Source organism: Rhea pennata, chromosome 8 (genome assembly GCF_028389875.1).
Source record: "Rhea pennata isolate bPtePen1 chromosome 8, bPtePen1.pri, whole genome shotgun sequence".
NCBI lineage: Eukaryota > Metazoa > Chordata > Aves > Rheiformes > Rheidae > Rhea > Rhea pennata.
The window spans coordinates 10,227,124-10,368,811 of record NC_084670.1 but is presented as its reverse complement, the minus strand read 5'-3'; the positions used below and the strand labels follow the sequence as shown (position 1 = coordinate 10,368,811).

General features: G+C 44.2%; 6 protein-coding genes across 22 annotated transcripts in view; 2 read left to right on the top strand and 4 right to left on the bottom strand.

Moving 5' to 3' along the window:
• The window catches only part of MKNK1 (MAPK interacting serine/threonine kinase 1), a 24,565-nt gene extending 7,353 nt beyond the window's left edge, over positions 1-17,212 (bottom strand). For 2 of the 5 annotated variants that reach the window (XM_062580897.1, XM_062580900.1), the window contains exons 1-10: positions 17,133-17,211; positions 16,655-16,759; positions 16,099-16,163; positions 15,478-15,580; positions 12,343-12,443; positions 8,745-8,843; positions 7,954-8,051; positions 6,394-6,473; positions 4,908-4,981; positions 1,598-1,702 (exon numbers count right to left, since the gene is read on the bottom strand). In XM_062580897.1, coding sequence (XP_062436881.1) covers positions 1,598-1,702; positions 4,908-4,981; positions 6,394-6,473; positions 7,954-8,051; positions 8,745-8,841 — 454 coding nt within the window. In that variant the 5' untranslated portion in view covers positions 8,842-8,843; positions 12,343-12,443; positions 15,478-15,580; ... (1 more) ...; positions 16,655-16,759; positions 17,133-17,211. Of the gene's footprint in view, positions 1-1,597; positions 1,703-4,907; positions 4,982-6,393; positions 6,474-7,953; positions 8,052-8,744; positions 8,860-12,342; positions 12,444-15,477; positions 15,581-16,098; positions 16,188-16,654; positions 16,760-17,132 lie in introns of those variants that run through there. The other 3 variants (XM_062580898.1, XM_062580899.1, XM_062580896.1) reach the window with 3 other exon arrangements.
• Positions 17,213-27,574: 10,362 nt separating this feature from the next.
• On the bottom strand, positions 27,575-63,909 carry MOB3C (MOB kinase activator 3C). 9 transcript variants are annotated; one of them, XM_062581104.1, is made up of 9 exons: positions 63,623-63,909; positions 62,072-62,316; positions 58,049-58,142; positions 57,272-57,333; positions 52,160-52,245; positions 49,144-49,330; positions 47,203-47,701; positions 34,974-35,176; positions 31,958-32,552 (listed from the first exon to the last, which is right to left on the bottom strand). In XM_062581104.1, the coding sequence occupies exons 7-9, from the start codon at positions 47,621-47,623 to the stop codon at positions 32,475-32,477; spliced, it is 702 nt and encodes a 233-aa protein (XP_062437088.1). In that variant the 5' UTR covers positions 47,624-47,701; positions 49,144-49,330; positions 52,160-52,245; positions 57,272-57,333; positions 58,049-58,142; positions 62,072-62,316; positions 63,623-63,909; the 3' UTR covers positions 31,958-32,474. The 9 variants fall into 9 exon arrangements, with proteins under 9 accessions (XP_062437093.1, XP_062437092.1, XP_062437088.1 ...); XM_062581109.1 differs by lacking the exons at positions 31,958-32,552; positions 49,144-49,330 and adding an exon at positions 27,575-29,184 and having other exon boundaries at positions 34,905-35,176; XM_062581108.1 differs by lacking the exons at positions 31,958-32,552; positions 49,144-49,330 and adding an exon at positions 27,575-29,184.
• Positions 63,910-69,051: 5,142 nt separating this feature from the next.
• On the bottom strand, positions 69,052-79,348 carry ATPAF1 (ATP synthase mitochondrial F1 complex assembly factor 1). Of its 3 annotated transcripts, XM_062580901.1 has the most exons (9): positions 79,128-79,348; positions 78,702-78,810; positions 78,138-78,188; positions 77,342-77,404; positions 76,176-76,226; positions 73,811-73,858; positions 71,201-71,296; positions 70,530-70,637; positions 69,052-69,565 (listed from the first exon to the last, which is right to left on the bottom strand). In XM_062580901.1, exons 1-9 carry the CDS (start codon positions 79,322-79,324, stop codon positions 69,371-69,373), a joined length of 918 nt encoding a protein of 305 aa, XP_062436885.1. In that variant the 5' UTR covers positions 79,325-79,348; the 3' UTR covers positions 69,052-69,370. The 3 variants fall into 3 exon arrangements, with proteins under 3 accessions (XP_062436885.1, XP_062436888.1, XP_062436887.1); XM_062580904.1 differs by lacking the exons at positions 78,702-78,810; positions 79,128-79,348 and adding an exon at positions 78,605-78,673; XM_062580903.1 differs by lacking the exons at positions 78,702-78,810; positions 79,128-79,348 and adding an exon at positions 78,580-78,672.
• Positions 79,349-79,527: 179 nt separating this feature from the next.
• On the bottom strand, positions 79,528-98,851 carry EFCAB14 (EF-hand calcium binding domain 14). 3 transcript variants are annotated; one of them, XM_062581670.1, is made up of 11 exons: positions 98,608-98,851; positions 97,950-98,098; positions 94,515-94,660; positions 91,925-92,023; positions 88,696-88,806; positions 87,714-87,794; positions 86,683-86,874; positions 85,961-86,041; positions 84,528-84,639; positions 83,784-83,915; positions 79,528-82,982 (listed from the first exon to the last, which is right to left on the bottom strand). In XM_062581670.1, the coding sequence occupies exons 1-11, from the start codon at positions 98,787-98,789 to the stop codon at positions 82,807-82,809; spliced, it is 1,461 nt and encodes a 486-aa protein (XP_062437654.1). In that variant the 5' UTR covers positions 98,790-98,851; the 3' UTR covers positions 79,528-82,806. The 3 variants fall into 3 exon arrangements, with proteins under 3 accessions (XP_062437654.1, XP_062437655.1, XP_062437656.1); XM_062581671.1 differs by having other exon boundaries at positions 87,714-87,791; XM_062581672.1 differs by lacking the exon at positions 87,714-87,794.
• A 2,692-nt stretch (positions 98,852-101,543) lies between these two features.
• Positions 101,544-115,809, top strand: LOC134143179 (cytochrome P450 4B1-like). The gene is made up of 12 exons (XM_062580983.1): positions 101,544-101,755; positions 105,515-105,659; positions 106,441-106,485; positions 107,262-107,389; positions 109,737-109,861; positions 110,096-110,247; positions 111,359-111,465; positions 111,959-112,149; positions 112,312-112,445; positions 113,085-113,149; positions 114,609-114,691; positions 115,127-115,809. The coding sequence occupies exons 1-12, from the start codon at positions 101,552-101,554 to the stop codon at positions 115,293-115,295; spliced, it is 1,548 nt and encodes a 515-aa protein (XP_062436967.1). The 5' UTR covers positions 101,544-101,551; the 3' UTR covers positions 115,296-115,809.
• A 14,695-nt stretch (positions 115,810-130,504) lies between these two features.
• On the top strand, positions 130,505-139,066 carry LOC134143204 (cytochrome P450 4B1-like). Its single transcript, XM_062581022.1, has 12 exons — positions 130,505-130,690; positions 131,620-131,761; positions 132,444-132,488; positions 133,368-133,495; positions 134,476-134,600; positions 134,695-134,846; positions 135,056-135,162; positions 135,947-136,137; positions 136,534-136,667; positions 137,436-137,500; positions 138,051-138,133; positions 138,898-139,066. The coding sequence occupies exons 1-12, from the start codon at positions 130,505-130,507 to the stop codon at positions 139,064-139,066; spliced, it is 1,527 nt and encodes a 508-aa protein (XP_062437006.1).
• Positions 139,067-141,688: the final 2,622 nt, after the last annotated feature.

The window sequence follows — 141,688 nt, the reverse complement described above, 5'->3', positions numbered from 1 at the left end:
TAATTATTTTAATGTCACACAGAAGAAACAGAGAGAACAAGAAATCAAAGGGGATGCCACTGCAGCCAATTCTGCAGCAATGTCCCCAGTGTAATAATTCACAGCAAATGACAAGAAAGAAGCTGAATTGCTTCTCTGAAGCCATTTAAATGAATCACTCTCCTTTTGTTTGGGGAAAGGGGAATTAAAACTAAAGGTTGAGAGATCACTAGAGAAAGATATTAGCTTGAACTGTGTTCCTGAGACAACTATTAAGCAGCTGCAGCCTAAAACACTTGATTACGTATTTCTCCAGCTTCCTCTTCCTTATTTCCCCATAACTCAAATTCAAAATCCTCAAAAAAACAAGGTATTCAGAATAAAGTCTCTGCAGATCTGAGGCTATAATTCATCACATAGCCAGGCTATAAAGGTTACCAAAATCTTAATCCAAATTAACTTTGCTTCCACATCCAAATTAACTGTCATTTCAAAAGTCACAGCAGATGACAAGATTCCTCAACTTTACCACTTTATTTATTCCTCACGCATTGTTACGATTTTCTTTTTAACAGGCTCAATCTATCAAGGCACAAACACTGTAATTCCCACTACACAAGGACACAAGCAGTCCTGTGACTTAAAGTCTATGTTTGAACATTTTTATTGATGTGGGGTCAGTCAACAATGTTGACAGCAAACCTAGATCTGCTCACTGTCCATAAAACCTGGCTAATCAGAATAGCAAAATAACGACTGCAGAGAATAAGTTTACTGTCATCAAAAAATCTAGTAATAAACATAGCCTCCAGTTATGTGCCATTCTATTCGGAATAGTCCCTGTAACAAAATGAAAGTACACACTAGCTAAAGCTGTTTAATCGATGCAGAATCAGATAACAACGACATAGGAGAGGTTTTAAAGATATCTATCACATTCTGCATTCATACACACTGCAGAAATGACACACACACACAGATATTTTAAAATAGAAGAAGAGTGCTCTCAAGTAGGAAAAGGGGAAGGAATACATTTTAAATTAAAAGGACTTTCCACAAATATAATTGTTTTTAAACCTGAGAAGATCCCTAATGAAATGAGGGCACTTCAAACAAGGACTAGGGTTCACTTGTAGGTCTCTGACTCAACACTGAGGCCCTGAGACTGGAGAACAGACGCTCCTACAAACAAAGAGTTCTTGTAACCAGCAGAAATTCTGGGTAAATACAGAAAACAATCTCTGTAGATCTGAAAGAGGAGGAAATTAAAAGGAAAAAAAAAAAAAACAGCTCTTGTTTGAGTAACCTTTAAATGGTAGCTTAGGTAACAAGAACAAGCAAACAGATTCAACTCCAGTGTTAATTCTTCTTGGCTACTGATTTAACTTTTATTTTCTCAAAAAGCTATACTTATCATCTTAACACAGCTGATTATTAAGGCTAATATATTATTATCCAAAAAGTATTACAGGGGGGAAAAAAATAGATCAGTCATTTGGTTTCACTGGAAACAGAAATGCTAGTAAAATTAAGGCTGACTTGTGACTACTTAAAAATAAAATATGCTTCTGTATCTTAAGAGTGTCAACCAGTAAAGATGGAGAGAGCCTTCTCTTACCTTTTGTATGAAGAAAATTCAGAGCAGAGGCAATATCTCTCACCACTTTGCTTGCTTCTCGTTCATTAAATTGCTTCCGCTTTTGTATATGGGCCAATATCGAACCTGTAATATTAGGTGAAGAAAACCTTTACGTGAATAGAAATATATAAATAAATATAATCCTTAATATAAATGCTGCCTAAGTTGAGAATGTCTCTGCATGGGCAGAGCCTTAACATCCCAAAGCTAGTACCAGTTTGCAGTAATAGGAGAACTGGATTAAGTGTGTGCAGGGCCAAAGAGAAGTCAGTTTGAAGAGTCAGCTGTAACTAGAACTACCCTAATCTTATTAGGATATTTACATGGCAGAAATGGTAGCTTCACCATTCATGTTCTCATGTAGAAGAACTCAGAAAATAATGAAGGACTAGTACCAAGTATCATGAAAACAAAAAAACCCCACGAGAAATTATATTAACAGTCTTTCACAGCATCCAACTTCTGAAAGGGGAAATGACAAAGAATAAGGTACAAATGAGCAGCCTCAATACGCAAGCATGGCAGTATATAATTTCCAAACAAATCATAGCCTTCTAGCTTAAGGAAAGCATGTAAGGCAATCACTTAATACTGCCCCACATCTCACTACTGACATGCCTATATTCCACACAATGCAAAGAACAGAAACTTGGTAGTACTTCTAGTAAAACACAAACCTCATCTAAGCATGGACATAGCCCTTCAGCAAAACCAGTCTCCTCCAGATCACAGAATACCATGCCTGTTGTACACCTGAATGAACTGTATCTCATTCTGTATAATGTGCCAACTGAAAATCTGCACCAGAATTCAATTGAAACATTTTTTGTTTCTATATCATTAAAAAAACCCAAATAAACAAATAAAAGAGCTCTAGTTTAAAACGTATACTACATTTCCCGCTCACATCAAGGTGAGGCTCAGGCAGAATTTGCCTGGGGTCTCACAAAAGACATTCAAATTCGAACACACTGAAGGATTGATAACCTACAGGCAGAGCACCCTCTGGTATACCTTTAAGGAAAGATGAAAGAAGGTTTGATTCCTTATCTTCTCTAACGCTATCACTCTTCTCAAAACATTATTAAAAAAAAAAAAAAAAAGTATTTTCCATGGAGATCCAGCCCCCACCAAATAACCTTACTGCTGTCCTCAGATTTCTTACTCAGAGAAGTAAGTTTATTAAAGCATCAAGAAATCGAAGAAGTAACTGCCATTTGTGATCAGCCCCCAATACAGTAAGCATTTTATATCTCTGGTGATTTCATATTTATTCTTGAATTGTAAATGTGCAAGGAAACCTCCCATCCTCTACTGTGTAAGTCCTGTTCTTATACCATCAATGCTGCTGTCACTGTTCCACAGCAACAGTTGAAACAGGAAAAAGGAAAGATCTTTACCAGGATATACAGTCATAAAGAAGAAAGATAGATGAACAGACTGTCCCATATACTTTGTAACACTGTTTCAGATGGCTGGAAGAGGGCCATTTTAGAATAGTTTATCAGATTTCAACTATACAACTTTCCCCTTGCTGATAACAACCTTTTCTAGCTTGCTACAGATTTCCTAAGGGCACAGAGTTCTAAGGGTTTTCCTGGTAGAGTTGTTCTTTACAGCTTTAGAAAATAATAACATTTCTTGAAATGTTTTCATCCCCATGGAAAAGCTCCCAGACTTTACAGTAAACAAGACTGAGCCACCTTTAGTACTCAATTCACTCAGCAAGCAATGCCAAGGTTTTGAAGGTTTATTTCAGATCACCTTTCCAAATAGAGGTAATGTCCTAAACTGTCTCAGATAAGAATTTTATCAGTATCAATGAAAAACATGCTCTACATACTTTATTTTCAACCCAGGTAGAGGAATCCTACAAAGTAACAAGGCACTTCCACTCAAGTTTTTACCATCTCTTCAGCATTCGTCAGAAAGCAAGTATCCGATAGCATCTCCCTAAACATATGGGGGTGGCGGGGAAGACGAAGAGAAGACTCCTAAATCATGCAAGTTCACTAAAATAAGCTGGATTTTAACACTTTCAGTAATGAAATGCTCCAACACTGCCAGGCAAAGTTACTAAATGGCTTCTGCAAATCATGGTACACATTGCAACTAAAATGGCAGCAGAGCTCCTTCAGTTTCCACAGCTACCGGAAGGTAAAGCTGAAAATGGAAAGTCCCAAGTTATGACCCAGCATTCTAGCTAACAATCCATCTCAAGGCTGGAGTTATTAAAGTAATGCTTGCATTCAAGATGAATGTTCTCACTTGTACCAGCCACACCGCTTATACCAACACCAGAATCTGTAGCTCCCATTATTTCTTTGAGAATCAGACTCACACTAACAAACACTTCAAACGTTGACATTTTCAGAGAGAAAACTAGCAGCCCCTCAATCCAAGGTGAAAACCGTAAAAATAGTAGCTAAGAAGAAGAATATGATACGGCATTATTATCCACACAGGTATACTGACAACCATACTGCTACACTTAAAGAAGAGGGTTAACTACTGGGGAAGGACGTGGAGAGAGGAAGAGAAAGAAAAAAAAATGCAGATTCATCCCTATCTACCACTTATAGTCCTAGAAGGACTACAATATAGTGCAAGCAGGCTAATTTATCAGAGAAGTGTGTGCACTAAGGAAAAGCAACAGTGTCAGAGGAAATCACAGTGAAATAATGCAGTGGTTGTAAGAGAAGGTAAACAAAAGCTTTTAATCACTCAAGAAAACCAGTGCCCTTCTTGAGAAGATCTCCTTTGTTTCACCTATACTGAAAGAATTTGCATTTCTCACGCATACAGTTTGCTGCTGAAAACCTTCATAGACAGAAAATAAATGGTGCTCCGAGGACAGAAGTATGTATCATGATAAACTCATGATATATACTTGCAGGTGGATCATACTCTTAACTCATGGTTTGGCACAACAGAAATTAATAAATTATATCCAATGCAGACAAGTATGAGAAAGCTCACAGTGTGCATGATACAGCCTTCTCATTCTCCATATGAGTGTCAAATGGTGGAGACCAGGGACCATACAAGTCCACTTGACTGGCCCTCTCAAACAGCCACAAGCAGAATGCCTTACAACTGGAGGTTTGTTTATTTATTTTTTTTTGCCACAGTTGCCCCATGCTGTACAAAGAGCATGTGTAATACCTGCCATATTGTGTCTCTTCTTGTTCTAAAGTGCTACCGACTTGCTAATATAATCCCAAAACTTCCATCTCAGTAGCAGGACCAAGATAACTCAATGAACAAAGCAACAGCTACTGTACGGTACCTCCTCGCAGCTTCTCAAAGACAAGGTAGTATCTCGTGTCATCTTCAAAAAACTCTATTAACTCCAAAATGTTCCTTTAAAAAAAGAAAAGGGGGCAGGGGAAGCAGAAGAAACAAATATACAGTGTAAGCAAAACAATGAAGAGTTTCAGTGTGCATAATTAGAAAGTGCCAGAAATAACCAAAAATAAAAATGCTAATTTAAAAAGTTGCTTTGGTTGCCTATGGCATTAAAAAACATTTCCCACTCATACTGAAACTTAAGCAGTAGGAACAGGTCAAACATTAAAACCTCCAACAAGCAGGATTGTCAAAGGGTTCTGCTACTGTTCAATTAGCAGGAAGATAACTGATAATACATTGTATTTAATGATTTGGAAGAGTATTTGTGCTGCAGGCAAGAACAAAAAAAATAATTAGACTGGCATTCTTTCTCCCTGGAAGTCACAAAACAAAATGCAGTGCTTGGAGAAGACAGACACCTGTCAGTAGAACTTTAAGACCAGCACAGTACCTACCATTTTTAGATTAAACCCTGTTTAGACATAGACTTTGGTGTTTGCAGCACAACACAAACACTGTAGGTTGTCACAATGTCAAACAGAAGTCAGACCTTTCTATTCTTTGAATAAAGATAAAAGCAAAATTCGGCATGTGGTCACAAGAGCTTGAGTTTTTAATCAGTTACATACTGGATGAACACATACTCTTAACCACACACAGAACAAAGATACCTGCTTCTCTACAGTACAACTTAAGCCCATGAGTTTGGTAAATAAACTTGGTTTTAAATTGTCTTTAAGTACTATACTAAAAATTTGTAACAAATGCTCAATATGAGGGGCACAACTGCACTACGGATAGAATATATCCTACAGCTCTGCAACTACAGATCAACAGAAACATGTGACATGGTTTCAGAATTGCCTTGAACAAAGAGCACACTGCCACTAACAGTGCAAGTTACTCCCTGCTTTTCAGCCACAAGTGGCAGCTTTAAATTTGCTTCATCCTGTCTGCGGCTGTGTGAATTCAGCACACTCATTCAAATTAGAAACTAGTTTTTGGCTGATGTAAGAGTTTCAACACAAAAGCAGGAAGCCTTACACTAAGAGGAGGGCAGATCACATGGGAAGGAAAGGAAGAGCAAGACTGTCCCTTTCAACAGTAACCGGCAATCTGGTCAGTTTTTGCTGACGGTGAAATAACATTTTGAAATTCACCCCTGCGACCTCCTCATTTGATGAAAATCTGTACATAACTGAAGAAATTTGGGCTATACTGAACCAGCTGCTATATGAGTTATGTCACTTTTGATCTGGAAGCATTTCCTTAAATTTCACAGATACAAGAAAAAAAAATCCTGTTCTGAATGGGTCACAAGTCTAAATTTCAACTGGTGTTAAGACTACCACAAAGGTCCTAATCTAATCAGAAAGAGGCTTCAAAAACAAGACAGTTAAATAAACATGAGAACCTATACTTACTTATTACCCTGACACTGGTACAGCGTTTCTATTTCCCGAAAAACCCGACTCCGACTGTGTCCAGCATTTTTTTCAATGATCTGTGGAAAGAGTCCATATTTGAAAAATTACTGCAGTAACTGTGCACATGGCTCTGGCTTTGGGTAACTATGATCTAGAGCTCGAATCTCAGGCATGCCCGCTATAGAGAAAAACTCCACCTTTGCTGATTTAATTTCTAATCTGCCAGCCACTTATGGTGCTAGCAGAACTCTCGAAGGCATTTAAAGGACAACACAAGTGAGGAAAGGAAGAGAAGAAAGGAACCAAACCCACATGTTACCACAGCTGCCGATCAGTTACCACAAGGCTTTTCCTGTGTCATTTTAACTGTGAGATACAGAAAAGGAAATCCTTTTGAATTATTCTAAAAAATAAATTGGAGCCATATCAAACATCTAATACTCAAAAAAAAAAGAAGAAGAGATCAGTCACTGTAAGCATTTAAGAAAATAGTACCAGATCAACCACAAAATGAGAGTTTGGTTCACAGTGCAAACCTCATAGAAATCTAATACTAAAACATAACCTACTAAAAACAACACATAGGGAATCTCAGTGCCCTTCTGCACTGCCATCAGAAGTTAGCTTCCTTCATACACTCCTCAGACTGAAAGAGGGCAAGGACAAGGGCTGATCTTAAATGACATCTATGTGAACTGAAAGCATGACATCACTGCAAATACAATCGTATTATGTTACAGTCGATATCAATTTCTCATTTTTACACCTAGAATTCTCCCATAAAGAACAGGCAATCATTGAAAATACTATATGGGACTTAGTGCTTAAACATGCCTAATACATAAAGCAGCTATTTCTTCAATTTAGATTTTCAAATTCAAAAATTTTATAAAGAGTATGCAAACTTTCAGCATCCACAGGATCAAAGTTGAAAAGGCTTAAAACTTTGCACCTGTAGTTTTTGCAACAGAATCAAGCATAAAGATTCCTATTCCTATTACTTGTGCTTATAATTAACTGCGGACTCAACACAGCCACAAGCGTGTAAAAGAGCCCTACCGCTCAAGGTTCAGAATGCAGAAGATTCACCTCCATCAAAAAAAGAAAAAAAGAAGAAAAAAAAAAGACAGCTTTCTATGAACTGGTAGCAGTAACTGGTGCTCTTTGAGCCCTAAGCAGCTTTCTCAAAAGCTTGTATTATTTGGTAGGCCACTGTACATAACGACTCTTCCTTTTCTTTCGTAAGAGGAGATAAAAACTGCTAGGACTACATTTGAGTCAGGACAAGCAGAAAGCAAGCCCTGAAATCTAGCCACCATAGATAATCTGTCATTTACTGTTTGAGAATTCCATCTTTGGCTGATATCCCAGTCCACTCAGGAGGCACGATACTTAGGATGACAGATTTATCAATGGTTATAATGCAGGCTCATTTCAAGCATCAAGAATTTTCTAGAATTACACACTCCATTATAGGTTTTCAGATTTTCATTGAGATGCAAGAGGGGAGAAGATATATTACAGACAGAAGTGACACTGCTTTTATTTTATACTTACTTTTACTGCATATTCTTTCCCAGTTTGGAGACTGACAGCACCTTGAACTTTAGCATATGCTCCTTCACCAAGGAGCTCAGCAGTCAGCTTGTACAAGTCTGCCAAAGAAATCCAGCACAAAGGGGACATTAGCCATGGTATTTCAGTGAATAAGATCAAGACAAGCAATTTCCTAATAAGCATCCCTCATGAGATAGCAACTGAAAAAGCTCCCTTAGTAATGAAGATGGGAAATAGATTTATGCACTACTAGGGGGGATGCATCAGCTTTAATTATGTCTCATTTTTTCATCTTCCCCACCCTTTAGAACTAAACAAATTTAAAGTAGATTTTATTCCAGCAGCAAAAATACAATTTGTTCATACAGCAAGCATTTTATACCTCAGTGACTGCTAGAATCTCATCTACTTTCCTCATCTTCATTTAAAACCAAGATTGATTTTCTCACATAAAAAGCATTTCATTTCTCCTTGATCAGAAAATACCTACCATACAAAATCTACTTGCACTGGGTATTTTAAGTATAATTGAAATGTTAATATTTAAACTCAGCAGATAAGCACCCTCTTGATTTGCGATCTACCTAACAACGCTACTTCCCCACTTAGAAGTTGACACTGATGAGTTTAGTCCCACTAAAGGAAAAGTGAAAGATTAAAACATAGGGGGTAAAGAAAAACAGAACCATGAAATTATGATGTTGGCCAAAGAGTAATGTTTAGCTAAGAAAACTAAGAACAGCCGAAAGAAATTAGAGCATTAAGATTAGAGATTGGGAACTGCCACCAACCTTCAAACTTTCCAGGGACATGATCTGTGGCTCTGGTTCTTTTTTTCTTTTTCTTTTTCCCACTGTCTGCTATGGGGACAGGCTGACTGCTGACCATCTCTGTGTGGCAGAACATAAAGGTGCCTTTAATATACAATCAATTGCCTTACTTAAAAACAAACCCAGGCTTGTATCTTTATGTTAAGCTATCTCAAAGATTTTCCGCTGCTCTTCATCACAGGCTGCCATCTCTCCCCCTAAAATCAGAGGGGGCCTAAAAATACAATTTGAGTGCTACTGAAAAACAGAGGAAGTTTGATAAACAAGTCTAAAAACAGACAAAAATAACTACGTGACCATTATGACTCCTCCTCACGCAGCATACAAAGTTAAAGCATGGGAGTAACCCTGCCAACAATCACAAGCTACCATCAACCCAAAATGTGCACAGAAGCAAGACAGAACTTTCAGCCTTCACAAAGGTGCTCTGCATAGAGCTGTGCTGCTGTTTCAAAATATTTTTAAGTGACACTGCTTAAGGAAATGAGCTCCCAAAACAAAAGTGGAGAATGGGAATCCTCCAACACAGCAAGATAAAGCAAACAAGGATTAACAAGTCAGAACGGCAATCTAGATCAGTTTATACCTCCAACAGGCCAGCCCAAGTCCTCACAGAACCATGATGCCCCTTCCTAAACTGCAGATCAGTGGATAAGTTATGCTCCAAAACAAGCAGTGCTTTTGGCCTTTACATACTTATCCTGCATCATACATCTGCAGATGTTTAAAAAAGTCAGTCAGAGGTAACAACTCACTGAAGCAAACTAATATAGCAGAAAAGGAAAAAAAAAAAAAAAACACGCACTTATTCTTAGGGAAGGTCTAACAAAGCAGTGCATATACTTCTCTGTGCCTTCATACAGCTAGCATATTTCTGAAAAGTTTAAGTAATTCCACACTCTACTCACATGAACACTTCTTTAAGTTCAGTCACGTTCCTGCCAGGTTGGCCCTAACAGTTAAAAATTTTGGCTCAAAGTCTTTAAGGCTGTAGCAAAGCACTGTAAGACATTTTACAGCTGTGGTATTTCCAAATAAATTCACATTTACAGATCTATAGTACAGAAAAAAGTAAATTCCTCAAGACAGTAAAATTATGATAATACTGGCAATGAAAAAGATCACGCCTTAAAAACCAAAAAGTTTTCTAGCAATCCTCTTTTAACAAAAGGCCTTTTAAAATTGCTGGAAAGGATTGTTGGTCTTTTTAAAAAAAAAAAACAAAAAAAAAAAAAACAAAAAAAAAACTTTAAAACATTTTTCTGCCTTTCGCTGTTTCTAAAGTGTTTCTAAAACACAGGAGAAGCTCTGAGGCCGAAAATACTACACAGCAGCCTACCAATACATAAAATACAAAAAGATGAGGAAAAGGTATTTTTCTCGTCAATATCTGTCAGTAGTAGCTATTGAGTGTCACTTAAAACTCACAAGTTGTCTTAAAATCTGAGATAAGCGCTATTTTGAAAGCCATTTCACTTTAACAACAGCTAACTGAAACACTTAAAAATGTATCTCTCAAAGCCACAGTCATCTATTCAAGCGTAGTAAGTTACCATTTTCAAATCTTAAGTAAAATGTGTTAAGATATTATTGTGATGGAAGACACAAGTGACTTCTAAAATACACTGAGAAATATACAGGCATACATTTCACCAACTTTTGAAAAAGTTTATTTTAACTCAAACTTACAGCCATGCAGTTTTGAATTCTAACATAAAGAGATGGCTAGCTTTTAACAGCAAGTTCCAAATCTCCCTGAGTTTAATCTGCAATAGAAGCTATTCAGAGTTGGGAATCAGAACAACAAACAGAGCTATTTAGAGAGAGAGCTACTCCGCTCGAAGATGATGCCTGATTTCCAGAAGGTGTTTATCAAGTTACTTTAATGACCTAAGCTTCTGCAAGTCAACAAGTCATACCTAAACAGGTTCTATGGCATTTCAAATATTACACAGATTCAGGGCTCATAACAGAGGATAAAAATTACGCAAAAAAGACAGGAAACGAATCCTGCATCTTAGCAGAGCTGACATATTTCTTTCTTCACAATCATTTCCCACACTCTACCAGTTGGCCATGATATTTATAACCTGGTGTTTCACAGTTTACTACATTATTTCAATTCCCTTTAGTCTGAGTCAATTCTTAAACTACAGAGAACTGCTTCTTTGAAACCAGAAAATTCACTAGACTTGTATACAGAAACCAAATTACTGAAAAACTAATGTTTCCAACCTATAGTCTAGATCAAATTTGCTATCAGGCATGAAATGTTTGCTATATTAACTTTTTATCACCCCTCTGGTCTGCCATTTCATTGCACTGTGTTGTTCACTTCTCTGTCAAAAGAACTTTTCCTTTAAAGTTATCACAGTTTCATTCTCATTATTCATTCTCATTATTTGTTTTAACGAACCAGCAAGAAGCTTAATTAACAATGGGAATTACAAGAAAATAAATGCCTTTAGTCCAGCTAAATGTTTTAGGGGTTCTACTTCCTTGACGAGCTATTCTTCAAGCTTTCAAAGAAATGCATGGTTTTTATGACCATATAAACCAAAACAGCAGTATGCTAAAGAGTTTCTATTGACGCTTAGCAACCCTCAACCATCCACACAATGTTGAGGTGTCCTGCATGCTGCAGGACCACCTTGAGTGACACAGATACTGCAGGCTCACAGGAAACTCTCCCTGCCACACGGAAAGCTCAGAGACAGGATGAACTGCTGCAGAGGGCATGGACACATCAGGTCCAAGAGAAACGTATGTCATTTAAAGGTCTTTATACATCATAGCTCAGCCCTCCTTCCACCAAACCAGCTCATCCACCCACCTTGCAGTCTAGGCTGGCTGGAGTACAGAGAGGTGGGAGTACAATGCCACATTGTTTAGCAAGCATTATTTGCAGCAGATAGTCAAACCTTTGATAAAAAGAGCACTTCTTAAATCCTTCTCAATCATAATAGAGTTAGTTTGTTTCTCTACAGGACTACTGTCTGCCTAGCAGTCTGACAAAGCTGAAGAAACAACGAACAATTTGAGTTCTGGTCTGTCCTTCTCTTATAGTCAGGTAAGGACTATTGTCCATAGAATAACATAGCCCAGCAAATTCCATAGTGCAAGCAAAAGAGAGCAAGCTTCTGTTTAAACTGCAGTCTTGTCATTTTATTATCACTGTAATTCCATGCTGAAACAATATTGAATACGTACATTATTCAGTCTTGTGTGGGAAGGTGATAGTTAAGACAGAAGCCCTTCCTTACTGCTATTGTGGCCTCTACATCGTTTTCAAAAGGATGAACAACAGCACTTATCATAAAGACAACTCACAAATACTGAAAAGTGAACAAATACCATAAGTTAACTGCATCCCAATCTTAAAAAAGTCCCCTTTCATCTTGCTTCCCAATACTCTGCATACAAATATGCCAAAATCAGCCATGCCTTTCATTTGAATGTGCTTTCCCAAAGGAAAACAGAGACGTATTTTTTAAAAATACATAAGCATATGCATGTCTTGGGAGCTCTTGGATGCCTTTTTCTATTAAGAAGCAGATACCTTGTTTGTGCGTTTGAATTCAGCAAAAGAAAGCAGTTCAAGCAGTGATTTTGAGTACTACCATCTCCTTCAAAATTGGGTCTTGCCTTAGCAGGGTTGTTCTGTAAAAGAAAAGTAACAAAGATGATCACATTTACATTCAGAAGTTGTATAAATGTTGTTATATATGTTAGGGTAGTGCCCAGAGTCTCAAGAGGTCAGAAGAACCAGTTGTTACGGGCTTACTGGGAACACGCAGCAGGAGCATGCCCCCACATTACAGATTTTATAACCCAGAAATACAGAAGGCAAAAGATAACAAGATTCCCAGAGCTCCATTCATTTCAGCTGAAGAGTAGCCCCCCTCCTTACATTCTTACAAAAACAAAAGAGGGATTTCTGGTGTTTATTAGTTCTAGTTGTTCTAACACTGGAAAAATCATAATGAGTTGAGGAATAAAATACAACATTACTCTTCACAGACAAGAAGAATCACGCTCCTACCCTAGATCAACTGGTTATCAAGATACTGAGCACTAAAACTACAGCCAGAACAGTCTCTGTGGTCACCAAATTAAAATATATTTTGAAACTGGTTTTGATGGCAGCTGAACAAGCTCAGACAGACCAGGAGCATGAGTAAACACTTTCCACAGCTGCAAATTTTCTGCTGAGAATAGGTACTACCAGTACCTAACTCACTCCTAGCAAGTGACAATTAACAGTGATGTTCAGATAAGACCAGCTGTTACAAGAAAAGGAGAATCGTGACCCTCGAATAAAACCTTTGTGGATTCACAGAAAATAGCCACAACCCTGAATTTGACAGGGGAAATAAACTTGTAGAGGATGTGTCAACACAAGACATTTCAGATCACCAAGATGACACCTAAACAAGGGCAACTACAGAAACATTACTGTCCCACAGATACTGCAAAAGCAAAGATTTTTTTTTTATTCAGACCGAGTAAAAGCCCACTGAGAAAACTGCTGAGGCTTCTCTGAGACTTGAAAACACTATTTTTTGACTAACTGAACAACAGACTACTGTGCATATTCTGAAGAGCATCCAACTTCTCTCCCTTGATTTACACTTATTTTCAAAGCCAGCGTTTACATATCCAACCAATGAGATTCAATGAAACTGGCATGAGTAAGTTCCTATCTTGCACAAGTATGACATATCTACGATTCTCAGACTTCAAACAGAAATTTATGTCCTCAAAACTCTAAAAAAGTTAAGCCACTTCAAAGTTTCAGACATCCAGACAGAGCTTTGGACAAAAAAAAAAAAGAGAGAGAGAGAGAGAAAGCTGAGCCTGAAATCTGTTTCTAACTCATGTGCTCACATCACATCATCCTTGGGCCCTCCCTTCTTCAGGCAGTACTCTGAATGATATAGATGTGGCTCATCATGAAAAAGGAGTCACTCAGCAGGTGCCAATCCTGTTGAGACTTGCTAGTTGCAGGAACCTCACACAGGGGGGGAAAAAAAGAAAAAGAAAAAAAAATCAAAGCAACTTCTGTAAAGTGACTGCACAGTGGTTAACTGCGCTTACATGGCAGGTCAAGAGATACACCCGTTTGAAGAGGAAAAAAGCCCAATTCTATATGAGATCCCTGTATCAAACCCAGAGACTGATTATTTTAACATTCTTATTCTGTACAGCTTTAAAATTGAAATGAAAACTCTTTAAGTGAGCATTCCTATAGGTCATTCATTTTTATAGTAGCTTGCCATAATTCATTCTTAGTTTTAGAAGCAAATTTCTTACCCTCTCTACAAGAAGGTTTCTTGTATTATTTCTCAATCTGAATTATGCATGGATAAGGAGGAATTTAAATGTTAATGCTCTCGCATCTTACTGGGAAGATATCTGAATGTTTTTTAAATGAACATCCTGAAGTCCATAGGAAGCCTGGGTGACCCAATTTCAAGGAGGAGCAAGTTTGAGAAGACAAGATTGAGAATTTTTCCTCAAAGGAACGCATACACAACAACTGACACTATCTTTCTAAAATCCTTCACTCTATAGAATACAAAATTACAACAATCTTTTTCCTTCCATCTGTACTTCTCCTTCTGATTCCGTTCTGTCATACTTTTAGACCGGAGTCACCGTATCTTTCTGTGTTCGTATCTTTTTCTGTGTACGCAACTTGCAGATTCTTAACACTTTGCACTCTCAGCTAGCCACTTCCCTTGCAAGCTAAGCATGGTGTTTTTGAGGGCTCTGAGTCAGACCATCCAGCAATGGGTGGATCTCACTTGTTGTTTTGCTGTATAATGCTGTATAATACAGAGTTACTTCAAAAGATTCCCACCCCAATTTATTACTTCACTGTGATTACTACTGAGGAAACAGGGAGAATGTTAATACAGTGGAGAGCATTAAGTACTCCCTTCATGTCCCCCACCTGTCAGGAGAAAATAGCATATTGTAGCACACACGCTTCAGACAGCAGTTCTTCTGAGATCTGTCTACATTTACAGACACACACGCATTTCTTTAAACATATCAGTTGTCACTCAGAATAACAGCAAGAGAAATGTTTTGTTTGCCTTTGTATCTTTCCAGAGGGGAGGATAACAAGTGAGCTGATCCTGCTATGATAACAAGTGAGCTGATCCTGCTATGAGCTAACAGCAAAAATAACACGCAAAACTAGAGGTGCTTAAAAATAAACTGTAATTCTTTCAATTTCTTGATCTAGGATAAAGTGGGAATGCCTTTGAGGCAGCTGCATGAATAATAAGACATAGTAATGCATTATATTTTACCAGGCTAGCGAACAAAAATAAACACTAAGCCCTGCCTGGGACATTAAGGCATACACCCTGGCTACAGCACTGAAAATCATCTTCCTTCCTTGCACATACTGCACATGAAGTAGTATAGCTAAGTAAGATATTTAATGCTACCGTCCACCGGCAGACAATTAATATTCAAGAGCTTCCATCACACTGCAGTAGGAACTCAACTGCAAAATTATTTTAAACTCCAGACTGCACATATTCTAAAAGAAGAAATCCATGTAACAGTATTTTGACTTATCTACTTAGAGTTTCTCTAACCCCTAGAGCAGTTTTAAATTGAGGAAGCATACAGGGCAAGTAAGTTCTGAGGGGCACTTATAAAACAGTAAGCTGCTTACCCTCTTCCACACCTGATGGCATCAAGAACTCTCAGAAGATTCTGCATCACCAATCAGCTTCTCTAGCCCCAGCTGGCTCTCTTGCTACTTTTAAAGTGTAAACCTAAGAGAAAAATGAAAAGTTATCTTCTAAGAAGTTTAACACAGCTACAAGAGAAGCATTTCCTGCTGTTGCTTGACTCCCCACAAATGATCAGATAATAACATTTCTCAACTAGAAAAAAGGCTACATAATACATGCTCATATTAGTAAACAAGCTTGTTTTAAGAGGTTAATCTAAACAAGTGTTTTAAAAGTCTGAAGCAAGACTTTTATTCCTTTCTCCCCTCCTCTGTACTCCCAACTCTAATTAACATCCATATTAATGCCCTTACCCACTGAATTTTTACATAAAATTTGTATCTGTGTTTTGATACCTTGTTATCAGAAAGACTGAAATACAAGAGCAAATTCCTCACAGTACTGAACAGATTTTTGAAAACACTGAAGAGTTCTTATACAACATTCATACTAGCAAAAAAATGTCATGACTGACAATACTCAACTTCAAGAGACTTTCAAGTGTCCAAGGCACCCAAACCTACTTTACCTGGAAGCTTGCCAACAGCAAGAACAAATACCTTAAACCTGTAGTGGAAGATCTTCAGCTCCGCAAGCATATTTTTGCCTTACTTCCATCCAGCACCTACAAGGCATAAAGATGTTTGTTCTGAAAAAAACAGCCAAATTATACTATTAACAGTTATCAGAAAACATGCTAGTCTTCTTGAGCTAGCTGTATGGCATAAATCTGCGTGAGAGAGAAAAAAGAAAAGAGACTTTTATGACCAAATATAAAAGTATGAGGGGGTAAAATTTTAATCAGTGGTTTATTTTTACACAAGTCCACCTGGCACTCCACACAGAAGTGCCAACAGCATCTGGGAACGGGCTGGTTTTTGGCTATCACACAAACTCTTGAGGTAGTAGCAGAGCTGTGGTCAGGGCCACGTTAGTGTCCTGCGTTTACTCCTACTCCCTTCGAACCGCTTCGAAGGTCACCCCGGGCAGACCAGCACACACTGCACAGCTAAAACGTGTGTTAGAACGAGCCAGGTTTCCGGTGTTCCCGGGGGAAAGGGGCATAATTCTCACTATTTTATGACAGATAAAAACTACAAAGAAGAGCCCAAATACCAGAAGATTGCTTGTGAACGGTCAAACGACACGCTCACTTGCCTTCCTTTGTCCAGGCTTCTTCTGCTCCAGAAATCTTAATAGAAATCAGCGAAGCTTTATAGGCTATTAAAAAAAAAAAAAAAGATATTATACACGCAACACAGCGCTTAAGCCGTCCGGGAATAGCCAGCTCCGTACAAAAAGAAACTCCCGCTTCCCTCGGGCGGGGGCCCCGGCACTCGCGGCTCCCGCGCCGCACGGAAATTTTACTGCTTTTCAACTGTCACCAGCAGGGACCGGACGGGCTCCGCGCCCCAGCGCTGCAGCCCGAGCTGATGCCGCCGCCGCCGCCCGAGGCGCTGCCCGCCAGCGGGGTAACGCCCCGCGCTCCCCGCACCCCCTCGCTGCCCCGCCGCGGCGGCAGCGGCGGCGGCGGGAGCCCCCACAGAGCCGGGGGCCCGCGCGCGCGCGCGCCCCCGCGGCGGCGGCCCCTCACCTCCATGGCGCGCGCCGCTCCCGCGGCGGGAGCGCAGGCTCCGTAGAGAGGGAAAGCGCATGCGCGCGGCCGCGCGGGCCCCCGAGTAACGCCCGGAAGAGGGCGCGCGCCCTCCGCGCGCACGCGCGCTGCGCGAACCCCCCTCCTCCCCCCGCCCCCCGCGCGGCAGCCCACCGAGCAGGGCGGGTGCGCGTGCGCAGTGCGGGCGCCGTGAGGCGGGGAGCGGCGCTGTCACCCCCCACCAGAGAGGGGGCGTGCGCAGTGGGGTGCTGCCCCCCGAGCTGGGCTGGCGGCTCGAAATGGGCGCCCTCACAGGAGACCTGACCCTGTCCCCACGAGGCAGGAGGGCGCAGCGCCCCTCGGGGCAGGCCGTCCCTCAGCCTGAGCCGTGGGGCTTGGTGGCTGCCAAGGCCAAGAGCACGGCGGACACCGTCTTGCATTGCCGGCGCTGTCCCTCACGTCCCTCTGCCCGCTCCTGCGCGGCCGCGGCAGGCGCTCGAGTCTCAGCTACAGACAAGCGCAGTCTTGTACAGCCACCAACAGCAAGAAAGTTGCTTTCCCTCTTTGCACAGCTATATCTTCTTCCTCTCTTGTTTCTCCTCCTTGACACATCCCTTCAGGAGTGGACAGCCCTGCTATAGCTTTAGGGTGGAAATGAGGTGAATTAGGACCAGTTGGTGCTGTGCAGCACAGTCAAGCACTGAGAACTGCTTGTGGAGCAAGACAGTAATTAATCCAACAAAAATCAGGACATCCTGTAAGAGCAGTAACTTCTCAGAAAGCACCATAGTGAGTTCAGAAAAGAAAAAAAAAAAAAGAAAAAAGAAAAACAGGCTATCACATCTTCTGTTTGTATGAAATATATGTTCCAGCAGTGTGTTAGGGCACAAGACGGATGACACAAATGACTTTCTAGAAATCTCGTGAGTTCAGATCTGTTTTCTCTCAGCTTTCTCACCAAGTTGAAACCATACTGTCTATGCAATGCCAGCAGCACAATATTTTGAAAGTTCATTTCCTTGTGTGCTTTCTCTCTGTTTCCTCTGCAAGCATTTCTATACAAGCCATTGATTTTTCATAAATTTCTGGTTTAGCCTGAGGAGCCACCTAGGTGCTTGCCTATCTTGGCAATCTCTCAGGTAGCAAAGGAAGAATCTTCTGTCTCTTTGCCTTCAGAGCACTGTGGCTGAAGAGGATGGTGTTTGTGTTGTCTCCTGACATTCAGTAAGCCAGATATACCTTAAAGCAGATCAGACTAAGAACATAAGAAAAAGTAAAGTAATACAAACCAAGAAGATTAATATAAATCTGTCTTCATTCCCGAGGTCCACCTGGATGTCCAGACATAATTACCACTGTTTTGCTTATCTTTGTTGTCTGCTTTGTGCCTCACCACTGTGCTGCTCCAAGCTGCTCCATGGGAATTTTCACTGAATGTACTATTCTACAAGTGGTCCCAGTTATTGCTCTGAGCCCTGGTCAAACATCTCCTGTGAGACATGCAGGAGCAAGTGGGTGATGTTGCTATGATGCCAACCACCTGTCTGGTTGCAGGAAAAGAAAGCAACCTCAGCTCTGCCGTACCTCCATCAGAGTTCAGCTCAGCTGTGCCAAGAGTTCACTGTCTTCATCCCACATGCGTGCTTTTTAAATGCTTCATGTTTCAGGGTGCAAGTGTGTTTAAGGAGCTAGGAATGAAATTAGGAATTTTAGGAGAAACAGAATGAAAGCACTGCTGTAGGCCAAAACCTGAAAAGGACTTGCAGAAATCAATGCTGTACACTTAACTTGCTTCTTCTGCAGATACCAAACACAAGCCACCCCTCAGCAGCTTATCTGTATTCCAGCCTTGCTTGCTTAAATCTCCTCTAGGATAAGCCCCAACCTTTCTTTGTTAGGATGCATTTTCTCATTTTTCCACACTCTTTTGAATCATTTACTCAGTTGCCTTATTACCCACATTTATTTCCTCACCTCCTCAGAACTGCTGTCCCTTTTTGTCTGCCAGTGGAAGATAAATCTCCCTGTTTGTGATCCCTATAGCTACAGAAGAGGAGCAGCACTGTAAAATCAAAGAGGCAAAGACAAAGGTGCTATTTATGTTTTTTGGTCTTTTTAAATGAGTGCTATTAAATGGAGATTTTAATTTTTTCAACTTTATCTCTTCTTTAGATTTGTTACTGCCTGTAAAAATATTTGACTATAAAAACAATCAGGTTGTCTTCTCAGGAGAGACACAAAGCTGCAGCTCTGCACAAAAGCATGTGCGCAGAGGGAAAACAAGCAAACAGGCGAAAAAACGAACCATACTAATAGCAAGGCTCTTGCTTTGTGGTTGGCAGATAAGCCCCTTCTTTCTATTTTACAGAGAGGAGCTCTGATCCAATTCTCAAATGTTAGAAAGGCTCAACCAGGGACAGTTATCTGTGGTAAATATTTCCCACTAGAAGGCTGAGCAGTGGATTCATTTGCAGACAAGTATCCCTGACACAAAGGAGCTTTTTTCATACCAACTCAGATTGACATTTTAAAAGGTCATATTCAGTTTGGATGACATTTCAATCCACCACTCATAGTAATAAACTAAATAAAAGATGTAAACTTGCTAAATTTAGAGTCAATTAAAAAAAGTGGAGATTAAAATTGTAAATTAAAGTGAAAAAGTGTAGATTAAAATCAGATCCAACAAGAACTCCTGCAAGATAATACTCCTTAGCTTATTTATAATCTATCTATCTTCTCCAAAAAGATTTCAAATGTCAGTAGAGGTATTAGCATTCCTGCTAGCATGCATATGTGTGTGTATGTATATGCGTACGGCTACAGATATCAGATAACTAATGGGAATCTTGGAAGCAGAACCTGCGTAAGCCTGGACAAACCTGAATTCCAAGCAATCCAGTTGGCAGGACTTTAGCAGAAACTATATAGGAGGCTTAACCCACTTTGTTTTGTGTTTGCATAGAGCTGGGAGCTTGCAAACAAACTGTTACTACATTTCAGCTAAGAGATGGTAACTTTACATAACTAGAGCCTGTAAATGGAGGGTGACTGTGGCGAAAAGGTGCAGTCCTTCCTGCTCCCAGAGCATTCAGAAATCATCACTAAGTTGGCATGCAGGGAAAGCATGCTCTGGCCCAGCAGAAACACTGAAGCTTCATTTCCTAGGGAGACAGTCCTCTGAATGTGTGCAGTGCTCTGATTTCTAATAAGGTGCAAGCCAAGTTAGTATTTTTCCAAAGCTGTCATCTGTGGCAGCTCTTCCTCCAAGTGAATCTGAATACAGCAGTCCGTACAGGTTGAGGACTCCCTTGCTTCCCTCTCTTCTCAGGGTATTAGTAGTCTTCTGCCTTTGCTAGCTGACCACCTATTCCCACAACATTTTTAGAGTTTTTTTATCCTTGAAGGATTCAGGAGTTAAGTCTGAACATCTCATGTACAACTCGTGATCAGAAGAGCAGAGCAGTCTGGGAGAGTCATAAAATACATGCAAGCCAGTTCAAACCCTAAACATCTAGAACCGTATCAGCTATGAAGAGATTATCTCAAATATTTCTAATCTATTTTCAGATTGAATTCATTTGGCTTTTAATTCACATGTGTTGCTTCTTGTTACACCTTGTGTTAAAGGCCTCTTATACAACACAGCGTTTTCTCTCTGTGAAAGTAGGCATCTATTCTCAAAACAAGATCTATGTACTTAAATCCTTCATTTTTCCATCCTTTTTGTTACCTGCAAGATAACCCCAGCTGCAGAACACACTTAACCAGAGAGCAACTCTTAAGCTTCAATCTAGCCTCTTATAAAGCAGGAAAAGCAGGATCTTGGTTTTCATTTTGTTGTTTCGAATAAAATAGGCATGGCATTTCTAGGAAATGGTTATTTCAGAGCTGAGTCCTGTGAAAAGGGAAGAAGAAAAAACCTCAAATGGTATAATTGGTCTATTAAACACAATAAAATAAGTCGTTCTTCCACATGACTTTTTCTTTTATTTTTAATGGCTTTTCAAGTACATATCTGCTTTTTACTGATGCAGCACACAGCAGAGAAAATAAGGAGGTATCTATGCTGACTCTTAGACAAATAAAAAATAATTACTAAAACTAGTTTTTATTTAGCAGTATTAAAATTAGATCACAATATTTTGGCCTGTGTTTTATTACTAAAGTGATTTTTAAGTCTTACCTGGAATTATCCGTCTATTATCTGCCCACAGCCAAGCACCTAAATCTATATTTAAGCACCTGCAGTCTAGTCTAGTCTGGTTTTCAAGACATAGAGCATGTACCATTCCCTCTGCTGCTCAAGGAAGCTGTAAAGGCTCAGTTGCTCTGAAAATTATACTTCTCATTTGGGCAATTAAACTCAGACGCATGCTCTTCCAATTGCATTTGATAAGTTCAAGCTTCTTTATCATTCTTCTGTTGTGAATATCCCTTCCCCATCAAAAAAAGACAAAAATAAAAACCCAACAAACAGTGCTGTTTCTTGCAGGAAATCCTGCAAATTCATGTATAGCATCATGAATCTTGTGAGATACACCTACTCCTAGAGGTCATATATCAGTTTTGTCCCATCTGACAAAGCTGTTCACAGCAGTGGATGAGGGGAAATTTTCAAAATTTATGTTAGAAGTCCTGGTATGGATTTGTGAATACCGTGGTGAAACCTGCTTTTCCTACAGCCAGCTTCATAGGAAGCACTCATACCTTCACATAGTGCCTGCCCACTACCAACTGGGACAGAGATCTTGAAGTGATTTCATTTAATGGGAGGCCAAAGTAATGTAGGAACTGGACAACATGCTGTCTGTTGGAGGCAACTTAATCTAAGCTGCTGAAAACCACCAGCAAAGTGTTTGCCTCTACCGTACATGTTGATCATTAGATACCATTACTGCATGTCCCTAAATACCCCTGTTTACCCTAAACAGCTGTTCAGCAGCAGCAAAGTGACTCCTACCAATAAATCCAGATTTAAGAAGTTTGTCCTGCTGGAATCAGTCCATCTCAGCTTTCGTATGCAAGGAGATGTCAGAGAGGTAGGTTCCCCACATTCAGTGGACTTTCCAAATAGTCCAAATAGGGATAAAAAAAGACTCAAGGAAACAGAGCAGGATTTCCATCTGTTCTGCACCATCACAAGGGCAGCCTCAGCACTGCAGTTCAATCACTTCGTATGTCCCGGCTAGGCTCGTGGTGCCTCAGGAATCCATGCAGTGCCCAACCATACATACTGCACATTTCCCTACAGAAGGAAACAACACAGCTACACAACTGGGATTCTCAGATATGAAAGGTGCTGTACAAGTGATCCATACTAAAAAGGGAGATTGTCAGTTTTCTGTTACATGCTTCCCCTAGAGTAGGTTTGGTTTTTTTAGTCTTATTATCGCTGTGTACTGCTAGCAAGACAGTCCACTATAAGGATGTCTGTGAGTTTTAATGAATTTGAAAGTCACAGCACAGAAATGCTTTCTTGGGGAGGAAATTGCCTAACTGCTAGGAACAGAAGTGGGAAGGTGATTTTCATTTGAGCGGTGATGTTTTCAAATACAGCATCCCAGCTTCATTACATCGCATTCCTGTTCTACTTAGGTACTTTTCTTCACATCAGAGTGCAGTAATGTGGAGCAAATTGCAAAGTCAACTGAAAAAGACTTAAACAAGGTGCTGAGGCAGCTGCTTCCAACACAGAAGAGATGTTAGCTGAGTTCCTACAAAGCCAGTTGTGGGTCACAGGGAGAATCCAAGAACTACACAAAATTGTAGAAATAAACAAAATCACTAAAACTGCAGAATAATTTGCCACAACATTAGGAATTGAGGCTCTCCATAACGTTCTCTCTATATGTAGCCACCTAAACCAACACATCCACTCTAACTGTATAGCATGGGGGCTGAAATGTTGTGTAGGTCCCAGCTCTTCCTTCTAGTGCACATTAAGCATGAAGAATCCTGGTACTATTAGAAAATTACATGAGTAAGACCCAAGGGAGAGAGACCATGACTACACTGCTGGTCCTGGCCTCCAGCCCAAGATGACTACACAGAGTTGCCCCAAGACAGATGGTTCTTACATATGCTCACCTGACAGCCATGAGAATGGATGGCAAAATGCTTACTTCGCTCCACTGTTATGACATGGTCCAAAGTAATTGGCAGCTGGCTCAGTGGATATAAAATATTAAACAAAGATTAGACTAAGGATAGGTCTGTTCCAGTTTGGCAACTCCCAGGTGGTACGACTTCATTAAAATTAATAATAAAATAGCTGCTGGAGGGCTATCGCTATGGGTCTGAAGCATCTTCTTCTAATACAGGCTGAAGTGTCATACAAGTTGAAGAATCCTAAAAAAATGAGTCTTCCTCCCTCCCCCCTAGACCCTTTCCACAATGAGTATTGTCCACTGTAGGAGGATGTTAAATGTGCACCAACATTTGCTGGGGGTGGAGCAAATCCATACATGAGTTGCTAGGATCCAGACCCTCTTCTAGAAGACAGCAAGAGAAACTCAGCAGGCCAAGGTGAAGAACCTTCATGCAAGTTTTACTCCAAAACACCTGATTAGGAGAAGAAGTGCCAGATACTTCTAAGGAGCAGCCATGCACAGCTGTGAAGCTGCTGGACACACTTGGGATCCACTAGGCATCATCTGAACAGAGCTATCCTACTTATCCTCATTGCTGTCGAGGAACCTGTGACTGTTCCCAGTAGTGAGAAGGTCTGGATATGAGGAAGGTTGTGTGAACTTAGATTCAGAAGAAACGGGACCCTGGAGCAGTCAGTGTGTGGCCAGCACTGAGTGGCTACAACATAGGCAGTTTGTCCAGCCCTATGGATGTCAGCAGCAAATGCCATCACCCTGTATATCAAAGCATCAGGGTAAGCTGCCTCATTGGTACCGAATGGATTGTCCTCCACTGAGACTTTTAACTGCAAGAAATTTGCAGGTAGACTGTTCTCTTTTTTTATTTCCCTCCCCGCCAATGCTACGGGGAGACACTCTCTGAAGTTAAATACTTCAATTGCTCTTGGTAAGTTTTACATCTGTGCAGACATCCAGTACCCCACGCACCACTGGCATTTCAGCTCTGACTCAAGGTCTCTTCTCAGCGAGGAAGCTGAATGCCTCACTCTTGCTTCGAGGTTTTCTTGATGCCCATGAGTCATTTGTCCTTATCTGACCTGCATGAGGGAATCCAGATGGATTACTGGGCTGTGCTAGCAAAGTCATCAGCCTCCAGAAGGGAAAAGCCACATACATTCACGGGAGAGACTCCTGTCTCTAATTGTGAACCTCACTCCTAGAATCAGCATATTCTCCTACCCCCCCCTCAAACAAAAGGCACTCCAGGAATGGAGACTCCTTGACATCCTGTGTAATTAACTCGTTTCATCCCTTTCTAACACTGAGTGGTTTCATAGTCACTTCCCATCACAGACAGCATTTTATCCCTTAGTAACCACAGCTCTGCTTTAGCTTCTTTTCTTCCTTCCCACATATTTTCTTACATCTTTCAAGCTCTCACCAAGGGAAGAGTGTCTCGGACCAGATCACATCATGGTTATTGTGACCAGGAATCATAGGACCATCCACCCAGGAGCTTCCAGGTTCTTGCCTTAGTAAGGATAGGTTTAATCCCAGGGGACACCACACAGACCCCCCATCATCCCTTCTTTGGCCCAATATCATTGGTGAAGTGGCCACCACTTCTTATGTTGCGGGGGTAGGTCAGCCTTGACCTGTGCCCAGCCATGGTGTGAAGGCAGCCCATTTGCTAGCTGAGCCCAAACCCTTCCCATGTCTTACCTCTGTGACTCTAACACAGGGGAAGTTATGCTCCACAAAACACTTTCTCTCCCCAACTCCAAGGCCATTTCCAGATTTTCCGAGGTCTGCAGAGCACAGCTTCCCTTCCATGCCAGCTCTGAATTGCCTCTGTCTGAACTGAGAACTAGTGTCTTAGCCATTTTGCTCAGTTCTAAACTATGTGATGGCTGCAAGGAAAGAAAATAAAATCCCTTCAATAGCACATCTCCTGTCCACCAGGAGAATCCAGAGACTTTGCAAAGGGACAACTGAGTTCCAGGCACCCTGCAGCCAGCTGAGCCAATGAGTCATTCAGGGAGCTGGTGCTAACAAAAACTGTACACATATTTAACCTATCCCAGGGTGCTACCTCCTCTCAAACTGTGCAGGGATATTTGTTGAAGCTCTGGGAATGTTGGGTCCTCATGGGCATCCTTCAGCCTCCTGAAAGAAGCTTCTCTTAGATATAGGCTGTGCTTTCTGCTTCATAAACCTCTGTGCTATACTCAAGTATAAAACAGTCCAGGCTGGGAGGCACCGAGACAGATGAGGAACAGGGGAGAGAAACAGAAAGACTTTTCTGGCAATGGATGGTCCTACAGGGATCCATCGCTGCTTCATTACTAACCCTATAAAAGTGGTAGTAATTCTGCCAAGAGGCCTCAGATATGCTTATAATAAGCACAGATCCCTTGCTCCCCACCAGGAGACTGGGACTCTCAGTGGAGATACAAGCCTTCCAGTGAGTGGTTGAAAGTGGGAAAGATCTTGAGGGAAGCAATCTCATGGACAGAGAAGCTGATGCAAGGGAAGGGGGGACCATGAGCACAGAGGTACCCAAAATCTGTCCTCCCCATTGCATAACCATTGCAATGGCAAGAATTTGGAGGAAAGAGAGTCAAAATGACCAGCCTTTGAATACAACCACCTTCTGGGGTAGGTGGTGCTTGCAAACATGATTTTTCTCCTTATTTGGACACAAATCCTGAGGAATGTGGTAACTTAAATGCTACAAGATGTTTTCATTAATGTAACAGAATTTGCTGCACAGCATTTAATGGTTAACAAGGAATCCAGATAATGGGAAGCCTGTGAGCTTTCTTGGCTGTGATGATCTCCCATGTGGACTCTCTGGTGTGAGATGGTTAAGCTCATCTGCAAAACACAGTGCAGACGTTCATTCAGGTTTTCCTTCCTCCCTCAATCCCTCCCCTTCCTATAGCACTTCCAGAGTTAATGAGGATGAAGTTGTCATAGCACAATCACATGAGCTTTGTTTCCTTGGGAAAACCAAGATAAAAAGAAAAGAAAAAAATAGCAACCTTTAAATTCTTTTTAAAATTTATGCCTGAGACAAGCCTGTGTCTTGGTCTTTCAGGAACAATCAGCGCTTTGAGCTCCACAGGAATCAGTTGCAGCTCTGTGGTGCAGAGAAGGTAAACAGGAAACACTTATTCACTGCTTCTCCCAAAAGCGGGAGGGCTGAAATCCTCAGGCATGTGTTTAAAAGAAACAAAATAAACTCCCCCTTTTTAATACATAATGTATAACTACCTGGTGGAACTCATTGCCAGAAAACAACGTGGAAGGCAACAATATGAGCAGGCTTCTGCTTATGAGCATTATTTACAGCAAGTCTTGTTAAACCCCCAAAATTCAGATGCAATTTCTAGTTTAGGAAGTAAAAGAATCACAGAAATGTTGGGAGGGACCTCTGTGACTTCTTGTCCAGACTCTCACTCAGAGCGGGACTGTCACCAACCCTAGAGGAGGGCCAGTATGGCTGCATTTAGCTGAGTTTGGAAACTTCTGAGGGTAATTAGTGCTTCCTCTCTGGATATCTGTTCACTGAATGCACCATCCTCTTGAGTATTTTTTTTCCATTGTCCTATTGAACATCCCAAGTCACAACTGTGACCATTTCACCATCTGCCACTGTTGGGAAGAGATTGACTGTTGTCTTTGTACCTCACCTGCAAGTAGCTGCAGGCTACTGCTGAGTTTCCCCTTAGGCCCTGCTGTTGAGACAGTTTCTCTACAAGTCCCAGGATTGCTGATTACCAGAAGCTGGAAGGGCTCCTATGCTTAGAGTCCAACTAGGCCTCATTCCTCAAGAATGCAGCAGGTTCTTAGTAGGGCTGTTGTCATCTCCTCCCTCTACACCACACAGCAATATGTGCCTGTGGTTCTTCTTTATATGAGGAGGCTCCAACACATATCCCAGACCCTAGAAAACAAACACCTTTGGAATAATAATTAGCAAAAGTTACCATCAAGCATCACTGCAAAAACACCTTCAGCTGGGATGCCAGTGAAAAGTTAGGAAGGGGAAACACTGCCCAGCAACATTAGTCTTTGTCAAGCTCCTGTTTGAAATGCAAGCTGGAGAGAAACACCAAAAGCTGAAATTCTCTGCCAATTTTCAGCAGCTGTTTATAGTCTTTATCATACTCCACTTCTTGCAATACTATGAATTGCTGAGCTCTCCATGTGGCACAGAGATCCATCAGTGATTCAACTCTTGAGGAGGATCCACTGTTCAAGTTATCTGAAATGCCTTTTCACAATGTCTTCCTTTCTACAAGTGGATCAGAGAAGAATGAAGGACACCAGGCTCATTCGTGTTTCTTTAATTAGTAGCAGACCAAAACATTTGGACTTTTACAGATAATTTTACACAGGAATTATTGGAATGATGTATTGGGGTTTTTGTCTCCATTTTGCTTCTTTTTATTTCCATGTAAAAATATACATCTGGTACACAAGATTAAAAAAAATAGATTTTCACAACAAAATAAGTGCTTTGAGCACTAAAAATCCATTTGTGCACTTCAATGCTGGCATAATATTTACATTTTCTAGCCAAAACCCTCCTTTCCTGAAAAGTGGGCAAACCTCTGGTTATAAATATTGGCTGTGTGCAGTCTACAAAACCTTTCCAGAAAAAGGTGCCAGGAAGCACAAATGTAACAACATTGTGGCTCAGACAATTTGCTTTCCCCCAAAATAGTAATAAAAAGACTTCATATCTTGTCAAAAGGAAGATGTCACAGGGAATGCAGCAATAGTTAATAGGCATTGCAAGAATGAAGGGGAGAAATTTTAAGGTGTGGTACTAATGGCTTTCAAGGGAATAATAACACAGATTGGGTAGAGATGGCATGGTTTCTTTCTCAGGCTAAAAATCCCAATCAACAAGGTTTAAATAGAGCAAATATTGCCTTTTTGGAAGAACAAGGTAGATCAGATGTCTCTTGAAATCCTTCCCAGCCTAATCAGCTATGATGCATGGTTGGATAATGGAAAGACAACAATTTCTATAGCCAGAATTTGCTGGTTTTGAGCCATGACAACATGTCAGGAAATGTTGTTTGTTTTTTGACAACAGTTTTTTTCCCTCACTTTGTATCATGATTTGTGAGTCTGGAAAATACTCAGGTAGACAGGGCTGATCACACTGAAAAGTGGCCTAGTTCATCTCCACTTGTCATGGGATTAGTCATTAGTCCAAGAAATGTTAGGTTTGGAACATCATGAAGTCCCTGTTGTGTGTGAATGTTTCTGGGAGGAGTGGGGGGAAATGGTCCCTTTGATAAAACAGGAATTGTTCAAGGCAGAGGAGACATTCATAGCTCATGGTTAAAAATGGTATATTGGCTATTCATCTCATGAATATCTCATGAAGGCAGTTGGGATCAAATGTCACCAGCTTTGCAGAGCTGACCTTGGAGGGGAGAAAACCAGTCCATGTAGGAATAGTAACAGGCATTACTCAATAGCCAAGTTCACACCTGCTCATGGGTAATCTTTGCTAGCAGGATCACTGTACCCTGTGAGCAGGTGTTACTAACAAAATGCTTGGGGGTCAATATAGCTGAGGACAAAACAAGAGGAAGGGTAGCTGAAAGGGTATCACCAGACACAGGCTAAGGTCTTAGAGACCAGAGTGTGTAAAAGTCAGCCAGACTTGTCTTGTTCTCCAGAAGTCAAGCAGCCACATGATAGAGAATGGGATCTATTAAAAAAAATGTCCAGAGATGTTGAACAAGTTTAGAATTCAGCCCTGGCCTGAAGAGGTTCTTCTGCAGTGTTCAGTTTGTTGGATTTAAATGACCAGAGTGAGTCCTCTGGAACAGGTCTCCCACCACAGGGTGTCTTATCCCACTGGACTCCAAATGAGCTAGCTGAGTTTGCCTGCTGAAACCACTTCAGTGGCAAATTCGTTCTGTCATTTCTTTCTGCATTGAAGGAGGAGAAAAAAAGAAAGAAACAGTAAATACAAAAGCTGGATTTGAGTAAAGTGACATATAAAACACTTTGGTGGATATCCCAAAACAGTCCAAGGAAGTGTCCGTGGAAGTCTCAAGGAAAGTTTCACTGTTTCCCATGCTAGCCTTCCTGGAACCTCTCTGCTTGTCTCAGCTGCTTTTCACTGGGATCTTCCTCAGTCTCCATGGCAGAAGGTCATTTTGGCTGTGTCCTAGCTTTGAAAGCAATCCAAAGAAAGAGCACTGCCTGAGAAGTCAAAAGATCCAGGTCCTACTTCTGACTCAGCTGTGCAGCAGCTGGATAAGACAGTATAGCTCTCAGAGCCTCTGTCTGCAGCTGCCCAGGAGACGGGAGACTGAAAGCTCCTCCCAGGAGCAGCAGCTCTTGCTCTGTGAAGCAGCAATGACTCAACCAAAGGATCTGTGGTTTTGGCAAGGGATCCCATGGCCACACTGCAATACAAACAAGTGTTCATAGATTATAGAATGGTAAGGTTGGAAGGGACCTCTGGAGATCATCTAGTCCAACCCTTAGCATAGGCTACAGGGGGATTGAACCTGCAACCTTGGCATTAGCAGCACCATGCTCTAACCAACTGAGCTAAACCTGCCCCTGAGTGTTAATAATGGAAGTCCACAGGAAACCTGCTACTAACAGATATCTCCAGCCTTTGGTGCTGTTCTCGTGATATTCCTCTCAAGGCAGCAAAGCCTGCCCTCTGTTACTCCTAGGATGTAAGAAACAGGGCCCTCCAGCCTGATCAACCTCTCCACCAGCTGCTCAGGCCCACACACTCACAGCCAGAGTCCCCTCGACTCCATCACCACTCTTGTCATTTCTCCAAATGTTTCATCTACAAACCCTAGTCCTGAGCTAGGTGCTGGGCACAGGCAGAAACAAGATTACAGTATCAAGTTCTCCTTAGGCTAACAGACTGTTTTCTTTAGCCAGGACTGGGTGTTACAATGCCAGCTACATTAAAAAGGTGCCCAACTCCAAGCTAATGGGAGGTAATATTTGTCCTCACTTTAAGGAGCTCAACTAATAGCTTCCAAATTGGATACATTGCTGCAGTAAGGAAAATCTTTGGTTCTCTCTAGCTTATCAGGTTCATAGCTTGTTAATCTGCACATGCACATAGACAACCTTCCTCCCACCCTGAGAAATGTTTGAACATCTTAAAATGTATTCCCAGAAGAGATCTGAAGTTTATTGGCTCCTGCTCTGTGGAAAAGGAAGAATGTGACTGCAAGAAATGCAGGACTAGAAAAGTGGGATGACCCTTGAGTAAACTCATGAAAGGCTCTTTAGTGCTATAGTGAAAGGGGCCAGGAGCTGCCATCTCTGGTCTTCAATGCTGAGAGCTTTGTTATTGAAATCTATCACGGGGACAGTGGCAAAGACTTGACACTCAAGTGCAGAATGCTGCCATCAAATGAAAAAGCGATGCTCTGCCACAAAATCATTTTGCAAATGGGAAGTGCCTGTAAACTCTCAGAAGGAAAAAGAAGAGGGGATGAGAACAGTTTGAACATCCCCTCACAACAGCATACAGCCCACCCCACTACTGCAGCAGGGATGCACCATGCACAAAAGCAGCCTTCAGTGGGATGGGTTGGGGTGGTCAGTAGATTCCAAGGTGCTTGCAAGCTCTTCAGCCATGAATGCCCATGGCATTCACCACGCTCTGAAAAATCCCCCCAGCTTTGTCTTAGCTGGGCTTCTGCTAGTGCAGCTGCCCAGTGCTATGACCTGCCTTCACCTTCCTCAAGGAAATAAATTAACGGCTTTTCTCAAAGCCCTCATTTCTTGATTGGGTCTTTGTTAAGAGAGTGAATCAATGCCTGCTCTTAGTTCTGCCCAGACAAAGCATCTGTCTCATTCTCAGCTTCTAGGATTTGCTACTAAGTGATCACTTTCCAAAGAAGTTTCACAAAAGGAAAACTGAAGCAGCAAAGGGAGATTTACTGAAAGGCAGGGTTAGAAACCAAGAATTCCTTCATCTCACGATTCCTGTATTTCTTCTAAGCTATTTGGGCCCAGAGGACATTTGCTGGCTGAGAAGATGCTGGATTTTTTTTTGTTGTTGTTGTTTTGCTCCTTTTCCTCCTAAATCCTATAACTGGGACCAGTAGAAAGCCTATGCCAGGAAGGCCCCAGCCAGAACAAGGCACTCAGACCTGCTGCCTCACTCAGATTTTCTCCCCCTACATGCCCATACACTTGGAGCCCTCCATAGCCATGTGCAGGGAACAGGCACCTCTGCAGGAAGGAATCTCTTCTTTCATGGGATTCATGTAGGCTAACTGACCATCTAAATGCTAAGTTAAGTCAGTCATCCAGGCTTCCTTATGAGAAAGGACAATTCATTTAATCTCACCCCAAAGATGGATCACCTTTCCACAAACTTTGAGAACGAGCAAGGACTGGATCCTGCCATCTTAGCCACCTTAAAATGAAGGAATATGCAACCCACTGTTTGTCCTTGCTTATGTTGCAGAACAGCTGAGGAATCCTTCAGGACTTAAAAACACCTAGAATCAGAGATGTAGCTAATGGTGCCCAGTGGAAAGAGGAATGAGTAGAGCAAGTTACTGGGCTGGACTGGAGAGAGTAATTTGCCAAAGGAAAGTGGGCTGAGGTCAAGTGGAGAGTGCTGCAGAGGTTTAATCCTCTGTAATTTGTGCATCCTTACAATTCCTGCTAAAGCATAGCCAAAACAGTGCAAATGCCACCCCTCAGATTCCCACAAATACTCCACTGCACAATGAGGCGGAACCAAACCAGCCTCCCAGGGCTCATTCACACACCACTGTGATGTTCATAAAGAAACTTCCCATTATCGTGTCTTGGAGGGAAGAAGAGCAGGGGAAAAGATTGCTACAGAAAGGTAACCTTTATCCTTTGTCCCTTTTGGTCTTCTGGACTTTGACAGCATTTGAGGTAGCAGATGGAATAAAAGTTAAAAAAATTCCCTGTTACATAAGCTTTGCATAACTCCCCTGTTTCAACCTGAGAAGCTGTCACAGTCATCTGCAGGCTGAGTAGCTGCTTCCAGCCCTAGAGTTTTGCAGCCAAGTCTCATCTGCAGCAAAGTGCTGTCTTCCTTGCTTCAGCAAGAAGTGCTGTTTGAAGCTACTGAATCAACAGTAATCTGTGCAGACTTTGGCACCAATGGCAATGCCAGGCTGCAGCCTACCTGGGATAACAGAGCGATCAGAAGGAAGGGAACCTGTATCCTCTGAAAAAGATCCTGAGATCATTCTGTATCCAGCAGAGATCCTGATTTTTTCCAGCTCTTCAAGGGATCGAATTGCACAGGACTCAGAGCGTGGGCCTGTAATTGAAAGTGAAGGAGCTCCCATAGCACAGCAGACAGCCACTCTTAGCAGAGCTGCCGCAGCTGATCATGCGCAAAGTTTTAGCCATTAAACCATGTAACTTCAGCGCAGCATAACTTGCTTATGATGAAGGGCCGGTAACAGCAGAAGCGTGGTATGACAGCATATGAGTCCTTTAAGCTTCAGCCCATCAGCTGGCAGTAACCCAGGAGAAATTAGGTGCAGGCTCTGTATTCTTCATTGGCAAATCTGAGCCAGTTGTGGGTGTAGCAGCACCTGCTTCCCAGCTTAGAGTAGGACTATATTGTCTTGTGCTCTCTGTCTCCAACTGATGTGCAAGGATGAGGGGCTAGAGGGGTACTGAGGTATGGAAATGAAAACATGCAAACTCCTCTTGCCATATAGATTGAAAGTCCCCTCAGTTTCCAACATTAGATCCAACCTTCATATAGATTGAAAGTCCCCTCAGTTTCCAACATTAGATCCAACCTTATCCATGTCATTTATTTTATTTTCAGATGGAGAAATTGCAAGAGACTTTCTCCAGACAGGATTTGAACCACAAGCTCTGGGGAACAGGAGGTCCTTTTTCCTGGCCCTATGAACACCTACTGAGATTTTGACAGAGATTGAGTTAAACAGTCAGAAAGAGAGTTTGTACGTGGTCATGAGAGCACCTCCAAGAGTGCGTGGCTGGGTTTCTGGGAGCACAAAACAGGGTTACCTTCAAGCCCTGCTAGTTTACTGCCTCCAACAAGAATTACACAGAAAGACTAGACTAACACAGTCCTGCTGCCATTCACATGTCAACAGGCACAATCTGTGAAAGTTGTTCACAAGCTTCAACAGATTGTCACTCCCTCCAAAACCTAGCAGTGCATCCAGGACACAACCATTCTCTGGTAGCAAAAGGTCACTCCCCTGCGCACCTACAGCAGGTCATTGCCTGGGGGAAGGAGGTCTTCCAGATGTTTGGGTCTGCTGTAGGGTTTGGATGCCATACAATGTGTGCAGCAACAAATCAGACAAAGATAAACTAGAGATAAATGTTCCTTGTTTCCTTGTAGTTTAGTCCTAGTTGCATCACACTGGAAAACCTATTCATCTTAGATTCATCCAGAGCCATAAATCATACCATGTTGCATGTGAGTCACTGGTACTGAAAACCTATTTAGCAATGTCAACCTCTGCTTTGGCTATTAGGTGCTAATTATTTACATTAGCAAGCATCATTCAAAGATGACGACACCATTATGGGCTGTAAATCAACACTGAAGAAGTTTGTCATGAAGAGTGGTGGTGAGGAAGAGGCACAGAGGACACTGCCACTGAGCCTCATTTTCTAGGGCTGAAGCCATTGTGATAATATAGGTCATAATCAAACTATATGAAGTAACTAATACAGATGCTGTTGCCTTCAGGTCCCTCTGGTTAAATGATCGTCCCCCTTCCCAAATGAAGATTAAAGCAGACAGGCAGAAAATTGACCGAGACAAATGGAAGCAGTAAAGAAATTAAAGCACTTAGCACTCAGGCCCCTACTCTTTTCTCTCTGGGCTCAGATGCTATTTGTCTTCCCTGGCTGTGTGCTACTGCACATGCCCTTTTCTGCAATCCATCCCCTTTATCACAGCATACTAACTACTAGGTTCCCAATTACTTTTTTCCCTATTGCTACATGTCCTCCCTAAGTCAGACCACACTCAACCTTGCTTGTGACACATTTGCTTCTCTTACAAAACCAGCTACACGTGTTTTCTAGTTTATTTGCTTGGACTGTCTGGTCTCTGCTCTCCCCTCTGTCCTGCTGTATTCAAGGACTTCTGCTCTATTTGAATAATTGCTTCCCAAGGGATGTTGAAGGGAAACTTGGAGCTCCAGGGAGGCCTCTCCAATTCAATCTCCATAGCTGTTGTCTGAAGCTGAGCACTTCGTCAGAGTTTGTCAGAGTTCCTCCAGCCTCGTTATACTTCACATTACAACCTCAAGCTGGGACCTTAATCTTCTAATGGGAAAACTCAAGTCTGTGGAGAGGGAATTTTGTACTCAAATCTTATCCCTGAAGGCCACATGGACACAATTGGCCAGAGACACTGTGGTCTGCAAATTTCATAGGAACTACCAAGACAGTATAGAGGGACACTATGTTACCATGGTCCTCAGAGTGCCAAGAACTGATTCATGGCAACTGCAACAGAGGCAAAGGAGGATTTTCAAAGACTGATGGGTTAGGAAGTTCTCCCTCAGAGGACTAAGGTTATTAGTCACACAAGAGAAAACATAGGGTGGGTGAAAGAATCCACAGGGCTTGACCCCAGTGGCTAGAGTCCAACCCTAAGTGAATTTACCAGTGCTGTATTCAATCCATGCTGCTCTCATCCCCGCCCCCGGCCTCCTCATCCCTGGGACGTCCTTACCAAAGGCTCCAGCTCCCGATGGTCAACAAGGCTGAATTCCCTGATGAAGTAGTAAAAGTGCTTGTAGCAGGTGTTGACATGAGCCTCAGCACCCATGTTGATGATGCTGTCAAAGTGGTGGATGTAGACATGGACAAAGACACGGAAGAGGCGGGTGAGGATCTTAGTGCAAACTTGCTGGAAGTGCTTGGGGAAGGGAACACCTGCAAAGCAGAAGCAATTTGGAAGCCATTTGAGCATTTACAAAAAAAAAAAAAAAAAAAAAAAAAAACTAGATTTTAAATGTTGCTGCTATGATTAACAAGCAACCATGGGTAATGAGGAAGGATTCTCTTGACTAATGGTGGCAGCTATGCCAGGGAAAAGTACTATCCAGCTTTCCCAGATGCTTCCTTTTTCCTTAGCTGGCAATTTTATCCAGGCATGGTCTGAGGATCTGGGGAGTTTCCCCAGGAGGGAACAGTTCTTGTCGAATGGAGGGAACCACATCTGTCCACATCTGTCCAGCCCCAGAGTCATCTGTCAGAGGATCCTTCTGCCCTGTCTCCCCACATTTCCTCTGCAAGCCTGTGCAGACACAGCAAAATTCAAAATATTGAAAGATTTCTCTAACCTTGCCCAATACCACATAATACAGCACTGGGTTTACCTTGGACTATGGGCATGGACAGATTGCTGCAAGGACAGAGGCAGTTTGCCATAAGAAGTCTTTCCCTTCAGCTGAACCCACAGTGATTTATAACACCAATCTCTGTGCCATGTGCCATGGCCATGCATGGTCCCATTCCCAGTCAGACCAGTCGACCTCACAGAGCCACATGTATTCATTTATCTAGATCCTTGAAAAAAGCAAATCTCCTTCCAGCAGGGAATAAACCTTCCCTGGGATATTCTGAATTGAAACATGTTTTATACAGTTCTTTCTCCAAACATCCTCAAATATCACTTTGGTGCAAACATGCACCAAAAGAAACAGGTGGGGTTTCTACCTTTTTTCCAGGTCCCTATTTCCAATGAGTATCTCATTAAAACAGAGTGGGAGGAAAATTGACTGGCTTAATGATGCTCAGATTATAATTTAATTTAACCTGTATGATGGTACCTTCTGGGATGTCCTTCTAGGATATTCAAAAATAGGATCCCCCATAGAGACTGCTGCAGACTCTACTTTTAGCCTTGTCCCACACAAGGACACAATTTCCTACTCTACACTTCCATCCTCAGCCAAATACAACCCTCTGGCTGTTATCACAGTGAAAAACTCACAGGTGTCAGTACAGTCAGCGCCTGGAAGCTTGGGGTAAATCTCCAAAGCAAACGTGGCTTTGAAAATCCCAAACATATTTTTTGGAAGGTGAAAAATGAAATGATTCAAATTTGTTTTCCTGAAGGTTCTTCTTCTCCCCCAAGCAACCGAATTCAAAATTGTAAATAGCAAAATAAAACTCTACCTTCACACAGCTGTACTTGCCTCCTCCCTTAGCTTCTCACTACTGCAACACTTAACGTCTTAAAAATCTTTCCAGATAACATCTGGTCCACCATGGCCAGCTCAGGTGTTTTGTGCTGTGAAAAGCATCAGCAAATCTCTTAGCTAAAAAAAATAAAAATGGAAATTTCATCTTTGAATCTTCCTCATCTGCCTTGCTAGGCAATTAAAATCTTTTCCCAAATGTTCCTGGCAGTTTTGTTTCCCAGCAGCAGTATCATCCCCCTCTCCTCCAGAAGTGGAAAATGCAAAGGATCTGTCCTGTTGCCATCACTTCTGGAGCCTATTTTCAATGCCCAAAATTCAGTGACTGCTGAGTTTAGTTTCTCAGTACTTATAACAGAAGATGATTTCTGGTCTAAAACAGCATTACCTTCAGCCCAGCACAGTAAAGTCTCCTTTTGCTTCATGCATTTAATCAGTGTGGCTGCCAGGGCAGAACCAGTGTGTGTTCATGCCACATATGTATGGCCCAGCTGGATCTCAGAGACATATATCTGAGTTCAACATCACAGAAACACAGAGATGCAGTTTTGAGATGATTCACAGCCATCACCCAGCATAGCTGCTAGCACGCCACAATCCCAGGGCTGCTTCCACAGCAGTACAAAACCCAGCAGGATCTTTGGACACATTTCATTGCTACTACCTCCATTGTTAGCTCTGACATACACTTTTTAGGACTTTCTAGGAAAAGAATTTGCATCTGGCAAAGCACAACCAGGACCTTCCCATGCCAGCAATTTTTAGATGGTATCAGGAGCCCATTATTGGGCTTTGACTGTGGAGCGCTCTTTACTTGCCTGTCTGATTAGGACAGGGATCGGAGAACAGACCACTGGGTACCTCTGCACTCAGGAAGGACTGGGGCTTTATTGAAGACTTCATTTGAACTTTTTGCGTTGGGTGAGAATTTGCTGAGCAAATAAAAGCCCTGAGCACCAAACTGGGGAGAAAGAAATGCTGTTAGGGTGGCCCCTACAGACCAGCTTTGAAGAACCAGCCAAGAAGTATTTCTTTTAATAAAGCCAATCCATCACAGCAAATGATGGCTAATGAGCATGCACTCCCAGTGTGCTGGTTGGGGGATACATGTTGTTCTGAACATTGTGTCTCCCTGGGACTCAGAGAGAAGCAGTTGCCTGGAACTTAGCAAGGTCGCGGTGGGTAGTGTTTTGTGTGCATTCTCCAGTTTGTGATCCATGCCACTTGCCTAGTAACTTGCTTGTTTGGTCAAAACAAACAATGAGGAAGAAATCAGACCTGACCAGCCAATTAGAGTTTATCTCCAAACTGCAAAGACTGATGGTGAAAGAAAACAACAAACCTTCATCCAATTCTGAGTTGAGAGAGAAATAAAATCAGGCAGTGAACAGCAGATCAAAAGGCTCTGAGACACCCAGAGCTGACAGCATCTGTGGTCCAGGTAGTGCTGTTGGATAAGCCACATCCAAAGCTGGCAGACAGGGATAGTGGCTTTCCACTACTTTTGGTTCTGAAGTTAGCCAGGAACCATCTTAACCCGTAAGTCCAAGTCTTCATGGCCATGCTGGCAGCTGAGGGACTTCGAGCAGCAGGCACATCCAGCTACAAGCTGTGTTTTCCGGAAGTCTCTCTTCCATTGGGGACAGGGCACTTAACCCATGTCTTGTGACCAACAGCAACCACGCTACTGTGTCTGGGAAGATGCTGAGCTACCATGTACCTAGTCATGCCTGGAAAGATCTCATGCGGGTGCCAGGACCTGAAAGTATCCTACTGGGGCACCCCACCACTGTACTTTCACAACAATATCATCAGCTCCTAGGACATGAAGCAGAGCTGCTTTTCCTCGTGTCCATCACAAGGTGTCAGTGTGTGGCTGTCCCTTCCAGACATGGCTAGGCTGCAGTGGTATCTGGCTGTCACCAATGGCCTTCGACAGGTCAACCCCATGTCACACCACAACTGTTCCCTATGGTCCCTTGGATAATGGATCAGTGGGATCCATGTCTGTCCCTTTCCTCCCTCATCACCCTACTTGCTCACCCAGGGAGGCAGAGCCATGCCAGCGGTACAGGCCACAACACAGGGCTATCAGGTCCTCCTTCCACTCTCCATGCTGTTGCCATGTCTTAGTCTTCTGTGCCACTCTCCCATCTCTGGAACCTGAATACAGGCTGCAGCGGATGGGCTCAACCCTGCAACTGGCACAGGGGATCACAGACCAGGAGAGAGGTCAGGGCATAGCCGGACATGCACCAGGGCACATGGCCCCAGCCACATGTCACAAGAGACACATAAAGACTAGCAGGAGCTGACCAGCCTACCTGGAAGATCTGTCCATCTGATACAGGCACCTTCCTTTAGCTGAAACACATGCAGCATGGTATATGGAGCTAATTCCTTCCCATGTCCCTTCCCTGACAGGACAGTGACCTGGAGCTTGGAGACTGGTGTTCCCTCCATTGGGTGGATTTCTGGAGAAGGTCTCTCTCTTACCCTATGCATGTTTGGATCTCAACCCAGAGACTGTGGTCTGTTTTAAAAGCAGGGAGACATCTCCCATTTGAGAGCTGGAGATCTGCTCAGCGTGGGGGCCTGTGTGAGTTGATTAAAGCATTTCCTTGCAAGAAGGAAGCAGGGCGGATATCTGATAAGCAAACTGCTCTCCAGCTCTGTGCTGCTTTCAAGCTCAAAGCTTCTCCTGGCTGGCTACTCCTGTCAGCAGCAGTTGCATCTTGCTGCAGATCTTCAACAAATCAAAGCACACACGCCAGCCCCAACATGCGCTGGTCACATCAGTGAGGAACTGGACAAATTCCCCATCCCTTCACCGAAAATTGAAATTAAAGGTCTCTCCCATAGAGATCTATCAGCAAAAAGGTGTTTTGACTAAGCTGGGCAGAGCAGCATAAATATCTGGCAAAAATGCCATTTGTCCTGGATCGTGGCTGCTAGCACAGTGGATGTCCAGCAGACAACTCACGTGACATCCTCTCCAGCCCACAAGATGACACAGTGGAGGATAAATTGAGAGCAGGTCATGCTTGCTTTACATTTAATTTGCCTCCTCATGCAGGTCAGGGTGATTAAATTATAGGTAGCACATCCCAGGCAAATGTGAAAGACCCATGAAAAGGATCTCAGCCCTGGCCAAGCACCAGCCTTTCCCTTGCAGATACTTCACTTTAAATCCAGAAGTCAAACCCCAGTACATACACTTAAAGCCGTAGGGATCACCATGACAGCAAGCAGAGAAAGAACAGGGCCCACTCATGAAAAACCCTTGGAGGCAGTCTCTCCTCACAGCTGGGCTTCCCCACATCTGCCAGGTCAGACGAATGGCGTTACAGGCACGACACAGGGAGCATGTTGGTCACCAATACACTGGCATGTGGTATTTGTGGATGGGGCAGCGATGGCCCTTGGTTTTGGTGGAGTGGCAGTATCTTTCTCACTCTCAGAGATGGTGCATGATGACATGACCTAGCAGGGGTGAGCAGCCCGGTGATATGAAGAGATGAGGCAGGTGGGATCAAACGTGGCATTCACAAGTTACAAGGAGGTGACCAAGGGACACACACGCAGTAGGACACTGTGAGCTCATTTGGATGTTGTTAAGAACATTTATACACAGTATCCACTCTCCTCATCCACCAGGCATCACCAGACATTATATCCGGATGCTGTAAACTGATCGGGCAGTCAGCAGCTGGAAGCATCACTTGCCCCACAACAGACATACAATCACATCTGAGGAAGAGCAGAGCAAAACAGCAATCCATGATGCTGGCAAAGGGAGATTATTACATGTATTCAAAGCCAGGGAAAAAGCTGTAAACAGGGCAGGTACAATTTCAGTCACTGCAACCCAGCCAGAGTATTGGTGAGCAATGTGACTCACAGCTGCAAAATGAATTAGCACCTTCAGTTTATCTTGGATATTTTGCTTGAAACCCCAAGATGTCATTTAATGCTCAGAGAAATCTGTTTTCCACACTCCATGCTGATTGCTTCAAAACTTAAGGAAGCCATGTGGGACTATGTGTAAAAGGAAATGAAAATGAGAGGTAACAAAGTGCATGTGCTTCTGGTAAGGGAATGCGAATAGATCTTGGATCTTTCTTGCCGTCTCTCCAGTCCCTAGATCTCATGCACCAGCCAATTTAATTTTTTCATGATGAATCAGTACTGTGAAACTATTTTGCTTCTTGGCAATTTTAAGTTTTTCCTCTATGAAAGTAGTAACCCAATGAAGTACACTATGAATTATTATTGTTATTATTTTTAAATTCCATTTTGGCCAGTATATTGTTCAGTGAATCGTCTTTCTCTAAAAATAAATCTTCAAAGCTCTGTTTAAGACTAATGGCCTGACAGCAGCTGCAACTGGTGTGGTGTTAATTTTGGAAGGAAAGAAGGAGGGTTTTTTTTTTTTTAATAACAAATTATGTAAAAATTAGCCAGCTGAGAAAACGGCAATAATTAGCTAAATTCTGAACATTTTTCTCCTGTTGTTACAAATAGAAAGTATCGGATAATTTTACAATTCTTTTCTCTCTCTCTTTTTTTTTTTTTTTAATAATTGTTTTGGGAATACGCTTGAATGGGAGAGCTGAAGTTTTTAAAAGCTTGCCAAGAGCTGTTCCAAAATCTCCTGAGTATGAATAACACTCATTAGAGCCACTGGCAGAGCGTGCGAGTTGTTTCCGGTGCTGGATTTGCTCCACACCCTGTGTCCACACCGATATAACCAGAGCAAAGTGGTAGCACACGTGACTGGTGCTTGGGCCGACCGGTGCAGCCACGGCCACGGGATGGCCGAGGGCCCTGCAACCCTCATCCCTCGAGCCCTCCTCCCTGCTCAGCGTGCTCCCACCTGCCGGCAGCTCCCTAATAACAGGCACTGCACAAGGCTTTTACCCAGTGAAACACTTACTCATCTTCCAGCCGGCACCGCGGGGCATAACAGTTACCAGGGAGCAGTTGATATTTTCCAGGTGGTAATTTGTTCATATACCCACCCACTGAAGAAATCTACAGATACGATTTTACCAGCTGGTAAAAATCTACCCATACAATCATTATTCTTATCCCTGCATGGGAACAATGTGTATTCCCTACTTAAATGTTTTTTCGGCATAGGTACATCAGCTGGAAGAGTGAAAACAGAGCACTAGCACATGCAGACTGATACGGGTTGTCTGGGAAAGCTGTTACTACAGAGAATTTACAGCAGTTGGGTTGGCACAGCTCACTCCATTCAGGGAACTGTTTCATCTCAACTGGCAGACAGGTTTCCGCTCCAGAAGAAGGATTATGTAGCCAAGCCTTTGAGCGGGACTGAGCCCTGTGGGTGGATTTCCCCAGGGATGGGGATGACAGGTATCTATACCCTCACCCTTGCCGTATGCAAGGTCCGTTGTACATGGACAGCTCGGCTGCCTCCTCCTATCCCATCCCGCTAAACCTGCAGAGGGGTTTTCTTCTGGTGGAAGCTGCATTACTGCTGGCTAACTTTGCCACATCACAAACTATCTGCTCACACCATCCTCACTTACTGCCATTTCAGATGCCGTCTGCCTGTCTGACATCAAGTCAAAGCTGACACAGCTCTGTATCACAGTTTGGCTAAACTGAAGGGGAAGGTGTTTGGATGTCTCCATCCAATCCAGACCAAATTTATGTTGCTGGCAGACCTGGCCTGGTCTCTCTGCTCCCCTCCCTCTGCTACAGTGCTAACATATGCTAAGGGACCAGATGCTTTGGTAGTGCAAATCAGCAGAGCTCTGCTGCAGTCAGTGGAGCTGTGCTGACTTACTTTGGCCAAGGTCTCCTCCATAAGGCGAAAGGATCCAGCCAGCTTACAAGCCAGCTAGCCATCTCTTCTCATTTCCACCTGAGCCTCTTACCCAAGGGTGAATGATTTTCCAACCCTGACCTCTGAAATACCTCTCCCTTTGCCTGTCAGTACGACCACAACCAAGCCCTGCTGAATCATGCAGTGTTTCAAGGTTTGTAGTTGTTGGATGGACAGAGACACAGAGGTTAGCCTCAGACAATGTTAGCAAGTTTGAGTAACGCTTACTGTTTCCAAAAAAAGGCTGTTTTGTTTGTGGTCAGGTGGCCTTAGCCAGGGAGCAGAAGAAACTGTCCTGGGACAGTTTTGTTACATATGGCAAAAACAGGCCATGAAAGACAGCTGAGATGAACACAAATGAGAGAGAGAATTGGAAAGCAAGGATCTCCTCCTCAAATCATGCTGGGGTTTGGGGAACTCAAATAGAAAAGGAAGGGTTTTCTCCTTTGACAGTCACAGCACAGAGGCAGTAGTACAGTTTGCTCTGGGGCTCTTACCACCATGGCTATGGAAAATTGCAGAAGTAATTCTCAGAGCTGGGTTTTTTTAAAAATTGGTGGCTTCTAGTAGAGAGGTTTGATATACAAACTGGGGGCTGAATCCATTCCCTGGGCTGAATCCATCCAGTCCACTATGCAAATAGCCCAGAGAGCTGTCAATCTGCAGCCCAGAAGCCAGAGCATTGCTCTTAACCTAACTGCAGCCCTACATAAGGGAATTACCCCGAGCTATATGGGAAACATTGCCCTTCCTTCTGCAAAGTAAGCACACCAAACTCTCAAGTCTCCTCATGAGCTCTCCCTGACTGCCCAATAGGGACAAGGGGGAAAAGATCTGGGAGCTGAGAGTGCATCAATCACTGCAGCATTTTTCCTGTGTGTTTTATGTTACCAGACACCCCAGCCATGTGGCAAATACAGTTCTTGGCCCAAATGGCCATGCCTGGGGCATCTGAAGCTTTGTCATGGGATGCTTTGTCATGCAGGATGTGCAGTTCTGTTTTCTCTCCATGCTTTGCACAGCAGATACGGTTTTCTTTCATCACCTCGAAGTTTGCAAGTTTTCATTTTCCCTTGCAGGTCTCCTGCTTTTGCATGGCCAGAGGGAGGGACGCAAAAACATGAAAATATATTAGGAAAAAAATACTTTAAAAAATATAGGAGGCTGAGCTGGTCTGAAAACATCAGCAGTCTTAGACTCTGGCTACACATGAGGGACTTGCGGCCAGTGGGAAGAACCAGTGTAACAAGCTCGCTGCGAAATGTGCTAGCTAAAAAGATAAATAGGCTCCTTGGAGATACATGCCTGGGCATAGCGAGTGGAAAGGGGAGCTCTCAGCTCTGTGTACAATGTTCCTAGGACACACTGGTAATCTCACTCAAAAACAACAGCTTTTAAAAATTTGGCCAGTGTGCAAGAAAAAAATGCGGAGGGGTCTGGGTTGTGGGAAACAGGCTTTTGGCCAGAGGTATATAGTCTGTCTGGCCATAGTCTGTCTCGATCTGCTGAGGGCAGGTTCAGCCATGACTTCAGCATGGTCTGCAGGTGCCCATGGAGGGATGCAGCAGCTGGCAGTGCTGCCTCTGCACAGCACCTTGCTCTCATCTCACCATCCTGGGCAGTGGTCCCCCCTCCATCAGCCATGAACATTTCAAACTTCTCCCCCTCCTTTAAACAGCTCTCATCCGCCCTCTGCCTTCTTGGTGTGTTGTACCTCCATTTCTTGGATCCTTTTCCAAGAGTTTTATTCTTTAGGAAAGAGGTTGAGCATCTCTGATCTTGTTCCTCTCCTGGATCCCCATGTCCTTCCCTGCTAAACACTCCCTTAGCCTCATCTCATTCTTTGGCACAGGAAAAAGGAGCAGCCCCTGTCAGAAACACAGATGTGACATTTCCCTTTGGCCAAACACCTCCATCTTCTGAAATGCCAGAGCTGCCAAGCAATTAACCTGAGCACATGGCAAGCCAGTCAAAAGCAGTTAATTGGGGACATACTGACGACAAAACGTGACAATTAACTGGGGACATACTGATGACAAAATGTGACTGGCTCCCTCCTCCCACAACAGACTTTCATGCTTTTTAAAGTGAGCTCTAGGACTAAGTTCCCTTTTACATATATATGATGTGATGCCAGAAGCACTGAGACATACCAGCACCAGGACTGAAGTCACTCAGTGACATGACACGCTCCCCTCACAAAGAGGCTTGAAAGATGGGCCCAGGAATGGTTTTACTAAAGCAAAACCAGATCTGTCTCAAGCTTGCCTGCATCCAGTCATTATCTCATCCAGAAGTGCCCCCACCTCTAAAATGAAACCTCCCCACATTGGGATGTTTTACACTGCAAAAGGAGAAGTACCAGAAATGAGGTGAAAACCACCGATGACATGACTGTGAGTAATACTTCAAAGCAGGCAATGTGCAGACAGCATGGTAGAACGAGCAGGGACCAGCCAAGGGTACCAGCAGGCACACGGCTCCTCTCTCCTACTGTGGCACAGTGTTTTCACAGTGTTTTTTGGCAGTCTCACGCTGGGAGCCAATGCCAAGGAACACTTCCAGCCCCATCCATCTCCTGAGATGTGCTGAAACCACGCAGCCTGCAAGGGCAAGATGCCTCAAACAGAGATCTCAGGAGCCACATCTAGAGAGAGCACAGAGGTTGTGCCTCAGGCCTTGCACTGGGGTCTGGGGCAACCTCCCCCAGCGCAGAATAACATTCATGTGCATCCCCTTGGCTTTTGCGCCTTACGGAGGCTGTATTCCCCTGTGATAGCGCTGGGAGATTGATTTCATTGGGAAGGCCAAAGTGAGGGACCAGCATCAGTTGTGGCTTTGCTTTTCTTTCCCTTTGCAGGAAAGATGTCTCCTGACCCACCTTCTGCTGCAGGTTTCCACATGATAGCACCTGCCCCAGTGCTCAGAGAGCACAGCCTGCCCTTGTGTGGCACAAGGAGCTGGGGAGAGCAGATAGCACTGCGATGCCACCGTCTCACCACTGCATGCCTGCTTTTTGCAATATTAAGATTCTAGTCCTGACTCCCCAGAGCAGCTTCCAGGCAGGATCACATCCTAAATCCCACCCAAAAGGCACTAAATTGGACCAAAGCACCCTCCTTTCTGGCTAGAAAGAAAAGAGCATAAAACTATGTCTGTGTCCCCACTTTTATAAGCCCAGAGCTTCTCCTTGGGAACCAGCAGCCTCAGGAACACGAAGATCCAGTCTCTAACCCTGTGGCTGTCATTCATCCCCTTGGCAACAATGACCCCATCCAGCTGCAAGCGCAGACTCTGGAGATCCCCAGCTGCAGCCAGAATCAACAGGCACTTTGTTGCCTCCCAGCAGAGCTGAGGCTACTGGAGCTGAACATCCCACACCAGCATTCTCAGCCAGCCACCAAGGAGCACTTCCAGCCTCATCCATCTCCTGGGATGTGCTGAGACCACACAGCCTGTGAGGGTCAGATGCCTGGCCTGCAGAGATCTCACCGCTGAGTGGCAAATGTCTCTGAGTGAATCCTGATGCTTGCACAGAGCTGTGACACCCCACCTCCCCACCCCCGAGCCTCCACAGCAAAGATGTAGCCCAGGCTGCCAGAGACTTTCCCAGCAGAAGAGGCGGCACATAGCTAGACATTATAGCACAGCAAAACTGGGCTATGACAATTAGTGACACCCAGTAATCCCACATAAGCTATTTTCTTCACAGGTTTCTGGGACTTTCACAGAATGTTAATGAAGATCCCAAGCCTAAACTCTACTGATTTCATATAGATCTGTCAGCTACGCTGCCTGGGAAAACAGAAATGGGGAGGCAGACTTGCAAAATCATGCATTTCCACTGTAAGCTCCTTAAAGCTTCTTTTAAATTCAAGTGGCTTTGCATTTCATCTGAAAAGAAACCACTTCTATGCATGACCCAAAGCTCTGGCAGCCGGATTCAATGCAAATGACCAAGAGAAAGGACAGATCCTATAGGGGGGGAAAGTTTATTTATAGAACCTTTTTACTTCATAAAGATGCCAGAAGACAACCAGATCAGCCCCTCAGGAAATGGGAGCTGTAACAGTTCCCCAGTACCCACCAGCCAACACACTCAGCTCCTATCCTTGAACTCACCTTCCCAAAGTACAAAAAAGCAGATAAGTAGCAGGGCTAATAATAAGTAGCACTGCAGCTGCCAAACTCTGGAAATCAGCAGTAGGAGGGTTAGTTTGCAGGCTGCTTCTGCCTTTGGCAGTTGGAACAGATTCTTAAGGCAAAATCTTTTGAAGGGTTGCATCGTACACCCTGGGAGTTTGGTTGGCAGCTGCAAAGGTCAGGTATTTTGGTCAGGCACTTCTGCTCTGGAGATATCTCAGCTAAATAGTAAAATGTATGTAAAATCAAGACTCGGGTGAATTAGCAGAGATAGAGAGGAGCTGAGAAGTGAAGTAGCAAGGACAAAAAATGTTAAACCTTGGGAACACGAATTTACTTAGAAAACCAGAAAGAAATGCAGTTGGTTAGTCAGAATAAGAGCGCTGCAGAGAGACGTAATAACCACCTCTAAAGGGCCTTGCAGCTCAGCTCTCTTTGAGGAAGGGCAAGGAAGCAGATGACCTATCAGTCCTGATTTCTCAGAATCACAAAAGATAACGAAAAAACTCGAAGCACAGTGAAAGAGAACATTGTTTTCCATGTGGCCTGGGTACAGGATGACCAATCCCAGGCTCAAATTGCAGCAAAGATTGAAGAAAATCTGTAATGGGAAGGGCCACAATCCTTGGGATTGCAAAATTCAAGAATACCAACCCTGCTGAGAAGACATTAACTAGCTTTGATTGCCATCACCAGCTTGGAAACCTGCAGCACTTATAACTACAGCCTTCCTGTGAATAACCGAGCACACTCACCTATCCTGGTGGGGAAGATGTCCTCGTTATTAATGAGCATTTCAATCCAGTCCATCAGCATGCACATGTACTGTGGGGCCGACAGCTTGGTCGGCTTCTTGTACTTATTATCATCCTGCCACCTGTACTCATACTTGAGCCCACCCGACATGATTGGGCAGCTCTTCTCCGTGCAGTACTCTGACATGGTCCCATAGATGAGGTTGATCCGGTTGAAGAAGTCCACCACATGCACTGCGATCCAGTCGTTGATGCTCTCCCCGGGAGGCAGCTGCACCACGGCTTTCAGGTCTAGCCCAGACTTCAGGGACGCCTGAGCTTTCTTGTACAGTTCGAAACGTTGAGTGCCGGGTTCAAATTTTTTCCGGGGACGAAATGTTTTGTCTTTGTTGAAAACTTGTTTGAGACACAAAGCCATCATGGAGTGAGCTGGCCAGGATTATGGCAGAGACTCAGCACAAAATAAACCCAAGGCTGGGATCTTCAAGGATGGAGGTTTCTGGAAGGAGGAAAAAAAAAACAATTTTGGTCACATATGAAGCTAACTACACTTGTGTCTCACTCTCACAGGGATGAATTAGTGCCAGAATGTTGGCTGACCCTGTTGCTGAGGCAACATGCAGGACCGAGAAGTTTTGGGGTGAACTCATGGCTCCTCCATAGCCTCCCTAGGTGACCTGGTAAAGGTACTCACACCTCACACAGCAGCTCCCTGCCAGGCACTGGTCACAGTAGATGCTAGCACTGCTGCATACATCCCTTGGAAAGCTCAATGGGAAACGGAAACGTTTCCTCCCTCTCAAGCTACATATGTAGCTCCCAGGCAGCATCAGGCTCTGGTCATCCCATTATCTCTGGGACATTTATTCAGTAATTGCTGCAATAAAGTGAAAGCCATGATATCAAGGGAGCTTACTGGTCCAGTCAGTCCAACCTGGCAGCTTTTTCCTCTTCTGGCAAAAGGGAAATTTTTCTTTCCCAGGGATTTCTCAGCTCATAAAAATAATCCTCAGATCCTGCCCTAGTGGCTGGTGAGTGCTACCCCGGAGACTGCACTGCGACCACAGCTGGCTGCTGGTTCACACAGCTCCAGTGCCGAGATCAGTGGGAACGGAGGGGGGGATTCTTTGTTCTACCCTGTGTGTTTATTCAAAAGAACAAAACCCACGTCCGAAGAAGGGAAGCGACAGCTGAGAGTAACAGTGTGACGTGCCAGGATGCTGGCGTCCCCCTAGGCACAGCACAATGCACAAAGGAGCAGGCAAGGAGCAGGCAGCCGCCTCACCTGCCTTGGGCTCTCGGAGCGGGACCAGGCTCTTAGCCACCGGCATCACTGCTGGCTGCAGCCCCAGCCTCTCGACAGCCAACGGATGAGTGACTCTGGAAGTCACCACTCGGCAAACTGCCGAGCTCATCCCTTCCTGCCTGTCTGAATTTACCAGCACACATGAGGTCTGCCCCCGCCCCAAAGCTCAAGTGGAAAGCTCATCCACTCAACACTTCAGTGGACAGGCTGAAATAACACTTGTGCGGTATCCTCCAGTTACCTGCACTGGTGTTACCAATGTGAGATCAAGGCCCTGCTTGGCCAAATGCTTTTCTGAGGCCTGGGGAAGCGCGATTCCCCGAAAAGCCTGCCCCTGAAGGAAGGAGACAAAGAAAGAGTAAAAAGAGGAAGAAAAAGACTCACGGAAAGGGGAAGTGACTTACCCAAAGTCACGAGCAGGACAGAATGGTATTCAAGTGAAGCCTGGATACACATTCATCATAAAAAAAAAATCATCTAGCCAAAAACTTGCTCTATAAACTCTGCTTTGTAAAATCAATCCAGAGCCATAGACACATTCTATTTTACCCAGCATAGATGAGTTAGACATCTTGCCTTTTCCTATCCTGTCCTAAGCAGCTGGCTTCAATCAAGTCAAAGAATTTGTTCCTCACCTAGCAAAAGGGAGCGTGAGTTCTCCGAGATGCCGGCCTATGAAGGGAGGAGTAGAAGATGCTGACCATTGGCTTCACACCGCAACTTCTACCTGTTCTGATGGGAAGGAGGTCTCCAGTACAGCAGTCTTGAAGGAGCGAACAGAGCTCCAGGGACTCAGCACAGTCTGAGCTTGGCACAATGACGCTGTAAAAAACAGGCCTTATCTGGGGACTTCCTAGCCAGCTGTCACATATTCAAGACACATCCTCTAGGAAAAGCCTCCCAGGAAGTATTCTAATATATACCAATTTCTAATACATATGTGTGTGTGTGTGTGTGTGTGTATACATATTTGCTGCAATGGAGATCCTAATCCTGTAGTGCAGGAAGTACTTGACTACCCTTAGGGATTAGGCATCCTCTAGCCAATTCACTGTGCCTGACTGAGCCACAGTTAAGTGTTGCGTGTGGTTTTTGCCTGTTGCACATTTGAAGGAGTAAGCATGGGTGCAAACCTCCTCCCTCAATACTTAAGTAGCTGGTTTGTCTTCTGCTTGCCACAGACCAGAGCAACACCTTGGTTCCCACCTCTGCCCAGCCAGGGCATGAGGTCCAGGTGATATTGTGAGCCCTGAATGGTTTCTTGCTCACTTTGTCCCAAATCCCATGTTCTCTCCCAGAGCAGAGCTGTAGTCTAGATGTTAAGGTTGGCTGCGACCACTGTGGGGGCCCCATTCAGCCTCCTGCTTAACTAAGGCTGAAAACTTCCCACTGAAGACTTCTCACTGAGGCCACAGCTCATTGATGTACCACGTCTTGTTTAGGTAGACATCCCTCAGGCCTGGTGGAAAGCCTTCATGGGAAGGAGAATGCACACTACACATTAGTAATCTGTTTGAAGAATTGGCTGCCCTCAGAATCAAAGACATGGCTCTAATTCCGGGCTTGACTGTGCTCCAGTTCTATCACACTATTCGAGCTTGCGCTGACCCAGTTTCAGGTTAGAAGATGAGCACTGAGTTGAAGCAGATGCAGATATACCTGAATTCATGACCAAACATCAGCAAAAGCTTCCCAGCATCGTAAAGCCTGAAGAGAGGATTGCTTCTCTGGAAACTTGGCTAGCTTGGGTACCTGACTCCAATTCAAGCCATCACAGCAGTGTGAACACTGGGTACATCTCAGCAGTGTAGGGTGCAGGTCTGCCCATACATAGCTAGGGGTGATGTGGTTGAAACACCTTGTTCTGCAGTCAACAGCCAGCATGAGAGAGACATGGCCATCAGCATCTCTGGTGCTTTTGGCCTCTCACAAAGTACTTGTCACTAACTCCCCTGCAGGGGAAGTTAGTGGGTTTTGTTAGTGGGAAGTTAGTTAAAAAAGAAGTGTAGAGGTTTTGCACAGATGCATGCTTCTTTGAAAGTGCAACAGGCAAAACTCATGCACAGCACTGTTACTGTGGCTCAGTTAGGCACAGTAAATTGCCCGGAGGATGCCTAATCCATAAGGGTAGTCAAGCTCTGCCACCACACAAGCCAGGACTTGAACTTTCATTGCTAAACCAAAAGAAGGGGCTTTCCCTGAGCTACTGCTGTCTCCGTCCTTTACCTCTCACTCTCTCCCTATGACCAGCCACGTGCAGAGGGCTCCAACTGAAACATAAATGCCATTGGAATGAGCAAAAATAAACAATTTTGCCTAAATAAGAACTCAGGATTTCCCCATCTGACACTTAACAGCCTCCCAGGCAGGGATGATACAGCACAGGAAAGTCCTCCTCTAATCCGCCTGCAGTGCCCTCCGTCTCTGATCCCTGCCAGCACATGTCCCCCAGCAAAGCTGAACAGTGCCCCAGTTTTCACCCGGCAGGGCTGGACAATGTTTTTGCACTGCATCACACAAAACCTGTGTCTCAGAGCACAGCCCCCAGTCTCCTTGCTGGGTAGATGGAGGAAGATAAACTTGCTTATACCAGTGCAAGGCTGGACTGACCCTACTAGGTCATACATCCCTCTAAATTAACATCAGTACAAACAGGGACTGGGACCTAACCCAAGAGGTTTCCACAAGGAATTTTAGCAAGGCAAGTCGTGCCAATAGATATTTCTCTAGGTCACTGTTTCTGCTGACCTCTTTGCTCCATTTACTCTTCTCCATGAGCTATTTCTGCTTGCACAGGGGTGATGACAAGCCAGCATGGCAGAAAATATCCCATAAAACACATCACTTATATGTGCTATCAGCAGTGAGAATCCAACAAATACACAGAGCACAGATACCCCATGCCTCACACTGCAAGTCTTCTGTGAATACTGAACTGCTCTTTGTGCTCCCTGGGGAATAAATGCTGTATCTCATCTCCCAAAGCCTTCTTATAGCCCCATAACTCATCACACAAATGCCTTCCTCTGGATCTCTTTGTGTATACTACAAGCTGCTCTCAGTTGTCAGGCAGGTGGGAATGTATTTCATGCTTCAATGCCCCTGTCTTAATAAAACACCATTTTAAAAAAAGCAACAAACCTGCTAAACATCTGTCAGGTGTTTTCCTACTGTGCATCTGTTAAAGATTCCCAGAAATGAAGGCGCAAAACCCCTGCTGCCCTAATGCTCACACTTGAGTGATGTTGGATATGTGAGATGACTACATGGCATTGCAACCTTCCTGCTCCCAGGGCAGTAGTGTGCATTAGAATAACGGGAGCAGCTTTGCTGTTGGGATCTGTGCCAGCATCACTACCAAATCAGTCATTAAAAGGCCTTGTGAATCCTTACTGGAATGAAGGGACTTTGGAAGTTAAATTTAACACAAAACTAAAAGCATATCCTGAGATTTACTACCAAAAAAAAAAATCATAGAGAGCCATGTGGTCAAAGAACCAGATTCTTTCTCAACCTTACTGCAAAGCTTTCACTGCATGAAGAAGTTGGTGTGTAGGAGAAGTAGTGAAAGGCGTAGGAAGGGAGCTGCGTGAAGGCCATGACCTCGGTTTTAAATACCAGATGTTTAAATACCATTAAAATAGGACTTACCAGCTTGGAGCACAACAGTCTCTGTCAATGGTCATCACTGCCTCAGCTTCCCCACTGGCTGTAACTCAGTAGCGAGTCCCTACTTTCTGGGGAGAAAAGCAGGGGAACGGCGTTCAAGGACAGTTTGTTTCAACGGCAGGTGCTTCACAGCCAACCAGTAATGACTCCTAGCAGGTTTCATGCCCTGATCTGTGGCTGCACTTTGAAGGGTGGAAACAAAGTCCATTGAAATGGACCCATACACGTCTCGAGCCTAGCTTGCAGTAAAGCACACCAGCAGTGAAGAACGCAAGACCAGATTTCCCCAGTGTCTACCTGGATGCATCCACTGTGAAACAGAAGAGAGCAAACCAGTAGTCTGATGGGCTGGTGCTATTCCATCACTGGCTGAGTATTTGGGACAGGTCCATGTAAAGAGTAGGAAAATGGGAGATCTTCCAAGTTTTTGCTGGGGTGCAGAGTTCAGCAGCGTCTGGCTGAGCCTGGGTTTCATGGCTATATGCATTCCTGGAAATCAGGCCATTGTCCATGGAGATTTGGGGGTAGGAAAGGCGTATATGCTGCTCAGCTTGGGAAACATGAAGGGAGAGCTGCAGTTCAGCAAGCTTAGACAGCAGCTTCCTGCAACATGATCATACACATCCCACCGCTGTGCTGTGCTGACAAGGCCTGGACTGATGCCCTGGCTGCAGTTTGCAGGTCTCTGCCTTGAAATCAAAGTTTCCCCAGGAGAAGCCTTGGCAATGGCTGCAAACCCACTCCACTGTACAGCAATTCCCATGACAGGGTGGTGCTGGCAACCTGGGGAGCCCTTTGCACCTGCAAACCTACAAAGCAAATCTCACAACAGGGCAGCTCCTGCTCCAGGGTGGAAGGAAGGAGATACAGAGTAAAGCAGGTGGCTGCAGAGCCTGAAACTTGTCCTGCCCCACTGCCAACTAAGCCACCCCAGTCCCAGGGGAGCTGCCACCGCAACCGTGCCTTGCCCCAGCGAGTGAAACAGGAAAGCGGAGAGCAGGCGCTTTCCTCTGGCCCACCTCCACTTCCCGCTGCTCCCGACCCTGCAAAGGCTGGGTGCCGCCGAGCCCAGCGGAGCACGATTGTCAGGGAGGATGAACGAAGCGGCAGGACGGAAAGAGGCCAGTTCCTGCAGCCGAACGGCAGCTCCAGCAGTGAATCAGCCACCACTTCCCACGGGGCCAGCGTGCTGCGGCGTGCTCGCTGCATGCCCCCATCTGCGCCTGCTAAATAGCCTCAGGTTTGCTTAGAACTGGTTTAAAACCCAGCTAAACGGAAGGAAAACCTTTTACGCTGGTTTGTAATCTGCTGTTTTCAGTTGGGGCCTTTTTTTTCCTGGCAGCAGCAGAAGTGAAACTCGTCAGGTTTAGCAAGAGCCAAATCAGTACAGGGTTAACCACAGCAAGGGTGAGACAGAGCAACTACCCGGGATCTAACAGGGCAGAAACATGTGAAAAATGGATTTCCTAGATTGCTGGCAACTCCAGAAAAGGAGGGAAAAGAGTTAGGGGGTGGAAGGAGATGCAAATCCAGGGTCAAAATAAGCTTTTAATTTCAGATTTGAGTTTTTTTTTTCATATAGGCATTATCCTTTAAAAACAACAGAATAATACTGCAAAACAAAGGCTTTGCTCTAAATTAAAAACAATATTGAAAGGTCTGTTTGGAAACTGGCAAAACAAAAGGAAAACAAAAAAAAGCAAAACAAAAGGGAGGGCAGTTTCCTCTCCCCACCACAAACAGTTCAGCAGGTTTGAAACAAGGTCAGCAACTAAAAATCTGCATTTTTGGTGCCAAATAAGCTTTAGTCAGAAAAACAGCTGGAAGGGTCTGTCAAAGACACTGCCAGGGTGACCGACAAGGACTCCCTCGCAGTCCGTGATGCCCCGGGACGCTCCTGTGCAGCGCCTCAGCTTCCTTGATTTCGGTGTAAGCTCTATATTAAGAGCTGCAAAAGCAAGTGCTTGGCCTGCGAGGCGAAAGCACCTTTTGAGCGCTCCCAGGAAATATTAACTGATCATTACTGAACAGGAAAAAGTTTCAAAGGTGGAAGGTAATCAGAAGGGCAGACTCCGACGCCGGCATCTCCCCGCAGGCAGGGAGCCTGACACCCGATACGGCGAGCAGAGCAGCTCGGGGGCAGTCTGCAGCGCTGGATTCGCCCCGAGACAGTTACACACTCACACAAGCATCTGACTTCAAACCACAGGCAGCCGCTTAGTGGCACAGTCCAAACTTTGCAGGCAGTGCGCACAGCTGGCGTGCATGACAGGGTGCAACGAGGGGTCCGACACCGCGAGCAAACTGCAAAAAGAGACTCCCGAATCTGGTTGCTGGGAGGAGACCTCAGAGAGGCAGACAGCAGCCCCTTTCACTTCCAGGGACGGAGAACAGGCACTGGGCAGGGGGGAAAGAAAAATCAACAGAAATCAGGGATGGCTCAAAGTAACGAGGGCAAAACTGGCCTGCTACATCCCTCTGTCCATCTCCATGCCCCTGCTGCAGATCCGAGTGCTTCCAAGCTGCTGAGTACAAGGAGACTCCGTACTACTCGGTTAAAAGCTAAGATGGTTGCATGTTCCCCCTCACGCTTCCCAAGGCAGATCGAAGGCTCAGCTGCCTAGATGTTTACTTCCAGTTTCATGCTTTAGGGGATTCCCTTCTCTTCTCCACAGTCAGTACAAAAGTCCCTCTTGTCACATGCCTTCTCAGTGCTCAGACACTGCCTGCCAGAGCCCTAAAACTGCCAGACAGTCTCCAGATGGACAGTCTGACCAGAAACTTGCTGGCCTGGGGCTCCACTATCTTCTTACTACTCCAGGAAGCATTATTGCCCAGAACCTGATTCAACAGCTCTGTCTCTAGCTTCATGTTAAACACCTAAGAAGTCCTGTTGTAAAGCAGTGTTTGATACTTACTCTTCAACCTGTCCAGGAGAATCTGTGCAAGTCAGGCTTTTAGCTGGTGGACCTGAAAATACATCAGAAGTGGCCCAAGGACCAAGCCTGCCGCTTCCAAACATCCCTTGCATTGTAACCAACGCATCCCCAGCCTAACTGGGGGCTGTGGGCACATCTTGCTCCTCAGGAAGGTAAGGTATCCCCTTTTCTCCAGCCTTCACTACATTCATGTCTGGTTTTAATCACTCCAGAAAGGGGGAGTTGTCCAATTAGGACACTGGAGAGCCTAAGCTCAGAAGGCCCTAGCCCTCTCAAGCAGGGCCTGTCTGTCTTTGCATCCTTCTGGAGCCAAGCCCCAGCTGGGCTGTCCGTGAGAAACAGGGTTATTGGCTGCCGGTCCCAAATATAACCCAAATGATGGAAAATTCCAGGAAAGGAGCCAAGACAAGATGCTGGGAGGGGGATCAAGGGCTAGCACACAAAGCAGCAGGCTGCATAGAAGGCCCTGGGCTCTCACTGGGGCAGGCCACGCAAGCGTAGAGCATGTCTGTGGGACTCCCCCTCCAGCCATGTCTCACCACTTCAAACGCATCACAAACCGGCTTGGTCCTGGGGAAACTTGTCCACCTTGAGCATGGTGAGAGGCGTGAGCATCTTTAGGGCCCTCCCCAAGCACCTGCCTTTGCGGCGATCTGGCTCTGAAACCTCGTCCCCCACCCACGCTCCAGCTCTGGGCAGCTGCCAGCAGAGCCATGCTGATGCTTCCCTCGGCTCTCCTGACACTCGGAAATCCCCGTCTCATGCAAAACTAACCCCAAATGATTTCCAGGAACGGGACTGCTTGTACTTTCACTCATCGCTGTCTTGCCTCATTGTCCCCTCCCTTTGTGCACCATCCTTGTCCTACCTCCTTGCCACACCACAAGCAAACCAGGAGCTCCCCTGGGACCACTGCAGCTGGACAGCATCTGCAAATGCGTTTCACCCTGCATCCGTCTCCAGAGAATCCAGGACTGATCTCCTTGCTGGGCAAAAAGGCACCAAAAAGATCTTCCCATGTCACCCAAGAAGCCACCAAGCAGAAAATTGAACCTCCTCTCTCCCGGCAGAACGAAACATGTCTAGTTCATTTGGGGGGTGATGTTCTGTTGGGATAGGGGATTTTGGAAGTCCCTCATCCTTGGGCACTAGGATCTTGCTGCTGCTGGCAGTTGACTTGCTTGGAGCCCTGCATTTAGGTGTCCAACAGCTTCCACAGAGCAGGCATACTCAAGTTTAGTCCCAAGGGCAATTACTCAGTAATCAAAGCCATAATCCCAAACACTGAGAGCTCCAGGCCTGTTAGCTCCAGGAAAAAGATCAGAGGAGACAAGCCAGCTGCTGAAAGTGCAGCTTCACGGCTTGCTCTGACCCAGTTCCCTCCTGTCCTGAACTTTTTGCCCTCCCTCAGGCACCAGCAAAGCCACTTCCAGCACCCACTGAGTCAGATGTGTTACAAAGGCAGCAGCTTTAACTGGCATTTCCTGGGGGCAGTCGCGAACGGGCTGGCTGGTCCAAACCACTCGCTCCTGGCCGAGCTCCCCACCGCCCTCCGGGGCTGCGTTTCCCCCCTGGCCCTGTGTGCAGTGAGCCATCTGCGCTAATCCCTGCCCTGCGGCTGGTGCTCCCAGACCTCGCAGAGCCCAGAAATAGGATCCTTCTGTATTTACGCGTTCACCTGCTGACCAGACACAACGGGAAGCGCCTTCTGGCGCGCGTCCATCCTCCATCTGGGTGAAGGATTGCTTCTTCCCAGGTTATCCCTGGCCAGGTTTTGTCCAACCTGTCCTTAAAACCACCCTGTGGGCATGCACGTGCCAGGACATGGAACAGGGAACACCGCCTCTCCTGCTGGAAAGTTGGCACTGCTCTGTTCCCCGAGCTGTCCCAAACCCAACTCACGGGAGAAGGATTTGCCTTTCTCTGTGGCAGCTACCTGCCCCAACCTGTGGTCAAAGCAACCGCTCTCAGAGCCCCCGGACACCGTCCCAGTCTCAGCGATGAAGTCCGGCAGCCGGGAAGCCAGCCCCTCCGCCCTGGGTCCGGACGGCTGCAGCGCAGGCTTTGGCAAGCGAGGCGCACGAGAGCCCCCGAGCCGCCCTAGCCGAGCGCACACCCCAGCAGGAGAAGGCCCTTCCCGCCCCCGAGCGCTCACCTCATCCCGCAGCAGATCCAGCGGCCAGCACGAAATCCCTCCGCTGCCGTTTCTGCTCCTTACTGAAGAAGAAACCAAAAAAGAAAAAAAAAAACAGGAAAAAGAAAAACCAAGCCAGGCAGTCAGACCCCCTCTGGATCCCCCATTGCTTCACTTATCGAGCTGGCGCCAGCGCTGTGCCGGGGAGAGGAGGTGCGCAGCGGCCCGCGCCGGCGTTGCATTAAAGAAACTCGGGCCGAGAGGGTTTTTTTTTCCCCCCCGTCGGTGATGTCACATCCTGACCGCGAGCTCCAGCTGTCCCTGCAAAAAACGCGCTCCGCGCCGAGCCTCCCTGCCCCTGCGCTCGCCTCCCTTCCCTCCCACGTCGCCGGCCTGCCCGGCACCCGGCCCGGCTCTTTGGAAGGCGGCTGCCGCCGCCGCCGGGCGCACGCACACATGCACCATTCCTGGATGCTGAGGTCCTTTTTGGACAGCGATCCCACTCTGCCGGCTGCCGCTCGCTGGCTCCGAACGCAGCCTCCCGGCCGCTTTCGCGGGGCAGCGCAACAGTTCACTGGGGGAAAGGAGACGAAATCCGGCAAGACTTCTTTTTTTCCCCCCTTCCTCCTCTCACGCCGTCTCCCCCCCTCCTTCATCCCTTCTCTATGCGCACCTTAGAACGCACAAAATCAGCTGAAGGATTTAGTTGTAGCACAAGCTGGATGCTTTCCAAAGAAAGAAAAGAGAGAGAAAGGAAAAAAGATTTCCCTTCACAGAAAACAATTCTAACAGACTTACTTTTGTCGGTCTAAGAGGTGGGGTGACTTATGAAGTGCATTGCAATATTTAAATACCACTCAGCAGAAGAAAGCCTGAGCCAGCAAGTTTAGCACTAAGAGGGAAAAAAAAAAAAAAAAAAAAAAAGACAGTGTGGGATTACTTGGCGTGAGACAGGTTTGCAGGAGTAAGGCGCAGGTATTTTAATGGGGTGGGAGGCAAGAGCACAGCAAGCCGCACTGGCACTGGGAGCAGGGCTCCCCTTCTCAGCACAACGGCTTGCAGACATCCTTTCCCACAGGAGTACCCATCTCCCTACGGATGCCCATGGCACTGGGTCCCCTTTGAGACCAAAACTTTGCTGGAAATGCTTGAAAAAGCAGTCTGTATCAGTTCTATTTAGGGAAATATTTCTGGGCTTTGCTTAAATGTGTTAAATATAGGTTTGACTGAGCACATCCACCTGAGAGGAGAGGGCTGTGAAGCAAGGCTCAGGACCAGAATAGGAGGCTCCTACCTCTTCCTCCACATCCGTTCCACCCCCAGGTTCAGGCAAAGGGTGAGCAGAGCCCAGGGAGGGGGAAACAAGGAGCAGCAAGGGGACAGATGCCCACACTCACCCTCGGTGAGCTTTACCAGCTCAGCAAGTGAGAGTGTGAGAAAGGAAACCACAAACCTATCAAGTCTGCAATATCGTGTGCCTGTCCTTGCTTGCTGGCTAAGCCGAGCAGTGAGCAAGCAGGTGAGGAGAACCTGCTCCTGTCAACACATCTCTGTTTCCAAAAGTGCTGTCTCTGAGTCAGAAACTAGTCTGGTGTAAATCTGCGTCCCCCCACATACTGCTTCTGCCTGCAGACAGAAAAGATGCCCCATGTTCAAAGTCCTTCCTCCTTTCTCCTCCTTCTTTTTTTCAGCTCCTTTTTTTAGAAGTGACAGTGAGGGGAGTTCCACCCCTCTGGGATTCCCCTGCTGATACTACTGCCAGAAGATGGGAAGATCCAGTAGCTGCATATGGTTTCATTAAGCAGAAGGTTTAGGATGATGACCCCTTCCCTGACCCCTACCTGCAGCCATCACAGCTTGAAATCAAGCTTCAGGCTTCCTCCTACTGCTGGCTGGGCGGCAGCTGACTGGTGGTCGTTGGCCATGGGTTTTGCCTTCTGATCCCATGTGGACTGTGCACTAGTAGGAAATGAGTCTGCAGGATCAGGCCTCCATCCCCTGTAACACGGCTTCTCAGTTACAAATGGTGTCAGGGTTTGCCCTTGAGCCACAAGGATCCTTAGAAATAATGCTACCTACCCAGGGATGGCAAACTATCCTTGAGAATCGAACAGCCCTGCTTGGCTCCAGCTCCAGCTTCCCAAAGCAAACAGCCACCGAGGGAAGAAACAAGACATGAGGGGCCTATAGCAACAGGGACTATCGACTGGCTTTAGTCTGGGGTTGGGGAAACGGGGGTCCCAGTGGGGCTGAGTATCTACTAACGCGATATCTACTATCTTTGGCACACCCCGGGAGGCCCCTGGTTTCCTGCCCCTCCCCACCTGAGATGCAGCCAAAGGGCAGGTTGCAAGCCAGGTGACGGCGAAAGGACGCACCAAAGACATGCGAGATTCACCAGGGCTTGGGATCCAGGCCTGGCTGGAGAGGAGGGAGTTGGCACCCGTTGCATAGGCAATATCAGATAGCCGAGAAATGTCTCACAGCTGCAGCACATTTCTGCAGAAAAGGTAAAATCGGAAAGCGAAACACCCTGCGCATTCAGCTCCCAGGGTAAGAAGAAACCATGGGATACAGCATTTTCCAAGAAGAAAATGCAGCCTTAAACAATTGAACTCGAAGGGACAGAGCTGTCAAGTTCATCTGTTAGGTTGTTTACCATTGCAGTCATTAGCTAATGCAATGCAACAGACACAGCCCCAAAGCTCTGGTCTGTGTATAAATGGATATTCTGCCTCCAGTTTCAATAGTTTATTTAAGAGACAGAGCCTTTGCCGCAGTAGCTCTTGTCCTCACCACCCACAGCTAAATCTGTTTCTACCCACACCAGCCTGGCCCCACTCCTGAGTGAATCTTTTGAGGTCACTCCAGATAGTTTTAGGTAAAAATAACACCACTAAAACAAGGATTTGGCCCAAGAAGCCCATCACATTTCTCATGATAGCTAGCTAACCAGCCCAGTGTCTTGCTTCAGCAGGTTCAGGCAACAGCAGCAGTTTCGCAGCAGTTTTTCTCAGTGTCACCAGATGCAATTTTCACAGATACGGTTTTCTGAGTTAGCTGAGATTAATTCTTGTCTCACCTTGGGCTGTTCTTATCTCCCTCAGTTCAGATCTTAAACAACTGCGATCACCACAGCTGTGTCTTTGTTTCCTTTTTTAATCATTGGCAAAATTTAGGGTGTCCTACAATGCCCCGTGGTAAAAGTCCGAAAACCATTGTCTCCCTGCCTCCGAGAGCCAGACTCTGCTGCAGCCAGTGTGGCTGGTGGCACACAAAACCACAAGGTCTGTAGGAGAAAAAGCAGGATCCTCTTTATGGCTACAGCCTGCTACACTTGGGGAATTTGGACCCAATTCCCTCTCTGTCTCTAGATTTACCTGCCGCCACTCCTCACCCCTGCAGTCCTGTGACAGTGAAGGAGATGCCATCTCTCATCACGTACTTGCAACTGGAGCCTGCAGAGCTGTAAACACAGCCAGCTCCATGTACCCTGGGAGGGGCAGGTGCTTCCCACTTCAAGTGCCTTTTGCAGAGAAGCATGTTTGGATCAGCAGGGCTAAAGCTACAAGATCCTCCAGGATGTCAGCTGGCTGCAACAGGGGGAGTGGGTGCCTGCTATTACAGGACAGAGGCACCCGGCAGCCTCTTTAGCCCCATAAGCAGGCATTCCTTCCCTGCACAACCCTAGCCTCTGTCTGATGTAGAGATTATTGCAAACTGATACCAGAGGGCAGGTCCGCCTTCCTCTACCTCGCAGGAGGTCACAACTGCTTCATCTTTCAGGAGCTAGCAACTGCAAGAGGAGCTTTTCAAAAGTCAGTACAGGATCTCAGATCAGCAGAGCTAAAAGCCCAGAGGTAAATGCATTCCCAGGAAAACAGCCCAGAGCTGGCAGGAGAAGACATGGTATCAAGTAAGGAGTGATGGCTGCTGGGGGGGCTTTAACCTGGCCCAGTGCCACAGCAGCAGCAATGAGGGAGGCACAAGATTTGCACCATAAACAGCAGGAACGCTACACTTGGGAGAGCAAGGACCAGCATTCATCCAGAGTGTATTTTTTTCCTCCATCACTGCTGAGCACGTCTGTACACTTTGTTCATTTCCAATAGCCCAGAGGCAACGATGCGTGAGGCTGGGACCTCTGTGCCTAAGGCAGCAGTGATGCCTAACAGCACCTTAGCTCAGCAATTAAACCCTAGAAAAAGAGAGGGAAGAAAGCCCAGGTCCTTCTTCAGACCTTGAACCTTTCCAGGCAGATTTGTTGGTCAGTCTGGCTAACTTACATACCACGGCACCAAGTGATGTGGCAGAGGCATGTGCAAACATCTGCCATGCATTACTGGGCGGGGGGAGTGGGTGGGAATGAAAGATTGTGCTACACAATAAGGAATAAAGCCATCAGCAGTTGGGGAAAGTCTCTCCAGCACTGCACATTCCTCACTCATATGTCAAAAGTAGGCCTGAGTCCTCATGAGCATTGGATCAGCCTTGCTGTCCTCAGCCTCGGGAACCCTTTGGGCATTCGAGTCCATGCTCATCCCTGAACAATGCAGGAAACCACAAAACATCCTTGGTGCTCACTACCAGGAGGTAGAGGCAGCTGTCTGTTTAGCAGATGTAACTTGCAAGAACTAATGCCAAACCGGGAAGAAACCTTCAAATGAAACCCTAGCAAAAATACAAACATATCCAAAACATAAAAAGTCATCAAAGGAGGCTTGGATGTAGAGCAAAGAAGTATATTAAAAAGGTCTAGAGACCCAGGAGAAAACTCATAGCCAAGATTTATATTCAAGCAGGTGAAGCCAAAATACTTACAAGGCAAGATGATGTCTTCCCACTCTCCAAAAGGAGTTTAGAGACAAAGAAGATGGGCTTGAAAAAAGGTTGAGTCTTCTAAATGGGCTGCAGTTAAATCAGATATAATCCATCATGTCTGCAGGTACAATAAAACCAGAGTGAACAGCACCTTCCCGTCAGAGAGTTATCCCTTTCCAGGAGGCCTCAGATTGCAGAAACATCGAGGCTGGGATGCCATTACAGCATGGAGCAAGTGGTCCCAGCTGGGTGGTGGTGTCAGTCAGGGGTCCCAGCAGCAAGAAGGCAAAAAAGTTGTTGTTTGGAAGAGAGAAAAATGTCTGAAGGGGTGGTTTGGGGGGAGGGGGTAGGAGAGGATGTGTTAGTGTGAAGAGGGCATTTGTCTGCCCTGGAGGAAGGAAGAGGGAGGTTTGGCCCAGCTCTTGAAAGCAGGTGCATTGCTGAATTTATCAGAGGGGAAGGAAGTGGGGAAGGGAGTGATCCAGGGTTGCTGGACTACTACATCAGGCCTCACAGCCAGTCAGGGAAAGAGGCCCTACACAGCGATACTGCTTTACAGAGGTTAACAGGACACGACTGCACTCAGGAAGGAGTTTGTGAGACTATGAGCCTCCAACAAGCACACTGCCAGCTGCAGCACCTGACCAGGCTCTCTCTTGCCATGCTTCACCTGCGTCCCTCCAGCACAGCGCAGAGCTGGGATGCAGGCCGTTGGCAGAAGAGATGCCCCACTGGCATTTCAGGCACCAGAGATCCTAGCCTGCATGGTGGGAGGCTGAGTCAACCCAAGGAGGCCTTCAAAGCAAGCCTGAATTTGGAGCCCAGCAGGTTGGCACAGACCACAGGGTTTGCAAAGCAGGGACAACAGGGTCTGCCTCGCATCCTCTCTTAGGAATGGCATCAGAGCATCTGGAAACATTTCTCCAGAGTGACAGGGCACTGGAACAGGTTGCCCAGAGAGGTTGTGGAGTCTCCTTCTCTGGAGATGTTCAAAGTCCGCCTGGATGCAACCCTGTCTAACATGCTCTAGGTGACCCTGCATGAGCAGGGAGGTTGGACTAGATGATCTCCAGAGGTCCCTTCCAACCTTACTGATTCTATGATCATGGGATAAATTCCTTCCCCACACTCCTTCAACAAGGGGGATGTGTGTTCCCTGTGAGCAGGGAGGCACCAGCTATGAGCCGGGAGCAGATACAGATGCCACAGCCCCACACCATGCTCCGGGGAAGGGGCACTTGCAGGATGTTTGTGTACTGCGGGCTCCATACAGCCCTGCAGTCCAGAGAGTGGACACGGTTCTGCTGCCACCACGTGGCTGTTCGACCTAACCACAAATGCTGTGGTGTGTGGCATGTGCGACTGTCATCTCCAGCCAAGGCACCAGAGTCAGTGCTGACCCCAGAAGGGAACCCAGTTGGCTCTGAGCAAGCAGCTGGTGCCGGCGTGTGACCTACCCCTGCGGGCAGTCATGCAGGAATGGCTCAGGGTAACCTCTCTCCGAGCAAAAGCAGTGCTGGAAGCCTGCAGATTCCAGCTCCAGAGACTCACCTTGCACCCTCTTACTCCAGGCAGGGCAGAGGGAGATGGTGCCAGAGCACAGCCAAATGTTTCTTCAGCCATCCCATGGTCAGGCAGTGGAAGCTGGCACAGAATGAGTTTTCCACGGTGCAGTTTCAGAAGTTGCGAGATATCAAGGCTGTGAAGTCCACGCAACAATCCATGCAGAAACGAAACGGTGTTTTTGTTCAAAATGAAGTAACCCCCTGTGAAAACAGAAGTGAACAGTAGGTTTGTTCCATTTATTTCCAGAAATGCAAAGGACTGCTTCAGAGAAGTTTGCCTTAGATGCAGTGTCAGGAAGAGCAAGTTACTCCTCCTCACTCCAAGGAGTCTTTAAAAACATCAGAGATAGACTGGGAACTTTCTTAGCTGTAGATTAGAGGGGGTTGGAGTCTTGCCATTTTCTAAGACTAATCTTCATTTATCTGCAAAGGAATAAAATAGGTACTGATGAAAAAAAATGATTCAACATCTTAAGCAAGAGTAAGAATATCATCGTTCAATGCATGCTTCCTTGTTTCTTTTGACAGCCGCCTTTTGTAAGTCAGGGTGTTTGCACAAGGAACAGGACAGGTATCCTGGGATGACATTTCAGTAAATCTCCCTGGGGCGACAGGGTTGGGTGGACAAGTCTTGGTTTTGAGATGTTAACAAAGAGCCTCTGGCTACAAAACTTGCTCCACTGCTCCAAACAGGAACTGCTGCCACATCAAGCATGGGCTCTCTTCCAGACAGAGACAGGCCGTAGGCAGCACCAAAAAAGGAGGTGGTTTGTAAAGCACCTAATTAAATTGTGAACTTCTTGCTGCAGGATGCTGCAGGTGCTAAAAGGTCCATGAGAAGACTAGTTTTCTCTTCCATGAACATGGCCTACTTGACAGCAACTGAAGACACAGAAAATCATCCATCCAGCTCAGAAAAGACCTAGTCCACAAATGGCTGGAATTTGGCAAAGCAATCTGGGAAACTGGTCATACATGCTTTCTGAGGCAGCTACTCTACATTCTAGGACGCCAGACTAGGCAAACCTTTGGTCTAACCCTGCACAACCTGCCATGTTCTCAGTGCTTCCTACTTGGCCATAGAGGAGCAGTTCAGCCTTTAGATGTTGCCTTTGGACCCAGACTTGGCCCTACATGGGTGGCTTGGGCTGGAACGAACGCTGCCAGTCATCGATGGAGCTCAGCTCCACCATCTCCTACCTTAAAGGAGGATGTAATAGTGTCCAGGAGAGTAACTTTAGGTATATGCTGAGGATCTGAGCTTATGCACTAGATAAATACTTTGCAGGGATTAAAAAAGAACTAAAAACATTTCAGACCAGCCATCTCTATTCTCATTTTTCTGTCCCGCAGTCAAATCAAAGAACTCAGCATCTGGACAGAACAGGGCCCTGAAATCAAATACACTTTAAGGTGGAGACACCATAACTCTCACAAACCAAATGATGCTGTTACTCTCCATGGATTCTCCCGTATGTTATCAGTTCTGACAGCGTAACATTTTTCTGGTAACTTAACATTTCTGCTCAGGATGATGGTCAAAGTACTCTGTTTTGCTCAGCATTACTTTGAATTGGACTGTAAGTCTCCTGCCCTTTCTATGAATTTTTCTCATGAACTGATCCAAATTTACCTATTTTTGTCTTTTACTGTTGTGTTATTACAGATCATAACTAAATGTCATTCAACATTATAAAAGGAGCCCAGGCCCCCGCACATCATCACACTGGTGTGGATGAGGTCATGAAAAGATACTCTTTTAACAAGGAACTTACTCCCCCTCCCCAACCAAGTTAACAAACCTGAGTAGATCAGGTTGCGTAAACTGGCTACCCGTAGTTCAGAATTGGGACAGATCTTCCCTCTAGTGGTTATACAGCATAGTAAGTGTTGCAGTTACTTTCTCTCCTCATCTGAAGATGAAAAGCTTTATTTTCACCAGCTCTTCAGGCTCAACATGCATCATAAGTGTATTGACAAGTGGCTTATAGACCCTACATGAATATTTAGTAGCTTAAAACTGGACTAGGTGCTTATTTGCAGAGCTCCAGACAGACCCACAGGTCTGTGTCTCTGCTACTGCTCGTATGAGCCCATCCCTCTGGTCAGACCATGATGGTCTGCCATGGCCCAGTGTGTCCTGCACACGCAAGAAGCCAGACGGCCACAAGACATAGGTGGCCCATTTTTGAATGCTTGGCCTTACACCAAGCATTTAGTGAGATAGAGAGGATCAGGCCTAGGGTTTAGTAAATCTACTGTAAATTCTACTACAGCACAAATTCTTGTGTGATTTTCCATTCAGAGATCATCTCAAGACTGGATGTTTCAAAATTACAAGTACTTCAAGCTCTGCTCTTCTCTGCGGGATCCATCTCCACTCCTGATCCCATTAGACAGAATGCTTATGATTCTGCTGTCATTACATCTCTAATAACATGGTAAACAAACCCTTCTTTTCCTCAAAGTCAGATGGAACCACAAACATTGTTCATTTTAAGAGAGCAATAATCAAATACAGCATTTCTCAATCTAGGGCCATAGGGTCACAAGGAGCAAAGCCATTAGAACATAGGCCAAGCTGCAGAAGCACAAGATTTTGTCTGATTCTCAGCTGCTCAGCTGATTCTCAGCTCAGTCATAGTGAAGAGAAAGATTTCTTCCCTTTTGCTCTTTCATCCTCCTGTACCTTTATTTTCTTATATGTACAATCATGATGAATGGGGAGGTGTCCTGAGGCACCTACCTGGATTATACCATGTTAGAGTGGAAAGAAGTGTTGCTTTCACTACTGATGGACTGCAGCAGAGATCCACCATGGGAAGCAATAGCGGAGCTTATCACACCATCAAAACAAGAGGTGCCTTTGGCAAATGCTCTGGTATACCATTTTAATATCCAGAAGTGGAAAAAAAATAAGAACTACTTCAGTGCCCACATTTAAATCCCTCACTGAAACACCGTTGTAAGAGTGAGGTCACCAGAAAGCTTGACCAGGACAAGTTCCCTGTGCACTAAGACCACAGCCTGTCACAACACTGTCTCAGTATTTACCTATGCTCTCTTCTAACATTTTGTTATATTTTAACTCACCAGGTTGAAAACTGACCCTATGGCCTGCTTTTATGCAATCTGGAGCAGCAAAATTGAAAGTAATGGGGCGGTCCTCTGGCCATGCTGACACTCCAAGGTATTACAGGAGTATCAATGTTGCCTCATTTACCTATCAAAAATAAGTCAGTTCAGACAAAAACATGGGAAATCACCCCACTTTCAAGTGTCCAACCTCTGTGGCAACCGGTCTCACCCTGACACAAGGAAGGAACGTGTTAGGGTGTATACTTCCGCATTTTGAGGCACATGAAAACACCTGATGGAAGAGAGTCCTTGCTCTATCAGTCAATTTACCATCTCCTAGGGCCAGAAAACTGCAGTTCCCCCGTTCACTTGGCGAAAAGGCTGCAAGCAGCATGATCAAGTTTGGCTTTTTAGCTAGGCTCTTATTTAAAAACTGTTCTGATGCATTCAATACAAGAAATGCTTCATTTTCCTTACTTTGCCATTTCTGCCTTTCTTAGGTGCTTGGATTCATTTTTGTCACTAATTACATGACAGGTTGAAAAAATGTCTGTCAAAATTCCAGGTAGTGATTGCTACAGCCTTGTTTCAGAGACATTGCTCTTCTGAACTCAGAAAGAGGCTCAGGTGTAGATCGGGAAGTCCTGAATTTGCTTCTTGTTGCCAGTTATTCATCCAGGGATCTTGCATCTGTATTTAAAAATTCAGTAATTTTGACATCTTCAAAGCAGGTAGTGAATAATGAATCAGAACTGCCCTTACTTCAACTTACTAAGGGAAATGATAAATGGAGCATGAATACAGTAAAATAGGAGTAGAAAGGCTCTTTTATTAAAGTGATCTGCTGTTCAGATCATGACAGCCCTAACCACATTTCTTTGGATTACTCCCATGCTACAACCCCATCAAGAACAGAAAGAAGGCATTATCAAGGAGCAAAACCACCTCCTTGGAGCAGAGCCCTAGGAGAAGACAAGCCTCTTCTAGAAACATCTTGTAATTCCCTTAATGGGGAGAGTTCACACCCAATACTTACGAGTTGCTGTTGAGGCAGACCCCCAAAATAAAACCTTATTGTTTACCTGTAGTGCTCACTGAACAATCATCAAATCCAAAGAGCAGGCTGAGAAAGTATGTACTGACAATAAATATTACAGCGACTGACGCCTGCAGTTACACTAGCAAACACCACCACTGTTCAAATTGTTGTATCTGGTCATGGTTAAGGGTAGCATGAAACATCTGTTACAATCCCTGCTCAAAAGTCTTGGTCTCCTTCTAACAGCAGGATGAGTTGCTTAGCCTTCTTGCCTCCGTTTCTCACTTTGGCAAGGGAGGGAATGCTTGTCATCTCCATCAGGCTGACAAAATGATTAATGCTTGTAAGGTAGTCTGGACGTGACTGGTAATCAGTCAGTGCTAAGAACTGTTATTCCTATTGATGTGGGAAGTATTTCAGTGCTGCTCCTGGGAAGCTCCTGGCTGCCTGTTGTTTACTGGTCTACCTGCACAACAGAGGTATGTTCGTGGTGTGTACAAAGACTGCGTATCACTTAACACTGCTGTAGCATGCCATAGTCCACAGCCATACAGATTGCCTCTGCTAGGAATTAAAACAAAAAAAGCTCAAAGCAAGAATGCTTTGAGATCCCTTTATGAAAGACAGGTTAAAAAAATAGTATAGTCTGTAAGCCAGATTCTTATGAATATTGTCATGTTAAATTAGCTGTGCATATTCACACTAATGCATTTTTTCATATGAGTTCTTGCTAACAATTGAGAAACTGGCTGACGGCTCCATTAGGGTTATTGTGTCATTTCAGGATGCTTTTATTTTAGATAGTAGCTCTCCTGAAATAGGAAGGAAAGCTCTTTTTTGTCCCTTCAAATATCATTTATAGGCTTGGCTGACTAGATGCTGGTCTGAAAAAAATTATTCTATAAAGCATGCAGTAACTCCTCTACATCACTCCAGAATATACAAAAATAAAACCGTGTTTATAATATCCTGTTCCTCAAGATAAACATGAGATGAAGCAACAAGATGGAATTAATATACCAATTAAGTACAACGTTCCCAGAGCAAATCTAAGTCACCGAGCTCTTCAGTCCTCAGAAAAAACAAAAGACACAGAGTATACATGTGTATAAGGAACACCACAACAGAGGAGTCTATTTTAGCTCACCAGCCCTATTGTTTCCTTGATGGAGTCTGCATGGATTCCACACAAATTAAAAAGCACTGGAGCATGCAATTATAATGGTGGAGGGCATTTAAAATGCATTCATTGAGAAGAAACATTGATTGTTATCTCTCTCCAGATGTCAATACACTCCTTTAAATAGCTCCCCTTTTGTCATTTTATTTCAGATTTCAAAAATAAAGCATGCAGCGGTCAGTTACAGGAAGGGAAAATAGCTTGTTCTGATGTGTTTGCACTAAAGTACAACACTCCACTCTGGCAATTAGTTACACTGCTTAAATGACCCAAGTCATCATCTTGCATCAGTGCCAGACCAGCTTGATTGCCACACTCCCGGGACGTCTCCTGACCCTTTCTGCAGTCAGATCAACTTCACAGAACAAGAGATGGGAACTGCCCCAGTTAGGAAGTCCACCAACTGTTTCTGGCTCGCTTCACCCACAGATCAGGTACTATGACTTGTCAGAGTCCTGACTAGGTCTCAATCCTTTTCCAAGTCCACTCTGCTCAAGCTCTGCTATAACTGACATGTATTTAAATTCACTCGGTCTGTGGTTGAAGGTTTCCACTAACTCATAGGTCTCAGAACGATCCGTTGCATAGAAAAGCTGCACCTGATTTGCCAAGCACTGTGCTTCCTGGACAACCTGGAAGTTAAAACAAAGAATGTTACCAATGGTTCTCTGTTGTATTAAGGACTCCTCAATAGCTGAAAGGTTGCAATCCAGTCCTGCTACTCATCAAATGATTCAATTGCCAGTTGTTCTAGTTTTGCAAATCTCTTCACAAATGACCTCCTCCTTGTTGTTAACTTCCTTACACGCCTTAGTGCTGTGTCTGCAAATTAGTCTCCTGGAGAGCATACAATTGAGATCAAAGACTGACACGTCTTTCATGGTTCCTACCCACCTGAAGGCACTGGACATGCACCGAAGTCTCACCTCCCACTTCTTATGGTTGACCATGTTATGTTACAAGAATTGACTGTCTGCTCTGAGTTGTAACAGGGCAAATGCATTACTAGTCATCTTCTCTGCACATAGTTTTAGAACTAGTGTAAGCAGATCAATTACAGTTGGGATACTTTAGTTATCTTGTTCCACCAGCATAATCCCTACTGCTGTTAGTTCCAGCACTATGCTATTACAGATATGCAAACAGCAGTAAGGTCACACATAGGAAAAGGGGCAAAGGCACAAGAAACCTAACGCAGAATTAGGTATCTGAAGATCTCTTGATTTGACTGGCAGCTGGCAGTATTAAGCTTCAGAATATTGTTTTAACTTACTGGCAGGTAGCAACAACCTCTTCATTTAAATCTGCTTCCATTAACAAGCAAAAGAGCCATTTCTAAATTTTTCAAAACAATAAACCATAATATCCGGTGTAAGAAAAAAAAGAAAGAACACATAAGCTACACCCAGTCGAAGTTTGTTGATTTCTTTCCATCTTTCCCTAGATTACTAGATTTCTTTAACCAAGTCCATTAAATAAGACCCGTATTTGAGAAAGGGTCTTTTGAAGACTTTACTTTCATTTTGCTCTTAATTCAAAACTATAGGAGGAGCTGCAGCATAAAATAAAGGAAGCCAACAAGTAAATTTCTCTTACCAAGAACTTAGAGTCCATTTCTGCTGTCATTAGTACTATGCCTTTTTCCTTCTGCAGCTCAGGGTAATGGTACAAGACCAAGTGGCTAGGAGCAGTTTCACCTTGGGTCTGAAGGAGATAAAGAAACCTGTTGGTGTCCCATAGAGAAATCTAGCTTTCTTGCACATCTTAAGACTTGACTGCAAAGCTTTTGCTAATTGCTATGCAGATAGCCATTTTTCAGAGGCCAAAGGTCAGTTCTAATTAACAGCCCATTACTCTGAGTACTTATAGTAAAGAGTGATTGGTAGACTTAGGTCAGGCTCTTTCTTGACTGAAGATCAATATGCATGTAAATAACTTGCAATTTCCAGGAAGGCATATGATTTCCCAGCATTTGGGAGACGTGTATCATGCGGGAGAAAGTTTTTCTCAGTAGTTTGTACAAACAGTTCCAAGAAGTTTGGCCCTTGCTTGTATCTTTCAGTCTGTTTGGCTCTGTATCATTCTCCTTTAAAGAGCAACTTAGTACTTGCAAAAATTGTTAAGCACCTATAATTAATGGCATATTTTCTGTTGATCACTCCTTTCAAATTAAGATAGACAAACCGTTTATTTAGCAAATATATCATACTGATATTATATATTTCGGGATCAGAAATTAGTTTTGGATTTTTATTTTAACCACTCACCTGAATATTTATAAGTGAAGTGAAGTGCAATTCTGTTCCTGACCACTGCCCCACAAAGAATTCATAGCCTTCCTTTCTTGGCAAAGCATACAGAAACTGCAGAAAAGTAATAAAAAATAATTCTGCCTTTCACAGAACAAAATGAACAAGAATCTCTACTGGCCTCCAACATAAACTCTTTAGTGAGAGAACCACAAGAGAAAAGGGGTATCTCTGCCCAACTAAGAGTGATAAGATAGTAAGAACTAGACTTTATGACCCAGGAAAGTCGCTCTAATTTGATAACCCTCTGCCCCAAGGCTTCCTCAGTCAGGGCACCATGGAAAAGCTTGCACCACTGTTTTGTGGATGAGCAGAAGACATTAATCGTCACAGCAGACAAGAAAACAGCATTACATTATCAGTATTATTTCATTAGTAAATCATTGATGCTGGGACCTTTTTTAACATAAAAAAACATAGAAAGACAAAGAAAGAGACAAAGGAAAAAGGAGTGAAGAGACCATTCAGACTCTGACCTATCAGTTCATATTTTACAAAATTAACAGCAAAAATTGTCAAATATAAGATGAGGAGAACTCAAAGTTTTCAAGGCTAGTCCAGGTACTTCACTGTTTCAGAAAAGATATTAAGCATTTTCTCTCAGGAGATTTATAATTTATTTTGCTCCCTATGCTAGGGGCCTGCTCACGTACCACTTTCCCACACCAAGAAAAAAAACAATATGGGAGCAGAAAAACAAGCAAGATATCAAACTGAATGCCAGCGCACTGTGCAGCAATGCACTTAAAACCATAAACAATTTCCCAAGCTCCAAATAATTTAAGAAACCAGATATATTTGATCTTGCTCTTGGCAAGTGCAATATACAGGATCAAACCATCAATCTGGTGAAGTTTCTTATTCAGAAGTACAAAAGCATTCCTCTTCAAGGCAGCTAAGTCTAACTACACTTTGTTTTTATAAAGCAGTGAAGCATTTCATTTGTGTCTTAACACAGTGCAATTTGCACTAAGCCCATGCTTCAATGGGCACATTACTGTAAAGACACTTTATTTTCAAAAGAAAACAATACTAATCCAGCAGCATGTGGTAGGAAACTGCACAAAGATATTCTTTATCTTGTTAGCTGTTCTGCTCCTTTGCAGTTTATTTTCTTCAAAGCAATAGCATGCTTATTCATACAGAAATCTTCTAATTGCAGCCTACAAGATACCAATCAACTCATGTGAGGAAACAACGAACATACATCTTGGGAATCCACTCATTTCTGAAATAATACATTAAGCATTCTCACCATTTTATGCTTTCTTGTGCTGTCATACACTAAGACAATCCACAGAGTATTTACTACACCTAATTTTCCCCTTCCTCCCTCTGTCAAAACTGCTGAATTTCAGTGTTAATAGAACTTGCACTACTGAGTTTTGCAGTGTATGCCACAATCCTTTTTCACAACTCACAGTCCCTTAGAGACAGAGTTGCATTATTCACACTGCAGAGTGCTCACCCAGCTTGACTTCCATCCAAAGATCTCGTATTAGTTTATCAATATTTACTAATCTCAGATTGCCAGTCTGTGAAGAAAGTGTAGCTACATTCATTTACAGTCAGAAAATGGAACTTAACAGACTGCAAGCTTCAGTCTGTTTTGTGGACAGAACACCAACCTATCAATTTCTTAGCTTTTTTCTTTTTAGATAATTCTGCCTTTCTTCTGGCAGTAAACAAATGCGAAAAAAAACCCAGGAGCAACTCACATCCACCATCAAACAAGAGAATACACTTTCTCAATGTACTCATGCTTTGCTCATGCACAGTCTTAGAGGGATGGGAGTTGCAAGGGTAAGTTCTTTTCTATGCAACCACTGTGACAGAGCTGTGATCTGGGTGCAGTCCAAGGTATCTTTTAAATTTGTGCTTATTCCATCCCCCGGGCTCTCTTGCCAGGTGCAGAGAGGGAAGCAGGCAATGGTGACACTTCAGCTATAACTAAGCAACAATTCTTCCAGGTTCCCTTCAAGTAGCCCTGACAAAAGTCTGTCATGGACACAGGCCCTATCCATGGGACAGAAAAGGCCTGCTGCAGAATGAAATATCATCCACATTCAGCCAGAAAAAACAAAACAAAACAAAACAAAACAAACACAAATCAAACCATACTGGTCATAATTAAGTTAGGTATAACTTGATCCCCAGCTGATCAGATAAGAATGCTTTAAGCAATAAGAAAAAATATGCAGGAGCATCAATGAAGTTGGCCTTCAAGGCTTGGACCTTCACAACACTGCATGGAAAAGCTTTAATCACAAGACATTAATTACAGAAACCGGAGGCGTTTAGCTAAATTTATTCCCTGGGAGATTTTGTTCTCTAGTTTCTGAACTCTATGCATCTTATATCTAGATCAAACCACTTGATATTTATGAATAGTCATAGTCATTGCTTTTATCTGAACACTAAGACAGATATTTGAACACCTGGCTTTTATTAATCAAGTCAATGTATGAGTCTGAATAGCGCAGGGTCAAAAGTTTAAGAATTAGGCATTAGACATGAGAAATTCATTGCAGTTATATGTATACACATTTAAGTTTCCATTATACTTACTGATGGACATTTCTGGGCTCGCTTCCATAATAAATCAAACTTCTCTGCCTTTGAGGAAGGGAAATTAAGAGAAATTAACTTTCCATAACACAAAAGTGCATGCACAGTTATCATTCAGAATCATCTTATTAACCTTTATAGGGTACAACTTGTAGGTATCTAAAGGTCTCACTGTGGGGAACAGTTAACAATGAGTGTATGGAAACATATATTTAGCTCTTTGTTACCCCGATGTCACTGTCATCCCATTTTAACAATGCTGTCTCTGAGAAGCAGCAGCAAACTCAAGGAATCCAAAGCTTTTATTCCTTGGAGGGTGGAAGGCCCACATTTTAGGCTTACATCTTCTTTTTGCAACAGCTCCACTGTATCACATGGTATCTATAGCTGAGCAGGATGACATATCCCTGGCCCCAAATTATGGATTTTACATCAGAAAGTCATCTGTTCTTCAGTACTACAACACAGCTCCGACACTTACTCAAATCACATACTCACTGCTTTGGTTTATATCAAAACCACAAACACATTTGGTAACACTGATGAAACCTGGCAATCTCATTCACCTGACCTCTATGCTGCCCTGAATCTCTTGCCTGCTCTTCTCTTCCCAGCACTATATATTAATTCCTAGCATAAGGTGTTCAGGGAAAAAAAACAGATGCTATTCATCAACACAGAATTCCTCCATGTGTGCTTCTGAGCACTTGAGAACTATACTACTGCATTCTTACAGCCAATAAAAAACTTCTGGCAGAAGACATATAGCTTCTTCCCCTGATGACACCATGAACTACTTCCTTACTTACTCAAGATGTGGTTTGCGTTAAAAAACTTAGAAGCTTCCAAAGCTTCTCTGAAAAAACAGTTCAGCAGAAAACAATGGCAACCCCACTAATGCAAGACCTACACCATCTGATCTTCTAATGTTCAAACAACAGTTGAATTCTGTATCACTTTGTATGTCGTATTTTGCAATATTAAGAACATTGTTGACAATAAAAAAAATCACATTCTTAAAAGATTAGGAGCTGTCAATCATAAAATTAACTGTGCAGATTAAGTTGACTCTGCAGGGTCCACATGACATGACAGCTTTAAATTGAACAATCCCCACCACCATACACACTCCCTGGGAAAAAAACAAACAAACAAATAAACAAACAAAACACTATTAATTTAGTTCACATAGTAGGAAAAATTTACTAGGTAAGAAGCAAAGCAGTACTTTGCTTTACACTAACTAGTTTGAGGCCTTTTGCTCCCTCTGTCCCACCCTTTTTAGTATACAGTGTTCAAACCTGCTCTGAAGATCTTGGCTTTTCATTGGCCCTCTACTGCATTCAAAAAGCAATTCAAAATATTTTCACCACATCCACATGGAAAGCACTAAGATCTCCATTTTTCAGTGGGAAGACTAAGACACAAAGCTGCTTGACTTCAAACCCCATGATACGATCTTCAGAGCACACAGCATCATGGCACAGACCATCACATTTAGAACACAGCCTCCCACTGGCTTCAGCTGTAGCCCTAAGGGCTTAACACAACTGCAAATCAAATAACAGATCGAAAAAAGGAGATGATTTCGAGAAAACAAGGAACACACAGTTTGCACCCAGTTATGAAAGGACAGATTTAAAAGAACAGGATCACAAAGAGACTCTGAAGTTAAAACAAAAAAAAAGAGAGAGAGAGAGAGAGAGAGAGAGAGGGAGAGAGAGAGAGAGAGAGAGAGAGAGAGAGAGAGAGAGAGAGAGAGAGAGAGAGCCCCTCAGATTAACAACAGATTAACAACAACTATCATTTTTTAAATTATTGGGAATAAGAAATAAGATCTTATCATAGGAAGCACCACACAATCTCAACGAAAGATAGTGCTATCAATAATTTTAAATGAAATTAAGTCATAAGCTATTAACTAAAAGCAGATTATTAACTAAGTGCTCTAACACTCCTACATTAAAGCTCTAGGCTAGCTGCCTGTGCTGCAGGGAAGAGGAAAAAAAATGAGCCATTTGAAAAGAATTTATATGGAAATATAAATGCTACCTCAGAAGACAGTAGGGCTCTGCAAAGACTCTTGGATGTTCAAAATAAAAAAAGCCTGAAATTCAGGCCAGGTGTGCAGAAAGAAGTACTAGCTTTATTTAGACCAATTGATGTAAATGAGAGGAGAAAAAAAAAGGATAAATGTTTTTGGAAACAAAACCTTTCTTTCAGTCAGTATATCACTTATCCAAAGTTAGTTCTTGGAACCCCATTGTCCTTCAGTGATTAGTTTTAAAAGCAACAGAATCACAGCTAAAAAGGAGAGCTTTTTACACTGACGTCTAGAATGCAAAAGTACAACAGAATTACTTACAGGAATAACAGCATAAACTGTGTCTTTTGCAGAAAAATACTGGTTCCAAATCTGTAGAAAACAAAGGAAATCAGCTATAATTAAAATTCAGATATTAAAATCTAGCATCCAGAAGTAACATTAAATGCTTTAAATAGAATTCCATTTGTCAACTGATTTTTGACCATAAGCAGTTTAACAGCTCATTTTTCCTCTATTTTTAATCAAGCCTGACTGACTTTCCTGCTAATGCAATACGCTCTCACTGATGTTCCTGAGTACTTGCACCAAATGTCAGATCTCAGCCAGATAACAGAAACAAGCAGTCAGCTCAGAGGCAGCTCAAGATTTACTAGCATACAGAAGTACTCTGACATTTTTTACATCATGCAAATGACTTTTTTTTTTTTTAAGTAAAAAGAACATACAGAACTTTCAACAGAACACAGGCATTTGTACCAGTCTCTGTTCACGTAATCTTTTTCCTCACCATATGAGTTATCGCTATCTACATAAAGCTTTCAAAAAGTCCTTAATAAATGGACAAGTAAAATTCCAGAGTCCAAGACTTTTGTAGTTGCTGCTCCTCAGCCCTACATAACTAACGAGAATTATCAGTAAAATCTTTAAACAAGGAAACAGAAACAGAGAAGTTGGAAGGAAACTTAAGAGTTATCAGATTTACTCCCTGCTGTAACTGGTCTGACACCATCCTCTGCAGAGCACATAATCAATTCTGTAACATTATTGGGAGAGTAGTTAGGCTTCTGCTCTGCAAGTCCTGAGAGAATGCTCTGGTGTGCAAGCTGATCCCTGTAAGATCCCTGCCACTAACAGGATGTCCCCTTACCTGCCTTCAAAACTGACAGGAGTTTGCTGATGGCGATTCAACTGCTACGTATTAAACGATCACAACAACAAGGTTTACAGTACAGACAATTCTTGAATGACTGAGTCCAGATGTGAATTGATTATTATAAAGGAGGTACTTTGCAGGTGGACTTACTTAAGTATGTACAAGACTATTTTCTACTATTAGCATGCATATGAATGCGGTTTTTATAAATACATATCCATACCTATGTTTCATTTTTCAGTCATACAGCTATGTAAGATTTCTATCATTACACACAGATTACTATTAAGCATAGATGTGGAACAAGGTTCATTCCATTTAAATCCATCACCTGTTTTATTTCCTCTGCTGATTTTTCTTTCACCATCTCAACATGAAGAATTGAATCAAGAGTCTGCAAGACAGAGCATAAGGAGTCTGGCATAACAATATGTTCTCTGGTTCATGTGAGAATACAAAATGAATGGATGCAATTACAGGGAGCAAAATCAGAATACGGGAACTAAATTCAATTTACACTATGCCTCAACATTCCTAATTGCCAAAGAAACTGGTAAATCATAAATAGTAGAACTGAAGAGTGGGTTCATGCACTGAAGCGGGATACAAGAGCTTCTGCCAGGACACACATTACACTTTGGTCCAGTACTACAGATCTCTAATGGCAGCAGCAAGATGAGCTGCAGCCTTTCCCCATCAGCCTTTTCAGATATATGCTCTGTTGGCAGCTTTGCACAGAAAATTTGCAGAAACAGCAAAATGTTAGTGAGAATAAAACCATCCTTCTGCCCCTCTGCTGACTGAACTTTGGAAACACGTCTATACACAGTAAAAGCAGCTTACCCTTTTTCAATTTATTACTGTGTACGCTCAGTACAGACTCCCTAACTAGCAGGAATTCAGACAGAAAGAACTGGATAAGGAAAACTCAGAGCGCCAAAAGTTTTCAGACCTGAAGTTGATCCCAATACTAAATAAAAACTTACAATGAACTGCAGCACAAGGAATATTAATTCTTCTGTCTCAGGAAATTCTTGGTTAAACCATTGATGGTAGCAATCACAGTTAACATACATCCTTGATTTGACAGTACATCCTTTCCTAGCATTCAGGTTCATTTGCCTTACCTTGTCTTTTGTGAATCCTCCCTTTGATGTCTTTGCGCCAAAAGCTTCTGCCTAGAAGAAAACATTTTTTTTAATAGCTAATACTTTAACACCAGATTGCCTTTCCAGCCATGCATAGCATGCGTGCTGATAAGCTTTTTCAAGTATGCACTCATCTTTGAGACAAAGATACTTGGAATGTGTTTTATTAAAGTAAATTACTGATGAGTAAATGAGATGAGTGACTTAATGCGAGTTATGAATTACTAGGTCATCGCACATTTTGGACCTAGTATTATTGAACATTTTTTTCATTTACTACAGGATGACGAAAGCAAGATCATGCCACTTCACCTAGCCAAACTAATCTGGAATGGATCAAACTCTTAAACAAGACACAGAACCTCCAACCTGAAAAACAGCAAAATAATATGCTAGAATACAAAATAATGTTTTTAGGCACCGGAGAGTGAAGCGTGGCTCGTTACCAGGCCGGATGCTGCGTATTAGTCGTGTGATGCAGGTGCAGCACAAATGACAGCTACAGCTTCACCACAGGCAAATTTCAGGGCGCGCCGGCCTTGCCTTTTCATCCACGCGCCTGATGAACTCCGCTTGCTTGGAATAGCCCACAGGCTGCTTTTTCACTTCACTTCTTTTCTCCATACGGGATTCAAACACATCCGGGCTGGACCTGAACCAGAAAAGCGGCTGTTAACGCGACCGACTGATTCCGCTCAGCCCTCCCAAGCGTCTCCGGCGGCACCGGCTCACGCCCCCTCCTCCCGTCCCCGCAGCACCGACATCGCTACGGCCGCTGCCGCGCGAGCCTCGAGGCGGCGCCTCGCTCCACTCGCCGCCGTTTTTCCTCACGAAGCCGAGTCGCGCGCGGACTAACGGCCGCGCTGCATCCTGCCGCCGCCGCCGGCGGCCACGCGAACGGCGACTACGGCGCGAAACACAAACAACGGCGACGCCGCGGCCTTCCCGCCGCCGCCGCCTCCCCCGCACCTGCGCAGCTCCTGGAGCTTGTGGCGGTACTTCCCGTAGAAAGGGTTGTCCTCCAGCGCCGCCTCGCCCGGCCCCGGCCCCGGCCCCGCCAGCTCCCGGCACGGCGGCGCCAGCAGCCCCAGCGGCCTCAGGGCGGCGCGGCTCCGCAGCGCCGGGCCCCGCCACAGCCCCCAGGCCTGCTGCAGCGCCGCCGCCATGGCTGCCCCCTCGGCTCGGCTCGGCCCGGCCCGGCCCGGCTCGCCCCGCCCCGCGGCGGGCGCAGTCGCGGCCTTCCGCCGCCGCCGCCGCCTTCCCGGCGCCGCTTCCTCCGCCCGCGGCCCTCCGCTCCGCGTTGTGGTCCTCACAGCCCCTTCTCCCCCGCCAACCCCGCTAAAAAAAAAAAAAAAAAAACTCCAAACCGCACACTAGAAATTAAATTTTATTTAATTAAAGTGGCGTTACATGATAAACGTGTGGTGTTCAGGAGCTTAAAAAAAACCACACCCAACAGTTACACTCATCAGGTCGAAGAAGCCGCCACGCATTTCCGAAACCCGTACGGCTTCGGTCAGAGGCGTTTCATTGCACAGGCAGGCGCAAACTGAATGTACAGAACGGCCCCCACACAGGAGTATACTACTGAAAAAACAACAAATCCCGACTGGTAAATCAGTCTTTCAAGGAAACGAGGAGTGCAAGGTGAAGAGTGAAACCAAAAATCGCAGTGTAACAGCAGGTCTCGGAGCGAGCCGTTGCCCGTTCCCATTGCGGAGCGGCTTCCGGAGGGTTTCCCTCGCTGCCACCCCGTTAGTCCCCAAATTTCTCCACCGTAGGAAAGAGGCCGGGAGCAGAAGCAGCCCAGGCACAGCATCCACCTGGAAGCTGCCGGCCTTTAAGACCCTCTGATAGGGCGTCACATTTCCCTTTCCTCTCCAAAGTCGCAGCTCACCCACTTTCTCCTGCACTTCCACCCACAGGAGCAGGCAGGCAAGCTCACAGGCTGTCCTCCGACACCAGAGGGGCCAGAGGCAATTAAATGGGGCTCAGAAACCCCTAGGGGCCCAGGAGCTCATCTGCAGCTGGAGGAAGCACAGAGGCGAGAGCAGGTGGCCTCCTGCTTCACCTCCTGTGAGGCGGCCCTGGGGCTCCCACCGCCTCACCCCCCGAGGCCCACCAGCACCTCACAGCCACAGGCAGCAGATCGAGACAGGCCAGTTTTTTATGCCTGTGACTTTCATCCAGTGCTGAAGAGATACAAAAGAAGTGGCAGAAGTCCAACACCCAGTGTGAAGACTTTGGAAAGCACGGGAGATGGTGACCCGAGACACGGCAGAGCTTGTACAAATCAAAGGAGCTGGTTGGGGAGCAACACTTCAAGGTTGCAACAAAGTGCTACTGGCTTGTCTAAATCAAGCATAAGCTACTGCTGTACTCTTAGATGATCTGATTTTGTTAAAGCTGCAGCACAAGTCTACCCTACATTTGCACGGACTAGGGCAATTAGCAGTTGCAGTGAAACACCGCTACACACTTGCCAGGCAAATGAAGCAGCACTACTGGACAGCTGTGTCCTAGTGCCCGATTACAAACCAGCTCAGTTCCTCGGCCACATATAGAGAACACCAGTCAGGAACAGCATACTTCTCCAAACGAGCTCAGCTGACAATTTCACTCTTCCTGTTGAAGAGCCTTGCCAAAGTAAAGCACACTGCAACAAAACAAGAAGCACTAATAGATTTACATGGCAATACAAGACTTTTTAAATTTAAAGATATGTTAAATTTCATACAAATCAAACTTTCAAAAATAAGTTTGCAAACTTTGGAATATGGCTATGATACAGTATATACAAATAATATAATGGTTACATTTTATTGCTAGTTTTATTATTTGGTTAAAGAATCATACAGAAGTGTATAAAAGTGTGTGGAAGGTGGTAAGAAGTACACGCTGGCTTCTTGTCCTTTTCAAGCCCAGGTTGGTTGCTTGCTTGTTTTTTAATACTGTGTTTTAAAATGTCACATCAACAAAAGCATCTGCTTACTGGGTCACATCTGCATTATCCAAATAGGATAGAAAAGCAACAGTGAAAGAAGCCTAGGCAATGGATAAAAGTTTCATTTTGCAAAATCTTTCACTGGTTTATACTTCCAGTATACAATTATTCATAAAACTATAAACATCCAGTCCAAAGTTAAATAAAACTCAACAATTATGAACAGACTTACATACATACTGATGATTCAGTGAGGTGAGTACTTTCAATTCACTAATTTTGCAGAAGACTCACAGTAAGATCAATGATATTTGCGGGCAAAGTCATCAGATTTGTCCCTGATCTGACCTGTAAGAGAATCTCTTCTGCAAAAGTCCTTTATATACATATATATATATATATATATATATATGTTTAAGGAAGAATCCCTGGGTTTTACATGCTCTGTGTTTACATTCCCTTGTATAAACACACCCAAGTTCCTCTGCAGATATGGTTAACTGGCCATGGAAACTTCACTTACACAGCATTTACCAGTAGAGAATGCTGACATGACTGCACTCTCCTAGCCTGCCTTTTATATCCTTTTATTAACAAGAACGCCTTGGTTTAGATATCAAGCAGTCACATTCACATCAGCCCAGAAAACAGCATGAAGTCCTGCTGTGGGCCCCTTCACCTGTTCACAAAATAACAGGGAGCTTTGCTCAGGGCGTAAGAGCAACACCAAGAACAAGTGGAAAAAATCAGCAGCATCAGCATCCTATTAAAAAGATCTCCAGTGACCAGTTAGCAAGATCAACAGCACTCCTCTGATCCCACCCCTGCACAGCAGATATGGGAACTATTTGGGTGCCATTCGGCAAATCACACTGCAGACTTTTACCTCTTAAACATCTGTTAAAGTTCTCCAATATTTTTATTATTATCTCAATCTCAAAAAAAAAAAAAAAAAAAAAAGAAAGAAAAAAGCAATCTGAATGCAATACAGCAAAGCTAAAAGAAAAGATGAAGTGAAAACCCAAGTGCTGGGTAGGTAATTGCTCCTGTAGACTCGTGATATAAAAACTTTTACTCTCTCTCTCTAAAAATAAGTTCTGCTATAGATGGGCATAATTTATCACTCCCACCTTCCTCTGCCTGAGTCTAAACTCATTCATGGATATTTTTAATCAAAATTAGAATTTTTGCTGAAGCTCTCAACAACCCAGTTTAGGTTCAGTCTCTCTAATAAACATGTTTACTACTAACACAGCCCAATACAAACTTCTTAAATATGCATAATTTACTCTATTTCAAATATTTACAAGCAGAAAAAAGCCCATCTTTACAAGACAGATTTCTTTCTGCTCTACATAAAGTGCAGCTCTCTAATTTAAGGCAAATTTCAGTGAAATATAAAATCATGGGTTTATTTTTGTATGTACACATTTAAATTAAAAACAAGACCTCCTTTGGAAAGGAAAAAACAACAGGCAAATTATTTCTAGTAAGTTTGGGATTTTTCTGGATTTTAACACAGTCCCAATAGTGTTCTATCTACATTAAATTAGTAAATTTCTTTTTAACAAACACAAATGAAAGTGGCAATGTGTACAGTAATTTAGCTCCAAAAGCCTGGGAAAGTGCAGACAATTTTTTCACGTTCTGTAGTTTTTTTAGCTACAGTAGCATCCATCAATATCACATTTCTAAATATATACTCTATACACCTAAAGCTAATCTCAGTTCTTGTAATGAGTATTTTTCATCTCCATCTGTATCAAACATCTTAAAGCTCTGCAATTCTTGGACTGTAGAACCAAGTAGCTTTTTAAGATCTTCATAGGATAGTTTTCCATCAGCATCTTCAGTTGCTTTTTCAAACAAATTCTGAAGATCTGCAAAGAGAATAATGACTTAAAAGTAATTTTTTGAAGTATGCAAAAATATCCTATATGTTGCTCTTCAGGTTTACTGCATTGTGTTAATATCTAATATTTAAATAATGCACCCCAAGTATGTAGCTTTCCTTCTATGTTGTCTCAAGCTGCAAGTAATAGTTTAGGAGAAAAAGCATAAACAAAGATTTTCATATTTAATTACAGTAATTCTGGGGGGAAAAAAATCCTTATTTCAAGCCCACAACTAATAGCCCACTCTGTAACCACTAACTGCATAAAGATGCAGTTGTCTTCCACAAAAGCAAGCTGTGAATGACTGTTGCTATACCAACGGAGCAGATCATATAAAGGGAAAAGTGTCTATTCATTTCCTGATGCAAAGCATTGCCCTTTTAGTAGCTGAAAAGACTGAACAGCAAGATCCAGAAGCGATTCATTCCATGCAGTTCTCTATCAAAAAAAAGCAGCCGCCACCACACACCCACACCTACTTCATTTTCCTTCAGCACTAATTCTGAATTACTCCTCCAATCTCTGTTTTAACACTTGGCACAATACTTCCATACTCAAAACACTTAAAATTCACCTTAGTGCACACTCCTCTTTAAATTCTAGCTTTTCTTTTCTTTTACAGGCTAGTGTCCATTTCCTCCTCTCCCCCTTCTCAAGTCCATGGTTCTCAAGCCTTTCAACTTTTAGCAGTACTTTCACCCGTACTTCCAGACACTACACTTACCTCCTCTTAAACATTTACACAAATTATTTAGGAAAAAAAAGGTCAGCCTAGAAAGGACAAACCTTTTATGCTTGATATTCCTGGTAAGGACAGATGTCTCAGCTCTCCATTCTTCTCTGTGTTGTCATCAGCTGACCTTGAAGTTAGCTTTGAAAGGTCTGTGGGCTTTGCTGTAGCACTTGGACTACTTCCAACTGTTGCAAAACAATTTCTATTAGTCTTACTGATTCCACAGAATTAGAGTCAACAGAAACAATAAGCCAGTAAAACTAATTAAGAGGCTTTGCATTGCAGATATAATACCGCATGGGATAAGAATGGTGTAAAATTGTTTCAGAATACAGCAGTATGTTACCCAGTCTTTACCAACAACATGAAGAACAGAAAGAAAGAAGCCTTTTTTGAGTTACACGGCTTTAATCTTTCATGCTGTACTAGGAGACATATATATGTATCTTCCAGTGTGTGTGTGTGTGTGTGTGTGTGTGTGTGTGTGTGTGTGTGTGTGTGTGCAGCGCCTGTGCCAAATAATTCCACGAGTTTGACAATTCAGCATTTAATCACTGTACGCCTTCAAACACATTTAGTTAAAAGTAATGACATATGAATCCTACTATGCACATGAAAAGCCATCTTCAATCTATTTTCATTCTATTTTAGAGCCACTACATTGCTACCACCTTAAGAATTTGGTGAAGATTAATACATTTAAGAAAACATTCTGAATTATTCACCTTCATTACATATTCTTTGAATTACACAGTGAATCTTCAGCTTTATGAATTACTAGTACATTTGATTCTTACCATTCTTTGATGCCTCAGTGGATCTGTCATTTTCTGGCTTGCTTGAGAGAGCACTGATCAGCTGAAGCTTCTCTCTTAGTTCTGATACCTGAGAATCTCTAGTTCCTGTTTCCTGCAAATGTAGAGAATATTTTTTTAAGAAGCATCCTTCACGTAAATCAGAAAGAGTTCATTTTAGAAATGTATGTACTTTTCAATGTCTTTCTTCTTTCTAGGCTGATCAAGTTTTAAGTGAGCAACAAGATAAAAAAAAACACTACATGAAGATAGACCATGTGAATTTATTCCTTGTAAAATGACAACGTAATCAGAACCTCAACCTGAAAAGGCTGAACAAATTCTAAAGAATTTAGTTATTTCTTATATCAATGAGTAAGATCTGAAAATCCATAAAACTGCGAACATTAATGTACACGGAATGAACATTTAATGCATTAATTGAACATAGTTGTTACAAACGTTCGCCTGCAGCACTGAATACATTGACAGAGGTACAGTAGCTCCTGCATCAAAGTAAACCTATCATATTCTGTATCTGGACCTCTTTTGCTGATTTTCTGAGTAGAGTCCACATTATAGTTTGAGCCAAGAACTCCCACAGTCCTCTGACCTTGACATATCTCTGTGGTCACATCAATCCGAGCCTAGAACTGACAGCGCATCCAGTTCATTCACCTGCCTTCTTTCCAGAATACAGAAGCCAATTCACAACCAACAGTGCTTACCCCCAGCCCAAGACTTGGTCATTCAGTTAATTAAGCTTGTTCACAGTAATTTTCAGTTCCTAGGCTCCACTAGCACAAAGTTTCTGTAAGTCAAATTCTGGCTGTTAGCCCCTTAGCTCCTGGCCACAGGTACAGAGGACAAAGAGGGGCTGTGCACACTTGGGCAGCACTCTCTCATTCAGTTCCTTCCCCTCACACTTTCATGCATTCCCGTGTGCTGCATGACACATCAAGGATAAATATAAACCCCACAAAATGTAGTTTTTAAAAAAATCTGAATAACCCCCCCAAGCACCATTTGCAGTGTAACCCCACAACAGTTGGGCTAGCCTGAGAGCACAACAATGGGAACCCAAAGCTGCCTGCCAGAATTCCCCATTTCATCAGGCCACAGTTTGCACTTCCTAAGAAGCCTTCAGCTGCTTGAAAGGCTATTACAACAGCAGTTCTGCCATGTTATCCTGTACAAGCAAGCCTAGGATCAATATTCCACAGACTCAGAACAGGACTTTAACCCATCACAACTTTTCTTCTGTCTTAAATCACTTCCTGTCCACAAAAGGGAGTGGACAAGCTGCCCTTCTACTCTGTACTTGAAGAACTGGACTAGTCTGCTTACAGTTTGCTCCCCAATTAATTCCCATTTAAAACGATTATAAAGACAATGACAAGATCTACTAATCCAGTGTATTTTTCCCCTTAATTTACCTTCAATTCTTTATCTGAATGAGTTTCATTATCGAGTTGATCTTCATTTTCCACATTTAGAGAGGTAGTTGCATCATTCCCCTACAGGAAAAATAGAGGGCAGAGTTTATTCGTTTGCTTACTATTTTATACAATAAATTTTTCCTTCAAATTTGGCAAGCATGATGTAGGGGAAAAAAGAGCAAGCATACTAGAAAAAATATTGTGAAAGGGTTGGTTATGTAGTTTACCATAGCAACATAAGGACGTTTCTTATTGTTAGATGTGCAGAATGTATGTTCAGAGACTGATTCCATATGGCATACAGAAAGCACTGGAAGGATCGAAAAGTGTTTTTGAATGGTCTTCAAGCACTTAAGCATTGCTGAACAATCCAAAGGCTCACCTAACTCCTCACTGGGCTTAACATACACCCTATGTGCCAAAGCGTCTTTCCCAAACATAGTTCAAGAGGTTTGTGAATCCTGTTCCATTAAGCAGCTGCCTAAGTCTTAAATGTTAGTGTATTGTACACTTTTCTGTAGCTTCTGCAGGGATTAAGAACATGTCTGATGAAAGTCATTTAATGTTACTTACAACTCCCAGCCTTTTAAAAGGAAATACTAATCCTCTCAAGTTTCACTTTGACATTTTCTTTTGCTTAGGCTTTGTAAAGCTACATATGTACCATATGGAAAGTATTCAAATTACTTGCTTGACAACCATAGACACCAAATACTTACCATACTGGTAGACAAGTTCTCTTGTTTGTCCAGCTTATTCACATCAACCAGAGAGCTTTCCAACAGCACAACCCTCTGGCTTAGATTACCAATGGCTGAATCCACATTTAGAAGCTTTATGTCATTCAACTTTTGGTACATTACTACAGTATTATTTAGCTCCTCCAAAGCTGCATGCTGAGACTGGCTTTCCTGAAATATAAAACCAGAACATACAAGTTTTCTTAACTGCTGCAGCATTCTTGCTGTTAACAAGATAGCGACTGACCCAGTTTAACAAGGCACACTTCAGACTGACTTCCCACAGAAACTGCTGAAATCATCCAACTGGAAGCTTACAAAAAGTTATTCGAGCTTTTAAAGTTTGAAACTGAGATCTTCCTCAGGGCTAACCTCTTTGCTGCTAACGTAATCAATTTAGCTGTGCCAGCAAAGAACACACAGTCCATTCATCTAGTTTTCCAGGTCAAGCTTAGTTAGTAACTACATGAATTATTTTGCTTCCCAAAGAAGCATGTACTGGGCAATTTTTAAGAGATTCACTTTTGAGGAAAATATTGATTGTATTAAATATAAATAAATGCACCAATTCCATTCCCGTCAACCACTCACACATTCATTTTTTTCTTGAAGATCTGCTTTCCATGCCTTATTACATTGAGGGTGACTCAACACATGCCACTCCCAGATTTGTTCGGATCAGCAAACACCTACCATATACCCCATTCAATATAAAGCTTTTAACATTGCAATTTACATGAGCAAAGTACACCTCTAACTTGTTTGATAGTCACTTCAGTCTTTCTACTCCTACTCAGTTAATGTGCACAAAACATACTTCCACACTGGGATACTTTCATACTTATACATACAAAGCAAAAAAACTACAGTAAAATTGTCCTTCAAATCAAGTACAAGACATTATTGGCGTCTTGGCAGAAACACTTTTGTACACTACAATGTATCAAAACATAAAGCTTCAATATCAGTGGTACTTTTACCAATACTCCTTATGCAAGGAGGAAAAATACCTGTTTGCAATCTTCTGTCTGATTTCTCTGAGTCCTTGGTGTAACAATGGAGGGAAATGAAGGCATCTGCTTTAATTCCTTCTAATGGAAGGAGCAGAAAGTTATGTACTAAATATCTGTAAAAAAAATACTAAGCTTTTAAGACCAGGCAGATCATAGCTAAGGTTATTTTGCTATAACTACTGAGCTTGTTTGTCAGGCATGCAATAATTTAACTAAAAAGAATATAATGAAGAATGATTTTTCTCTTTCAAATACTTAGGATCTAAAGTATTTTTTAAAATAAAAGCAATCCCCAAACTAGGTACTCCTCTTTATTAAAAGTATTATGATGCACATTTCTTCATTACTATGCATACCATCATACCTGCAACATTTTGTAGCACTCACTGAGGACATACTGAATCAATCAAGGTCTAACATGTTTAATAAGCATATTTACAGATAAAAATCATAAATAGAGTAATCCTGTATTGTGGTTTGACTGAAAACTTCTCTTTATTGGCTCTATTTCCATTTAGTAAGTGATAGAAGTCAGTAAAAATATAGAAAGTAGCTTCTGTTAAAGATCATCAATAATTCCTCATTCAGACCCTTAATTCTACCAGAAGTTCCACAAACTGTACCTCAACACTTTCACCATCCCCTATCCTTAAGGCAGTGTGGACAGTTACCATAAGCAGTACCCTGCATCACAAAGAACTCTGTATCTGCATAGTGGGAAGTAAGAGATTTGCATCATGAAAAGAAGCGTAACAGGTACCAATGATTTTTGACTTCAAGGAAAATATGTGCTTGATACCTTATAGCAGATGCCACGCATGGATTATGAGATTAGCTGCAATTAATGTACCAACCAGTCCCTACTCAGACTTGTGAAGTACTCTTGGCACAAGGCAGAACCTCAGGTAATTTTAAAAATTGTTTCCAGTTAGGCTGATAAACTTTAAAGCTGCAGTCCTAAATTAGCACATTTTCTTACCACATCATTTTGGAGTGTTTCTATGGATTTCTTGTATTCTTCAATTGCTGTTTGCATATTTTCAACATCATGAGAAACACTGGTTAACGTGCTACCTATGTTTGCTACGGTCTGGAAGAAAAAAGTACATATGAAATGTTAGCATTCCTCCACTGTCCTGCTTCACAGTTTCAATCTGCTAAAATATAATGCTTTGTTAGTGAAGCTGTAGGCAGACTGCTACATAAATATGCAATTGAGTTAGAATATTCAGAACTTCCTTTGCAGAAAGAACTGCAGATTATACCCATCACAGCTCAGGGCCAATAAATGAACACACACACTTTACATCTTCAGAATGAGTGAGTACATGAGTGTAAATATAAATACATAGCTTCTTTTTACTAGATAAAAAATTATTTGCTTCCTATTCCCAAAGCAATATAAACATTTTCGATAATAAAAAAAATCCTGAGATTAGGACAGTTTATTTCCTCTCTGCATGCAGTATTTATATTGAATATATGATGCTGACATTGATTTATCCTGCCTTGATAGTCTCTAAAAATGACATTGCTATTCTCCAAAAGGTTGTTGATCAGATATTCAAGCAACTACTGTCTTTTTTTTTTTTTTTTTTTAAATCAGAAAAGCCGCCTCTATCCCCTATGAAATCAGCAGCTACAGCCATAATGTTCTGTGATTACTACCCTTCCTTCACTTGTCTTCACCCATTTGAATCTTCCCTTCTGCCTTTTAGGAACTATTCTGAAATGCTGCAGTGGTGTTTTATTAGATGACAACATAGCACCTACCACAGTCAGGTTCTGTCAGTTAGGACATCCACAAACACAGTAATATACATTCATGTAATGAGACACAGCATACTCCTAATGCTTCTCACTCCATTTTTCATGCTGCATTCTATCATTAGAACAAATAACCCATGCAAAACCCAGTCTTCCTATGATCCTCTCATAGACATAAGCTCTCAAGACATCTTCTGTGATTTTGTAACTGCCCAAAGCATTTTCAAATGATATACACACACATCTTCCTCCAGCTCCTTCTTCTGCAGGTTTGAACACACATTCAACATACAGTCCCTCTGCCCTGAGGGACCTCGGGACATCTTTAGCACCTTCTATTATTTTGAGTCAAAGCCTCTGTGGGAAAGCAACTCTCTCAGTAGTACTTCAGGACTTTAATACCAGCAGGCAGCTCTGCATTTTCAGGAATACTATCCGCAGGAAAGGAGGCTTATGAAAACTCAAATTTAATTCCAACAGTAGCAGCCTATTCTTCAAAAAAGATAGGCAATTGCAAAGACTGCTGGATGCAATAGACAGTTGAACAGGACATTTTCACCAGAGCTATCAAAAGCCAGGCTACCATCTACATCCCCTGATGCTCTCCTGTGATGCGAGGCATTGCAGGATATGCACTGCCAGAGGTCAAAAAGAAGCCTGAGTCTTTGAAACTCATTACTTTGGTTAATATGAAACTTAAAAGCCATTACAATTGTGGTATTTAAACCCTGGAACAGTTTTTCTATACTCGTCATATACTTCCTGGAAGGATTCCAGCTGTTTTCATTACATCAGCCTTCCAATGTACAAGCAAAACATCACCAAGAAAGGAGTGGAAACACTGTACTTCGGCTCCACAGTAGAGACTGAAATAAACTCAAATTTTGTAACGCTATATTCAAAGTCTTTGATTTTTCTGAAATGTAACCAAAGATGGATTTATTTCAACACAAAATAAAGTCTGCTTAGCAGATCACTGTAAGCTGATACTTACCGGCCCTAAAACTGCATTGTCTTGACAATACTATATTAAAGGCAGCAAGAAAAATGACACCAAGGTGTTCCTTTTGCATATATATATGTATATACATATAAAAAGTAGATGCAGGTTCTGGACTGTAAGTACTACCTTAAGACTTGCTTCAGAAATGACACTGTAAAAATCCAGCGTGCTCATAACAGTAAATTAGAAATTTAGAAAAGAGCTTCATATTCCTTTCCAAAAAAGTCCTAGTGGTCTGACTGGCCAAACCACACTAATTACTTAGCATAATACATGTCAACTAACCTGTTGATACATATGAATTTTGTAGCAATAGGAAATGAGGATAACTGGAAATTCATAAAAGCTACCAACAGGATTGGACTGCTTTTAGGTATTAGCACAACAAATATTTTTTGCTAAATAACTGTCATAGTAGACCTGGAAATGTTTTAACAAGCCCATCTTTCTACTGAGATAAAGAGGCCAGCTTTTTCACAAAGAAAGCATTTTCAAAGACAGACAAAGAAAGTCTGTCTCAGGTAAGACAGACAGTAAGACACCATTAACAGAAGTCACTTTATAAGTGAGCCTGGGTCACCCATTTGGCCTATCTTTCAAGAGATTATCAAAAACAAATGTACTACAATTTACATTGAAATATGCTCTGCAAGAAGAGACCAAAAAGCTTTTAATCATTTTTAGAAAAAGTTCAAAACAGACTAGTCTTAAAAATAAAAGAACAGTTGAAGTATTTTGAAATGGTAAAATGCAGACTATTCTAGTTTTGAGGATCATCATCACACTGACAACTGTTAATATAAAAACACATACATAACTGATATTCTGATTACTGTACTATATCCTAGACGCATTATAATTATCTTTATTGTGTACACACTGAATACTAAACACCAAACAAGTTCCTACATTACTGTTCCAGGCACGATACTCCTAATTTAGACTTCTACATTCTTCAAAAAAACCTCAGTCAAACATGGGACTACACTGCACAAGTTCAGAATGTTTTCCAAAAAACCCAAACAGTTTCCATTTCTGTTAAAACAAACAAAAAACAAAACCTAAACATAATACCTATTTACATTCAGGATTATTAAATTGCAGACAGACTTTCTGCAAGGGTTTCATATGTTACTGGGAAGATTAGTGATCTGAAGGAAAGGAACTAGAAAGATCAGCTCCCGGATGAAGATGTGACAATATAATGCAATCAGAAACACAGACCTCTCCAAACAGGGAGAACCAAGGTCTTTGAGTTTTCTATCTGCCATAAGTTATTGTAGGATCATACAAAATATATGAACCACAATAAAAAAAAAAAAAAGAGAGAGAGAAGCAAATATTTTGCATAGGAACTTCAGGGAACTTTCGTTACCGCTGCCCTCAATAGCTTAGCACTACAGAATGCATTTAAGAATAGCCCATTCACATTACTTGCCTTCTGGAGTTTCTCTACTGTGACAGGAAGAATAATCAAATCAGAAGCAGATTTGATGTTGGTTTTGAGATGATTTACTGTTGAGGTCAATAGTGATACCTAAAATCAAAGGAATATTTGGAATTAGTCAACAGTTCTGACTCTTGACTTTCCCAATACTAATGACTTAACTGGTAACATAAAAACAGAAGATACAAGAAAAAAAATCATATATATACACACACATACACAACACTTTTTAAGTCAGAAGTCTTACTTAGACTATGACATTAGAAATCAGTTCTGCCTCTTGCAACTGGAGCACATTTATTTTTGCCTTCCCCAAAACTGCATAAAAAGGTGTGAAAGCCCTTCCTTTTCAAAAAGGTATCCATTTTACATTCATCTCCTTGTACAGCTGTTACCCAAGAAAGATTTTAAAGAAGTGCAAGAGCCTTCACATGAAGGAAACAGTCACTGAGTTCTGTATTTGGCAATTACACCTGCTCAGCGAAAGCCAGTAAAGCCATGCAACTTCTCTAGCTGAGTGAAGGGCAAATAAAGTACATGGATCACTCAAACTCTTTACTACAGAAGTGGAATAGCAAGAATCTTGGTATAATGGCTTAGCTCAACTTCTGTCAAGTATTTTACATAGATCACAGGTTATTCAGAGTGTCTTTAAGGTCATTTGTTCATCCCAATCAAGAGGCTGTCAATTAAATCATAAACAGCTACAAGTTGGTCATTAATTGCTAAAGCTATCACTAAAATCAGCTTGAGTAATGAGTAATTGAAACAAATGAAGGAGAGTCATTTCTTCTCACATTTGACAACCTTGAAGCAGAATGAATAAAACTCACTTTCTTTGGGGAAGGGATAGTTGTTTCCCAAGCTGTGGAAAGGCATGATCCTTGCATAAGGATCAACAACAAGCCAACCCAGACCAGCTGGCCTGTAGAGTCTTTAGTTCCACATGTGCATATTGGCTGAACTCAATTCCCAGCATTACATCTCAACAACTCACAGAAAATAGTAACTATTTTTTGTTCCTCAGAAAAGCTGGCTCAGACTGTAACCAGACCCTGAAGTAACTGAGGGCCTGCAAGAACCATGTGCCAAGTGTCTTTAACATCCAGGTGCAAACAATAACATTTTGCAAGTCCTACTAAGCACATAAATATCTCTGGATAGTGCATATTGTCACATGCAAAAGAAAACAATTGCTGTGTTCAAATTTTCAAATATACTTATGCACTCCATTAAGCACCTAATCACCCCTGTACTAAAAACACCTAAAATACTGTTAAATACTCTTGCATATAAATACTCTTAAAATTTTAACACAAAGCACTAACACCAAGCAGGTTTTTTTTCAGCAGGGTGTTTTTTTTGGTTGATTGGTTTTGTTGGGTTTTTTGTCTCTGTTCCTCCCTCCCTTCTGACACAACTGACAGTCGGCAGCTCTCAACTTCTATCCTCCAAGGCAAGGACTTCAAGAGTGTCTTGCTGGATGTTCTGTTTGAAGCATGAACAAATACACCATCTGAGGAAATAGCTTTGTTAGGTGGCTTAGTTCCATCACAGTAGACAGAGCTACAACTGACACCAGCTGAGGTTGAAATGGACCTTTGGATATCATTTGGTGCAACCCTTTGCTCAAGTAGGGTCACCTACTGCAGGTTGCCCAGGACTGTGCCAGACAAGACTCCAGCCTCTCAGGGCAACTTGTTCCAGTACTCAATCACCCTCACAGTAAAAAAAGTCTTTTCTTACACTTCAACAGAACTTCCTGTGTTTCCCCCTTGCCCTGTCACCGGGCACTACTGGGCTCTGTCTTCTTTAGGCCCTCCCTTCAGATGCTTATACACATTGACAAGATCTGCCCCTCTCCCCAGCCTTCTCTTCTCTAAGCAAAACAATTCCAGTGCTCTCAGCCTTTTATCATACGACAGATGTTCCCTTAACCATATTCTTAGCCTTCGCTGGGCTCACTCCAGTAGCCCTCCCACCTTCTTGTACTACAGAGTCCAGCACTGGATCCAGCATTCCAGATGTAGCCTCACCAGGACCCAAGAGAAGGGAAGGATCACCTCCCTCAACCTGCTGCCAACACTCTTCCTTCTAACTCAGATTCTCCGAGTATGTATTAAGAGAATCCATATACACAAGACATCAGTTATTTCATTTGTAGCACCATGAACTTTCACTGACTCCTGCAACTTCTTTCCACATTCATGAAATGTTTGCAGATACTCTCCTCAAAGCTGAAATTTCAAATATCAGAAAAGTACAGAACTTAAAGTTGTAAAAGAACTTTAAATTCTGCCTTAAACCTTCTCACCAGTTCCTTAATTTCTCCTCTTTGCAGTCAGGCTCCAGTGCAACCAAATGTTCTACTTTTTTTGTTTTGTTAATAGTGAGACTAAAAACCACATTTTAAATTTGAAAAAAAAGTTTAGCTTATGTTTGCAGAAGTCCTTAGACAAATTGGCACTACTTTTAATGAAAAAGTACATAAGTTTTTGTGTTAGGTTTACATTTTATATGAACAAGTAAATTTGAAATGAATATTTTGCATTTTTCAAAATCAGACACTGATTCCTCTCACCTGTTTATTGATCTCTGTAATATTTATCCAAATTTTATTTAGTCCTAGCTCTCCAGTCTCAATTTGTTCTAGCTGCTTTTGCTTCTGCAGCAAATCTTCATTCAGTTTAGGAATTTCCTGGAATGATGTCTTTTGATTAGATTCCACTAAAAAAATAAGAAATGAAAAGTCCAGCTAAGCAATGCTGAAGAGGCAATCGACTTTACAAGCAGCAACATCTACATATCTATAACAGTCAAAGATGACAACAACAGCCTACTGCCTATTCTGAAGATGACTGGAACAGCACCTCTTTTTTGCTCTAAGAAGCATTAATATTTGTAGAGACTGTACTAAATTTAACACTTTGAAAGTTATGCATGATAGTAATCACTCTGGTAACCCTCAGTGGCTATTTAGTGCAGTTTTTCCGCATTACTTCCACCGACGGACATGAAACAGTAATGGAATTATAAGTAAGAACTGCCAACAGTACCAGGGCAAAGGCAGCATGTGAAGTGAACCTTTATGCCCTTTTCAAGCCTACAAAGGGGTTGCTGACCATGAAGTGAATTCCAAACAGATTAGGGTGATTACAGTTCTTCCATGTGACAAAGAGAACTGACTTACTCTCAGAAACACTGTGCAAGCTTACGCACTAACACTTGCTGGTAAAACAAATCAATAAACAAGTCCCTTGGAAATAAAGTCAGTTAATACTATGAAAGTGGTAAATAGGTAGCTCAAAACAATTCAAGCAAGCCTCAGCAATACAGCTCTTCCAGGTCAGCAGCAACAAAGCTATTTAGTTGCAAGTGCTATTAGGCAATCCTAAACCCCAGGGTTTGGGAGGAAATCACTCAGTAAAGGTTTTGAGATGGAGATGAAAGGATTCTCCAAAATCTGCAACTCCAACCTACGATGCAACACTGGAATGCTCCAGAACATACTGCCGTTTTTCAGACCCCAGAGCACCAACAGCAGCAACATGATACACATCTGGCAGCTGCCTGCACAATGTACCATGTGTAACCCATAGAAAAACCCATAGGAACCCAAGGGAATACCTTTAGGAGTGGTTTAGGCCTGTGAAATGGATGTCCATATAGACATAACTAGAAATATGCATCTTCAAAACCACATTTCACTTTTTCTTTAATTAAGCAAGTTCTGTAAAGCATTTCCAGGTATTATAGCTCAAAATTCAAACTCTTCTGTCAAAGGACAACCTTGAAAAAACTATTAACAAGGTGCATTTTATCCAAAACAGACTGAGAGCTTATTTTGTATTTGTGTACCTTCTACACAAGCAGTTCACACTGAATCTGATGGCTTCTCCTCAGATTCCAGAGCCTTGTACACAAAACATCTTTCATTAGGCCACTCTCATTGTGCATTTCAGTAACCTACTTAGAGTTTCCTACTGTACTTGGAAAGTTCATTACAAAATGCTTTCTGAGCAATACTACTAAAAACTGATTGGAAACACCAAATAGTATTTCCCCCTTTACTACAGATGCAAGTAAGTCTTCCTTTAAAAAAGAAAAAGCTCTCATACCATACTTGATTTGTTCTAAGCATAGCAGAACACAAAGAAATACTGACAAGGTAAACTATTTTTATGATTCAAAGGCTTTAGATGAAGATTAAGAGGAATTTTTTTTTCCAAACCTGCCATAGGACAGACTGATCAGGGTGCCTTAATTTCCCCCTCCACCCATCTGCTTCCCTTAAGCAGGAGGTTATATTTTGGAACCAGGTTATTCTCGTTGTATGGGTTTGTTTTTTTTTTTTTTTTTCTTGTTTTGTTTACTGGTATGTCTCAATGCAGTTCCAGCTCAGCTTCCAGGCACTGCTATTACAGTGACAAGGAAATATGGGACTATTTCATCATTATCTGAAGGATTAAATTCACTGTTTTTCTATCACCGTTCTTAAGGAGAAGACAGGCCATTTGTAACTGCTGGACAGTAAGCTCAAAGTGAACAACTGCTTTAATAAAGAGGTCTGTGTAGAACAGGAATGATGCAACTTAACTACACCAAAGCCAACTAATGTCATCATGCAAAACCCTTACTGCCAGTACATACTATTGCTTTAAGTAGACAGGTCCATGAAGACCAACAGCTAGCTTGTCCAGAACAAGGCAGAAACTGTTACTGTAGAGCAGAGCTGTTCAGTATGGTCAGAAGCACAATGGAGTGCTTGTAGCCGAAGGCATCTTCCAGAACTGGTAGACTCCAGACTTCAAGAGTTTGGTATTACTGCACGTAAAAGCACATCTACCAGCAATGCTTTTTCTCACTTCTAATCAGCAAGAAGATTCTGCCTTGGCAGACAGATTAGCTACCAGTTACTCATCGCCTCTCACCAACACTACGTACCTTAACAGGACACCCTAGACACCAACAGTAAAGAACATCTAAACATACTTCCTCAACATCGCATTCTATCACAAGCAAATCAAGTCTTCTCATCTTCAGCCCTAGCTTCCTCATGATTTTAAATATCAATTTCAAGGGCTCTGATCATATTTTTAAGGGTTTTTTTTCCAAGTTCTGATCACAAAAATTCTAAGATGAACCTACAGGACAAAAGCTGCAGTGAACAATGATGTTCCTTGGGAAAAATGTAACTAGTTGACCTTCTTGAAGTGGGTAGAGAGTGAATTCCTAGGCCTCACTACTTTCTGCTCTATTTAGACACCTCTTCAGTTTACCCTTGCATTTTTCAATATACAGCATTTTAAATACTACTAAAATAAGGCACACTGAAACATCATCTCTCCAGAGGTGAAGCATAGAGAACCAAGTGCACGTTACATGCAAATTTTACTGTTTGTTATACTTCAGCACTACAGTGACAGTTATGGTATTGAAATTTAACATGCACAGAGAAAACCTGAGACCAACAAGCAGAATGTTTCACATAAATTCTACACTTTGTATCATATACAATACATTACACAAAAGTGAAAAATGGGTTGATGCTAGTAAGACTACACACATTAGGAATATGCATAGAAACAGTATTCAAATTACAACTATCTGTGGGCACGCATTGGAAGTTTTTAAACTATTGCTGTGTTGTTAACTTTACAGTGAAGCAGCAAAATTCTGTAGGCTGCTTTTAATGAACGACTAGTACTTTTTCAAGTAGTAGCTCCCTTTGGAAGATGGCATTCCCAAGCCCGAAGTCAGGAATTACATACAAGTAATCACAGGTCCACCTACCCTAGTGTTCTTACCCCTCCTCAGGAAGTACAGGCAGGCAAGCACATCTGATACTTGCTTTAGATTCTCCCAGCCTCCAAGCAATTTTGTTTCAAAGAACTCCTGATGTCAGGAGTACTTTGTCTGCTTAGTATTTCCACTATCTGAATAAACACATAGGCAACTAAAGCTCTTCATAATGCCCAAAGCAAAACTGAAATGTTATAGTTACATTTATACTTACTAGTTCGAAACTTTTCCTTTATTGCATCCAGATCTTCTTTGAGAGCTACCTGCATCCAGACTAAGCCAACACAAGCGACCACACAAGCAGCAAGAATGACAAAAGCACATAATGGATAACAGAATTTGCAGCATCGTAGATATTCTCCCCTGGGTAAAACAAAAATAGTGGTTTGTGAATATTCAATAGTATCTGCAAAAGTTTTGTTTTAAACGCTGGTCAGTCTAACTAAGGAACAGCACACACACTTTGGCTGACAAAGTCTAATAAAGAGTTTTGCCAAGAATAAATAAGTCTATATCGTGAAAATAGAACTACCACTCTCTGTACAGCCCACCCTCGGGAAAAACAGCCAGCATATCTGAGAGAGCAGCTGTCAGGTTTCTCTTACTAAGGTTTCCTATTCTGCTAACGCAAACCGGAACATCGGCCCGAGAGCCTGGAAGGCGGCTTGAAGGGAGCGCACTGCCCCGACGCTACAGCCCGTCCCTTCCCACCACCGCACCCCGCGAAAGCCCAATCGTCCCGGCCGCACGCCCGCTCCCAGCCGTCCTCCGAGGGCCATTAACGCCGCTGTCCCTGAACCGGGAAGCTTCTCCCCGGGCCGAAGCACGTTACTCGGCGCTCGCGGCGACAGCGGCGCCCCGGCCGCGCTCACCGGGCGAAGCGGCCCCGCGCCCCGGGCGCCGCGAACTCGTCCTCCTCGGAGCTCGACTCGGAGTCGGAGGCGGGCGGCTCGGTGCGCAGCAGCCGGTGGCCCGAGCCCTTCTTGGCGGGCTTCTTCCTGCGGCCGTCGGCGGCGAGGCCGATGAGGGCGTTCAGCTCCTTGCGCTTCTTCATCCTCTTGTGCGGCGTGGGCGGCGGCGCGGCCGGCGGCTGGCTCCCGGCTCCCCCCGCCGCCGCCGCCGCCGCGCCCCGGCTCGCCAGCGTGCGGCCGCCGCTCGCCGGCTCCGCCGCGGCTGCGGGCGCTCAGCGGGGCCGCGGCCGCTGCCTCCCCGGCGGCGACACGCCCGGCGCCGCCGCCGCCCGCCCCGCCCGCGCCATGGCTGCTCCCTCCGCCGCCCGCCCCGCCCCGCCCCGCCTCCCACCTGCCAGCAAGCGGCGCCCCCATTGGCCGCCGCGCCCCGCCGGGCCTTTTAAAGGGCCAGGCGCCCCCTCCGCCCCCCGCCCGCGGCCGCTGCGGAGTGGGCGAGGGGCGGGAGAGGCTCTCGGCGCCGCGGGTTCGCGTCCCACCCCCGGCAGGCGCGGGCTTCGCGGTCAGGCTGCGGAGGGCGCCCGGGGCTGGTCTCGCACCGAGTTACGCATAAGCAGGACGGACACATGCAGGCCAAAGCGTTGCAGGAGCACTGCCGCCCTTTAGGTACAGATCGGCACGCGCATCGCTCGCCCGGTGGTTTTCCGATACTATTTTATCTCCGTCACTGGTCGAAACCCCTCTCTGTTGGCGAACACCTAAGAAGTCGGTTGCAAGCAAAGACCTGGCCGTTCCCCTTCGCCACCGGCGGAGAGCAACCGACCACCCGAAAGGCCAAGCGGCGCGGGGCGGGCTCGCGGCGCTGCGGCGCGCGGCCGGGCCACCGGGACGGGCGCGTCCCCGTTTGGGAAAAAGCTTGGGTTCGGCTGCACCTTGCCCGTTTCCAGCCGATGGGTGCAGCCTTAAACTTCTCGCTTGTAAGCATTTAATAAGAAGTCATCTTAGGGCGACGGTGGTTTCTGGCAGCCTGCGCTGTCGGTGCCACCTCCTGTCCTGCCTCCAGCAGGGCTGTGCTCGAAGCGCCGTGTTACGTCCGGGGGCTCTCTGCTTTCTCCAGCATCAGGAAACCAGCCTGGCGTGGGATCCACCGGGCTCGCTGAGGCGGACGTGTCTTCAAAATTTGTTCCAGACGTTTTTAAGCTGCAGCTTAAAACTGTAGTTCACTTCGTACAGGAACGACAGCAAGGTAGAGTTACTGGCTGCAGGAGTTTGCGGACCAGGGATGTCCTAGTGGCCTGGGATAACAGCCACCGCTTCTGTCCTCCAAAGCTCGGTTCCTCCTCGTGCAGCCGCTGGGGACGTCCAGTTCCCTCTCTTCCACTGGAGGAAAGAAGCTGTTGGTGGCTGCAACGTTGCACAAAGCTGTGTGGACCGAAAAGAGGCTCTTTCAAAAAGTTTTAAAAAGTGCAGTGGGACCTTGAAGCTCCACATGGAGCTGCTGTTTTTTCCCAGATGTGTAGCTTGGTTTACCCCAGTGGAAAATTGAATGTGTTTGGACAATTAGGAGCACATTCAGTTCCCTTCTCGGCACTAGCCTCGGGCCTGGGACATGTCCAGGGCATCTTGTCCTGTGCTCTCAGCGCGCCTGCTGCCAGTGGGAGCTCCTGGCTGAAACACAGCGGAGCAAGGAGAAGAGCTTAGAGACAAGAGGGGAAACCCTGGGAGGCAGGGAACGTGATGAAGACTTTGGGAGGAGGAAGGCCAAGGTACATCTATTTTCTCCTTCAGAATTACTGTACTAAGAACCTCAAGAACTGCATATAAAGTAACAAGTTTCCCCAAAGATGGCTTTCCACGCCTGTTGGCGTTGTGAGACAGTCTGTAAGGTGCTGCTCCTCAGCAGGGCTCTCATTCCCCCAGAAGGCCCCAAGCACACTCAATCCTTGCAAGTTTTCTGTGCATCAGTGCACAAGGCAACAGCACGGGTGATCAACAGGGTGAGGATGTCCCCAGAGCTGTGCCAGGTCAAAGCCCTGTTCAGCTCAGCGCTTAACCACAACCGTAAGCCCATGCCAAGGGAGAAAGGACCATGTGAGTGAGCCGCAGCTGAGCGATGCGGTAGAGTGGGACTATGCTGTTCCTCAGCGTTATCCCCTTAGTGTGACAAATGAGCCCGGTGAATCACATGCCAAAATGATTTCAGATGCTACAGAGAGCTCAAAGGGGGAGTTTAAGCCGATTGCAGGCAGACTGTGAAGGTTGTGGCAGGGAGGCGTGCTGGCTGGCGAGGTCCCCTGGGACACGGTGTCCCCCAGGTGCAGCGTGCTGCGGTGCCTTCCCTCCCACGCTGCCATCCCACGTGCGAGAAGTGGCTGGCTGATGGAGGACAGTGTCAGCAGAGCAAGTCTACCTGGTGCTCGGGGTGATGGGCCCGGGAGGCACCCCATACCGTGCGTGAGGAGCAGGCTGGGCTGCAGGGAAGCAAAAGGCAGTTTGTCTGCACCACCCTGCTCTGCCTGCGGTATCTGGCAGCTCGGTGCCCTCGCTCCGTGGGTCGCAGCACCCTCAGCTCCCCAGCAGCATGGGACGACATCGTCTTTCCTGCTCTTCAGCGCAGACCCCCTCTTAGTGCCTGCGGACCTCCTGCCCTGTGATCTCGAACCAGACAAGGTGTAAAATCTGTGCTGGCTGCAAACGTCAGCTTTGAGCGCTTTTGCCGGCGGATGGTGCGTTTTCCAAGGCTCCGCTTGGATGCGTTCCTCCCAACAAGGGCTGTTGTGATTCGGTAGCTGCTTGGACTCCGAACCTGCCCCTTTGCATAGCATTGGCTGAACGTGCAGCCCAGCCGGAGCAGGCTGCCAGAACAACGAATGCTGTGTCCGCCCGAGCCGCCCGCAGCAGCGCGGAGATGATCTCTGCGTTTGAGAGAGTGATGAAGCCGTCCTGGCTCGGCGTGGATGTCTCCCGGGTTTTGCACTTGGCCACCGTCTTCTGCCTGACATGTGTGCTCCTGAAAGCCATCCAGCTCTACCGCAGGAGACAGGAGCTGCTCAAAACCTTTGTCAAGTTCCCAGGCCACCCGACCCACTGGCTCTTTGGACATGTTCATGAGGTAGGAATAGAGCTGGATTTGCATTTCCAGTACGGGAAGGAGGGAGTGGCAGAAATGAACTAGGTGCGCCAGAGCCAGTAAAGTAGTTTCCCTAAGCAGGGGGAAATAAGATTGATGGAAATTGTCCCTGTCTTCTGGGAGAAATCCTTTTCCTAATCCCAGGGCTAGTGGAAAGGTGGGTATCCTTTTCCTCCTATGCCAGATAAGCTGCTTTCTCTGTGTGCAAGAGTGATGGTTAACTGCTTTCTCTGCTGAGAGTGATGCATAAAAAGCAGCACACACAGGTTACTGCAAGTGTGAGGTGTTAAAGAGGTAACAACCAGCTAGCAAGTAAAGAAGCCGATGATATAACGCAGCGCCGAGAAGGTCATCCAGGGGTGTAAATCCGCGCTGCTACCGCACCTCGGGGCAGGCTCTGGTTTCACGCCTCCGCTGCTGTGGAAATGAGCGCACGGCCATTGCGGTTCTGCTTGCGGTTCCCGCGCAGACGCGCAGCGTGCCCCGCCGCGCCGGAGCTCAGGGACGCCTCGTGCCCGTCCTCGGGTTTGCGTCGCTCCCGCAGCCAAGCGAGACAGAGTATTGATCATTTCGAGCCACGTTTAAGCTGTGAGACACAACCCAGAAACAGAGACCAGCATGGGACGGATCACATTCGTTTGGGGTTGAGTTAAGCCCGTGACTAACTAAACCTATATAAATGAGAAAGGCCTGTTTTGGCACTCATGGCTTGGATTACTTTTCACTGAGGTATGCACTCACCCACACAAATCAGCACGGCTGCTGAAAAAAACATGTTTGCACAACGCATTGGCAGCTCCATAGGATGTAAACGAGCTGCTTTTATTTATTACCTGAGAAGAAAGTCTTTTCAGCGCATGCTAAAAGCTACGTAAAAGCACACACCAGGTTTACAGGTATTTTATAAGGAGAAGATGCCAGTTATTGCCAGCTGCAGCTGAATAAAGTACATTTGCCCCTTTGTCAGTTGTGAACAGTTTATACAGGAATGAGCTTTAACCTTTTGGCTGATCACTTACTCACAATGTTGCCAAGTTGTTCACAGTTAAACTTCTATCTTGGACAATATATGTTGAAGGAGAATTCCTGTTATTCTTACTGATTAAATGCTGCTAAACTCACTTGGGAGCAACAGTTCGGTAATCCCATGTAGAAATTGTAATGTTCTGGCCACATGCTGAATACCAAATTTACACGCACCTTTATAACAGTTAGGAGGACCTAAGAGGGCCTGACAGCTGTATTTAGGGAGAACACTGAGATTTCCTATTCTAATCCATTGATTTAAAGTAATTCATTACCAATTTTAATTCAGCTCAAACCCTGTTTTTATCAGATCAATTTTGTACCTGGAATGTATGTAACATGCTTCAGCTATTTCTCCTGGGAATATGTTATTTTTTGTTTTAAGGCGGTCGTAGGTATGAGTCTTTATTCACCCAAATGACCCAGTATAAAAGAAACTAATTTAAAATATCGGGAGAGGTCATGTAAAGCTATTCTATCTCCTTTAAATCTCGTTGGAGAAGAAACAGAAAATGTGACTAAGTTAAAACCCAAAGTCCTGAGTTGGCCGAGCAGGTTTCCCTGTGGTAACAATTCCTGGGAATCACAAGGGAGAGGGAAATATGCCCACGGGTCCAGGAAGGCCGGCTGCCTCCGGAGTGTACCTCTCCTGTTCTAGCACCTGGTAGAGGAAAGCAAGCCTGTTACTGACTGAGCACAGTGCAGCTTAGTGGTCAGATTTCAGCTCCTCTGTTTTCTCAGTTTCATTTGCTATCAGTGCGTAGTCATTAAAAAATACCTTTAAGTGCTTCTTTCCGGGTCCTTTTAATGCTGGATCCATTCCAAGACTTGCATTTCAGCATGAGATCAGGCTATTAACTTTCCTCCTTAGAACCAAGCAAAAGCTATACATTTCTTTTAAATCACCCAAGGGAGGAAAAGTAAAAATGATGGCCTTTCATCCAGACCCCCGTATCTGGAGCATTGGTTGGAAAAGTGAGAGCATTCAGTTCAATTTTGTCCTCAACCTGCAGGACTTTAAACGCTCTGCTCCCTGAGCATGCTCTGCACGACAGGTAGAGGTTATTCACCTCGACGTTATCTCTCCTTTCAGATAAAATAATTCCACCCTGTGCAAGCAAAGCATTTCTTTCTCTAGCACAGATCAAATTGGATGCTGGTGCCCTAAGAAGAAAGCAGGGTACAAGGACTTCTTTTCCTCAGACTTCTGCCATCCCTAGAAATCCAGGCACAGTGAGGCTTATTCAGCATCTCCCAGTTACTTCCACCATATTTATGCTCCCTATTATTTCATGAAAAGCAGAAATACAAGCAGCCGCCTTGACGGGGATTTCTGTTGTTTAAGTGTCACTACACTAAAGGCACAAGGCCAAGTCCAGTTTCTGCTGACGTGGCCAAGGGTATAAGTTAGCAGATGGGTACTGGGGAGAGGTGCCTTTTTTTCCAAGGAAAATTTGGTTTTGGAAGCTGTAACCAGAGAAATTTATGTTTTTCCTTAGTAAGTCCAAAGTCTTGAGCTTGAACAAAAAAAATTGAGTAAATGAAAACCTCATGTAGCTCTTTGGAGATGGGGCTGTCTCTGCAATGGCACTCTGCCAGATGCAGGACAGGTCCTGGCTGTGCCGTAGACATCCACAGCGAGTCTGCAGCAGTCCATCTAACCGTAAGGACAGTTTTGCAAGGATGGCTAGTGTATGGGATTTACTGGCCTCAGTCAAGAGAGCTCAGTGCCTGAACAAGGACACATGTCCCTGCAGGGTAGATGGTTGGTGGGCTTGGATTGGAGAGTGAGCACAGATGTGATCTTCTTTTCTCTGCCTGCAACTTTCCACTGAGTCTTCTGACTAGTTCGGTTGCCACCTCTTTAGTATACAACAACACAGCCTATAAAAGCTATGAACCAAGGATTATTTCCCAAGGATGAACTACTCAGTGCTGCTAATATGAGCAATTCTGATGAAATCATACTTCTCAGAATGAAACTTTCATGACCAGAGATGAATCTTTCTAGGAGTGGGATGGCTCTCTACTGCGTATTAAATTCAGTTTCTGGAAATCTAAAGAAATACTAATCTGAGGTTATTATCCAGTATCCCTTCCTCTGTACACTCTAATGCACTGGCTTTGAACTCATTCTATCAAATTTTATCTGGATTCTGGCCTTCTCCATGTTAAATGGCTAGAGGAAGCTGTGGAGCAGGTTTCCCAGTCAGAAGGCATCATTGTACCACAGCAGGCAAAGCAGCAATGCGACTGACTGCCATAAAGTGCTGCTGTGTCTTATCACGAATGGAGGGTGCTAATTGCTCAGCAATACGCAAGTGAGAACATACATTTCTTTCACAAAATACAGATGTTGTCTGGAGTAAATCCGATTCCTCTCTGGAGTGTCCATGGAAAAAGAGCACATACCATACATGCACTGATAGGCCAGTTATGCCATTGTCCATAAAGGTATTCTCTATGGTTAGAATCGGTTTATATGGAAGAATTATTTTATATGATGTTTAAAACTAACAAGTATCTTTATTTCTCATGTTATGTAAACCCAGAGGGATCACATGTTGTTTGTGATGATGTGTTCTTGTGATGCAGGAGGTCCTTGAGCTTCCTAAGACAATGTTTTTGGGGGTTTATATTTTTGTTTGTTTTTTTTGTTTGTTTGTTTGCTCAATCTCAGTATTCTTTCTCTTTTTTACTTTTCTACAATTACAGTTTCTGAAAGAGGAAGAGATTCTGGACAAGTCAGAGATCTGGGCACAAAAGTACTTATACGCTCACCCAAACTGGTTTGGGAGTTTCATGGCGGTGCTGGTTGTCACCGATCCCGACTATGCCAAGACTATGTTTGCCAGAGGAGGTAAGAGATGATGCGTTCAACTGTGGAGCTGCAAATTACCTATGCCAAGAGAACAATTTACAGCGAAGTGGGGTTTCACAGATCGGTTGTCTTGCAGAAATCAGCTAAAGGCATCTAACTTTATCATTTATTCAACTGGGTCCCATTCCTTTGTGCCTGCATCTTGGGTGCTTCGTGCACATGGTTGCGTGACCATCCACGGGCTGTGGAAGCTAGAGGCAGTCACTTCTGCAGCTCTGCCCCACTGTTTCACTAGCAGGGACTGCCTGGTTTCGACAAAGCCTGTTTGCTCAAGTAGCATTCATTCTCTCAGCTGTCTATCACCAAAAATTTGCTAGCAAATCAAGGCTTCCTCAGGCTCCATAAAATATATATCTTGGTGCCTGGTCCCAAGACGGAGAGAACTGCTGGGAGCTCTTTTATCAATCAGCTACAGTGAGACTTGGCTCGTGACCTTGCCTCATACTATGGAGCAGTATGTTTAGTGCATCCTGAGAGAAAGGTGCTAAATAGTGCTGTTTAGCTATTAATGATTTATTATTTAGCATATTCATTTGACCATATTCTGGTTACTCCAGTCAATGTATCTGCTTTTGTACATGGGTCTCCTAATTGGGCTGAACAGCGTTCATTGTGAAATATTGATTAATTCTGTAGGTCTGTTTGATACCCAACCTAAAGTTGTATCCCAGAGTGAGCTTTAAGGAGCAAATGAGTGGATTAATATTAGTGAAATATTTATTGTTTTCTTTTTTCTTTCTCGACGGATTTTTTTTTACAGATCCCAAGGATAATGTCAGTTATAAACACCTTGTTCCATGGATTGGTATGTATTCCCAGCCTGGTGGCTTTGGCCACCAGGAATGATTCTGAAGTTAGTCGAGAACATACTATAAATAAACAGTATTGCACTTGTTTCTTGATACAGTTATGGCTAAAAGCTTCCTGAAATCATCATGTTTATTGAAAAAGGTGCTAAATAAGGCCATTTTTTGGTGCTTCTCAGAAAGCAAGTTCAGACGCCAGGCATATGTACAAATGAGAACCGCTTATATGGCCCTAGTCCATGGGAGAAACTCAGATTCAACAGTGCTGTTTAGAGGAGCAATGCAAAATTAATCTGTTTACCTGAACTTCTTGGCTGTAGGAAAGTGACTGTTCCCTTTCTGGTGGCAGCACTATGTGGTTTTGGTACTGCTCAGAGCCATGGGAGCATAACATTTGACTAGTGCTTCTAAGCAGTCACATCTGGTTTTGCTAGAAAGGTGCAGGAAGTGGTAGATAGTCAAAACAGAAAACTTTTCTTGGTTTCCAGAAAATGCCCTTTGAAGTTGTGGTTAAGGTTCACCGAGGTTCTTGTTTCGCTTTATTCTCGATCACCCACCAACTTGTCTGTCACTATGTGGAGCATGTCTCTGATCAGTCATGGTGAGACTCAGAGATGAAAACAACATTTGGAAATAGTCTTTCATAGCAGCTCAGACAGGAGATTTAGTTCTGCTTCTTACAGACTAGTGCCGTGTCTGTAGGCACATGAAAGGTTTCTGCTTGTGGCTATTGAAACCTGAAGTGATATGAACTCCATTGCCTGTGTCTCCCCAGGGAATGGATTACTGGTCTTACATGGGCCAAAATGGCACCAGCATCGAAAACTTCTGACTCCCGGGTTTCATTACGACGTCTTGAAACCTTATGTGGCCCTGATGGCAGAGTCTACTAACGTGATGCTGGTAGGAATGATCCCTACTTCTGTCTTCTATTTCTATTTTCTTTTCCTTGATCCTGGCTGATTAGTAGTAAAATGCTGGATCAGAGTTTTCTGGCAGTGCCCTTACTCACGACCTGGATGGCTGATAATTGTAAGGACCACCTTTGGCTTGGGGATTTAGCTTTCTGAATTGCTACAAGTCACTAGCTGTGAGCTGAAAGGAATTAGCTGGCTTAGTTTCTCTGAGAGGGACTGTGTCTCTCTTATTGCTTTGGGCTGGTTAGCTAAGATTTCAGCATTAATATTAGCATCATCTCCAAACTCTATGTAATCCCAATCCCAACTGCAACTTCTTATAAGGCATTTATATAAATGAAAATTCAAAGTAATTAATGGTATTAACCTTTAATAATAAATCCCTAAAACATAAAGGTTAGAGCACTGTGACCTATGACTAGAAGATGTTATTTGATGTTATCATACCCAAGTGTGGATTGCCATCCCTGTCTTGCCTAACACACAGTAAAACTCTACTGCCAGTCATCCAGTGATGCTGGGTGGGATGAAAAACTGGGCAATCACAACACTTGGGGCATGAGGCTTTGTGCATACGTGTCTCTGGACCATCAGGAATAGATGCAAGATCCGTTCCCTCTTCTTTGCCTCCTCCATCCCCTGCTTCCCAAAATCCCATGCCATGCCCCTGTGCTGGCTTGCTCTGCTCCTTCTGTCCTGGCTGCCTCCCAGGGGTGCCTTTTTTGTGGCAAACCCTCTCTCTGCAGCATGGCCCACACACACCGGTCTGGCTGTGCTCCTGCTGTCACCAGTGGTCTTGATGGAACACCTCTCAGGTTCAAACCACTAGGACAGATAGCAGTGATAAGGGGGGCCCTGAGCTGTATTTCCACCCCAGATCATTTAAAAATACCAAACTCCCTTGACATTTGCCCCAGTGACTGGTAACTGCATAGTTCAAGGTGGCAGCAAAAGAGCCACCTCGAATCAGGGCAAGATCTCCGGACATGTCTAAGGCTGTCTGAGGCTGATCCCTTCCCACAGGAGTCCCGGCACGAGGGTTGCAACTGCTAAGGTGCAAGGGCAGCTAGCACCAAGCTACCAGGCTCAGCTTTTGCAACCTCTTCCGGGCTCTCCCCTCCAGCAGGTCACAGCTTGCTGCCCTCCTTCCTTGCCAGCCCAAGGAGCAGGCATGGGTTGGGGGCTAGCTAGAGAGCCAGGAAAGCTTCTGCAATGCGTTGCAGTGCCTGGCAATTTTTAATTGCTTGCAGACAGTGCAAAAGTGCTATTGTGTCAGCACATGCCACCAGATGGCAACCTTTGTATAGTCTACAGACAGAAATCTCTGCATGCGCATCCTCTTTTTCAGCCTGGTTTTGTGCTGTGTGAGCTCAGGTGCATCTGTGCTCCTTTTTGTATTCTCCCTTTCTCAGCTTTTGAATCCACCAGTTCCTTACAGCCACCAAGGGACAGAGGAGTCAGAATAGTTTCCTTTCTCCTGTACAAAAGAGAGAGATACCATTGGTAGTTTCTCTAGGGATCCTCCCTGAGAAGAGCTGAGTGAGAACTCCTATATTATATGCTGGTTAAATACCAGAGGAGAGAGACAGTAGGCTGCAGGAGAAGTCTTAATTTGAAGCTTGCATCTTATGCACCAAAGTCATACATACTTGAGAGACAGATCCATAAAAAGCAGACTCAGTCAGCCCTATGCCTGCATAAACTGCCTGCCTCTCCCGGGGTGGCTTTGGCCCAGGGCGGGGTGTGCTGGGGTTCACCACTGCTGTCTAACCAGTATTCAGGAGCATCTTGAGACAACTCTGATATCAAACACCTCACTCTTGGCCCCTTCCAGTCAGCAAGAGCTTGCGGGTAAGCCAGAGCTGGTCCTGAGTAGACTACTAGAGCCTTGCAGGAGGCCAGGCATCATGTCTCTTCAGTCTGATCTGGTTGACACCAGGAATTTGTGCACAGACCCCAAACCTCCTCAGTGATGAAGCCTCTCAGAGCAGTAATGCCTCACTTGTGTCCTTACCTGGATACCTCATCCGCAGGGAAGAGGGAGGAAATTCACTCCTTTGTGAAGAGCAACCCAGGAACCTCGGTGATTAGCTAAGAAAGGGCTATTTGTACCAGGCCATGTTTCATCAAAGTGACTGATCTGAAGCAAGTCAGAGGCTCAGATTGGGTTCTGGCTTCCCTTCTCTGTGATTTCAATAGCAACTAAGAGAACTTCTTCCTTCTTTTTCCATTTGTCTGGGATATACCACTAGCTGAGTGCTCGTTTGACTGAGGGTACAAGATCTTGCAGAGCAGTTTTTTATCTTCTCATCTCTATCTCCTTCGGGCACTAGGATAAGTGGGAACAGCTGATCACAGACGGGAGACCCGTGGAGCTCTTTGAGCATGTCAGCTTGATGACTCTCGATAGCATCATGAAATGTGCCTTCAGTTGTCACAGCAACTGCCAGACTAACAGGTCAGTACTGGGTGCTCCAAACCCTGGCAGAAAGTTTGCTGCTTATGAGGGCAGTGTGCAAATTGCTTGTCATGATAATCTCTTTTTCATTTAAAGGATTCTCTAGCTCAAATAGCAGGTCAGTTCAGTGGTGAGAGAGTATAGAAGGGGTTGAGGACCCGGGGGGCTCCAGGCTGGTATATATTGCACATCCTACCATATGCAGCACAGTAAATACGCTTCCTCTCTTTCCAGGCAAAACAGCTACATTCAGGCTGTCTATGACCTCTGTTTCATGGTGCACCAGCGACTCCGCATCTTCCCCTATCACAATGATGTCATTTACTGGCTCAGCCCCCACGGTTACTGGTTCAGGAAGGCCTGCCAGCTCGCTCACCAGCACACAGGTATTCCCCTTTCTTTATCCTTTCCCAAAGTTTTCCTACAGGGAAGATGAGGGCTGAAAGCCTTCCAAAGAGTAAGCATGGTCCAAGCACTGCATCTGTCACATCTCCTGACACTGCTCCTGCCTCCATCCTAAAGAAACTCATCCAGAGCTGGGAAATATTTAAACTTTTTGAGAGCCTGTGTGGCAATTAGAGACAGTTTATTTATTCACCTCCTTGCCAATGCAATTATACTGCCCAGAGGCTCAGAGCAAGGAGTCTCCATGCAGTGCTGCCAGGTGCTGAGGGAGGGAACAGCTTGCTCTGATCCAGCAGATCTGGCACTGCGTTGCCTGAAGGGCACATATGGTTGCTGGTTCAGCCCAGGTGGATGCCTGCTTTCCTCAGTAGAATTATTCCTAGTCTTCTGCACCATCCCAGCGGTGCTGGATGGCAGCTTGAGCACAGCTTGCTGGATGGCAGCATGTGGGTGAAACCAGCATTTCAAGGGGAAGCATGTGGGTTGCCTGGACATGGTACCAGTAAATCCAGTATGTACATAGCAGGCTCAGGGGACTCCAAGTCCTTATACTGAGTCTCACACCTGTTGTTCACCTTGTAGTTTTGATATAGTCTTAGAGAATCAGCTTCCAGCAATGATGGGCATGAAGCTTTATGGAGGTCTTACAGCTCCTGGAATTTATTAAACAGGACTAATGGAGGAGACAGAGGAAGTCTCCTCTGGGAATGCTCCTTCTAAAACACCAGTGAGTGGTGAGAGGCTGTGCTGCAGACAATACCAGTGGCAGGAATGATTTCTTTTCCAGGCCATGCATGATTTAAATGCACATGGGGTGGGTTAAATAGGCAAAGGAGACTATGGTAGACCAAGAAGAATTTTATAGAAAACGATCCCCCATTGCAGCGAGTGGCAGTGTGCGCATGATTTGTTGCCCTGCTACTCAAAAAGCAAAGCTGCCTGGGGTGCAGAAAAGTGAGTGTCAGATGTGAGGAACTGCATCTAAACTGAATGGTGATTCCCCTCCCTCCCCTTGGGTGAGCTCTGCCTTGGAGGCATGGGCTCAGTAACTCTTGTTGCTGCTGGAGCAGGAGTTAACTCTTTCTTACTCAGACAAGGTGATCCAAGAGCGAAAGGAATCTCTTAAGGATGAGCAGGAATTTGAAAAGATTCAGAAGAAAAGACATTTGGACTTCCTGGACATTCTGCTCTGTGCTAAAGTGAGTGGTGGGGAGTGGGTGTACAGTTCAGCATGGCCATGAGAGAACATGATCTACCAGGCAGGGCAACAGAATGCAAAATCCTGTCTTTGCAGGGTCTGACACAAACCACCAGAGTCCTTAGGGACTACAAGAGCCATTAAAACAGATCTACTTTTAGTCAGCCTAAAATTGAGTCCTCAGTCCTACTCAGCTGAGAAGGGGCAAGATGGTCCAATTTTCCTCTCCATGTCTCTGAAATGTTGGTAGTATTTGTTGGGGAATATAACAAGGAGAGGGCTTTTGGAGTCATGCTGGTTTAAATATGAAGGGAAAAGGGTGACAAAGTGGTTTAAAAGCAAAGGAAAAGGGGCCCTGAGTCACTCTAAGCAGAGGTTTATTTTGGTTTATATATATCCCAAGGGCATCATCACACTGCTTTGCAATAGCTGAAAGAATGTAATGTCCCTTCCTGGGTTAATCCTGGCCACTGAAAGTGTCTCTGGGCTGTTAGGATGAGAACGGAGCTGGACTGTCTGATGACGACCTGCGTGCCGAGGTGGACACATTCATGTTTGAGGGTCATGACACCACAGCCAGCGGGATCTCCTGGCTCTTGTACTGCCTGGCATCACACCCGGAGCACCAAGCACGGTGTAGAGAGGAGATCCAGGGGATTCTGGGAGATCGGGAGACACTTCGGTGGTAAGTTTTCTTGACCATCTATTGCAAGCCGGTCCACAAAAGCAGGGGGCTGGTTTCTGTGGCCTACATTGTCCCAGTGCAATGTGGCCATGGGTGCAAGCTGTGTTCCCACAGCAGAAGGGAGCATGTGACTCACCTGCCTCTGCGTTTGCATCCCTTCAGGGAGGACCTGGGGAAGATGACTTACACCACCATGTGCATCAAGGAGAGCCTTCGCCTTTACCCTCCGGTACCCGGTGTGTCCCGGCAGCTCAGCAAACCCATCACCTTCCACGATGGACGCACATTACCAGAAGGTCTGCAAATCCCTGCTTACACCTCAGTGCTAAACTCTCCTCTGAGACATCAGATACATTCTTAGTGCCGGCAACAGAGCAAAGGTGATAGCCCTGCCTAAGTGACCTCTTTATCACAGGCATAAGTATTTAGAGATGAGACTGGGTACCTTCATATCCTGTCAGTAGCCTCAGGTCTGCATCGCAGAGCATCCTACCTCACTATACTATGCTGTGGTACATCTTTCTTACATCCTTCCTGCCACCAGCTTTGCCTTTGTCAAAAATCCCTTGTTATTCTGGCCAAGAAAGAGGTCCTGTCCTGGCTTGCAGAGTGAGAATTAGCCTATGCTGCTGTTTTCCCTTTTTTTAATAGGCACAGAAGCAGGCAATCTCAGTGGGGGAGATGGTGTACCTACGATGCAAGTGCCTGGAGAATTTCCATCTTTTGGCTGCCTACAGAATCCAACAACTAAACAAATGGAAAATGTGTAGTATGAAATACCCACTTCACTGAAGCCAGTGACAAAACTCTTATTGGCTTCAAGGGAATCAAGAAAACTGTAATGATTTGGACAGACCTTTGTGTAAGCAAGTTATAGAATTTCACTTTAGTATCTTTGTCACTGATCTCTTTTCTCCTCTTTGGTTGCATTACAGGCACAACTGTTGCAATAAGCATTTATCTGATTCACAGAAACCCCAGTGTATGGAAAGATCCATTGGTAAGTTTGCTTTTACCCTTCTAATAGTTTTCCTGCTTTAGACTATGTCTTCTAAAATTTCTTCTGGATATGTTATTGGCTAGCAGAGTGCTTGGTGCTGAGCATCTTTGCCCACAGGAATCACAACCCCTGTGAATTTTATGCATACTGACGAGTGACTGCCTTGTTTTAATCCCTGAGGTTTGATGAAAAGTATATTCAGACAGCAACATTAGAACTGCAGCATGGCCTCTCTGTTAGGTACCTGGTAAGACAAAGCACTCCAGAAAACTTACTGTCTTAACAGACCAGAAGATTATTCCGCTCAGCTTACAGGTAGAGAATTAGATCATATGGATGCATTCCATTTTTTTTTTGTTGTTGTTTTAATCCATTGCAAGGCTCAGTGGAAACCCGAGGAGTTTGTTTTAAGAGTTCCAGTCCATGTTGAACTGAAGTCCCTTGGTAGTGTTGAAAAAGTCAGCTAGGAGAGAGCAGCTAAGGGGTCAGAGGTCCACATATTGCCACCCAGATGTCTCAATAGCAATGAAATATGTATCTGCATATCCATAGCCTCTTGTCTGAGATCAATAAATACTACAAATGATGCCCAAGTTGCATGGAGTTGGAGACCCCTCTCCCTGGCCTGTGCTCCTGGGAGTGGGCTAGGTCCCTGCATGTCTGTGCTGTATGTCTGTGCCTTGGACGAGGTGCCAAAATGTGCTTTATCCAGGCAGGCTGTGAGGGCATCACTGTTTGCACTGTGATCATCCAAAAGCATCTTATCTACATGCAAATCATAGCTGCTTCTTGCTATTCCATCCTCATTTAGAGAAAAGATCCTTAATGAGACCAATGAAAATAGCATTCCAGAAAAAGGGCCAAATTTGGGGTGTAAGCATATTTTTTCCCTCTGAGGTAACCCTCACAACCATTCCTGGTAGACAGCATACCAAGGCTGCAACCCCATGTGCTTCAAAGCTGTTCAGGGATGAGGAGGCTCCAAGCTGGATGTTAGTTCAAAAAATGTCCTGGATTTTCTGTGGTGCATTTGAGTGCCCTCTTTGAGGTACCTATCTTCCTGCCTTCCTCCAAATCTACCTTGGTAGCTTTAAAAACTTGAAAGGACCGTTGGATTTATCTAGAAGATCTTCCAAGTGCAAGCTTGTAGCTTTTCTAGCTCTATATAGAGCACTTTTAAAAGAATCTCTGCTCTCAGTTTAAAATATTTCAAGTGATGAACAGCTGGTCATGTTCCTCAGGTCAGTTGTTACCATGCCTCATTCCGTTTATCATAAAATAAATATTATTTCTGGTCTATATTTGTCCAGCTTTGATTTACAGCCCTGCAAATTCTCCTCTCTCTCCAGTGGGATTGCTTAGAAATTATGGGGTGGGATCCAGTGGTTCTGAAGATACCAGTCAGTTCCTTTACTCCTTAAATAATTGCTTTTTCTTCCTGTGCACACTTCATTTCCAGGTGTTTGATCCTTTACGGTTTTCTCCCGAGAATGTGTCTGGCAGACATTCTCACGCCTTTTTGCCTTTTGCTGCTGGATTAAGGTAAAATACATTGAACTCCAAAAAGTCATGGGGAGAGGAATTGAGCCTTTCCTGAAAAGTGTTTAGTCTGATAGAGCATGTGCTGCTGTTATCATTTCTATTGGAAAGCACTCTGAGGCCCAACAGAAAGCAAACTTTGACCCAGATGTGCTCGTCAAAAGTGGTTTGAGTGGTGAGGAAAGAGCCACCCTGACAAAAGGCTTGCTGTCTCCTGGAGATACCACCATAATGCCTACTGCAGAAGTCTCCCTCATCAGCACACTTGATAACTATTTCCTTAGCGATCATATTTGGCCAAAAGCATAAATAATAGCTTTCCCAAGGACTGTTGAGCTTAGAGAAAGGCTGAACTGTAGGGAAGTTGGGCCCCCTGTCATGCCTTTGGTTGGTGCAATCCCAGTGTCCTGAATTCCCTGAATGTCTCTCTCCTCCCAGGAACTGCATTGGGCAGCAGTTTGCCATGAATGAGATGAAGGTGGCTCTTGCCCTGACCCTGCTCCGCTTTGAACTCTCACCTGATCCCTCCAATCCTCCCTGTAAAATACCTCAGATCATCCTTCGCTCCAAGAACGGGATTCACCTGTATTTAAAGAAAATCCGCTGATGCTGGAAAAGGTGCTGACTTCAGTAAGAGGAGGGACCTGCAGATGACGAGACAATATTTCATCAGGGCAAAAGGCAGGATTCAGGGATCAGGATTCCTGATTTCTGTGCTTCTTCCACCAGCTGAAGAGCCCTTTTTGGCCTGGCAGCGTATCACACCCTCTTAGTTTGATCGATGGGCCTGGGATTAACTGCAGGTTCTGCCAGTCTTTTCCTCACCAAATTCTGTCTTCACTCTTGTGTCTCCTCTGTTCTTCCCAATTACCCTTTCCCAGCCATCCTCTGATCTTTGTGCTTCCCTCAGTGCCTAGACTTGAATCTTCTTCTACTTGCATTGCACTTCTGTGGGGCCTTACAAGAACAGTTCGTGTCAGACCTGTCTCTTGTATCCGGTGCATCTCTGTTTTGTTAAAAGCACTGATTATAGTTTGGACTCTTAACTCGTGCTCAGATTACAAAATATTGTGTCATTTTTTTGTCATTTTTTTTTAATAAATTAATAATTACTCCTGTAATAGTGGCTGCATTGGCCTTTACTGTTGATGCATACCAGCTTGATCACAAAAATCCTTTAGAAATAAGAGATGAAAAGGAAACACGTGAACTTGGAAAAAACAAGGCCATGTTTCCCAGCAGTGTAAATCACACTGCACTGCGAATTTCAGCCTGCGCTGGTTTAGTGTAGCCCAGAACCTGGTCAATTGTGTAAGAGAAATTACTGCAAAGCCTGTGCTTGCTCTGGCATCTGTGCACAGACCTCCTCCATCACGGCCTGGCCTCACAGCCCTCCTTGCTGGGAAGAGCACCAGCACCACGCCATCTCTTCGCAGACTCTACAGTCAACCCTGTGGGCAGGACAGGACATCCTGTTCCCCAGCCCCTACCACCACCACTAGCTGCCCTGGCCCACTGAGCATCTGCTTTGATGGGGACCATCAAAGAATAAACCAGCACTGGTTGACAAAGCAGCAAGAAAAGGATTTCTCCTGATGTCGCAAGAGGCTCTGTTTAGGCTGATGCAGCATTAGAAAGGCCTGCTCGTATGTGGGACATGCAAGGATGGGTTTAATGACCAGCTGCCTCTGTCTAATCTTCTCTCTTTAATTCCCCTCTCCTTTCTGGCCAAAGGACACAGGGAACCACCCCCATCCTTGTCTGCTCTGCTCTGCCTGCCCACATTTCAGTTAACTGAATTAACAAGAGTGCAATGTGCAACCTTCATTTAGAAGCTGCCCAGGAAAAATGATGACGGTTAGAACCTGTTTTTTTCCTCTTTTTTTTTAAGATGATGAAATTATACGAGTTGTACTCTGGGGATGCACTTAATTACACCAGTGAGCTATCCTCTGCCTCTGCAGAAATCATTACTGGGGTAGAAAGTGTAAAACTGCTAAACTTCAATACTACTGTTGCTATCAGCATTACAGTGACATCGACAGAGCCTCAATTCAAGCATCTTGTGCAGGCTGCTATAAAGTAGGCTAATAGCAGGCTGCTATAAAAAGGCTAAGTCAGTGCCCGTCTTCATAAAACTATGATTTGTAGAGATAGAGCAGATACAGAACTGGGGACAAGGTGGGGCATAGAAGTTCCTTTTTGTAGGATATACTACATTTTAACAGCAGATTTGGGACTGAATCACTGTTTGACCCCCCTGCAAGTGCTTAAACCATGAAGTCACAAAACATGCTTGTAGGAGCTAAGAGCAAAGGATGGGAACAACTCTGCTCTCACAACCACAGCACTCACTGCTTGTCCTAACACCAGCCATGTCATCACGCACACTGTTAGTCACTGCTGTTTTGAGCACAAAACGGTTTTGTTAGGGAGAGCAAGAAGGTACAACCTTAAAGTTGCTTCTTGGCTCAGAGTGGGGAATGGCCAGGCCCTCCCAAGCAACAGTAATGCACCAGTGCAGGGTTTCACTTAGTCTGTAGCATGGTAGGAACTGCCATCTGGTGGGCAGACCGGCAAAAATTAATTTACCAGGCTGGCTTAGTTCAAGCATAGGTCTAAGCAACGGCTGCATGGCAGAAATTACCTAGTGAGAAAAGGAAATTTGTACTGGATGGTCCAAAACAAGAAGATGCACAATCCAGCCGTGGGAGGGGAGGTAAATCCAAGAAGTGGGACGTTATGATGTTTCTTAGGAGAAGCTCCGTAAACCTTTATCTTCCTTCTTTCTACTGCAATAGCATGTTTAATGTGTGCTCCTAAAGGACTACAGAGGGTTATATCAGACATGAGTTTCTGTGCAATTTTAATTTTAAATGCACGAAGAGTTCCCATAATGTACATAAGGATAATACAGATAAACTGTGTCATTCTTCTCTCGCTCTGAACATGTTACCAGCCCACAACAAATGTCATGCTGAGGGTGGCCTTAAAACAACTCTATATGCCATGGTACTCCAGGCACCGAAACCGTAAATTAATCCCTCACATAAGCAAAACCTCCAATTTGCCCTGTGGCAACTTCTATGATTCAGTAACACCCCATTACAGCTAATTTAACCAGAAGAAATGCTAAAAGAAATAAAGTCACTATGTGCATGAATAACAATGTTCCGTTCAGCTTCATCTCAAATTTGGTTAGAATTTTGTTAATCCTGAGCTGACAAAAAAACATCAAAGGATTCCCATCCTGCTGGGGATTTCTGTCTGTAGCTTGTGAGGAAAAAAACTTGGGTCACTACAGCCTCGCTGATGTGCTGAGCACGCAGCGAGCTCTGAGAAGGTGAGTGCGCAGCGATGTGGGCTGGCGTTTTTCTTCCAGTTGTAAATAGTTCACTTCTGTTTTGAGACGCGAATCCAGTTGCCCTCCTCTTCCTCTGCATTGCAATGTAGAGTTTCCTCTAACAACGAGCCTTGTTTCGGGGGCAGAGTTAGCCATGGGCAGCTCGTTGGCTCTGAGAGCAGTTTCTTTGCTGTTATAGTAAGGGAGTGCTGGGAAACCACCTGCAACTCAGCGTGAGTCATGCAACCCTGGAATGAGCACAACAGGATTTACTGCCCTTGTAGCCAGAGCGGAGGGCAGAGTATTGCAGAAGCTCTCCGAGGTAGAGGGTGGTGCTTGCTGCTTGACAGCGCTACGAGAACATCATGCCTCGGCTGGCAAATGCAAAGGATTTGGCTACGGTCTCGCCAGCTGGTGACATCTCAGCTGGTGGCAGTTCTGCTTCTTGTCTTCGTGGTCCTCACAGCAACCCAGGCCAACTGGCACAGCCAGGCTTTACTTCGCAACATGGGGCTTTCCCAGGACTCGCTCTGCAGCACCGGCAAAACGATAAATGTGCAGGCCTCTGCCACGAGGTCATGGCAGCGAGCGTGCCTGGCCTGCACTTTTGGAAAGTCTGCAGGTTTTCTGTAGAGAACACAGAAACAGGAAATATTTTAGGAGACAGTCAAAATGATATCTAGAGATCATGAAAACAACCTCCTCATTTCCCCATCCTGCTGTGCACTTTGTGGAGCTTCTAACCTGTATGTTTAAATCCGCCCCCACAGTATTAATATGAAAAGTCAATGCTTAAAGGAAATGTCCAAACGTGTAACCAGCAGTTTGACTGCTGCTTCCTAGGGGAGCTATGCACTGTGGGTCAGTTGTGCTTTCTACAAATTCCCATTCTATATTGAAGTACTTGAATTAATGGTCAGATTTTAAAGGCTGCGTAGCAAACTTGGTCTCATTTAAGCCAGTTCCAACCTCTGCAAGGCACATTATTTGGAAACAGTTAAACCAAAACCAGAGCATCTATTTAAACTTTTGACAGAAACTGACTTAAAGCCAGCTTTGCAAAGATATTTAAGTATGCAGAGGTGTAGCTAGGCACCCAGTGGGATATTCCAAAGCATCCATCCAAAGTGTCATCTAAATCAAAGTGCAATTGCTATGTTATGCCATGAAGAAAAGAGCTCGAGTAGGACATTGACCTATTTCCATCAAACTGCTGCATGAATCCTTCCTGCTTGTAGCAGTAATAAGTATTGATTTTGGATATAGCTACCTTTATTACCAACACAGTTTCAATAAGAAGAATAACTCAACACTATCATGCCCTAGGCAGAGCAATATCCATGTTGTTATCCTGTGTGGATGTGAAACGTCTTGGTATTCCTGTGCATCAACCATCTGAATATGCAAAGACTATCTACAGCAGAATAGGTAAGGATGTCACAGCTTGCGAGTAAATGCTGATAATCTGTCCTTTCTATCAAGACAACATACAGCTGCATTATGAAAAAAGCAAGGAGAAATTGTGTGTGAGAGAGGGACAGGATCCAGCCCACAGGAAGACACTGGTGGAAGCATTAAAAGACCATGTTTCTGGGAGCGGTTCCAGCTGTGCTTCATATTCAGGTTCCTGTTAGAAAGAAACAGATGATGGCACCGTCATACTGCACTCCAGCAAACGAGCTGAGCACTCCTGACTGCAGCAAGCAGCTTTTCTAAATCTCTATAGCCCCCAATGCCGGAGAATACTAATGCGGTAACAAATTTTATATCTTCCAAGAGTTTACAAACCGTTATACACCACTCACAAATTCAAACCAAATATACGCAGTTACAATTATTTCTTTCCAAAAGCTATCTGTGTCAAACTAAGTTTTGCTATAAAAAGCCCAGAAAATCAGTCTTTGCCTGACTAAGTCTCAGGAACATCTTTAATCACGACGTAATTAATCTATAGCCAAATCCGGTAGTCTTGTCCAACTTGACTAGCACCATAGTCATATTTCCAGATCACTATTTCTCTCCTACATTCAGCTCCACAGATCCCATGTCTCGTGTGGTTTATGACTTCCTAATTCCGTGGATCGGTACGTGTCTCACCGTCATTTTTAATTTGTGTAACACAGTGGCTGTGCGAGTCTTGAAGAAGAAGGACCTGCAGAAACACTACAGGATGCAATTCAATCTCTGTCTCCCAGCAGAGGTGGGATCACAACCAAGGGATGGAAACAAAAGGTACTGGAAGTGCTGAGCTCAGAAGTTAGAAATAAATGTGAGGCTTAGCTCCCATCCCTTAACATTCAACAGCAGTCAGCATTTCAGAAGCTTCCAAATGTTACACAAAGAGTATTTTGTGCTCGGTTCCACTTGGCAAAAAATGAAAAAAGAGTCTGAGGAGATTTTAGCCCTAGCTCTGAATATTTTGCCTGGAAAATAGAGTTGGTCAAAATATTCCAAGCATATCAGGACATCAGTTTCCTAAGTGATCATTCCGATTTTCTATTGATGACTCCCAAGTAAGAAAAAAATCCCTTCTCATGTTCACACATGGGTTCTCAGGAGGCGCACGGACACACTGTTGTGCTACAGTAAATTAGCTGGTGAGCCCTGACATTTACAGGGAGTAGAGTTGTACTCCACATTGTGTGTTGGTGACCAGGTGAAGCTGAGTTATTTAAAAGCTGCTGAATCTAGATGCTTGTGACCCCAAGGATGCTTGAAAATCCCTTCCTTAAAGGCCATTGATGTTAGAGATTGGTATTCATCCATTCTTATGGTGTATATATTGTGATCAAGAGGCTGAAAAAAATCCGTCATGCAGGGAGAAAGCCATCTTATGCTGCCTGTGCATAATTTCTTGGGAAAATGACTCATATGGGCTCGTATGGGTATTCAGATGGAGCCATCATTCCATGATGTAGTTAATAGAGACATTACTTCTCCCATAGCTTTCCAAACTCTATGAAGAACTGAGAGATGTGCAAATACATCATTCCATCAAATCAGTCCTTCCAAACTTTTCACTACCTGATTTTATCCTTGTTCCTCTTGCACTTCCAGGTTTTCTACATTGGTTTCTTTTCTTCCTAAAGCAGTACAGAAATAAGGACAGCAGGACCCTCTTATTCCTTGTAGCTCCAGGCTTGCAGGAGAGCAACGCACAGGCTGGGGTGCAGCTGATGGGATGTGTTAATAAAAGATGAGCAATTGAAAATTGCAGGGGCTGGAGCTTCCAATCGTGAGCAATGCTTGCAGCCTCAGCAAAAAGCTTTTTCTGATAGTGGCTGGTACAGACTTCTTTCTCCTCTGCCGTTCCCTGCGCTTCTTAGGGGTTGCAACTGGAATTGCAAGTCACGCTGTAAATCCACCTGGCTCAAAGCTTCTCAGTTATAGTCTTTAGTGATAAGGGAAGCAATAAGCTGATAAACAGTTGATTTCTTCAGATGTATTGAATGAAATTTCAATATCACTGGGTAAAAGATCACTGGGTAAAAGCTGCAAACCCAGTTCAGTCACTCCACTGGGGCTGTCCCATCTACAGCTGCTGAGGACCATGTATCTAGGACAATGCAAATATTCCTATTTAAAAACACTGCCATTCTTGTATGTTGAACAGCCCTCATGTGATAGCACTCAGCACAGCAGAGCTGTGCAGAGAGCTGTCACAGAAAGCCTAAGATTGCCACGCATGGAGTGTGAACAGAGATTGCTGTGCAGGAAAACACTAGAAGGAATAATATAGAACATATTCAGCTCCTCTCAAAGAAGCAGCAATACCTACCCCATGACACGATGCTCAATTTACACAGAACGCTTGTGCCAGCTGCCGACACAGTGTCCACTTCTGCCCCAGCTGCAGCTCCGATCTAGTCCAGCCTGAATGCAAAAGCCTGAAACTTCACCTTCGAGCTATACATTTTCTCTTCAGATGCAAGGTGCAACTCTCAAGCTATAATCTGAAATATCCCTGCAGTGAAAATAAGTTCTGAACTCTGTTATTTCTTTGTTTTTTTAAGCAAAATGAAGAGATTCATATGAAGAGATTCATATGTTGCTAAGTGTGGGTAGCAGATGAGGAGCAGCATGTTGAGTGATGGGAGTGTATCCAGAAGTGCTTTCAAAAGAAACTCATCAACAAAAGCCTGTGTCTTTTTTTTCTCTGAGAAGATGTCAGTAGACCCAAGACTCATACCGAGACCTGTGCTCAGGTAAGGTGTAAGGCTTGTGATCATGAACCAGGTGTGGATACTCGGCTTAGTTCTATCTTCCATTAGGTAGACACACAATGTCCATTTTCCAGCTCAGCAAGTTCATTGATGGTTCACTTTCAAACGGGGAAGGCGTAATCCTCGGGGTTCAGCGAAGGTCCTTGATCTACTGTGTTCTTGAATGACTGGGATGATGGAGTAGGGAGTACACTTATTAAAATTTAAAATACTGTATAGCCATGAGAAGCTGAAAGCACTTTGGATGACAATATTGGGATTCAAAATTACCTTGATAAATTGCAGAAATGCTCAAGTGAATAGGATACAACTCTTTCTATGTAAGGACACATACAAAGCACAAGAGCAGACATAATCATTGCACAAAACCAAGAAGGGAAATGACCAACTAGGCAATAATCTTCCAGAGAAGATATTTTGTAGATATAGAGGACCACAAATATAATGTGAATCAATAATATCCTGCTGTTGTAGTAAAAGTAAACTTAATTAGTAGGATATATAAACACAAGTATTTCTCAAAAAATTTCACTTGCATTTCCTTCCCCTAGATAAAGTAAGACAATGTCCTTGAACCCTATTTTGAGATTTGAAGTATAAAAGCAGCTACATATGCTCTAAAATATAGCTTGCCTACATATTCTAAATTGTAAAATGAAAAAAATTTCAATCAAAATAGCTAAAGTTACTAGAAAAAAATGACACAGGTCTCTATACTGGATTCAATTTTCTTTTAAAATAAGATTTGAAAAAATACTGCTTACGAGTTCACGGAGCAGACATACCTTGGCAGGCAAACACGAAAGATTGAGGCAAAAAGGCCTGATTAGCTAAGGCACAACACAGAAGTCGCAGTCTGCCCACAGAATGGGAGTAAGTAAAAGGGGGATCAGACTGGGGGACTTGGTGTAACTGCCCTCACGTAAGTGTCTGCTGCAAAGACAGAGGGAAACCTGTTCTCCGAGCACGTATTTATTGTGAATAAGACAGTAGCTTAAATTGCAAGTAAGCAGATTTAGATTACATATCACAAAAAGTTAAGTAGGCACCAGAATATGTTGTCTGGGGAATCCTCATTTTTAGAGGTTTGGAGTAATTTGGTGCTGTCTTCTGGCAGAAGCACAGGCAACATGAGTTTGCCAGACTTTGTGCAGACCTAATTCTGCACTGTTTGCTCCACAAACTGCAAGCCAAGTGGCAGCGGGAGATGTCAGCAAAGGGGTAAATCGCTTCTGCTTTGCAGGCTGTATGAGCGTGGTGCTCCACTCTGGGAAGGTGGGAATGTTTCTGACTTCAAATGGGCGGGAGGTTGTTCATGAAGCTCTGCTTTTGGTCTTCCAACTGCGATCTCTAGGCAGGAGGCCCTGGGGCGCCGAGCAGCCTCCCAGCTCTCTGCAGGGTTGTCCCCAGTGTCGGCTGGTCACCGCTTCTCTGGGCTGAGCCCTGGTAGCGTATACCAAAACCTGAGCATGGCTCTCATCCTGCCCTCCTGGGTTACCTCCCTGCCAGCACTTTCAAAATTTGCTTTTTTTTTTCTATGACTTTTTGGGTTGTGAGCTCTTTTTGGTGAGGAGTACTCTTTCCTATGCATTTAGGAAAAAAGAAAAATGCCATTTTTTTGGAGCATGATTTAAAAGCACAAAGGAGGCAATGAGTGTGTTGTGGTGCAAAGGGCTGGTCCATCTTTTGGCAGCAGATTTGCCAGTGGAGAGAGGAAAGGCTATGCTTCTGCTTTCCCAGAGATCTCTTCTAACACCTGCACGCTCGTGGTAGTAGCACTGAACAGCCAGGCCGGACATACCTTCACTCTGCTCAGCCACTGGCCCACTGGGGATTTTTAGGACTCAGTAAAATCTGCCCCGCTGTACCTGAAATAGAGAAGGAAGGTGGGAACATGGCATGCAGGACCCAGGATGTGGGATGGGGGTGGCGGGCGCAGGATGTGTCCTGCATCCTGCATTTCATGTTCTGCATCCTGCACCTCCCACAGCTGCTCTGCAGCAGCTTTGGGCCCAGCTCTGTCCACCAGACAGCTGTGTTGAGGCTGCAACAGGGTTTCGGGGAAACTCTTTTCCCAGCACCAGAGCGAGTCAGATTTTTCCAGAATATAATTTCGAGAACTTCTCCCTCCTAGATAGCTTCTCCCTGAGCCCCCCTTGCCCCGGCCCCACCAGATATTAAAGGCATAGCAGTGATAAAAAGACCTGCTCACATGGGATATATAACCTAGGGCAATAAAGACAGTCAAGGAGTAGGTGCAGAGAGGTTACCTCATGCTTTAGTTGTTCCCTACTTTCTCCTAAAACAGTAATTGCAAAGATGATGAGCTGACTTGGACTGCCTGATTTGGCCCTTCTAACGAATTTAACAGCTGTTCATGAGAGGGACTATGCTGGATACAATAGGAGAAGTAGTCATTTCAGTTTAAAAGATCTTGCTTTTAATTGTTACAGCTAGATAGCAAAAGTCCTGGCCTTTCAATGGCAGCAGAGCAAAAATGCTGTCTACCCGTATTGTTGTTCCTTTCCCCACAGAGATCACCGTAATAGCCATACAGCCACATCCCAGGACACGAGGGAGCACCGCACGTGGTGGCACTTCCCTGCATGCTGCCAGTACAGTGGAGGACACAGGACCAGTGGCAACAGCGGCTGGTTGGCGCTGCTGGAGAACGCAGCCACTGCATGGGTCCGCACCACTGTTAGCGCCAGGTTCACATGTTGACTCATTATCAGATGCTACCAACAATTTCTATCCAAACTCCACTGGGATGTTACAGGCCTGGAAGCAGTCTGTAAATTAAATAACTATTGCAACATATTTGTAAGACAGCTGTATTAAATGCTTCCAGATATAAATTCATCCTCAAGACATGTGTGGTCAGATGGAAGATAGGCAGCTCACATTACTCTGCAACACTTGCTGGGCTCTTAGTGTGATTTCCTCATATGTCATGTGTTTGGAAGCCTGAAACATTATTATTTTTGTTGGCATTACAGCCACATTTAATCTCTCAACACTAAGCACTACAGGAATACACAGGGACAGATGGGCCCAGGCTCTCTTCCTATGCAAATAAACTCACGTATACCCAGGAAAGCAGCTGCTGCAAGGTCATACTCCAGGGCAAAGTACCGATTCGCCACCTAAATTACATATGCTCAGCGAGCCAGACCCTCTGCAACAAATGACAACAGTATGCACTAAGTCAGTGAGAAAGATCCTCTCCTTCTTCAGCTTAAATCTCTAATTGAGTGGAGAGACTCCCAGGACTTTGAAAGCAACAACAGAGCAACTTTTGCAACCCAGTGTCCTGATGGCTGTGGTTTGAAATGTAATTCTTCAGTGCAACAGTCTTTTTCTATGTTTTTCATTTATATCATGACCTATCATGACACGTACTGCTATCATGTGGGCATATGTAGCATCAAGCCAACAATGCAGAGGCTTTTTGCAAACATTTGACAACTTCCAAGTGTCCTTTAATGTCCAACAGTAGTTTCACCAGCCTCAGATGTCCAGAAGCTCAAGTATCTCTGCACCATTCCAACTTCCAAAGACTTCTGTAGCTGTCATGAGATTTTTTTTAATTGTTTTTTCAGGCTGATGTTTTATTTCTGCAGCTCTTTACTTTACTCAGGATGTGTGGGAACAACAGGGCTGTAGATTCCTCTGGTATTAAGTAGACTGTTTCTGGCCTCACTTCAGTCCCTTCCTGTGATGATCAAATCAGTGCTGTTCCCTTTCATTTGTTTTCACTTGCAAGTCCATAGCCACTTCGCTTTCCCTTTTGAACTTCCACAGTTCCTTCCCCTGCAAAAATCCCTTTTCTTCCATGGGCTATGTTTAAAGTGTCAGACCAAACGTTCAAAGCAGGCGCCTCTTGCCATGAAATCTCTGAAATACGCAAGAAAGGCATTTCACTCTTCTCCTCTGGTGAAACAGAAAACACACAGACCAGAGCCTAGACTGGTGCCAGACTTCTGCAGTGGTGCCTGTTGTTCCAAACACTCATAAAAATGGTTTTGAGCATGCCAATAACTTTGTACTTTAGAAGAAGAGAGAGCTACACTACCAGTGCTGTGTAGACCTGGGTGACAACTAGTCCTGGCCCATCGGTGACCCCCGGTCCAGCTCTTTTCCATCTCCTTCTGTAAAGAGCAGAAAGAAATCACCTGACATGTTGCCCAGGCTCTACCTTTCCTCCCTATCAGCACAGATCTTCATCTCCCTTGACCTTCAATACAACTCATGTATCATTTGTTCCTGTTCCGTAGTTATTGCTGGTTATTAAATAACCAGCAGGGAACCAGATGGGCAAAAATCCATCCATTCATTTTTGTCTCATTATAAAGGTTTAATCTGATGTAGTTCCAGCAATTCCACTGGCATGGCCTCTCCATCCATCTTAGGGGGATTTCTGAGTCATTTTGCAGCTGATTGCTGAAAGGTGCCAGTTGGATCCAGATTGGACAGTCTGGTAGTTGGGTAGGCACCGTGGGACAAACCAAAACAGCTCTATCAGTGCTGACCAAAGGGATGCTGGACACCAAGGCTGTGTGCTCCGTCTTCTTTGCAGAAGTCCCCAGGATACTGTAGCAACATTGCTCTCCTCACATCCTTTGCCTTCCTGGTCCATTTAGGCCAGCCCTGCATCCTGAAGGCAGCCTGCAGAGCCGTTAATTTTCCATAGGCAGCCCCCAAAATGCCCCTCATGCTGCTTGTTCCTCCTTCTCCACATCCTCGGGGCATCCACGAAGCATTGGCAGCATCCACTTGACCAAACACAACCCACACACCTCCCAACCAGCTTGCCAACCAGCTGATTGGCCAAGTGGTCAGTCAGGTAAACAGCTTGTACTGCTTCCTCTCCTAATGGTAAGCCAGGTAATCATAGTGCTGCACGGGAAGAGCTAGTAGAAGTGTGCAAGAGAGGGAAGGAAACGTGACTCATAGCTCTTCTAGGGCCATGTGGTCCCTGGAGGTGGGCACTCCTGCTCAGGAATGCCAGCTTGTCACGGCAGAGACTGGATCACTCTTGGTCTGACTGCAGCTACATCCTTCCCTAAGAAATGATTAAGCTGACAGACTGCAGTTTCTGCCTCCAGAACAACTTTAAATCTGTTCTGAACTTTAGCATAAACCCAGCAGGCCTGGCATAACAACAGCGTACACTTAGCATCAGGAAATTGGCCAAGTGGGTGAGAAACCTAACACTGCTCAGCAGTGCCTGCCAGGGGAGTTTTCATAGGCAACAGCTTAAACCCTGGTTTTGTTTTACTAGGAGCATTGAGGCACTCTTCAAAATTTAAAGTTGCTGACTGGTATGACTCTAACAACTTGTCAGGCTGTGGTGTGTCAACAGTGGTGCGGTGGAGAAAGCAGAATGACGCTGTAGAGATGACAGATGCTAGCCAGAGGGTATTACACCTACTTCTTCTTCCTCCTCGACTAAAGAACCAGAAATGCCATGTTGCAGAGGTCCAGCTCAGGGGACAATCAAACAGGGGCGCTGAAGAAATGTGCTGGGACAGCACTGAAGCAGCCACAGCACCTGAGTTTGATGAGGTGCAAGAGATTTGCAGCCGTCATCATGGGCTCTTTGGAATACAATATCTTGCCATGCTAACAAGAGCACAGTGCCAAGCAGACAGCTGTTGTGTTGACAGTCAAGTATCATGTGGATGGCACTTGTAGCCAACACTTACTGTAGAAGCAAGACGTGGGACACTAGATGTCCATATCATTCCACCTGATTCAAACAAAGTCCCTTATCATATGGCTTGAGCTGATTTATAGCATGAGGACACTGCTGATCCCTGATCTCAGATTAAGGGGTCAGATGCTGGAAGGTTTGTCCTTAGCATCTATCCTGACATATGCTTAATTTTCTCATATAGCATGTGCTGGTTACTGATCATCTCAAGATTTCCTACTCCACAGCTGACCACCCCAAACCTCTGCGGTCTGTCTTCTCCATTCAGGACATCTGGCCTCTCTCTGTCTATGCTTCCTGTTATTAATTGTCAGCTTGCACTTTCAAAGCAATGCTAATTGCTCTTGAACTTCAACACAGATGCAATACATTTGTCTCAAGAATTCACTTTTATGACTGCCACTTTATTTACAAGCAAAATGGCAGCTAGGTGAAAAGCCACCGGTTCAGCAAGGGCACAACTCCAAGTAAGTCCAGATCTGCAGGTGAGTGGGAATTTCAAGGATTCTTCATATTTAAAGGTTGCACATCCAACCATTTCCTTAAGGCTGAGTCACCTGACTTCAGATAAAAGTCTTTTCATTCACTATTTCTAGGGAAATACCAAAGAAACTTAGTGGCATAGACGATTCTGAAAGAATAGCAAAAGGGTATTTGCAGCTATTTTTCCCTTAAGCACTATGGCTTGTGAATAAAGCACTTCAGTCTTGCTGCCCTGTGCTCTAGTTTACTCATCAATGAAGAGAAAAAATATGGTGCCAGTGCTGAATTAAAGTACATATTTCAATGGAGTCTACACAGATTCAAAGTAAAATTGCCTCGAATGCACTCAGATATGGCAGTTTATACTGTGAGCTTCCAAGTCGAGAGTATGTAGAAGTTGTATGCAAAGATTTCAGTTGAAAGGAAAGTTGCTTTGACAGTGATTCTTCCCGAGGAGTGCCTTGTGCCACACCTAAATATTTCTATAGTCTGTCAATTTTTCTCTTAGAGAAGATGAGTTCAGGTTTCTTAGGTGGGAATCTTCTCACATTACACCTGAATTGGCATGTGGTGAGCTTTATTTGTTTTCAGTGAGCAACATATCTCAACAGATAAGCAACCAATGCATCATGAGTTCATACCAGCCAAGCACTTCAAATCTCCCTTAGACTGCTGTATAAATCTTATCATCTGTAGTTAAGGCTCTGTCTTTACAATCATTAATTAATGAATAGGCCACAAGTCAACAGAGGGAAAAGTCACTCAGTTTTCTAATTTTCAGAAAAATTTTCCCACAATCAGGTAATTGGCAGACAATGAGTCCTGTAAGATTTTTCATGTACTTTTCCTTCTAAAAAGTCTAAATATCTTCATTGGAGCTGTGCAGTTTTACTTCAACCAAAGATCTTTGTGTCTCTGTTGCTATAAAAGCAATACATCTAGACAGTGAATACCAGATAAGCAATATAATTTTTTCAGTAAAAGGACTCTGCTAAAAGAAAATATATGGGTTTCAATTGGCCATAGACTAATTTAGAAACTAAAGGAAGATGTCCAAACATTAGAAGAAACTTTTCTTAGAGATGTACAAATTAGAAAAATAACTACCCACAAAATTCAGCAGCCCCTATGTAGTAACACATCAGACTGCCAGGTTCAGTAGCTCATGACACAGGAGGGAGCCGTTTGACACTCATAACATCCAAACATCCAAATAGGAAATGATTTTACCAAGTCTAAGGATTCTCCTCTTTGCAATATGCCTGGAAATCACCCAAATGCAGCAGGCTTCTACTCAAAGTCCTCCAGCACCAACCCCATAATTCTTTCTAAGCCATTCCAGGCTGCCTACACCCCAATTGCTCTCTACTGGATGTGATGCAGGGCCTTTTTCAGGGACCTTGTGGTGCCATGTGGACAGGAGAGGGAGAATGCATCTAGGTTATGTTGGTGAAAACGATCCTACCATAATGCCCTCACTGTGTGTTGGGTAGAGATGTCCCATTTGTTCCTCACTTCACATGGGTTTCCAGACCTGAATAGGGCCAAGGGCAGAACGGAGCATAGTGTGAACCAGAACCTGGCTAGCTCTTGCCCCCCTCTTACGACTTCATCCACCTGGGCATGGATTTAAGTGGCAGAGCTGGAGCCCTGTGCTAACTGCAAGCACTTTCATTTGCTGCTGGGATGTAATGGACTGCAGAAAAAGTAGTAAATATTTACATAATACCCTGTACACAGAGCACCAGGTTGTTTCTTAATAAGCCGCCTCCATCCACAGGTTGCTGGAAGCGGGTAAAAGGACAAATGGGAGCAGCAGGCTATTAGGCCCTGGGCCAAAGTGACGTATTGCTTACCAGAATGTTTCTTGTGCTTTAAATTTCTGCCAGATCGCACTGCCTGCAGCAGTCCAGCAGGGACAGCTCTAGCAGAAGAAAAGAGAGAGATCTTTTCATCTGCACCTGAGCTCTTCATCAGATCAAGACCCAGAAGGAGTGGAAGAGGAAGCAGGGAAGAGAAGGTGTTCCAGGCAACCAGAACACAGAAGCAGTATGGCATCTCTGCTAGACTACATAGCCAAATCTTCTGCTGTAGTTTTGCAGCTATCTTTGGTGCTTGGCTTCATCTTTGTGCTCCTGAAGATGGCCCAGTTCTACCAGGAAAGGAAGAAAATCATCAAAGCTCTGGAGGCTTTCCCTGGTCCCCCAAGGCACTGGCTGTATGGTCACAGTCATCTGGTAAGGAGAGAGCTGGGCTCACGCAGAGCATGGGCAGGGTTTGTCCTAACAACTGTGCAAGATAATTGTTGGGCCAAGAGGGACGGAGAAGAGCATTAGATGAAGAGTGTATGTCTCGTTGCTACTGTTCCTTCCTAAAGGAGAGGACATCTTTGTACAGGGAATGCCAATACTTCTGCTGGGCAGGCAGGAAGAGTACCTGGTTATGAGATGATACACATCATTTTGGTAAAAAAACAGAGCGATGGTGGTTTTGATCATGTGCTTAAACATATAGTTAGGTGGTTTCTGGGACTTTCACAAAGTTACTTAAAAATGAGCAACCATAAAATCTCTCTCCTCTGCATCAGATCTTCTACAAACACAAGTGTATCCTCCAATATACACTTACGAGGATATGGTCATGAAAACAGGGCATGTTATTGCAGCCATTTGCACTATTCTGTAGGGTAGATGTTTTTGACTTCACACTGCGTGCCCTCCTTGCACTGCTGAAATTAAACAACAGGGCTGTATGAGCTCTGATCCCCAAAGACAGGGTACTAAGTATCCCTGCGTTGCCCGTGATGACTGTAGAACCAGCACGTGATGCCAAGGCGCTCTGACTGCAGACTGTCCTAATGCACCTAAACTGCCAGACTCCAGCTAGACAGTCTCCTCGGAGTTGCCTTGTACTACAGGGATGTAGCAGCTGGGGTAGCTTTGCTGACTGTGCACTGTCTCCAGTGATCATCTTTGCCATGCCCAGGATCTCCTCTACCTGCAGAATGTAAAGCCCTTAGCTATAAAGTTCACCTTCTTGCTCCCAGTTTCCCAAGCAAGGATATCTTGAATATACTTTCCATGGGAGGGCACGTTTCACCTCTGCATTCCCGGGTATGTCCCTCTTTTCCTGCCTGAAATCAGTCCATGTTCAACTGTCATTGCAGATCACTGAAGGCAAAGAGCTCTCTCAGTTAATGTCATGGTCAGAAGAGTATCCATATGCCTTTCCCAGATGGTTTGGATCAGTTCTACCTACTGTAGTAACCCACCATCCTGAATATGCCAAAAGTATATTTGGCCGAGGAGGTAAGTCTCTTTGTTTGGTTTTGGGAAGTCCTGTCATTGACACTTCTCAATTAAGAAAAACAAGAGAAACTTGCCTTGAGCTGTCCCTTTTGCCTCTTCTTTCACAGCTATTTCAGCTCCTCCATTGGTCCCCTTCTCAAATTCCCAGAGAGGTTTCATGGAGCAGCTTACATTCTCATGTAGGATAGGAGCCAGTGACCCTCTCAGTCCACTCTCTCTTTTATTGTCAAGTTTAAAGCATCTACCATCGTAATAACTGTGGTTCCCATTAAAATCTAGTAATCTGGATGAGCTAGCACAACAATGGCCCTAAGAAGACATCTCAAGTCTTCTCCTTGGCTCCAGTCTGTGAAGCGTAACATCCATGAGTGATACATATATGGTATCTCCAGTAACTCTTATCTGTTATCCTCAGCTTTGAGATCTGCTATGGCCATTCCTTTTCTACATATCTTTCATTACAGCTTTCTCTGGTTTTCTCAAGTGCACTGAGGGCATAGTTGTAGAAGGCCACATTTAAACGCTACCTCTAATGTTATAGAGTAGTTTACATATTGAGATGACACTAATTCTACATTGTGGTAAGAGGAGGGTTTCTGGTGTCAGCTTATCCTGGTTGTTTTTTGTTATGTTGATATTCATTAGCTGTTCGTATTATTTTATTTTATTTTTTTTTTAACAGATCCCAAGTCCCCAGCAACTTACAAGTTCTTAATTCCCTGGATAGGTAAATAATTTTCTGTCATTATCTCTTTTGGTTATGCTACACACTTCGTCTGCTTCCCTCATGTCTTCATTTATCTTGCTTTCCTCCATTCTGAAAACCAGAGAGGAAGGTTGCCTTTGATATGGGAAAGTTTATTTAGGTCTAAGCATTAACATTACAGTTATGTACATAACTGGGGAGCACATCAACTGGCCTTGCCTTGAATCACATACCCTGGCCTTTGCAAAGTAGTGAGGAAGGTCTGCTCAGGGACGGAATGCAGATACATATGTCTTGGATGAGAGATATCAAAGCATCAGAGGACAGTCACATTCACAGTTTGCACACAACTTTGTGATAGTCCTCCATAATCCTGCTAACAACTGTCTCATAGTTCAGTTTGTGCTGCAAAATGCATCCAAACATTTCACTTAAGGCAGAAAAAAAAACATCCAAAGCAGTAAGTTCTGTGCTTCTGCCATCCTGGTTTTGAGGATCCCGGTTTATAGGTAAATTGAATGTGCACAGCCAGCTGCAGTGGAGGATGAGTGAACATGCCTCCCCTCCATCTGAAGGATACTGTTGCATCGGCCATGGAGAGGCTGAAATAAGGGCTTCTGGGACAGATGGTGTCTACAGGAGGACAGAGGCAGTGAGCAGAACAAGCTCTGCCTGTTTCATTCCCTTTGTGCTTGAAAAAGCCACATTGTTGTGATATTTTGAATAAACAGGCTTGAATCCACAATATATCACTCCACCACCAGCTCTTCATCTGCCTGGGTCCTGTGTGTTAGCTAGCTGACAGCCACTTGGCCAAAAGCAGCAGTGATGCTGTCAGAACCAAGGTGATTGATCAGACTCTGAAACAGCTGATTGTGTCTTTGCTATTTGTATCTCCAGGAGAGGGGCTATTGACCTTGAATGGAGCAAAGTGGTTTCAGCATCGGAAGCTGCTCACACCAGCGTTTCATTATGATGTGCTGAAACCTTACGTGCCCCTGATGTCAGACTCGGTCAAAGTGATGTTGGTAAGAATCATCCCTGCTACTTTGAACTTTGAGTCATGCACCAGACAAAATAATTAGGCCTGAGACTGAATGATGGAAGGAGAGTGTAATTAGATGGTTCCTTGAATTTCTCTCCTGATTCTGAACTTTTTAGATTCTTTCAAAGTTCTGAAATTGTTCCCTCCAACTTTCTTTGGCTATTTCACTCATTCTCTTTTACATCTGCTTTCCAGTAAAATCAACCACTGCTAGAAGTATCTTTTCCTAGTTCAGTAGCTATAAACATGGAAAAAGAAATGCATAGACTTCTTTGATTAGGTTTGCAGAATATCATAGAATCGTAGCATCAGTAAGGTTGGAAGGGACCTCTGGAGATTATCTAGTCCAACCTCCCCACTCAGCAGGGTCACCTAGAGCATGTTAGATAGGGTTGCATCCAGGTGGGTTTTGAATATCTCCAGAGAAGGAGACTCCGCAACCTCTCTGGGCAACCTGGTCCAGTGCTCTGTCGCTCTCACAGTGAAGAAATTCCCCTTCACATGCAGGCAGAACTTCCTGTGGTTCAGTTTTTGCTCATTGTCTCTTGTCCTGTCACATGGGACAACTGAAAAGAGTTTGTCCTTGTTCCCTTGACACCTTCCCTTCAGATACTTATTGATACATTGATAAGATCCCCCCTCAGTCTTCTCTTCCCCAGGCTAAACAGGCCCAGCTCTCACAGCCGTTCCTCATAGGGCAGATGCTCCAGCCCTCTGATCAACCTTGTAGCCCTACACTGGACTCTCTCCAGTAGCTCCATGTCTCTCTTGTACTGGGAATCCCAGAACTGGACACAGTTCTGGACACAATATGCGGTGAACTAGGGCCTTTGCTTACCGAAAAGAAAGTAATTAGGAATGTGGCTCTGGGAAGAGACAGGCACTGCAAAGTATGACCTGACGCCATTGTGGCCAAGTCCATTCTGGCAGTCTGTCTCTCCTTACTTTTGTCTCTACCACTAGGAAAAATGGAAGAAGAGGAACACAGAGAAGAAGACAGTGGAGCTTTTTCAAGACATCAGCTTGATGACGCTAGACACCATCATGAAATGTGCCTTCAGTTATGATACCAACTGTCAGACTCAGAAGTCAGTAGCTGAACTTTTAAATTCTGAGAAAACAAGTGCTCCTGTTCCCCTACTCACATTGCTAACACTGATTTCAACCTTGGTTTCCTTTCAGCAACTCAGACTTTTATATCAAAGCTGTTTATGACCTGAGCTACCTTGTGGTTCAGAGAATCCGGACTCTCTTCTTAAGTGGTGTCTTCTATGGCATTACTCGCAAAGGCTACCGGTTTCAGGAGGCCTGCAAGCTGGCCCACACCCACACAGGTATTTCTCTCCCTTTCTCTCCCTAGTCCTGTTTGTTAGCTGAACCTCTCACCCACTTGCATCTGGAGCAGCTCAGAGGGGGGTTGCAGCAAGCACTGACCAGAGGGTTACACATTAAACAGAGATTGAGCTGCTGACCAAGTGATCAAGAGCATGACCTCTCTGCAGGGGCAAGGTGCATCTAACAGACTGATCATTCTTCTATGCAGAGAAAGTAATAAAAGAAAGAAAGTTGTTGTTGTGCAATGAGAAGGAACGTGAGAAGATCGAAAAAAAGAGACATTTGGATTTTTTGGACATTCTACTTTGTGCCAAGGTGAGTGTTTGAAATAATCATATCAAACGCCAGGGAACATACCTGTCTGCCACCGAGGATGTGTCAGCAGGGAGCTCACAATCCCTGGCCAACATTAATGACAACAGCTTCCCCACTTCCTAGGCTGGGGAAAAGCGGGTTGAAAGGGGAAGAAATACAAACATGTGAGATGCGGTGATGGAACATAAATGAAATTTCATCTTCCCTGTTCATTTTCATTGAGTATATAAACAGATTAAACGAAGTGAGCTGTTGGAAACAAGAGGAGAATGAGATCTTTGGAAAGATTACAAGAGACTGTCTTTGCTGTATTTATCTCAGGAGATTTGTTTCTTGCATTCTGTAGCTTTACCTTCCCAGACATCTTCAGATACTCTGGGGGCAGTAGTAATTTGGTGTTCAGGAGAGAGGAATACTCTGTGCTCACCTGAGCTTTCCCAGAGCTACTGCTTTCTTTCTTGTCTCAATCTGAAACAAAAGTCATCCAAGCCAGAATACTGGAAAACGTAACAGGAACCTTTGGTAGGGAACAAACAGGGTATCCCTCCGAAGGGCTGGGATCTGATCTGCCAGCAAAGTTCAATTCTGTAGCTCTGTTGACTGCAGAGGCAGCAGTCAGTGAGCCTGACTGATTTCCCTTACTGGCTTAGTTCCTCGTTTATATGGAGATACAAGAGAGGTCAAATCAGGCTTCTTTTCACCAGCATCCAGAGTGATTTTTATACGTAAAGGAGCAAGTCCAGTTCGAGTACACTTGCAGATGATATATTCTCCTCTTTATTAGGATGAGAACGGAGTTGGACTATCTGATGAGGACCTCCGTGCTGAGGTGGACACATTCATGTTTGAGGGCCACGATACCACGGCCAGTGGGATCTCCTGGCTCCTTTACTGCATGTCACTACACCCAGAGCACCAGCAACGGTGCAGAGAGGAGATCCAGGAGATCTTGGGAGACCGAGATACCGTTAAGTGGTGAGTTACAACTTTTTGGTCCTTTACTTTGAACTTTTTGTGTTTGTTTTGAGGAGGAAAATGCATTCACTTTACACTGTATCTGCACTAGGGCATTCTGCTTTTCACATAGCAATTCTGGACAGCACAGGGAGGAGTAGGATGAGGAGAAACCCCAAAGGAAGATGGGACACATGCCTTAAGGACTCAGCCTTGCCTGCACTGTGCTTGCGCAGAAGGACTTGTCTTGCAGCTTTGCTTCCAACGCAAGAGTGCAGTTGCTTTCCAAGAAGGACCAGCCAGCCACGGTTCCAGTGGGGTCCGACCTACTCAGTGTGCAGCACAGGCTGTGCTTGCAGGTGTCTCTGTTGCAAGATATATACTCAAATACAGCCTTAGCCTTTGACTTGCTTTCAGGGAGGACCTTGGGAGGATGACATACACCACGATGTGCATCAAAGAGAGCCTGCGCCTGTTCCCACCAGTTCCTGCTGTGTCCCGTCAGCTCACCAAACCCATCACATTTTCTGATGGGCGCAGCTTACCAGCAGGTCTGTTTAGTTTGTTTATCCGTCATGCTGCTGCCTGTGAAAATGGGGCACCCTCGCTAGAGTTACCATGTTGAAGGGCTGGTAGTGCTTGCAGTCTCTCTTCTGTCTCTGAAGGGCTGTATAGAGCCATCACAGTTCACAGTGAGCCTGAAAGTGTGGCTACAGAGTACAAGGACCCCCTCCAGAGCACCATAGTGTATTGGGTACCCCAGGACAGTGAGATCCAAGCCTTGGTCCTACTGTCTCTATAGCCACAGCAAATGGGAAGAGCCAGAGAGGATCTGCTTGGACTCCTCTGAACTCAGCAGAAATATTCCCATGTCTTCTGAGACAGAGAAGGAACAGAGATCCCCACGCATGCACAGCCTGTGTTACTGCACCAGGCTTCCCTCTTCCTTCTTCTGCTCTGCCTTGCGTGTCAACATATTAACTTAACCAAATTCTCTGGTTACTTCTTTCTTTTTCCCTCAGTTGTTCATGCTTTACTATTCAGATCAGTCTATTTGCCTATTGCAGAGCTCAAAGGGCACTTGCAGAGTGCTGATTCTGGCCAAACGTGAAAGTTCACCCATTGGTACCAAAATAAGTCTGCACTTTGAGGCCATTGTTTCTTCCACATGAGGAGGTCACAAGCTGGGAAGTGCTCCTATCAGTTCTCTTCTGAAATCCGTTGCAGAGCCCAGAGACAGTGAGCATCCCACAAATGTTTCTTCTGTGTCTTTACTCTGATATGTCATGAGTTCTTTTCTCACTCTTTTTTTTTTCCAGGCTGCCACGTTGCAGTGAACATATTTGCTGTTCACAGAAATCGAGATGTGTGGGAAGACCCTGAGGTATTTTACTTTTTTAAAAAGAAGGGGGAGATGAGCTCTTAGCCTAGATACCTACTCCCTTTGAGCAAGACAGTCTTGGCCTGTCTGCATGGATTTGGGTTTTTTTTTTTGCCTCTTATTCCAACAGTCCATGTCTAAAAGCAAAGTTCATTTGAGCTAACAAACACCCCAAAGGATCTGAACATGACAAAGTGCTGGAAAGGGGTGTTTAATAGTCTATCTTCATGCGTGATGATGCAGAATTATTCAGACTGCCTTCAGCAGTCCTGGATGATGATAGTCCAGAGGGTATGAGAGAAACTAAACATTAGTAGTGATGATCCACAGTCACCTGCCACATTTCTGACCTCATCCTGGGATAAATCCCGCAGCAGCAGCCACCAGATCCCTTTTCTCATTCAACTGATGGCTTTGCAGAGGGATGAATGTCAGTTGCAGCTCCCCATGAGCAGCAGAGGTCATGTCCAGCTCTTCTCTGGGACCACAAGAGAACTTGGTGCTGCTCATGTTGGAACCCTCACTGAACAAACAGCCTTTGCTCTTCCCATAGATATATGATCCAATGAGGTTTTCTTCGGAGAACTCAGCACAAAGGCACTCACACGCTTTCCTGCCTTTCTCTGCTGGATCCAGGTGGGAGATCTTTCATTCCCTGTCTTCCCCGTCATAGGTTGCCTCACATGGGGGAGTTAAGTCAGAGAAGCGCTTCTGAGGCTAATCCTCCCTCGATGCCATTGAGTCAAGTTGGTTGGCCAACTCAAGCAGAGTTTCCATAGCAGGGGGTCTCCACCATTCTCCACCAGCTCAAGAGATTTTCCCATACCTGAGACTCTGTGGTCATTGTAGGGCTTGACACACATTCACTTTTGTACAACTTGTGAAGATAGATATACTCTTGCTGTTGGTATTGGGGAAAAAAGGCTCCACTCTTTAGAGATAAATACCAAGTACACCTCAGAGAAAACCTGGGTCTCCATGACTCTTTGGTTCTCATGCTGTTTCATTTGATAGATACAGGATACTGATTTCTCAGTAACTTTCACAGAGCCAACAGAGCCAAAAATGACTTTTTTGAGGTGACTGGGTTTTGACCTGGACCCCTGCAGCACTTTCTGGTAAAGAAAGCACAGTTCTGCAAACCTCATGTCTGTTTTTGATACTTATTAACAAGCAACAGCAGTACACCACCCCAGAACCAGGCAACTTTTGATGTGGCCTGAAGAGATTCCTAGATAAACTGTGTCGCTTACCTGCTTTCTAGCAGCAGCTGGAGATCCCACAACAGCTCAAAGGCCTTGCCTCAAGAAGCTGGTGTTGGCAAGTGTAGGGGATGTGTTGAACTTGGGGATAGTTGGGGATGAAGACTGCAATCTCAGCCATTGCCATCCTTTCCCCAGGAACTGCATTGGGCAGCAGTTTGCCATGAATGAGATGAAGGTGGCTCTTGCCCTGACCCTGCTTCACTTTGAACTTGCTCCTGACCCATCCAGGCCTCCCACACTGACACCACAGCTCATCCTCAAGTCTAGTAGTGGGATCCACGTGCATCTAAAGAAGATTCATTGACCTTGGGTAGCATGGGAGCAAGTGGTTTCCCAAGGACCATCCTTCATCTGGATGTTTAAGTATCTCCCTCTCCTGGCTGAATCGCACTGCCATGCACTCTGATGGTGACGGCCCTGTATCCTACTTGATCTCCCATTCCAGGGAAGGGGATAGCCAACAGACCTACCCGGGATGTCTTAGACCTAGATCTGGATCTGCTTTGCATGGAGAACTTCTCCCTGAAACCACATCATACCCAGAAATACCCACTAAACTAAATGCTGAGAGAAATTTTCCCCACTAAACAATTCTTGACTGGTTTTGTGCCTCGCATTATGGAAATGAAAGCAAGTGTCTGTTTCTGGCAGTGATGAACTTCCTTGAGTTGAGGGTGCTCAGGGACCAGCTCAGAGACATGTTATTAGAAAGCCGGAGAAAGAAAGCACTTACCATTCTCAACAGTGAGTGTTAACAGACTTATCCTCTGCTTCTCTCTGAAATGAGAATAAATGTAGTGTTCTTGGAGCAAAGTTTCCTCTGTATTTGTGGGGCAGGTTGCACAAGATGAGGCCTGGCACCCCCAAGACAAAGCCATGCCCTCTTTGCTCTGTTGCTGGCCGAGGAGGTGGAGAGGAGACAAAGCAAATAGGACTGTGAGGATGCAGTTCTGTGAGTCATTACTCAAGCTGCGAAGCTCCTGCTCTCCTTTACCCCTGCTGAGTCCGTTCCTACCCCTCCCACATCATGGCTTGCTAAGGCTGTTGTTCTGCCCTCTCTGAGTTTGCGTGATAAAGTACATTACTGAGATGATCGGGGTTAACACAAAGCAAAACAAAAATCACTCCCAAATGGCAGTGGCAACAACAAATTCATTCACAGAAAGTGCCCCAAGTGAGAGCAAGGATTCTCCTCAAATCCTTCTAAAATCCTGACAACTGACAGCCCAGTATAGGAGTGAGAGGCAAAAAGCAGGCCTTGTGCCAGAGAAAGGTGCTGCTGTACATGAAGAGACTACAATTACAGAGAGATTAAGGTTATTTATGTTCCTACTGGATTTGGCAATGAAACACAGAGGCAGGAAGGTGAGCAAGGGCTTTCACAGCTGAAGTCGGCAGAGAGGCAAAGGTGGGAGCTCCACTTGCATGGGCAGATGTTGGGCCTGGGAAGGGCTGGTCCTAGGACAAGCATGTTTTAGGGGTACACGCACCTGCTGCCAGACCCCCCATCCCTGAGGCTGCACAGCGGGGAAATGCTCCAGGTTAAGGTGCGCCAAGTCTCCCAGAGACTGATCGAAAACAGATCACTAGGTGGCAGTGAGAGATTCAGAAAAACACAGAGCTCTTCAACCCTCTCTGAGCTGTGTTCAGGGAAGCCCTTTATCACTATTGTCGCACCAAGGGAAGAAAAAAACCAAACCACCAGGGCTAGAAACACTGCTCCAGCAAAGGTAGGCTTGATTTTGTAACAGAAAAAGAGGAAATTCTTGTAAACAGCAAATTATATGTTATTTGGTCATCTGCAAGCTCCAATCAGAACCCAGCACTCCTCAGTGACAGGCACCTTTCAATACAAGCTTGCATCTCTGTCGATGATCAGAGCTCTCTCTGTGGCTGGTGGCCTGGGCTGGCTGGAGGGTACCGTGCCACAGAAGGGTTTGTACCCTTCTTGACCACCTCTCACATGCTGTGAAGTCTCGAGCTTCGCCTAGGTTGGCAGTGCTGGAAATGTTCTGACCCCTCGAGTCTGAGCACACATCCTGCTCCCAATCCAGTTCGGTCAGAGAGCGCATCTGCTCTTCCCACGCTTCATTTCCACACGCATGCCTGTAGCATGCCTTAGCAGAGGATGGGGGTGGCTATGAGCCACATCCCAGCAGGGCTGTCAGGGGCCTCCTGACCCATCTCCATTCTCTGCTATGGAGGGGAGCAGAGCAGACCAAGCTGCTATCACCGTCCCCAACTGTAATGCAATTGGGCATCCACTATCAGTTGCGAAGGCTGAAGCACCAATCTTTAGGGAGCACTTGCCACTGCAGGTACCAGGTTATTCAGCATATATCTGGGGAAACTGAGGCACTAAGGTCTGCACACATACTTATAATGCCACAACGGGAGAATAAGGATAGAAGGAGGCTATTTGTCTAGCTTTCACCTCTGGCAATAACTTTACCCAGCATTACTAGAGAAACACACACAGGCAAATCCCTGCCAGGCACTGCCTTGTGTTCATTAACTTCAATAAGACGGCTGATGTATCTTCACAGCAAGAAGGAGAAACTGAGGCACAGAGGGGAGACACAGCTAGCTCAAAGCCACCTTTCACAAGCATAGTGGATTATCAGATGCTGTTTAAATGCCTGATGCTGATATGACCAAGCAGAAGGTCCTAACTCCAGACTGTGTCTGTCTCTCAGAGGAAGCTGGGCAGCTTCTCTCTGCTTGTGGTCAGACCAAGAGAGCCAAGTCTGAGTGGCATCACATCTAATTGGATCTTGACAGCCCCTAAGGGTCTACCACTTCTCCCTGCCCACCACACCTGCTACATCCTGAGTTTGAGAAATAGAACTGCCTCAAGGGCCCCATCTGGACCTACATTCGGCCACTCTTGATTCAGACTATCTGAACATCTAAAGAGATAGAGATG

Excerpts from the sequence above, each read along its gene's own strand:
- EFCAB14 (XM_062581670.1), bottom strand. The coding sequence starts at position 98,789 with ATGAAGAAGCGCAAGGAGCTGAACGCCCTCATCGGCCTCGCCGCCGAC. Across the intron at positions 98,099-98,607 it reads GCGCGGGGCCGCTTCGCCCG|GGGAGAATATCTACGATGCT; the intron begins GTGAGCGCGGCC and ends TGTTTTACCCAG. Across the intron at positions 86,042-86,682 it reads AGAACTTGTCTACCAGTATG|GGGAATGATGCAACTACCTC; the intron begins GTAAGTATTTGG and ends TTTTTCCTGTAG.
- MOB3C (XM_062581103.1), bottom strand. The coding sequence starts at position 47,623 with ATGATGGCTTTGTGTCTCAAACAAGTTTTCAACAAAGACAAAACATTT. Across the intron at positions 35,177-47,202 it reads CATCTTCCCCACCAGGATAG|GTGTTCCCTTCCCCAAGCAC; the intron begins GTGAGTGTGCTC and ends TCTGCTTTGCAG. Across the intron at positions 32,553-34,973 it reads ATCGGGAGCTGGAGCCTTTG|GCCCACGCTCTGAGTCCTGT; the intron begins GTAAGGACGTCC and ends TTTCAATTACAG.
- LOC134143179 (XM_062580983.1), top strand. The coding sequence starts at position 101,552 with ATGATCTCTGCGTTTGAGAGAGTGATGAAGCCGTCCTGGCTCGGCGTG. Across the intron at positions 109,862-110,095 it reads AGCAACTGCCAGACTAACAG|GCAAAACAGCTACATTCAGG; the intron begins GTCAGTACTGGG and ends CTCTCTTTCCAG. Across the intron at positions 113,150-114,608 it reads GTGTATGGAAAGATCCATTG|GTGTTTGATCCTTTACGGTT; the intron begins GTAAGTTTGCTT and ends CTTCATTTCCAG.
- LOC134143204 (XM_062581022.1), top strand. The coding sequence starts at position 130,505 with ATGGCATCTCTGCTAGACTACATAGCCAAATCTTCTGCTGTAGTTTTG. Across the intron at positions 135,163-135,946 it reads ACATTCTACTTTGTGCCAAG|GATGAGAACGGAGTTGGACT; the intron begins GTGAGTGTTTGA and ends CCTCTTTATTAG. Across the intron at positions 137,501-138,050 it reads ATGTGTGGGAAGACCCTGAG|ATATATGATCCAATGAGGTT; the intron begins GTATTTTACTTT and ends CTCTTCCCATAG.
- ATPAF1 (XM_062580901.1), bottom strand. The coding sequence starts at position 79,324 with ATGGCGGCGGCGCTGCAGCAGGCCTGGGGGCTGTGGCGGGGCCCGGCG. Across the intron at positions 73,859-76,175 it reads CAGTTTATGCTGTTATTCCT|GCAGAGAAGTTTGATTTATT; the intron begins GTAAGTAATTCT and ends CCTTCCTCAAAG. Across the intron at positions 71,297-73,810 it reads GAGCCCAGAAATGTCCATCA|TTTCTGTATGCTTTGCCAAG; the intron begins GTAAGTATAATG and ends ACTTTTCTGCAG.